The 144,179-nt window shown below is 38.2% G+C and overlaps 2 protein-coding genes across 2 annotated transcripts; one reads left to right on the top strand and one right to left on the bottom strand.

The window, feature by feature from the left end:
* Positions 1-81,867: 81,867 nt before the first annotated feature.
* Positions 81,868-115,935, top strand: LOC140237780 (uncharacterized). Its single transcript, XM_072317715.1, has 9 exons — positions 81,868-82,037; positions 84,637-84,840; positions 100,329-100,526; positions 106,352-106,580; positions 108,565-108,893; positions 109,691-109,851; positions 111,836-111,995; positions 112,577-112,701; positions 113,649-115,935. Exons 1-9 carry the CDS (start codon positions 81,989-81,991, stop codon positions 115,254-115,256), a joined length of 3,063 nt encoding a protein of 1,020 aa, XP_072173816.1. The 5' UTR covers positions 81,868-81,988; the 3' UTR covers positions 115,257-115,935.
* A 10,810-nt stretch (positions 115,936-126,745) lies between these two features.
* LOC140237733 (poly(A) RNA polymerase, mitochondrial-like) lies at positions 126,746-138,292 on the bottom strand. The gene is made up of 7 exons (XM_072317659.1): positions 138,122-138,292; positions 137,118-137,366; positions 134,837-135,064; positions 132,116-132,327; positions 131,014-131,237; positions 129,401-129,499; positions 126,746-128,120 (listed from the first exon to the last, which is right to left on the bottom strand). Exons 1-7 carry the CDS (start codon positions 138,254-138,256, stop codon positions 127,666-127,668), a joined length of 1,602 nt encoding a protein of 533 aa, XP_072173760.1. The 5' UTR covers positions 138,257-138,292; the 3' UTR covers positions 126,746-127,665.
* Between the last annotated feature and the right edge of the window lie 5,887 nt (positions 138,293-144,179).

Raw genomic sequence — 144,179 nt, 5'->3', positions numbered from 1 at the left:
AAGACAATTGTTCAAAGTACAACACCTCCGTCGTCGTCATTACATACTATGATCAGTTTGACAAAGTCAGCCTGCAACATTTTGCAGCAGTCGAAGCAATGTGGTCTCCAACACAAAAAAGAGGGATATGGTGTGTGTCTGTGTGTGTATAGGTGCGTTTATATACGAACGCGATTTCTACATGGACGAGTATGTAATACAAAATTGAAGAAAAAAAGTAAAATAGCTAAGTATTTTGTTTCGTGATCTTGTGGGGTTCGAACCCGCAACCTCACATCTCTGAGACGTCGCCTTTAACCACTCGGCCGTACGTCTCGACGAGAAAATAAGGGAAACGTTATGGACTTGAAAGACAGTTGTTCCATATATAACACATTCATCGTACGTTGTCAGTTTGCTATTGACATGACGATATATCAAATATGAGGCAGGTATTAGTACCTGTATGAAATTATTATAGGCATGGTTGTCAAATTCCCCTAAAATTTCCTTATAATTGCCTTATTTTTACACACAGTTATGCTATCCCTTTAAACTCGTCACAGTTTAATTAGAATCATTAACATCATACATTAGTACCATATTCAGTTCCATAGCTGATCATGTTTGCTAATTAATTAAGATTAATTGTCTAGAATGTGTCATATGGCCAACCTGTATACATACGTATATACACACACACAATGCTAAATGTATGTATCAAACATCTGTAACACAACTTTGAACTAACTGTAGGAATTATCGCTGCACTTATCATCCATACTTTTTATCACTATCTGAAACTCCATAAAAACCACTAATTGACAAATAATCATCAATACAGAAGACTGACTTAAAGGAACAATGAAAATACCTTTTTTACAATGTATAGCTTGTTACATGTATAAATCAGCACAAAGTAACCACGACTACATTGTGTTACTGAATTGATATGAACAAATTTCATTTTGTAACAATATACTATATCAGTTTGAAAAGCCCAGCCTGCAAAATTTTGCAGCAGTCGAAGTAATGCAGTCTCCAACGCAAAACAAAGGTATGCTGTGGGAGTATGTGCGTATAGGTGTGTTTACATGGAAACGTAACTTCTACATTGACGAAGGTTTAGTACTCCATTGAAGAAAAAAAAGAAAAAATAAATAATTGTTTCTTTCGTGCTCTTGTGAGGATCGAACCCGTACGTGTGCAACCTCACGTTTCTGAGACGACGCCTCTAACCACTCGGCCATACGTCTCGACGAGAAAATTGGAGGAACGTAAACTTATGTACGTGAAAGATGAATCAGGAATCGTTTCGTCCGCATTCCATTCTCATTTTCAGTTTTAAATTGCAAAATTGTCAACCTCATGAGGAGATTTCAAAGAATAAAATGCATGATTACTGCAGCTTATTGTCACAGCTACAACATACTTAAGTTTCAGAGGAAATGAAGCAAAATCAGCTGAGATAAAGGTGCTTAAACGTTGTCAAGTCAATGCATGGTTTCTAAAAAAATCACCTCCCATAGACATAACACGTAAACTTGTCCGATTTTGCATCTTTACCTTTAAACACAATTTAAATCATGATGACGTCATCAAATTTCAAAACTATGACATGGACTTAAAAGGTAAATGTTCAAAGTACAACATATCTGAATTTGGGATAATATTGAGCTTAAACAACAGAGATACGAGCAAATGAATGTCAGAAACAGTACCTTAAAAAATTTAATTCCACTTTTTTGATTTCAGATGATGATATGATGACGTCATAATGTATTCATTGAGATATTGATACTTGAAACGTTATTTCCAATTCATATGTTTTTGTACTATGCAATAAAAACATAGGGTAACCAGACGTTTTAAAGAGCTATGGCGAAATAAACAAAGACATGTTTTTCGCTATATTTGCACATAGACGCGCACACGAAATTTCAACTTTGACGCCAACGCATTCCTTTGTTATAGGTCAAAATTGATCGAAAATCAATGGATATTGTTGCTTAATGTATCAGGAATCCAAATCTGTCAAAAAATGTGCATTTTCATGTTGCTTACGCGCACTACGCGCGAAAATGTGCGGACGGACGCGAACGCGCGAAACGCTTAAAATTGTCTGAAACTTCGAGATTTCCCATTGGTAAGTTGTTTTGAGCCTTTTAAAAGTTTGACGCGCACGTACGCGCGCGTAATAATGTCCTAGGTAATTAGCATTTAAATGTAAGATAGAGCGTGACCTGAACTTAATGTCCACCGAAAATGATACAGAAATAACCTTTAGTTATGAAGTTATGATCGATCATGTAACATGGTCCGAAAATCACAAAATGGCGCCTAGATGACGTCATAGATATGTTACTGTCATGAAAACCTTATTGTGGCTAGATATTGTCATGAGACATGTTCCCTGAAAATGTCATGTTATTCCGTAATGTCATTCTTGAGATATTGATGACACAAAATTGTCCAGAAAGAAAGAAGAACGAGACATGAAAACTCGTCACATTGAGGACGAGTTAGGTGATACGCTTGTGGTCATCAGATGACGGTCATCTGTGATCGACAAAGAAAAGAATGTGATATAGGCACCTTGAAGTTATATTGAGCGTGCATGCGAAACCGTTTCTGTAACCACTCGGCCACGGGTCATCCACGGAAATGGTAAGACAAAAAAAAAAAAAACAATGTATAGATATAACAGGGGGAAAGTCAATGCCCACTCAACTAACGTGGCCTGGTGAACATCTATTGCATTGCTAGACGGAGAAGCGGCCCTGTAACGACTGAGGTCACTATGCCATTTCTGGCAACTTGGGAAAAATACGTCCCGCAGACATAAAACCTATAATCGGCTGGTTTTGATACCTTGCCTTTAATCACAATTTTCAGTGTAATGACGTCATCAAATTACAAAACAATGACATCGTCTTGAAAGACAATTGTTCAAAGTACAACACCTCAGTCGTCGTCATTACATACTATGATCGGTTTGACAAAGTCAACCTGCAAAATGTTGCTGCAGTCGAAGCAATGTGGTCTCCAACACACAAAAAAGAGGGATATGGCGTGTGTGTGTGTCTGTGTGTGTGTATAGGTGCGTTTATATACGAATGTGATTTCTACATGGACGAATATGTAATACAAAATTGAAGAAAAAAAGTAAAATAAAAAAAAAATGTTTCGTGATCTTGTGGGGTTCGAACCCGCAATCTCACGTCTCTGAGACGTCGCCTTTAACCACTCGGCCATACGTCTCGACGAGAAAATATGGGGAACGTAAACTTATGTATGTGAAAGATACATGGGGAATCGTTTTGTCCACATTCCATTTTCATTTTCAGTTTTAAACTACAAAATTGTCAATCTGATGAGGAGATTTCAAAGAATAAAATGCATGATTACTGCAGCTTATTGTCTCAGCTACAACATATTAAAGTTTCAGAGGAAATGAAGCAAAATCAGCTGAGATAAAGGTGCTTAAACGTTGTTAAGTCAATTGATGCTTTTTAAAAAAATCACCTCCCATAGACAATACACGTAAACTTGTCCGATTTTGCGTCTTTACCTTTAATCACAATTTAAGGTATGATGACGTCATCAAATATCAAAAGCATGACATGGACTTAAAAGGCAAATGTTCAAAGTACAACATATCTGAATTTGGGATAATATTGAGCTTAAACAACAGAGATACGAGCAAATGAATGTCAGAAACAGTACCTTAAAAAAATTAATTCCACTTTTTTTATTTCAGATGACGATATGATGACGTCATATTGTAATTATGGAAATAATGATAATTGAAACGTTATTTTCAATTCATATGTTTTTGTAATATGCAATAAAAACATAGGGTCACCTGACGTTTTAAAGAGCTATGGCGAAATAAACAAAGACATGTTTTTTCACTATATTTGCACATAGATGCGCACGCGAAATTTCAACTTTGACGCCAGTGCATTGCTTTGTTATTTGTCAAAATCGATCAGAAATCAATGGATATTGTTACTCAAAGTATCAGGAATCCAGATCAGTCAAAAAATGTGCATTTTCATGTTACTGACGCGCTGTGCGCGCGAAAATGCGCGGACGGACGCGCACGCGCAAAATTGTTTGAAACGCTTAAAATTGTCTGAAACTTCGAGATTTCCCATTGGAAAGTTGTTTTGAGCCTTTTAAATGTTTGACGCGCGCTTACGCGTCCTAGATGACGTCCTAGGTAATTAGCATCAGAGAAAGAAAGATAGAGCGTGACCTGAACTTTATGTCCACAAAAACTGATACAGAAAGGACCTTTAGTTATGAAGTTATGATCGATCATGTAACATGGTCCGAAAATCACAAAATGGCGCCTAGATGACGTCATAGATACGTTACTGTCATGAAAACCTTATTGTGGCTAGATATTGTCATGAGACATGTTGACTGAAAATGTCATGTTACTCCGTAATGTCATTCTTGAGATATTGACGACACAAAATAGGCCAGAAAGAAAGAAGAATAAGAAAAAAGACAGATTTTGACAATCACAATAGGTGATACGCTAAAAGCGTATCACCTAATAACTAGACTCGGAATTTGTCAAGACTGACAAATTAGGTGATCCGATTTTTTTTTTTAATCAATGATTCGAGTCCTGATCGCAATAGGCATGACCATATAGATTTTATCTGTGTTTAGAGACATTGGCCGTGTGATATTTGGATTCTCATTTAGAAAAGAGAGTGAGGTCTACCATCTTTGGTACCAAATTCGGTATAAACCAGGGAGGTACCTCCCTGGTATAAACTATAACGAAGATACAGAATGAAGTACATTTGACCATTGACCCAACTTTGCACAGCCAAGATGGCATCTGAGCAAAAAGTGGTTATTTTGTGAAATGATCCTTGTAACATGGTCTTTACGTGTGCAAAATATGGGAAAGATAAGACATGTATTCACCAAGATACAGGTTGAAACATTTATGACCTTTGACCCTAATTTACATACCCAAGATGGTGTCTGATCAAGTAGTTGTTATTTTATGAAATAATGTACGTGACATGAACTAAACATGTGCAAAATATGGGCGTGATAGGGGCTGTTTTTCTTGAGTTATTGCAAAGAAAGTTGTAGAAAGAAAGAAATATCTCAATACATCGAAGATAAGTTTGATTTCAACCAAGTTTCTTGACGTGATCTCGGCGTCGTATGAAAAATTGGAGGGTATAGTCACGATAGCCCAATGTCTGAGCTACAACATATTAAAATCTGGGAGAAATTCACAGAAGAATAAGTGAGCTAGTGTTCGATAAAGACCGTCATGTCAATTTTCATTTCCAGAAAAATTCCCTCCCATAGAGATAACACGTAAACTGGTTAAATTTGACAAGGTTACATTATATCTAATTTCACGAGGTGAAGACATCATTCGATTAAAACTTTGATTGAACAAAACTTAAAGAGTATTACATTGGCTACAACATACTAAAATCTGGAAGAAATTCACCAAAGGGTAATTGAGTTAGTCGTCGATAAAGACAATCATGTCAATTTTCACATCTAGAAAAATTCCCTCCCATAGAGATAACACGTGATAATGAAGATAAAGAAAGAAGTACATATGACCTTTGACCCTACTTTGCACAGACAAGATGGCGTCTGAGCAAAAAGTGGTTATTTTGTGAAATGATTCTTGTAACATGTTCTTTACGTATGCAAAATATGGGAAAGATAAGACATGTATTCACCAAGATACAGGATGAAACATTTTTGACCTTTGACCCTAATTTACATACCCAAGAAGGTGTCCGATCAAGTAGTTGTTATTTTATGAAATAATATACGTGACATAAACTAAACATGTGCAAAATATTGGGCTGATAGAGCTTGTTTTTCTTGAGTTATTGCAAAGAAAGTTGCAGAAAGAAAGGAATATGAAAATACATGGAAGATCAGCTTTAATTTCAACCAAGTTTTTGGGCATGATGCCGACTCCGTATGAAAAAACGAAGGGCACACTTACGATAGCCCAAAGTCTCAGCTACAACATACTAAAATATGGGAGAAATTCACCGAAGCATAAGTGAGCTAGTGCTCGATAAAGATAGTCATGTCAGTTTTCATTTCCAGAAAAACTGCACTCCCATAGAGATAACACGTAAACTGGTCAAATTTAACAATGTTACTTTTAATCCATTTTTACGAGATGATGCCGTCATCCAATCAAAATGTTGTTATTATATTACCGAAAGAGCATTTAATAAGCTACAACATACTGAAATCTAGGTGAAAATTGGCAAAGGATTAGTGAGATACGCTCGAATGAACTTAAAATTTGATGACGTCATTTTGAAAATTTACTTTTTTTACTTTATTAAGAAATTTGATATCTTTTAATCATTTTTTCAGCATCGTCAACCCATGAAATGACATGTACAACTCATCAGCTTTCAGAATATGTAAAGAAAATGGGGGGTCACCGTCCATCCTGACGAGTAAAATCGGATTTGAAATTGGCGGTTTTTTGGCATTGTTGGACTGTATATCGCCATTGACGCGCGCGCGGAATTTCAACTTTGACGGGTCTGTATGACGTCATATTGAGTCGGATTGACTTGAAACTTGGTAGAAATATTCCTTGACATTTCAGGCATCCGATAAGTGTGAAAAAACGGGAAATTTCTATTGCATATGAGCTGTGCGTGCGTATATATGCGCGCGCGTACGCGTCCGTCCAATTTTTTCAATTTTTCAAAAAATGCTCCAAATGGTCTGAAACGTGTGCAAAAAAATTTTGAGCTCGATTTGAGCATACAAATATTTCTACGCGCGCGTACGCGCACGTTTTAAGAGAAAATATGAATTTTGAGAATATGAGTAGAATCCGCATAACTTGAAATATATGTGACGTAAATTTCATTGAAAAACTCCATTCCATTAATGAGATATGAATGAAAATGTGTTTTCATATAATGACGTCATAGTGACGTCACGGTCGACTGATCACTATGATTTTATTTGACCCGTCGTCTTTGGGACATGATACATATATGGTATAATTTTGACATTGATAGGAAGAACACTTTCTGAGCTAATCGATACACAAATTTTGTCCAGAAATAAAGAAAGAAGAAGAAGACTAGACTCGGAATTTGTCAAGACTGACAAATTAGGTGATCCGATTTTTTTTTTTTAATCAATGATTCGAGTCCTGATCGCAATAGGCATGACCATATAGGTTTCATCTGTGTTTAGAGACATTGGCCGTGTGATATTTGGATTCTCATTTACAAAAGAGAGTCAGGTCTACCATCTTTGGTATCAAATTCGGTATAAACCAGGGAGGTACCTCCCTGGTATAAACTATAACGAAGATACAGAATGAAGTACATTTGACCATTGACCCAACTTTGCACAGCCAAGATGGCATCTGAGCAAAAAGTGGTTATTTTGTGAAATGATTCTTGTAACATGGTCTTTGCGTGTGCAAAATATTGGAAAGATAGGACATGTATTCACCAAGATACAGGTTGAAACATTTATGACCTTTGACCCTAATTTACATACCCAAGATGGTGTCTGATCAAGTAGTTGTTATTTTATGAAATAATGTACGTGACATAAACTAAACATGTGCAAAATATGGGGGTGATAGGGGCTGTTTTTCTAGAGTTATTGCAAAGAAAGTTGCAGAAAGAAAGAAATATCTCAATACATCGAAGATAAGTTTGATTTCAACCAAGTTTTTTGACGTGATTTCGGCGTCGTATGAAAAGATGGAGCGAATACCGATGATAGCCCAAAGTCTCAGCTACAACATATTAAAATCTGGGAGAAATTCACCGAGGAGTAAGTGAGCTAGTGCTCGATAAAGACCGTCATGTCAATTTTCATTTCCAGAAAAATTCCCTCCCATAGAGATAACACGTAAACTGGTTAAATTTGACAAGGTTACATTATATCCATTTTCACGAGGTGAAGACATCATCTGATTAAAATTTTGATGAACAAAACTTAAAGAGTATTAAATTGGCTACAACATACTAAAATCTGGAAGAAATTCACCAAAGGGTAATTGAGTTAGTCGTCGATAACGACAATCATGTCAATTTTCACATCTAGAAAAATTCCCTCCCATAGAGATAACACGTGATAATGAAGATAAAGAAAGAAGTACATATGACCTTTGACCCTACTTTGCACAGACAAGATGGCGTCTGAGCAAAAAGTGGTTATTTTGTGAAATGATTCTTGTAACATGTTCTTTACGTATGCAAAATATGGGAAAGATAAGACATGTATTCACCAAGATACAGGATGAAACATTTTTGACCTTTGACCCTAATTTACATACCCAAGAAGGTGTCCGATCAAGTAGTTGTTATTTTATGAAATAATGTACGTGACATAAACTAAACATGTGCAAAATATTGGGCTGATAGAGCTTGTTTTTCTTGAGTTATTGCAAAGAAAGTTGCAGAAAGAAAGGAATATGAAAATACATGGAAGATAAGCTTTAATTTCAACCAAGTTTTTGGGCATGATGCCGACTCCTTATGAAAAAACGAAGGGCACACTTACGATAGCCCAAAGTCTTAGCTACAACATACTAAAATATGGGAGAAATTCACCGAAGCATAAGTGAGCTAGTGCTCGATAAAGATAGTCATGTCAGTTTTCATTTCCAGAAAAACTGCACTCCCATAGAGATAACACGTAAACTGGTCAAATTTAACAATGTTACTTTTAATCCATTTTTACGAGATGATGCCGTCATCCAATCAAAATGTTGTTATTATATTACCGAAAGAGCATTTAATAAGCTACAACATACTGAAATCTAGGTGAAAATTGGCAAAGGATTAGTGAGATACGCTCGAATGAACTTAAAATTTGATGACGTCATTTTGAAAATTTACTTTTTTTACTTTATTAAGAAATTTGATATCTTTTAATCATTTTTTCAGCATCGTCAACCCATGAAATGACATGTACAACTCATCAGCTTTCAGAATATGTAAAGAAAATGGGGGGTCACCGTCCATCCTGACGAGTAAAATCGGATTTGAAATTGGCGGTTTTTTGGCATTGTTGGACTGTATATCGCCATTGACGCGCGCGCGGAATTTCAACTTTGACGGGTCTGTATGACGTCATATTGAGTCGGATTGACTTGAAACTTGGTAGAAATATTCCTTGACATTTCAGGCATCCGATAAGTGTGAAAAAACGGGAAATTTCTATTGCATATGAGCTGTGCGTGCGTATATATGCGCGCGCGTACGCGTCCGTCCAATTTTTTCAATTTTTCAAAAAATGCTCCAAATGGTCTGAAACGTGTGCAAAAAAATTTTGAGCTCGATTTGAGCATACAAATATTTCTACGCGCGCGTACGCGCACGTTTTAAGAGAAAATATGAATTTTGAGAATATGAGTAGAATCCGCATAACTTGAAATATATGTGACGTAAATTTCATTGAAAAACTCCATTCCATTAATGAGATATGAATGAAAATGTGTTTTCATATAATGACGTCATAGTGACGTCACGGTCGACTGATCACTATGATTTTATTTGACCCGTCGTCTTTGGGACATGATACATATATGGTATAATTTTGACATTGATAGGAAGAACACTTTCTGAGCTAATCGATACACAAATTTTGTCCAGAAATAAAGAAAGAAGAAGAAGAAGAAGAAGACCCAACAAAGAATCCGTACAGATACAGAAGGTGATCCGAGAGGATACTCGGATCACCTAACTAGACTCGGAATTTGTCAAGACTGACAAATTAGGTGATCCGATTTTTTTTTTTTTAATCAATGATTCGAGTCCTGATCGCAATAGGCATGACCATATAGGTTTCATCTGTGTTTAGAGACATTGGCCGTGTGATATTTGGATTCTCATTTAGAAAAGAGAGTCAGGTCTACCATCTTTGGTACCAAATTCGGTATAAACCAGGGAGGTACCTCCCTGGTATAAACTATAACGAAGATACAGAATGAAGTACATTTGACCATTGACCCAACTTTGCACAGCCAAAATGGCATCTGAGCAAAAAGTGGTTATTTTGTGAAATGATTCTTGTAACATGGTCTTTGCGTGTGCAAAATATTGGAAAGATAGGACATGTATTCACCAAGATACAGGTTGAAACATTTATGACCTTTGACCCTAATTTACATACCCAAGATGGTGTCTGATCAAGTAGTTGTTATTTTATGAAATAATGTACGTGACATAAACTAAACATGTGCAAAATATGGGGGTGATAGGGGCTGTTTTTCTAGAGTTATTGCAAAGAAAGTTGCAGAAAGAAAGAAATATCTCAATACATCGAAGATAAGTTTGATTTCAACCAAGTTTTTTGACGTGATCTCGGCGTCGTATGAAAAGATGGAGCGAATACCGACGATAGCCCAAAGTCTCAGCTACAACATATTAAAATCTGGGAGAAATTCACCGAGGAGTAAGTGAGCTAGTGCTCGATAAAGACCGTCATGTCAATTTTCATTTCCAGAAAAATTCCCTCCCATAGAGATAACACGTAAACTGGTTAAATTTGACAAGGTTACATTCTATCCATTTTCACGAGGTGAAGACATCATCCGATAAAAATTTTGATGAACAAAACTTAAAGAGTATTAAATTGGCTACAACATACTAAAATCTGGAAGAAATTCACCGAAGGGTAAGTGAGCTAGTCGTCGATAAAGACAATCATGTCAATTTTCACATCTAGAAAAATTCCCTCCCATACAGATAACACGTCATACCGAAGATACAGGAAGAAGTACATATGACCTTTGACCCCACTTTGCACAGCCAAGATGGCATCTGAGCAAAAAGTGGTTATTTTGTGAAATGATCCTTGTAACATGGTCTTTACGTGTGCAAAATATGGTAAAGATAGGACATGTATTCACCAAGATACAGGATGAAACATTTATGACCTTTGACCCTAATTTACATACCCAAGATGGTGTCCGATCAAGAAGTCGTTATTTTATGAAATAATGTACGTGACATGAACTAAACATGTGCAAAATATGGGATTGATAACCATTGTTGTTCTTCATCTATTGCACAGAATGTAGTAGAAAGAAAGAAAAATAAAGAAAAAATTATGTTATTTTATAGAAATTTGAAGGAGAAGCATTAAAAAATCAGAAAAAGATAAAGTTAGGAAGGGAGATTAAGACTAAATAAAGAAAAAGAAGAAAAAAGAGTTTGGAAAAAAAAATAAAAAAATATTGGCAAGGGTGAGGCTCGAACCAGGGACCTTAGGATTACGAGTCGGATGCGCTATGCAATGACCTATTTCATGCTCCATAGGCCCTGTGTATTAAGCAAAATGACGCTGCATCGAAGCCACGTGCCATTTTCAACCAAGTTTTTCGACGTGATGCCGGCCTCGTATGAAAAAATGGAGGGCACACTAACGATAGCCCAAAGTCTCAGCTACAACATACTAAAATCTGGGAAAAATTCACCGAAGCATAAGTGAGCTAATGCTCGAAAAAGATAGTCATGTCAATTTTCACTGCCAGAAAAACTGCTCTCCCATAGAGATAACACGTAAACTGGTCAAATTTGACAAGATTACTTTTAATCCATTTTTACGAGGTGATGCCGCCATCCAATCAAAATGTTGTTATTACATTAATGAAAGAACATTTAATAAGCTACAACATACTGAAATCTGGGTGAAAATTGGCAGAGGATAAGTGAAATACGCCCAAGTAAACTTGAAAATTGATGACGTCATTTTGAAAATTTACTTTTTTTACTTTATTAAGAAATTTGATATCTTTTAATCACTTTTTCAGTATCGCCAACCCATAAACTGACATGTACAACTCATCAGCTTTCAGAATATGTAAAGAAAATGGGGGGTCACCGTCCATCCTGACGAGTAAAATCGGATTTAAAATTGGCGGTTTTTGGGCATTGTTGTACTGTATATCGCCATTGACGCGCGCGCGGAATTTCAACTTTGACAGTCCCGTATGACGTCATATTGAGTCGGATTGACTTGAAACTTGCTAGAAATGTTCCTTGACTTTTCAGACATCCGATAAATGTAAAAAATCGGGAAATTTCTGTTGCATATGAGCTGTACGTGCGTATATGTGCGCGCGCGTACGCGTCCGTCCAATTTTTTCAATTTTTCAAAAAATGCTGCAAATGGTCTGAAACGTGTGCAAAAAAAATTTGAGCTCGATTTGAGCATACAAATATTTCAACGCGCGCCTACGCGCACGTTTTAAGAGAAAATATGAATTTTGAGAATATGAGTAGAATGCGCATAACTTGAAATATATGTGACGTAAATTTCATTGAAAAACTCTATTCCATTAGTGAGATATTATGGAGAATGTGTTTTCATATAATGACGTCACAGTGACGTCACGGTCGACTGATCACTATTATACATTAGATCTGTCGTCTTTGGGACATGATACATATATGGTATAATTTTGAAATTGATAGGAAGAGGACTTTCTGAGCTAACCTCTACACAAATTTTGTCCAGAAATAAAGAAGAAGAAGAAGAAGAAGAAGAAGAAGAAGAACCAACTAGACTTGGAATTTGTCAACACTGACAAATTAGGTGATCCGATCTGTTCGTAAATCAACGATTTGAGTCTCCTGATCCCAATAGGCATGACCATACCGGTTTCATCTGTGTTTAGTGGACATTGGCCGTGTGATGTTTGGATTCTCATTTAGAAAAGGGAGTCAGACCTGCCATCTATGGTACACAATTCCGTATACACTAACGAAGATACAGAATGAAGTATATTTGACCTTTGACCCCAATTTGCACAGACAAGATGGCATCTGAGCAAAAATTTGTTATTTTGTGAAATGATCCTTGTAACATGCTCTTTACGTGTGCAAAATATGGGAAAGATAGGACATGTATTCACCAAGATACAGGTTGAAACATTTATGACCTTTGACCCTAATTTACATACCCAAGATGGTGTCTGATCAAGTAGTTGTTATTTTATGAAATAATGTACGTGACATGAACTAAACATATGCAAAATATGGGCGTGATAGGGGCTGTTTTTCTTGAGTTATTGCAAAGAAAGTTGTAGAAAGAAAGAAATATCTCAATACATCGAAGATAAGTTTGATTTCAACCAAGTTTTTTGACGTGATCTCGGCGTCGTATGAAAAAATGCAGGGTATAGTCACGATAGCCCAAAGTCTGAGCTACAACATATTAAAATCTGGGAGAAATTCACAGAAGAGTAAGTGAGCTAGTGTTCGATAAAGACCGTCATGTCAATTTTCATTTCCAGAAAAATTCCCTCCCATAGAGATAACACGTAAACTGGTTAAATTTGACAAGGTTACATTATATCTATTTTCACGAGGTGAAGACATCATCCGATTAAAACTTTGATTGAAGAAAACTTAAAGAGTATTACATTGGCTACAACATACTAAAATCTGGAAGAAATTCACCGAAGGGTAATTGAGCTAGTCGTCGATAAAGACAATCGTGTCAATTTTCACATCTAGAAAAATTCCCTCCCATAGAGATAACACGTCATAATGAAGATAAAGAAAGAAGTACATATGACCTTTGACCCTACTTTGCACAGACAAGATGGCGTCTGTGCAAAAAGTGGTTATTTTGTGAAATGATTCTTGTAACATGGTCTTTACGTATGCAAAATATGGGAAAGATAGGACATGTATTCACCAAGATACAGGATGAAACATTTTTGACCTTTGACCCTAATTTACATACCCAAGATGGTGTCCAATCAAGAAGTTGTTATTTTATGAAATAATGTACGTGACATGAACTAAACATGTGCAAAATATGGGATTGATAACCATTGTAGTTCTTCATCTATTGCACAGAATGTAGTAGAAAGAAAGAAAAATAAAGAAAAAATTGTTATGTTATAGAAATTTGAAGGAGAAGCATTAAAAAATCAGAAAAAGATAAAGTTAGGAAGGGAGATTAAGACTAAATAAAGAAAAAGAAGAAAAAAGAGTTTGGAAAAAAAAATAAAAAAATATTGGCAAGGGTGAGGCTCGAACCAGGGACCTTAGGATTACGAGTCGGATGCGCTATGCAATGACCTATTTCATGCTCCATAGGCCCTGTGTATTAAGCAAAATGACGCTGCATCGAAGCCACGTGCCATTTTCAACCAAGTTTTTCGACGTGATGCCGGCCTCGTATGAAAAAATGGAGGGCACACTTACGATAGCCCAAAGTCTCAGCTACAACATACTAAAATCTGGGAAAAATTCACCGAAGCATAAGTGAGCTAATGCTCGAAAAAGATAGTCATGTCAATTTTCACTGCCAGAAAAACTGCTCTCCCATAGAGATAACACGTAAACTGGTCAAATTTGACAAGATTACTTTTAATCCATTTTTACGAGGTGATGCCGCCATCCAATCAAAATGTTGTTATTACATTAATGAAAGAACATTTAATAAGCTACAACATACTGAAATCTGAGTGAAAATTGGCAGAGGATAAGTGAGATACGCCCAAGTAAACTTGAAAATTGATGACGTCATTTTGAAAATTTACTTTTTTTACTTTATTAAGAAATTTGATATCTTTTAATCACTTTTTCAGTATCGCCAACCCATAAACTGACATGTACAACTCATCAGCTTTCAGAATATGTAAAGAAAATGGGGGGTCACCGTCCATCCTGACGAGTAAAATCGGATTTAAAATTGGCGGTTTTTGGGCATTGTTGTACTGTATATCGCCATTGACGCGCGCGCGGAATTTCAACTTTGACAGTCCCGTATGACGTCATATTGAGTCGGATTGACTTGAAACTTGCTAGAAATGTTCCTTGACTTTTCAGACATCCGATAAATGTAAAAAATCGGGAAATTTCTGTTGCATATGAGCTGTACGTGCGTATATGTGCGCGCGCGTACGCGTCCGTCCAATTTTTTCAATTTTTCAAAAAATGCTGCAAATGGTCTGAAACGTGTGCAAAAAAAATTTGAGCTCGATTTGAGCATACAAATATTTCAACGCGCGCGTACGCGCACGTTTTAAGAGAAAATATGAATTTTGAGAATATGAGTAGAATGCGCATAACTTGAAATATATGTGACGTAAATTTCATTGAAAAACTCTATTCCATTAGTGAGATATGATTGAGAATGTGTTTTCATATAATGACGTCACAGTGACGTCACGGTCGACTGATCACTATTATACATTAGATCTGTCGTCTTTGGGACATGATACATATATGGTATAATTTTGAAATTGATAGGAAGAGGACTTTCTGAGCTAACCTCTACACAAATTTTGTCCAGAAATAAAGAAGAAGAAGAAGAAGAAGAAGAACTAGAGATTGTAATTTGTCATTACTGACAAATTAAGGTGATCCGATTTTTTTTTAATCAATGATTCGAGTCCTGATCGCAATAGGCATGACCATACAAGTTTCGTCTGTGTTTAGAGACATTGGCCGTGTGATGTTTGGATTCTCATTTAGAAAAGGGAGTCATATCTGCCATCTTTGGTACCAAATTCTGTATACACTGAATAACGAAGATACAGCAACAAATACATATGACCCTTGACCCATCTTTACACTCCCAAGATGGCATCTGAGGAAAAAGTGGTTATTTTGTGAAATGATTCCTGCGACATCGTCTATATACGTGTGCAAAATATGGCAAAGATAGGACAGGTATTCACCAAGATACAAAATGCAACATTTGTGACCTTTGACCCTTATTTACATACCCAAGATATTGTCCAATCAAGTAGTTGTTATTGCATGAAATAATGTACGTGACATAAACTAAACATGTGCAAAATATGGGGGTGATAGGGTGTGTTTTTCTTGAGTTATTGCCAGAAAAGTTGCAGAAAGAAAGAAATATCTGAATACATCGAAGATAAGCTTTAATTTTAACCAAGATTTTTCACGTGATTCCAACATTGTATGAAAACACAAAGGGCACATAACGATAGCGCAAAGTCTCAGCTACAACATATTAAAATCTGGGAGAAATTCACCGAAGGGTAAGTGAGCTAGTCGTCGATAAAGAGAATCATGTCAATTTTCATATCTAGAAAAATTCCCTCCCATAGAGATAACACGTAATAACGAAGATACAGGAAGAAGTACATATGACCTTTCACCCCACTTTGCACAGACAAGATGGCATCTGAGCAAAAAGTCGTTATTTTGTGAAATGATTCTTGTAACATGGTCTTTACGTGTGCAAAATATGGGAAAGATAAGACATGTATTTACTAAGATACAGGATGAAATATTTATGACCTTTGACCCTAATTTACATACCCAAGATGGTGTCCGATCAAGTAGTTGTTATTTCATGAAATAATGTACGTAACATGAACTAAACATGTGCAAAATATGGTGGTGATAGGGGCTGTCTTTCTTGAGTTATTGCAAAGAAAGTTGCAGAAAGAAAGAAATATTTCAATACATCGAAGATAAGCTTGAATTTCAACCAAGTTTTTGGACGTGATGCCGACGTCGTATGAAAAAACAAAGGGCACACTTACGATAGCCCAAAGTCTCAGCTACAACATATTAAAATTTGGAAGAAATTTACCGAAGCATAAGTGAGCTAGTGCTGGAGAAAGATAGTCATGTCAATTTCAACTTCCAGAAAAACTGCACTCCCATAGAGATAACACGTAAACTGGTCAAATTTGACAAGATTACTTTCAATCCATTTTTACGAGGTGATGCCGTCATCCAATCAAAATGCTGTTATTATATTAATGAAAGAGCATTTAATAAGCTACAACATACTGAAATTTGTGTGAAAATCGGCAAAGGATAAGTGAAATACGCTCGAGTGAACTTGAATTTTGATGACGTCATTTTGAAAATTTATTTTTTTTACTTTATTAAGATATTTGATATCTTTTAATCATTTTTTCAGCATCGCCAACCCATGAAATGACATGTACAACTCATCAGCTTTCAGAATATGTAAAGAAAATAGGGGGTCACCGTCCATCCTGACGAGTAAAATCGGATTCAAAATTGGCGGTTTTTTGGCATAGTTGCACTGTATATCGCCATTGACGCGCGCGCGGAATTTCAACTTTGACGGGCCCTTATGACGTCATATTGAGTCGGATTGACTTGAAACTTGGTAGAAATATTCCTTGACTTTTCAGGTATCCGATCGAAGTGAAAAAACGGGAAATTTCTATTGCATATGAGCTGTGCGTGCACATATGTGCGCGCGCGTACGCGTCCGTCCAAATTTTTCAATTTTTCAAAAAATGCTCTAAATGGTCTGAAACGTGTGCAAAAAAGTTTTGAGCTCGATTGGAGTATACAAATATTTCAACGCGCGCGTACGCGCACGTTTTAAGGGTAGAGATGGATTTTGAGAATATGAGTAGAATGCACATAACTTGAAATATATGTGACGTAAATTTCATTGAAAAATTGCATTCCAGTAATGAGATATGATAGAGAATGTGTTTTCATATAATGACGTCATAGTGACGTCACGGTCAACTGATCACAATGATGCATTAGATTTGTTGTCTTTAGGACATGATGCATACATGGTATAATTTTGAAATTGATAGGCAGGGGACTTTCTGAGCTAACCTCTGCACAACTTTTGGGGAGAAATAAAGAAACAAACAAAGAAGAAGAATAAAGAATCAGTACAGATACAGAAGGTGATCCGAGAGGATACTCGGATCACCTAACTAGACTTGGAATTTGTCAAGACTGACAAATTAGGTGATCCGATTTTTTTTAATCAATGAATGATTCGAGTCCTGATCGCAATAGGCATGACCATATAGGTTTCATCTGTGTTTAGAGACATTGGACGTGTGATATTTGGATTCTCATTTAGAAAAGAGAGTCAGGTCTGCTATCTTTGTTACCAAATTCGGTATACACTATAACGAAGACACAGAATGAAGTATATTTGACCATTGACCCAACTTTGCACAGCCAAGATGGCATCTGAGCAAAAAGTGGTTATTTTGTGAAATGATTCTTGAAACATGGTCTTTGCGTGTGCAAAATATGGGAAGGATAGGACATGTATTCACCAAGATACAGGTTAAAACATTTATGACCTTTGACCCTAATTTACATACCCAAGATGGTGTCTGATCAAGTAGTTGTTATTTTATGAAATAATGTACGTAACATAAACTAAACATGTGCCAAATATGGGGATGATAGGGGCTGTTTTTCTTGAGTTATTGCAAATAAAGTTGCAGAGAGAAAGAAATATCTCAATACATCGAAGATAAGTTTGATGCCAACCAAGTTTTTTGACGTGATCTCGGCATTGTATGAAAAAATGGAGAATCACTGATGATAGCCCAAAGTCTCAGCTACAACATATTAAAATCTGGGAGAAATTTACAGAAGAGTAAGTGAGGTAGTGCTCGATAAAGACCGTCATGTCAATTTTCATTTCCAGAAAAATTCCCTCCCATAGAGATAACACGTAAACTGGTTAAATTTGACAAGGTTACATTATATCCATTTTCACGTGGTGAAGACATCATCCGATTAAAACTTTGATTCACAAAACTTAAAGAGTATTACATTGGCTACAACATACTAAAATCTGGAAGAAATTCACCGAAGGGTAATTGAGCTAGTCGTCGATAAAGACAATCATGTCAATTTTCACATCTAGAAAAATTCCCTCCCATTGAGATAACACGTCATAATGAAGATAAAGAAAGAAGTACATATGACATTTGACCCTACTTTGCACAGACAAGATGGCGTCTGAGCAAAAAGTGGTTATTTTGTGAAATGATTCTTGTAACATGGTCTTTACGTATGCAAAATATGGGAAAGATAGGACATGTATTCACCAAGATACAGGATGAAACATTTTTGACCTTTGACCCTAATTTACATACCCAAGAAGGTGCCCGATCAAGTAGTTGTTATTTTATGAAATAATGTACGTGACATAAACTAAACATGTGCAAAATATTGGGCTGATAGAGCTTGTTTTTCTTGAGTTATTGCAAAGAAAGTTGCAGAAAGAAAGGAATATGAAAATACATAGAAGATAAGCTTTAATTTCAACCAAGTTTTTGGGCGTGATGCCGACTCCGTATGAAAAAACGAAGGGCACACTTACAATAGCCCAAAGTCTCAGCTACAACATACTAAAATATGGGAGAAATTCACCGAAGCATAAGTGAGCTAGTGCTCGATAAAGATTGTCATGTCAGTTTTCATTTCCAAAAAAACTGCACTCCCATAGAGATAACACGTAAACTGGTCAAATTTAACAGTGTTACTTTTAATCCCTTTTTACGAGGTGATGCCGTCATCCAATCAAATTGTTGTTATTATATATCTGAAAGACCATTTAATAAGCTACAACATATTGAAATTTGGACGAAAATCAACTAAAGAATAAGTGAGATATGCTTGAATGAACTTGAAATTTGATGACGTCATTTTGAAAATTTACTTTTTTAACTTTATTAAGAAATTTGATATATTTTAATCATTTTTCCAGCATTGCCAACCCATGAAATGACATGTACAACTCATCAGCTTTCAGAATATGTAAAGAAAATGGGGGGTCACCGTCCATCCTGACGAGTAAAATCGGATTTAAAATTGGCAGTTTTTTTTCATTGTTGCACTGTATATCGCCATTGACGCGCGCGCGGAATTTCAACTTTGACGGACCCGTATGACGTCATTTTGAGTGGGATTGACTTGAAACTTGGTAGAAATATTCCTTGACATTTCAGACATCCGATCAAAGTGAAAAAACGGGAAATTTTCATTGCATATGAGCTGTGCGTGCGTATATGTGCGCGCGCGTACGCGTCCGTCCGATTTTTGCAATTTTTCAAAAAATGCTCCAAATGGTCTGAAACGTGTGCAAAAAAAATTTGAGCTCGATTTGAGCTTACAAATATTTCAACGCGCGCGTACGCGCACGTCTTAAGCGTAAATATGAATTTTGAGAATATGAGTAGAATGCGCTTGACTTGAAATATATGTGACGTAAATTTCATTGAGAAATTCCATTCCATTAATGAGATTTGAATGAGAATGTGTTTTCATATAATGACGTCATAGTGACGTCACGGTCGACTGATCACTTTGATTTTAGTTTGATTGTCGTCTTTGGGACATGATACATATATGGTATAATTTTGACATTGATAGGAAGAGCACTTTCTGAGCTAATCGATACACAACTTTTGAGGAGAAATAAAGAAGAAGAAGAAAAAGAACACCCAAAGAATCCGTACAGATACAGAAGGTGATCCGAGAGGATTCTCGGATCACCTAAGAAGAACCAACAAAGAATCCGTACAGATACAGAAGGTGATCCGAGAGGATTCTCGGATCACCTAAAGAACCAACAAAGAATCCGTACAGATACAGAAGGTGATCCGAGAGGATACTCGGATCACCTAATGAAGCTAAGCTTTGATTACTTAAGCCGAGTTTTTCGACGTGCTTTTGACGTCGTATGAAAAAACGGAGGACACATTACGATAGCGCTAAGTCTCAGCTACAACATATTAAAATCTGGGAGAAATTCATCGAAGGGTGAGTGAGCTAGTGCTCGATAAAGACAATCATGTCAATTTTCACATCTAGAAAAAATCCCTCCCATAGAGATAACACGTCATAATGACGATAAAGAAAGAAGTACATATGACCTTTGACCCCACTTTGCAAAGACAAGATGTCATCTGAGCAAAAAGTGGTTATTTTGTGATATGATCCTTGTCACATGGTCTTTACGTGTGCAAAATATGGGAAAGATAGGAGATGTATTCACCAAGATACAGGATGAAACATTTATGACCTTTGACCCTACTTTACATAACCAAGATGGCATCTGATCAAGTAGTTGTTATTTTATGAAATAATGAACGTGACATGAACTAAGCATGTACAAAATATGGTGTTGATAGGGTATGTTTTTCTTGAGTTATTGCAAAGAAAGTTGCAGAAAGAAAGAAATATTTCAATACAACGAATATAAGCTTTAAATTCAACCACGTTTATTGACGTGATCCCGACATCGTATGAAAAAACAAAATGCACACTTACGATAGCCCAAAGTCTCAGCTACAACATATTAAAATCTGGGAGAAATTCACCGAAGCATAAGTGAGCTAGTGCTCGAAAAAGACAGTCATGTCAATTTTCATTTCCAGAAAAACTGCACTCCCATAGAGATAACACGTAAGCTGGTCAAATTCGACAAGGTTACTTTCAATTCATTTTTATGAGGTCATGCTGTCATTCAATCAAAATTGTGTTATTACAAAACTGATAGAGTATTAAATAAGCTACAACATACTGAAATCTGGGTGAAAATTGACTAAGGATAAGTGAGATACGCTCGAGTAAACTTGAAATTTGATGACGTCATTTTGAAAATTGACTTGTTTTGATTTATTAAGAAATTTGATAGCTTTTCATCATTTTTCCAGCATTGCCAACCCATGAAATGACATGTACAACTCATCAGCTTTCAGAATATGTAAAGAAAATGGGGGGTCACCGTCCATCCTGACGAGTAAAATCGGATTTAAAATTGGCGGTTTTTTGGCATTGTTGTACTGTATATCGCCATTGACGCGCGCGCGGAATTTCAACTTTGACGGGCCCGTATGACGTCATTTTGAGTGGGATTGACTTGAAACTTGGTAGAAATATTCCTTGACATTTCAGACATCCGATCAAAGTGAAAAAAACGGGAAATTTTCATTGCATATGAGCTGTGCGTGCGTATATGTGCGCGCGCGTACGCGTCCGTCCGATTTTTTCAATTTTTCAAAAAATGCTCCAAATGGTCTGAAACGTGTGCAAAAAAATTTTGAGCTCGATTTGAGGATACAAATATTTCAACGCGCGCGTACGCGCACGTTTTAAGAGAAAATATGAATTTTGAGAATATGAGTAGAATGCGCATAACTTGTAATATATGTGACGTAAATTTCATTGAAAAACTCTATTCCATTAGTGAGATATGATTGAGAATGTGTTTTCATATAATGACGTCACAGTGACGTCACGGTCGACTGATCACTATTATACATTAGATCTGTCGTCTTTGGGACATGATACATATATGGTATAATTTTGAAATTGATAGGAAGAGGACTTTCTGGGCTAACCTCTACACAAATTTTGTCCAGAAATAAAGAAGAAGAAGAAGAAGAAGAACCAACAAAGAATCCGTACAGATACAGAAGGTGATCCGAGAGGATACTCGGATCACCTAACTAGACTTGGAATTTGTCAACACTGACAAATTAGGTGATCCGATCTATTTGGAAATCAACGATTCAAATCCTGATCCCAATAGGCATGGCCATAAATGTTTCATCTGCGTTTAGGGGATATTTGCCGTGTGATGTTTGGATTCTCATTTAGAAAAGGGAGTCAGACCTGCCATCTTTGGTACCGAATTCCGTATACACTAACGAAGATACAGAATGAAGTATATTTGACCTTTGACCCCACTTTCCACAGCCAAGATGGTATCTGAGCAAAAAGTGGTGATTTTGTGAAATGATCCTTGTAACATGGTCTTTGCGTGTGCAAAATATGGGAAAGATAGGACATGTATTCACCAAGATACAGGATGAAACATTTATGACCTTTGACCCTAATTTACATACCCAAGATGGTGTCCGATCAAGTAGTTGTTATTTTATGAAATAATGTACGTGACATGAACTAAACATGTGCAAAATATGGGGGTGATAGGGGCTGTTTTTCTTGAGTTATTGCAAAGAAAGTTGCAGAAAGAAAGAAAATCTCAATACATCGAAGATAAGCTTTAATTTCAACCAAGTTTTTTAACGTGATCCCGACATTGTATGAAAAAACAATGTGTACAGTAATGATAGTGCAAAGTCTCAGCTACAACATATTAAAATCAGGGAGAAATTCACAGAAGCATAAGTGATCTAGTCCTCAAAAAAGAAAGTCATGTCAATTTTCATTTGCAGAAAAAACTGCACTCCCATAGAGATAACACGTCATAACAAAGATAGAGAAAGAAGTACATATGACATTTGACCCCACTTTGCACAGACAAGATGGCATCTGAGCAAAAAGTAGTTATTTTGTGAAATGATTCTTGTAACATGGTCTTTACGTGTGCAAAATATGGGAGAGATAGAACATGTATTCACCAAGATACAGGATGAAACATTTATGACCTTTGACCCTAATTTACATACCCAAGATGGTGTCCGATCAAGTAGTTGTTATTTTATGAAATAATGTACGTGACATGAACTAAACATGTGCAAAATATGGGGGTGATAGGGGCTGTTTTTCTTGAGTTATTGCAAAGAAAGTTGCAGAAAGAAAGAAAATCTCAATACATCGAAGATAAGCTTTAATTTCAACCAAGTTTTTTAACGTGATCCCGACATTGTATGAAAAAACAATGTGTACAGTAATGATAGTGCAAAGTCTCAGCTACAACATATTAAAATCAGGGAGAAATTCACAGAAGCATAAGTGATCTAGTCCTCGAAAAAGATAGTCATGTCAATTTTCATTTGCAGAAAAAACTGCACTCCCATAGAGATAACACGTCATAACAAAGATAGAGAAAGAAGTACATATGACATTTGACCCCACTTTGCACAGACAAGATGGCATCTGAGCAAAAAGTAGTTATTTTGTGAAATGATTCTTGTAACATGGTCTTTACGTGTGCAAAATATGGGAGAGATAGAACATGTATTCACCAAGATACAGGATGAAACATTTATGACCTTTGACCCTAATTTACATACCCAAGATGGTGTCCGATCAAGTAGTTGTTATTTTATGAAATAATGTACGTGACATGAACTAAACATGTGCAAAATATGGGGGTGATAGGGGCTGTTTTTCTTGAGTTATTGCAAAGAAAGTTGCAGAAAGAAAGAAAATCTCAATACATCGAAGATAAGCTTTAATTTCAACCAAGTTTTTTAACGTGATCCCGACATTGTATGAAAAAACAATGTGTACAGTAATGATAGTGCAAAGTCTCAGCTACAACATATTAAAATCAGGGAGAAATTCACAGAAGCATAAGTGATCTAGTCCTCGAAAAAGATAGTCATGTCAATTTTCATTTGCAGAAAAAACTGCACTCCCATAGAGATAACACGTCATAACAAAGATAGAGAAAGAAGTACATATGACATTTGACCCCACTTTGCACAGACAAGATGGCATCTGAGCAAAAAGTAGTTATTTTGTGAAATGATTCTTGTAACATGGTCTTTACGTGTGCAAAATATGGGAGAGATAGAACATGTATTCACCAAGATACAGGATGAAACATTTATGACCTTTGACCCTAATTTACATACCCAAGATGGTGTCTGATCAAGAAGTTGTTATTTTATGAAATAATGTACATGACATGAACTAAACATGTGCAAAATTTTGGGGTGATAGGGGCTGTTTTTCTTGACTTATTGCAAAGAAAGTTGCAGAAAGAAAGAAACATCTCAATACATCGAAGATAAGCTTTAATTTCAACCAAGTTTTTAATGTGATCCCGACATCGTATGAAAAAATGGAGGACACATCTGCGATAGCCCAAAGTCTCAGCTACAACATATTAAAATCTGGGAGAAATTCATCGTAGTGTAAGTGAGCTAGTGCTCGATAAAGGTAGTCATGTCAATTTTCATTCCAAGAAAAACTGCACTCCCATAGAGATAACACGTAAACTGGTGAAATTTGACAACATTACTTTCAATCCGTTTTTACGAGGTGATAACGTCATCCAGTCAAAATTTTGTAATTACATTTTTAAAAGAACATTAAATAAGCTACAACATACTGAAATCTGGGAGAAAATTAACAAAGGATTAGTGAGATACGCTCGAGTGAACTTGAAATTTGATGACGTCATTTTGAAAATTTACTTTTTTTTATTTTATTAAGAAATCTGATATCTTTTAATCATTTTTTCAGCATCGCCAACCCATGAAATGACATGTACAACTCATCAGCTTTCAGAATATGTAAAGAAAATGGGGGGTCACCGTCCATCCTGACGAGTAAAATCGGATTTAAAATTGGCGGTTTTTTGGCATAGTTGCACTGTATATCGCCATTGACGCGCGCGCGGAATTTCAACTTTGACGGGCCTGTATGACGTCATATTGAGTCGGATTGACTTGAAACTTGGCAGAAATATTCCTTGACATTTCAGACATCCGATCAAAGTGAAAAAACGGGAAATTTTCATTGTATATGAGCTGTGCGTGCGTATATGTGCGCGCGCGTACGCGTCCGTCCGATTTTTTCAATTTTTCAAAAAATGCTCCAAATGGTCTGAAACGTATGCAAAAAAAATTTGAGCGCGATTGGAGCATACAAATATTTTAACGCGCGCGTACGCGCACGTTTTAACGATGCGATGAATTTTGAAAACATGAGTAGAATTCCCTTGAATTGAAATTTACGTGACGTAAATTTCATTGAAAAATTCCATTCCATGAATGAGATATGATTGAAAATGTGTTTTCATATAATGACGTCATAGTGACGTCACGGTCGACTGATCACTACGATTTTACTTGACCCGTCGTCTTTGGGACATGATACATATATGGTATAAGTTTGACATTCATAGGCAATGCACTTTCTGAGCTAATCTCTACACAAATTTTGTCCAGAAATAAAGAAGGAAAAAGAATCCGTACAGATACAGAAGGTGATCCGAAGGATACTCGGATCACCTAAAGAAGACCCAACAAAGAACTAGACTCGGAATTTGTCAAGACTGACAAATTAGGTGATCCGATCTCTTCGAAAATCAATGATTTTAGTCCTGATCCAAATATTCATGACCATACAGGTTTCATCTGTGTTGACGGGACATTGGCTGTGTGATGTTTGGATTCTCATTTAGAAAAGGGAACTAGACTTGGAATTTGTCAACACTGACAAATTAGGTGATCCGATTTTTTTTTAATCGATGATTCGAGTCCTGATCGCAATAGGCATGACCACACAGGTTTCATCTGTCTTTAATGACATTGACCGTGTGATGTTTTAATTCTCATTTAGAAAAGAGAGTCAGGTCTGCCATCTTTGGTACCAAATTTCGGTCACACTATAACGAGGATACAGAATGAAGTATATTTGATCATTGAGCCCACTTTGCACAGCCAAGATGGCATCTGAACAAAAAGTGATTACTTTGTGAAATGATCGATGTGACATGGTCTTTGCGTGTGCAACATATGGGAGAGATAGGACATGTATTGACTAAAATACAGGATGAAACATTTATGATCTTTGACCCTTATTTACATGTCAAGACGGTGTCTGATCAAGTAGTTGTTATTTTATGAAATAATGTACATACCATGAACTAAACATGTGCAAAATATGGGGGTGATAGGGGCTATTCTTCCTGAGTTATTGGAAAGAAAATTGGAGAAAGAAAGAAATATGAAAATACATCGAAGATAACTTTTAATTTTAACCACGTTTTTGGACGTGATCCAGACACCGTATGAAAAACAAAGGGGACACGTACGATAGCGCAAAGTCTCAGCTACAACATGTTAAAATCTGGGAGAAATTCACCGAAGGGTAAGTGAGCTAGTACTCTTTTCGAAAATCAATGATTTGAGTCCTGATCCCAATAGGCATGACCGTAAAGGTTTCATCTGTGGTTATGGACATTGGCCATGTGATATTTGGATTCTCATTCAGAAAAGAGAGTCAGGTCTGCCATCTTTGGTACCAAAGTCGGTATACACTATAACGAAGATACATAATGAAGTATATTTGACCATTGACCCCACTTTGCACAGCTAAAATGGCATCTGAGCAAAAAGTGGTTATTTTGTGATATGATCCTTGTCACATGGTCTTACGTGTGCAAAATATGGGAAAGATAGGACATGTATTCACCAAGATACAGGATGAAACATTTATGACCTTTGACCCTACTTTACATAACCAAGATGGCATCTGATCAAGTAGTTGTTATTTTATGAAATAATGAACGTGACATGAACTAAGCATGAACAAAATATGGTGTTGATAGGGTATGTTTTTCTTGAGTTATTGCAAAGAAAGTTGCAGAAAGAAAGAAATATTTCAATACAACGAATATAAGCTTTAATTTCAACCACGTTTATTGACGTGATCCCGACATCGTATGAAAAAACAAAATGCACATTGACGATAGCCCAAAGTCTCAGCTACAACATATTAAAATCTGGGAGAAATTCACCGAAGCATAAGTGAGCTAGTGCTCGAAAAAGACAGTCATGTCAATTTTCATTTCCAGAAAAACTGCACTCCCATAGAGATAACACGTAAACTGGTCAAATTCGACAAGGTTACTTTCAATTCATTTTTATGAGGTCATGCTGTCATTCAATCAAAATTGTGTTATTACATAACTGATAGAGTATTAAATAAGCTACAGCATACTGAAATCTGGGTGAAAATTGACTAAGGATAAGTGAGATACGCTCGAGTAAACTTGAAATTTGATGACGTCATTTTGAAAATTTACTTGTTTTGATTTATTAAGAAATTTGATATCTTTTCATCATTTTTCCAGCATTGCCAACCGATGAAATGACATGTACAACTCATCAGCTTTCAGAATATGTAAAGAAAATTGGGGGTCACCGTCCATCCTGACGAGTAAAATCGGATTTAAAATTGGCGGTTTTTTGGCATTGTTGTACTGTATATCGCCATTGACGCGCGCGCGGAATTTCAACTTTGACGGGCCCGTATGACGTCATTTTGAGTCGGATTGACTTGAAACTTGGTAGAAATATTCCTTGACATTTCAGACATCCCATCAAAGTGAAAAAACGTGAAATTGTTATTGCATATGAGCTGTGTGTGCGTATATGCGCGCGCGCGTACGCGTCCGTCCGATTTTTTCAATTTTTCAAAAAATGCTCCAAATGGTCTGAAACGTGTGCAAAAAAAATTTGAGCTCGATTTGAGCATACAAACATTTCAACGCGCGCGTACGCGCACGTTTTAAGAGAAAATATGAATTTTTAGAATATGAGTAGAATGCGCATAACTTGAAATATAGTTGACGTAAATTTCATTGAAAAACTCCATTCCATTAATGAGATATGATTGAGAATGTGTTTTCATATAATGACGTCATAGTGACGTCACGGTCGACTGATCACTATGATTTTATTAGACCCGTCGTCTTTGGGACATGATACATATATGGTATAAATTTGAAATTGATAGGAAGAACACTTTCTGAGCTAATCGATACACAAATTTTGTCCAGAAATAAAGAAAGAAGAAGAAGACCCAACAAAGAATCCGTACAGATACAGAAGGTGATCCGAGAGGATACTCGGATCACCTAATGAGACCTGCCATCTTTGGTACCGAATTCCGTATACACTAACGGAAATACAGAATGAAGTATATTTGACCTTTGACCTCACTTTGCACACCTAAAAAGTGATTATTTTATGAAATGATTCTTGTAACATGGTCTTTGCGTGTGCAAAATACGGGAAAGATAGGACATGTATTCACCAAGATACAGGATGAAACATTTATGACCTTTGACCCTAATCTACATACCCAAGATGGTGTCCGATCAATTAGTTGTTATATTATGAAATAATGTACGTGACATGTACTAAACATGTGCAAAATATGGGACTGATAGCCATTGTTGTTGTTCATCTATTGCACAGAAAGTAGTAGAAAGAAAGAAAAATAAAGAAACTAGAACCGGAATTTGTCAACACTGACAAATTAGGTGATCCGATCTCTTCGAAAATCAATGATTTGAGTCCTGATCCAAATATTCATGGCCATACAGGTTTCATCTGTGTTGACGGGACATTGGCCGTGTGATGTTTGGATTCTCTTTTAGAAAAGGGAGTGAGACCTGCCATCTTTGGTACCGAATTCCGTATACACTAACGGAAATACAGAATGAAGTATATTTGACCTTTGACCTAACTTTGCACACCCAAGATGGCGTCTAAGCAAAAAGTGATGATTTTATGAAATGATTCTTGTAACATGGTCTTTGCGTGTGCAAAATATGGGAAAGATAGGACATGTATTCACCAAGATACAGGATGAAACATTTATGACCTTTGACCCTAATTTACATACCCAAGATGGTGTCCGATCAAGTAGTTGTTATTTTATGAAATAATGTACGTGACATGTACTAAACATGTGCAAAATATGGGATTGATAGCCGTTGTTGTTGTTCATCTATTGCACAGAAAGTAGTAGAAAGAAAGAAAAATAAAGAAAAACTATGTTATTTTATAGAAATTTCAAGGAGAAGCATAAAAAAATCAGGAAAGGATAAAGTAAGGAAAGGGAGATTAAGATTAACTAAAGAAAAAGAAGGAAAAAAGTGTTTAAAAAATTTTAAAAAAATATTGGCAGGGGTGAGCCTCGAACCAGGGACCTTAGGGTTACGAGTCGGATGCGCTACGCAATGACCTATTTCATTCTCCATAGGCCCTGTGTATTAAGCAAAATGACGCTGCATCAAAGCCTCGTGCCATTTTCAACCAAGTTTTTCGACGTGATGCCGACATCGTATGAAAAAATGGAGGGCACACTTACGATAGCCCGAAGTCTCAGCTACAACATACTAAAATATGGGAGAAATTCACCGAAGCATAAGTGAGCTAGTGGTCGATAAAGTAGTCATGTCAGTTTTCATTTCCAGAAAAACTGCACTCCCATAGAGATAACACGTAAACTGGTCAAATTTGATAATGTTACTTTCAATCCATTTTTACGAGGTGATGCCGTCATCCAATCAAAATGTTGTTATTATATGACTGAAAGACCATGCAATAAGCTACAACATATTGAATTTTGGACGAAAATCAACAAAAGAATAAGTGAGATACGCTTGAATGAACTTAAAATTTGATGACGTCATTTTGAAAATTTACTTTTTTTACTTTATTAAGAAATTTGATATCTTTTAATCATTTTTCCAGCATCGCCAACCCATGAAATGACATTTACAACTCATCAGCTTTCAGAATATGTAAAGAAAATGGGGGGTCACCGTCCATCCTGGCGAGTAAAATCGGATTCAAAATTGGCGGTTTTTTGGCATAGTTGCACTGTATATCGCCATTGCCGCGCGCGCGGAATTTCAACTTTGACGTTCCCGTGTGACGTCATAATGAGTCGGATTGACTTGAAACTTGGTAGAAATATTCCTTGACAATTCAGGCATCCGATCAGTGTAAAAAAACGGGAAATTTCTATTGCATATGAGCTGTGCGTGCGTATATGTGCGCGCGCGTACGCGTCCGTCCGATTTTTTCAATTTTTCAAAAAATGCTCCAAATGGTCTGAAACGTGTGCAAAAAAAATTTGAGCTCGATTTGAGCATACAAATATTTCAACGCGCGCGTACGCGCATTTTTTAAGGGAAAATATGGATTCTGAAAATATGAGTAGAATGCGCATAATTTGAAATATATGTGACGTAAATTTCATTGAAAAATTCCATTCCATTAATGACATATGATTGAGAATGTGTTTTCATATAATGACGTCATAGTGACGTCACGGTCGACCCATCACTTTGATTTTAGTTCGATTGCCGTCTTTGGGACATGATACATATATGGTATGATTTTGACATTGATAAGAAGAGGACTTTCTGAGCTAATCCATACACAACTTTTGAGGAGAAAGAAGAAAAAGAAGAAGAAAGAATCAGTACAGATACAGAAGGTGATCCGAGAGGATACTCGGATCACCTAAAAATCATGTTACTTTATAGAAATTTGAAGGAGAAGCATAAAAAAATCAGAAAAAGATAAAGTAAGGAAAGGGAGATTAAGATTAACTAAAGAAAAAGAAGAAAAAAGTGTTTAAAAAAAATTAAAAAAAAATATTGGCAGGGGTGAGCCTCGAACCAGGGACCTTAGGATTACGAGTCGGATGCGCTACGCAATGACCTATTTCATTCTCCATAGGCCCTGTGTATTAAGCAAAATGATGCTGCATCGAAGCCTCGTGTCATTTTCAACCAAGTTTTTCGACGTGATACCGACGTCGCATGAAAAAATGGAGGTCACATTTAAGATAGCCCACAGTCTCAGCTACAACATACTAAAATCTGGGAGAAATTCACCGAAGCATAAGTGAGCTAGTGCTCGAAAAAGATAGTCATGTCAATTTTCATTTCCAGAAAACTGCACTTCCATAGAGATAACACGTAAACTGGTCAAATTTGACAAGATTACTTTCAATCCATTTTTACGAGGTGATGCCGTCATCTAATCAAAATGTCGTTATTATATTAATGAAAGAGCATTTAGTAAGCTACAACATACAGAAATTTGGGTACAAATTGGCAAAGGATAAGTGAGATACGCTCGAGTGACCTTGAAATTTGATGACGTAATTTTGAAAATTTACTTCTTTTATTTTATTAAGAGATTTGATATCTTTTAATCACTTTTCCAGCATCGCCAACCCATGAAATGATATTTACAACTCATCAGCTTTCAGAATATGTAACGAAAATGGGGGGTCACCGTCCATTCTGACGAGTAAAATCGGATTTAAAATTGGCGGTTTTTTGGCATAGTTCCACTGTATATCGCCATTGACGCGCGCGCGGAATTTCAACTTTGACGGGCCCGTATGACGTCATATTGAGTCGGATTGACTTGAAACTTGGTAGAAATATTCCTTGACATTTCAGGCATCTGATAAGTGTGAAAAAATGGGAAATTTCTATTGCATAAGAGCTGTGCGTGCGTATATGTGCGCGCACGTACGCGTCCGTCCATTTTTTTCAATTTTTCAAAAAATGCTCCAAATTGTCTGAAACGTATGCAAAAAAATTTTGAGCTCGATTTGAGCATACAAATATTTCAACGCGCGCGTACGCGCACGCTTTAAGGATAAATATGAATTTTGAGAATATGAGTAGAATGCGCTTGACTTGAAATATATGTGACGTAAATTTCATTGAATAATTCCATTCCATTAATGAGATATGAATGAGAATGTGTTTTCATATAATGACGTCATAGTGACGTCACGGTCGACTGATCACAATGATTTTACTTGCGCTGTCGTCTTTGGGACATGATACATACATGGTATAATTTTGACATTGATAGGAAGAGGACTTTCTGAGCTAACCTCTGCACAACTTTTGAGGAGAAAAAAGAAAAAGAAGAAGAACTAGAGATTGTAATTTGTCATTACTGACAAATTAAGGTGATCCGATTTTTTTTAATCAATGATTCGAGGTCTGATCGCAATAGGCATGACCATACAGGTTTCATCTGTGTTTAGAGACATTGGCCGTGTGATATTTGGAATCTCATTTAGAAAAGCGAGTCAGACCTGCCATCTTTGGTACCAAATTCCGTATACACTGTAACGAAGATACAGAATGAAGCATATTTGACCATTGACCCCACTTTGCACAGCCAGGATGACATCTAAGCAAAAAATGGTTATTTCGTAAAATGATTCTTGTAACATGGTCTTTGCGTGTGCAAAATATGGAAGAGATAGGACATGTATTCACTAAGATACAGAATGAAACATTTATGACCTTTGACCCTAATTTACATACCCAAGATGGTGTCTGATCAAGAAGTTGTTATTTTATGAAATAATGTACGTGACATGAACTAAACATGTGCAAAATTTGAGGGTGATAGACGCTGTTTTTCTTGAGTTATTGCAAAGAAAGTTGCAGAAAGAAAAGAAACATCTCAATACATTGAAGATAAGTTTTAAATTCAACCACGTTTTTTAATGTGATCCCGACATCGTATGAAAAAGACGGAAGGGTAAAATACGATAGCCCAAAGTCTCAGCTACAACATATTAAGATCTGGGAGAAATTCACCGAAGCATAAGTGAGCTATTGCTCGAAAAAGATAGTCATGTCAAATTTCATTTGCAGAAAAACTGCACTCCCATAGAGATAACACGTCATAATGAAGATACAGAAAGAAGAATATATGACCTTTGACCGCACTTTGCACAGACATGGTGGCATCTGAGCAAAAAGTGGTTATTTTGTGAAATGATTCTTGTAACATGGTCTTTGCGTGTGCAAAATATGGGAGAGATAGGACATGTATTCACCAAGATACAGGATGAAACATTTATGACCTTTGACCCTAATTTACATACCCAAGATGGTGTCCGATCAAGTAATTGTTATTTTATGAAATAATGTACGTGACATGAACAAAACATGTGCAAAATATGGGATTAATAGCCATTGTTGTTGTTCATCTATTGCACAGAAAGTAGTAGAAAGAAAGAAAAATAAAGAAAAAATTGTTATTTTTATAGAAATTTGAAGGAGAAGCATGAAAAAAATCAGAAAAAGATAAAGTTAGGAAAGGGAGATTAAGACTAACTAAAGAAAAAGAAGAAAAAATAGTGTTTAAAAAAATTTAAAAACAACTGGCAGGGGAGAGCATCGAACCAGGGACCTTAGGATTACGAGTCGGATGCGCTATGCAATGACCTATTTCATGCTCCATAGGCCCTGTGTATTAAGCAAAATGACGCTGCATCGAAGCCACATGCAATTTTCAACCAAGTTTTTCGACGTGATGCCGACGTCGTATGAAAAATGGAGGGCACACTTACGATAGCTCAAAGTCTCAGCTACAACATACTAAAATCTGGGAAAAATTCACCGAAGCATAAGTGAGCTAGTGCTCGAAAAAGAGAGTCATGTCAATTTTCACTGCCAGAAAAACTGCTCTCCCATAGAGATAACACGTAAACTGGTCAAATTTTACAAGGATACTTTCAATCCATTTTTACGAGGTGATGACGTTATCCAATCAAAATGTTGTTTTTACATTAATGAAAGAACATTTCATAAGCTACAACATACTGAAATCTGGGTGAAAATTGGCGAAATTCAAGTGAGATACGCTCGAGTGAATTTGAAATTTGATGACGTCATTATGAAAATTTACTTTGTTTACTTTATTAAGAAATTTGATATCTTTTAATCATTTTTTCAGTATCGCCAACTCATGAAATGACATGTACAACTCATCAGCTTTTAGAATATATCAAGAAAATGGGGGGTCACCGTCCATCCTGACGAGTAAAATCCGATTTAAAATTGGCGGTTTTTTGGCATAGTTGCACTGTGTATCCCCATTGACGCACGCGCGGAATTTTGAATTTGACGGGCCCGTATGACGTCATATTGAGTCGGATCGACTTGAAACTTGATAGAAATATTCCTTGACATTTTAGACATCCGATCCGTGTGAAAAAACTGAAAATTTCTATTGCATAAGAGCTGTGCGTGCGTATATGCGCGCGCGCGTACGCGTCCGTCCGATTTTTTCAATTTTTCAAAAAATGCTCCAAATGGTCTGAAACGTGTGCAAAAAAAATTTGAGCTCGATTTGAGCATACAAATATTTCAACGCGCGCGTACGCGCACGTATCAAGAGAAAATGTGAAGTTTGAGAATATGAGCAAAATGCGCATAACTTGAAATATATGTGACGTAAATTTCATTGAAAAACTTCATTCCATTAATGAGATATGATTGAGAATGTGTTTTCATATAATGACGTCATAGTGACGTCACGGTCGACTGATCACTTTGATTTTAGTTCGATTGCCGTCTTTGGGACACGATACATACATGGTATAAGTTTGAACTTGATAGACATAGCACTTTCTGAGCTAACCTCTGCACAACTTTTGGGGAGAAATAAAGAAAGAAGAAGAAAGAATCCGTACAGATACAATAGGTGATCCGAGAGGATACTCGGATCACCTAAAAACAAAGAATCAGTACAGATACAGAAGGTGATCCGAGAGGATACTCGGATCACCTAACTAGACTTGGAATTTGTCAAGACTGACAAATTAGGTGATCCGATCTCTTCGGAAATCAATGATTTTAGTCCCGATCCCAATAGGTATGACCAAACAGGTTTCATCTGTGTTAATAAGGACATTGACCGTGTGATATTTAGATTCTCATTTAGAAAAGGGAGTCAGACCTGCCATCTATGGTACACAATTCCGTATACACTAAGATACAGAATGAAGTATATTTGATCTTTGACCCCACTTTGCACAGACAAGATGGCACCTGAGCTAAACGTTGTTATTTTGTGAAATGATCCCTGTAATATGGTCTTTACGTGTGCAAAATATGGGAAAGATAGGACATGTATTCACCAAGATACAGGATAAAACATTTATGAGCTTTGACCCTAATTTATATACCCAAGATGGCGTCTAATCAAGTAGTTGTTATTTTATGAAATAATGTATGTGACATGATCTAAACATGTGCAAAATATGGGGGTGATTGGGTCTGTTTTTCTTGAGTTATTGCAAAGAAAGTTGCAGAAAGAAAGAAATATCTCAATACATCGAAGATAAGCTTTAATTTCAACCAAGTTTTTTGACGTGATCCCGAAACCGTATGAAGAAACAAAGGGTTATTAACGATAGCGCAAAGTCTCAGCTACAACATGTTAAAATCTGGGAGAAATTCACCAAAGGGTAAGTGAGCTAGTGCTCGATAAAGATAGTCATGTCAATTTTCATTTCCAGAAAAACTGCACTCCCATTGAGATAACACGTAAACTGGCCAGATTTGACAACGTTACACTGAATTCATTTTTACGATGTGATGCCGTCATCTAATCAAAATTTTGTAAATATAATTTGGAAAGAGCATTTAATAAGCTACAACATACTGAAATTTGAGTCAAAATTGGCAAAGGACTAGTGAAATACGCTCGAGTGACCTTGAAATTTGATGACGTCATTTTGAAAATTAACTCTCTTTATTTTATCAAGAAATTTGATATCTTTTAATCATTTTTTCAGCATCGCCAACCCATGAAATGACATGTACAACTCATCAGCTTTCAGAATATGTAAAGAAAATGGGGGGTCACCGTCCATCCTGACGAGTAAAATCGGATTTAAAATTGGCGGTTTTTTGGCATAGTTGCACTGTATATCGCCATTGACGCGCGCGCGGAATTTCAACTTTGACGGACCCTTATGACGTCATATTGAGTCGGATTGACTTGAAACTTGGTCGAAATATTCCTTGACATTTCCGACATCCGATCCGTGTGAAAAAACGGGAAATTTCTATTGCATATGAGCTGTGCATGCGTATATGTGCGCGCGCGTACGCGTCCGTCCAATTTTTTCAATTTTTCAAAAAATGCCCCAATTGGTCTGAAACGTATGCAAAAAAGTTTTGAGCTCGATTGGAGCATACAAATATTTCAACGCGCGCGTACGTGCGCGTCTTAAGCATTAATATGAATTTTGAGAATATGAGTAGAATGCACTTGACTTGAAATATATGTGACGTGAATTTCATTGAAAAATTCCATTCCATTAATGAGATATAAATGAGAATGTGTTTTCATATAATGACGTCATAGTAACGTCACGGTTGACTGATCACTATGATTTTATTAGATCTGTCGTCTTTGGGACATGATACATATATAGTATAATTTTGACATTGATAGGATGAGGACTTTCTGAGCTAATCTCTACACAACATTTGAGGAGAAAGAACTTTTTTGTGACAACGGGAAGTTTAACACTAGAGATTGTAATTTGTCATCACTGACAAATTAAGGTGATCCGATTTTTTTTTATCAATGATTCGAGTCCTGATCGCAATAGGCATGACCATACAAGTTTCATCTGTGTTTAGAGACATTGGCCGTGTGATGTTTGCATTCTCATTTAGCAAAGGGAGTCATATCTGCCATGTTAGGTACCAAATTCTGTATACACTATAACGAAGAAACAGCAACAAGTACATATGACCTTTGACCCACCTTTGCACTCCCAAGATTGCATCTGATGAAATAGTGGTTATTTTGTGAAATGATTCTCGCGACATCGTCTATACGTGTGAAAAATATGGGAAAGGTAGGACAGGTATTCACTAAGATACACGACGAAACATTTATGACCTTTGACCCTAATTTACATACCCAAGATGTTGTCCGATCTAGTAGTTGTTATTTTATGAAATAATGTACGAGACATGAACTAAACATGTGCAAAATATGGGGGTGATAGGGCGTGTTTTTCTTGAGTTATTGCAAAGAAAGTTGCAGAAAGAAAGAAATATCTCAATACATAGAAGATAAGCTTTAATTTCAACCAAGTTTTTACTGTAATCCCGACATCGTATGAAAAGACGAAGTAAACAAAACGATAGCGCAAAGTCTCAGCTACAGCATATTAAAATCTGGGAGAAATTCACCGAAGCATAAGTGAGCTAGTGCTCGATAAAGACAATCATGTCAATTTTCACATTAAAAAAAATTCCCTCCCATAGAGATAACACGTCATAACGAAGATACAAAAAGAAGTACATATGACCTTTGACCTCAATTTGTACAGACAAGATGGCATCTGAGTAAAAAGTAGTTATTTTGTGAAATGATCCTTGTAACATGGTCTTTGCGTGTGCAAAATATGGGAAAGATAGGACATGTATTCACCAAGATACAGGTTGAAACATTTATGACCTTTGACCCTAATTTACATACCCAAGATGGTGTCTGATCAAGTAGTTGTTATTTTATGAAATAATGTACGTGACATAAACTAAACATGTGCAAAATATGGGGGTGATAGGGGCTGTTTTTCTAGAGTTATTGCAAAGAAAGTTGCAGAAAGAAAGAAATACTTCAATACATCGAAGATAAGCTTTAATTTCAACCAAGTGTTTTGACGTGATGCAGACATCGTATGAAAAAACGAAGGGCACACTTACGATAGCCCTACGTATCAGCTACAACATACTAAAATCTTAGAGAGATTCACCGAAGCATAAGCGAGCTAGTGCTCGATAAAGATAGTCATGTCAATTTTCATTTCCATAAAAACTGCACTCCCATAGAGTTAACACGTAAACTGGTCAAATTTGACAAGATTACATTCAATCCATTTTTACGAGGTGATGCCGTCATCTAATCAAAATACCGTTATTACGTTTATGAAAGAGCATTTAATAAGCTACAACATACTGAAATCTTGGTGAAAATTGACAAAGGATTAGTGAAATACGCTCGAATGAACTTAAAATTTGATGACGTCATTTTGAAAATTTACTTTTTTTACTTTATTAAGAAATTTGATATCTTTTAATCATTTTGTCAGCATTGCCACCCCATGAAATGACATGTACAACTCATCAGCTTTCAAAATATGTACAGAAAATGGGGGGTCACCGTCCATCCTGACGAGTAAAATCGGATTTAAAATTGGCAGTTTTTTGGCATAGTTGCACTGTATATCGCCATTGACGCGCGCGCGGAATTTCAACTTTGACGGGCCCGTATGACGTCATATTGAGTCAGATCGACTTGAAACTTGGTAGAAATATTCCTTGACATTTCAGTCATCCGATAAGTGTAAAAAAACGGGAAATTTCTATTGCATATGAGCTGTGCGTGCGTATATGTGCGCGCGCGTACGCGTCCGTCCAATTTTTTCAATTTTTCAAAAAATGCTCCAAATGATCTGAAACGTGTGCAAAAAAAATTTGAGCTCGATTGGAGCATGTCAACATTTTAACGTGCGCGTACGCGCACGGTTTAAGTGTAAACTGAAATTTGAGAAAATGTGTAGAGTGCGCTTGATTTGAACTATATGTGACGTAAATTTCATAGAAAAATTCCATTCCATTAATGAGATATTAATGAAAATGTGCTTTCATATAATGACGTCATAGTGACGTCACGGTCCATTGATCACAATGATTTTACAAAATCTGTCGTCTTTGTGACATGATACATATATGGTATAATTTTGAAATTGATAGGCAGAGGACTTTCTGAGTTAATCTCTGCACAACTTTTGTCCAGAAATAAAGAATCAGTACAGATACAGAAGGTGATCCGAAGGATACTCGGATCACCTAACTAGAACCGGAATTTGTCAACACTGACAAATTAGGTGATCCGATCTCTTCGAAAATCAATGATTTGAGTCCTGATCCAAATATTCATGGCCATACAGGTTTCATCTGTGTTGACGGGACATTGGCCGTGTGATGTTTGGATTCTCTTTTAGAAAAGGGAGTGAGACCTGCCATCTTTGGTACCGAATTCCGTATACACTAACGGAAATACAGAATGAAGTATATTTGACCTTTGACCTAACTTTGCACACCCAAGATGGCGTCTAAGCAAAAAAGTGATGATTTTATGAAATGATTCTTGTAACATGGTCTTTGCGTGTGCAAAATATGGGAAAGATAGGACATGTATTCACCAAGATACAGGATGAAACATTTATGACCTTTGACCCTAATTTACATACCCAAGATGGTGTCCGATCAAGTAGTTGTTATTTTATGAAATAATGTACGTGACATGTACTAAACATGTGCAAAATATGGGATTGATAGCCGTTGTTGTTGTTCATCTATTGCACAGAAAGTAGTAGAAAGAAAGAAAAATAAAGAAAAACTATGTTATTTTATAGAAATTTCAAGGAGAAGCATAAAAAAATCAGGAAAAGATAAAGTAAGGAAAGGGAGATTAAGATTAACTAAAGAAAAAGAAGGAAAAAAGTGTTTTAAAAATTAAAAAAAAAATATTGGCAGGGGTGAGCCTCGAACCAGGGACCTTAGGGTTACGAGTCGGATGCGCTACGCAATGACCTATTTCATTCTCCATAGGCCCTGTGTATTAAGCAAAATGACGCTGCATCAAAGCCTCGTGCCATTTTCAACCAAGTTTTTCGACGTGATGCCGACATCGTATGAAAAAATGGAGAGCACATCTACGATAGCCCAAAGTCTCAGCTACAACATACTAAAATCTGGGAGAAATTCACCGAAGTGTAAGTGAGCTAGTGCTCGAAAAAGAGAGTCATGTCAATTTTCACTGCCAGGAAAACTGCTCTCCCATAGAGATAACACGTAAACTGGTCAAATTTGACAATGTTACTTTCAATCCATTTTTACGAGGTGATGCTGTCATTCAATCAAAATTGTGTTATTACATAACTGATAGAGTATTAAATAAGCTACAACATACTGAAATCTGGGTGTAAATTGGCAAAGGATAAGTGAGATACGCTCGAGTGAACTTGAAATTTGATGACGTCATTTTGAAAATTTACTTTTTTTACTTTATTAAGAAATTTGATATCTTTTAATTATTTTGCCAGCATCGCCAACCCATGAAATAACATGTCCAACTCATCAGCTTTCAGAATATGTAAAGAAAATGGGGGGTCACCGTCCATCCTGACGAGTAAAATCGGATTTAAAATTTGCGTTTTTTTGGCATCGTTGCACTGTATATCGCCATTGACGCGCGCGCGGAATTTCAACTTTGATTGGCCCGTATGACGTCATATTGAGTCGGATTGACTTGAAACTTGGTAGAAATATTCATTGACATTTTAGGCATCCGATAAGTCTAAAAAAACGGGAAATTTTCATTGCTTATGAGCTGTGTGTGTGCGAATATGTGCGCGCGCGTACGCGTCCGTCCAATTTTTTCAATTTTTCAAAAAATGCTCCAAATGGTCTGAAACGTGTGCAAAAAAAACTTGAGCTCGATTTAAACATACAAATATTTCAACGCGCGCGTACGCGCACGTTTTAAGTGAAAATATGAATTTTGAGAATATGAGTAGAATGCGCATAACTTGAAATATATGTGACGTAAATTTCATTTAAAAATTCCATTCCATTAATGAGATATGATTGAGAATGTGTTTTCATATAATGACGTCATAGTGACGTCACGGTCGACTGATCACTTTGATTTTAGTTCGATTGCCGTCTTTGGGAGACGATACATATATGGTATAATTTTGAAATTGATAGGAGGAGCACTTTCTGAGCTAATCGATACACAACTTTTGAGGAGAAATAAAGAAGAAGAAAAACAAAGAATCCGTACAGATACAGAAGGTGATCCGAGAGGATACTCGGATCACCTAACAAAGAATCCGTACAGATACAGAAGGTGATCCGAGAGGATACTCGGATCACCTAATGAAGCTAAGCTTTGATTACTTAAGCCGAGTTTTTCGACGTGCTTTTGACGTCGTATGAAAAAACGGAGGACACATTACGATAGCGCAAAGTCTCAGCTACAACATATTAAAATCTGGGAGAAATTCATCGAAGGGTGAGTGAGCTAGTGCTCGATAAAGACAATCATGTCAATTTTCACATCTAGAAAAAATCCCTCCCATAGAGATAACACGTCATAATGACGATAAAGAAAGAAGTACATATGACCTTTGACCCCACTTTGCAAAGACAAGATGTCATCTGAGCAAAAAGTGGTTATTTTGTGATATGATCCTTGTCACATGGTCTTTACGTGTGCAAAATATGGGAAAGATAGGAGATGTATTCACCAAGATACAGGATGAAACATTTATGACCTTTGACCCTACTTTACATAACCAAGATGGCATCTGATCAAGTAGTTGTTATTTTATGAAATAATGAACGTGACATGAACTAAGCATGTACAAAATATGGTGTTGATAGGGTATGTTTTTCTTGAGTTATTGCAAAGAAAGTTGCAGAAAGAAAGAAATATTTCAATACAACGAATATAAGCTTTAAATTCAACCACGTTTATTGACGTGATCCCGACATCGTATGAAAAAACAAAATGCACACTTACGATAGCCCAAAGTCTCAGCTACAACATATTAAAATCTGGGAGAAATTCACCGAAGCATAAGTGAGCTAGTGCTCGAAAAAGACAGTCATGTCAATTTTCATTTCCAGAAAAACTGCACTCCCATAGAGATAACACGTAAGCTGGTCAAATTCGACAAGGTTACTTTCAATTCATTTTTATGAGGTCATGCTGTCATTCAATCAAAATTGTGTTATTACAAAACTGATAGAGTATTAAATAAGCTACAACATACTGAAATCTGGGTGAAAATTGACTAAGGATAAGTGAGATACGCTCGAGTAAACTTGAAATTTGATGACGTCATTTTGAAAATTGACTTGTTTTGATTTATTAAGAAATTTGATAGCTTTTCATCATTTTTCCAGCATTGCCAACCCATGAAATGACATGTACAACTCATCAGCTTTCAGAATATGTAAAGAAAATGGGGGGTCACCGTCCATCCTGACGAGTAAAATCGGATTTAAAATTGGCGGTTTTTTGGCATTGTTGTACTGTATATCGCCATTGACGCGCGCGCGGAATTTCAACTTTGACGGGCCCGTATGACGTCATTTTGAGTGGGATTGACTTGAAACTTGGTAGAAATATTCCTTGACATTTCAGACATCCGATCAAAGTGAAAAAACGGGAAATTTTCATTGCATATGAGCTGTGCGTGCGTATATGTGCGCGCGCGTACGCGTCCGTCCGATTTTTTCAATTTTTCAAAAAATGCTCCAAATGGTCTGAAACGTGTGCAAAAAAATTTTGAGCTCGATTTGAGGATACAAATATTTCAACGCGCGCGTACGCGCACGTTTTAAGAGAAAATATGAATTTTGAGAATATGAGTAGAATGCGCATAACTTGTAATATATGTGACGTAAATTTCATTGAAAAACTCTATTCCATTAGTGAGATATGATTGAGAATGTGTTTTCATATAATGACGTCACAGTGACGTCACGGTCGACTGATCACTATTATACATTAGATCTGTCGTCTTTGGGACATGATACATATATGGTATAATTTTGAAATTGATAGGAAGAGGACTTTCTGGGCTAACCTCTACACAAATTTTGTCCAGAAATAAAGAAGAAGAAGAAGAAGAAGAACCAACTAGACTTGGAATTTGTCAACACTGACAAATTAGGTGATCCGATTTTTTTTTAGTCGATGATTCGAGTCCTGATCGCAATAGGCATGACCACACAGGTTTCATCTGTGTTTAATGACATTGACCGTGTGATGTTTTAATTCTCATTTAGAAAAGAGAGTCAGGTCTGCCACCTTTGGTACCAAATTCCGTTCACACTATAACGAGGATACAGAATGAAGTATATTTGATCATTGAGCCCACTTTGCACAGCCAAGATGGCATCTGAACAAAAAGTGATTACTTTGTGAAATGATCGATGTGACGTGGTCTTTGCGTGTGCAACATAGGGAAGAGATAGGACATGTATTGACTAAAATACAGGATGAAACATTTATGATCTTTGACCCTTATTTACATGTCAAGACGGTGTCTGATCAAGTAGTTGTTATTTTATGAAATAATGTACGTACCATGAACTAAACATGTGCAAAATATGGGGGTGATAGGGGCTATTCTTCTTGAGTTATTGCAAAGAAAATTGGAGAAAGAAAAAAATATGAAAATACATCGAAGATAACCTTTAATTTTAACCACGTTTTCGGACGTGATCCCGACACCGTATGAAAAACAAAGGGGACACGTACGATAGCGCAAAGTCTCAGCTACAACATATTAAAATCTGGGAGAAATTCACCGAAGGGTAAGTGAGCTAGTACTCTTTTCGAAAAATCAATGATTTGAGTCCTGATCCCAATAGGCATGACCGTAAAGGTTTCATCTGTGGTTATGGACATTGGCCATGTGATATTTGGATTCTCATTCAGAAAAGAGAGTCAGGTCTGCCATCTTTGGTACCAAAGTCGGTATACACTATAACGAAGATACATAATGAAGTATATTTGACCATTGACCCCACTTTGCACAGCTAAAATGGCATCTAAGAAAAAACTGGATATTTTGTGAAATGATCTTGGTACCGTGGTCTTTGTGTGTGCAAAATATTGGAAAGATAGGACATGTATTCACCAAGATACAGGATGATAAATTTATGACCTTTGACCCTAATTTACCTACCCAAGATGGTGTTCGATCAAGTAGTTGTGACCTTATAAAATAATGTACGTCACATGAACTAAACATGTTCAAAATATGGGGGTACTAGGGAATGTCTTTCATGTGTTATTGCAAAGAAATGTGCAAAAAGAAAGAAATATGAAAATACATCGAAGCTAAGCTTTAATTTAAGCAAAGTTTTTCGACGTGATTTCGACGTCGTATGAAAAAAAAAAAAACGGAGGACACATTACCGATAGCGCAAAGTCTCAGCTAACACATTAAAATCTGGGAGAAATTCACCGTAGGATAAGTTAGATAGTGCTCGATAAAGACAGTCATGTCAATTTTCATTTCCAGAAAAACTGCACTCCCATAGAGATAACACGTAAACTGGTCAAATTCGACAAGGTTACTTTCAATTCATTTTTATGAGGTCATGCTGTCTTTCAATCAAAATTGTGTTATCACATAACTGATAGAGTATTAAATAAGCTACAGCATACTGAAATCTGGGTGAAAATTGACTAAGGATAAGTGAGATACGCTCGAGTAAACTTGAAATTTGATGACGTCATTTTGAAAATTTACTTGTTTTGATTTATTAAGAAATTTGGTATCTTTTCATCATTTTTCCAGCATTGCCAACCCATGAAATGACATGTACAACTCATCAGCTTTCAGAATATGTAAAGAAAATGGGGGGTCACCGTCCATCCTGACGAGTAAAATCGGATTTAAAATTGGCGGTTTTTTGGCATTGTTGTACTGTATATCGCCATTGACGCGCGCGCGGAATTTCAACTTTGACGGGCCCGTATGACGTCATTTTGAGTGGGATTGACTTGAAACTTGGTAGAAATATTCCTTGACATTTCAGACATCCGATCAAAGTGAAAAAACGGGAAATTTTCATTGCATATGAGCTGTGCGTGCGTATATGTGCGCGCGCGTACGCGTCCGTCCGATTTTTTCAATTTTTCAAAATATGCTCCAAATGGTCTGAAACGTGTGCAGAAAAATTTTGAGCTCGATTTGAGGATACAAATATTTCAACGCGCGCGTACGCGCACGTTTTTAGAGAAAATATGAATTTTGAGAATATGAGTAGAATGCGCATAACTTGAAATATATGTGACGTAAATTTCATTGAAAAACTCTATTCCATTAGTGAGATATGATTGAGAATGTGTTTTCATATAATGACGTCACAGTGACGTCACGGTCGACTGATCACTATTATACATTAGATCTGTCGTCTTTGGGACATGATACATATATGGTATAATTTTGAAATTGATAGGAAGAGGACTTTCTGAGCTAACCTCTACACAAATTTTGTCCAGAAATAAAGAAGAAGAAGAAGAAGAAGAAGAAGAAGAACCAACAAAGAATCCGTACAGATACAGAAGGTGATCCGAGAGGATACTCGGATCACCTAATGAAGCTAAGCTTTGATTACTTAAGCCGAGTTTTTCGACGTGCTTTTGTCGTCGTATGAAAAAACGGAGGACACATTACGATAGCGCAAAGTCTCAGCTACAACATATTAAAATCTAGGAGAAATTCATCGAAGGGTGAGTGAGCTAGTGCTCGATAAAGACAATCATGTCAATTTTCACATCTAGAAAAAATCCCTCCCATAGAGATAACACGTCATAATGACGATAAAGAAAGAAGTACATATGACCTTTGACCCCACTTTGCAAAGACAAGATGTCATCTGAGCAAAAAGTGGTTATTTTGTGATATGATCCTTGTCACATGGTCTTTACGTGTGCAAAATATGGGAAAGATAGGAGATGTATTCACCAAGATACAGGATGAAACATTTATGACCTTTGACCCTACTTTACATAACCAAGATGGCATCTGATCAAGTAGTTGTTATTTTATGAAATAATGAACGTGACATGAACTAAGCATGTACAAAATATGGTGTTGATAGGGTATGTTTTTCTTGAGTTATTGCAAAGAAAGTTGCAGAAAGAAAGAAATATTTCAATACAACGAATATAAGCTTTAATTTCAACCACGTTTATTGACGTGATCCCGACATCGTATGAAAAAACAAAATGCACATTACCGATAGCCCAAGGTCTCAGCTACAACATATTAAAATCTGGGAGAAATTCACCGAAGCATAAGTGAGCTAGTGCTCGAAAAAGACAGTCATGTCAATTTTCATTTCCAGAAAAACTGCACTCCCATAGAGATAACACGTAAACTGGTCAAATTCGACAAGGTTACTTTCAATTCATTTTTATGAGGTCATGCTGTCTTTCAATCAAAATTGTGTTATTACATAACTGATAGAGTATTAAATAAGCTACAGCATACTGAAATCTGGGTGAAAATTGACTAAGGATAAGTGAGATACGCTCGAGTAAACTTGAAATTTGATGACGTCATTTTGAAAATTTACTTGTTTTGATTTATTAAGAAATTTGGTATCTTTTCATCATTTTTCCAGCATTGCCAACCCATGAAATGACATGTACAACTCATCAGCTTTCAGAATATGTAAAGAAAATGGGGGGTCACCGTCCATCCTGACGAGTAAAATCGGATTTAAAATTGGCGGTTTTTTGGCATTGTTGTACTGTATATCGCCATTGACGCGCGCGCGGAATTTCAACTTTGACGGGCCCGTATGACGTCATTTTGAGTGGGATTGACTTGAAACTTGGTAGAAATATTCCTTGACATTTCAGACATCCGATCAAAGTGAAAAAACGGGAAATTTTCATTGCATATGAGCTGTGCGTGCGTATATGTGCGCGCGCGTACGCGTCCGTCCGATTTTTTCAATTTTTCAAAAAATGCTCCAAATGGTCTGAAACGTGTGCAGAAAAATTTTGAGCTCGATTTGAGGATACAAATATTTCAACGCGCGCGTACGCGCACGTTTTTAGAGAAAATATGAATTTTGAGAATATGAGTAGAATGCGCATAACTTGAAATATATGTGACGTAAATTTCATTGAAAAACTCTATTCCATTAGTGAGATATGATTGAGAATGTGTTTTCATATAATGACGTCACAGTGACGTCACGGTCGACTGATCACTATTATACATTAGATCTGTCGTCTTTGGGACATGATACATATATGGTATAATTTTGAAATTGATAGGAAGAGGACTTTCTGAGCTAACCTCTACACAAATTTTGTCCAGAAATAAAGAAGAAGAAGAAGAAGAAGAAGAAGAACCAACAAAGAATCCGTACAGATACAGAAGGTGATCCGAGAGGATACTCGGATCACCTAATGAAGCTAAGCTTTGATTACTTAAGCCGAGTTTTTCGACGTGCTTTTGTCGTCGTATGAAAAAACGGAGGACACATTACGATAGCGCAAAGTCTCAGCTACAACATATTAAAATCTGGGAGAAATTCATCGAAGGGTGAGTGAGCTAGTGCTCGATAAAGACAATCATGTCAATTTTCACATCTAGAAAAAATCCCTCCCATAGAGATAACACGTCATAATGACGATAAAGAAAGAAGTACATATGACCTTTGACCCCACTTTGCAAAGACAAGATGTCATCTGAGCAAAAAGTGGTTATTTTGTGATATGATCCTTGTCACATGGTCTTTACGTGTGCAAAATATGGGAAAGATAGGAGATGTATTCACCAAGATACAGGATGAAACATTTATGACCTTTGACCCTACTTTACATAACCAAGATGGCATCTGATCAAGTAGTTGTTATTTTATGAAATAATGAACGTGACATGAACTAAGCATGTACAAAATATGGTGTTGATAGGGTATGTTTTTCTTGAGTTATTGCAAAGAAAGTTGCAGAAAGAAAGAAATATTTCAATACAACGAATATAAGCTTTAATTTCAACCACGTTTATTGACGTGATCCCGACATCGTATGAAAAAACAAAATGCACATTACCGATAGCCCAAGGTCTCAGCTACAACATATTAAAATCTGGGAGAAATTCACCGAAGCATAAGTGAGCTAGTGCTCGAAAAAGACAGTCATGTCAATTTTCATTTCCAGAAAAACTGCACTCCCATAGAGATAACACGTAAACTGGTCAAATTCGACAAGGTTACTTTCAATTCATTTTTATGAGGTCATGCTGTCTTTCAATCAAAATTGTGTTATTACATAACTGATAGAGTATTAAATAAGCTACAGCATACTGAAATCTGGGTGAAAATTGACTAAGGATAAGTGAGATACGCTCGAGTAAACTTGAAATTTGATGACGTCATTTTGAAAATTTACTTGTTTTGATTTATTAAGAAATTTGGTATCTTTTCATCATTTTTCCAGCATTGCCAACCCATGAAATGACATGTACAACTCATCAGCTTTCAGAATATGTAAAGAAAATGGGGGGTCACCGTCCATCCTGACGAGTAAAATCGGATTTAAAATTGGCGGTTTTTTGGCATTGTTGTACTGTATATCGCCATTGACGCGCGCGCGGAATTTCAACTTTGACGGGCCCGTATGACGTCATTTTGAGTGGGATTGACTTGAAACTTGGTAGAAATATTCCTTGACATTTCAGACATCCGATCAAAGTGAAAAAACGGGAAATTTTCATTGCATATGAGCTGTGCGTGCGTATATGTGCGCGCGCGTACGCGTCCGTCCGATTTTTTCAATTTTTCAAAAAATGCTCCAAATGGTCTGAAACGTGTGCAGAAAAATTTTGAGCTCGATTTGAGGATACAAATATTTCAACGCGCGCGTACGCGCACGTTTTTAGAGAAAATATGAATTTTGAGAATATGAGTAGAATGCGCATAACTTGAAATATATGTGACGTAAATTTCATTGAAAAACTCTATTCCATTAGTGAGATATGATTGAGAATGTGTTTTCATATAATGACGTCACAGTGACGTCACGGTCGACTGATCACTATTATACATTAGATCTGTCGTCTTTGGGACATGATACATATATGGTATAATTTTGAAATTGATAGGAAGAGGACTTTCTGAGCTAACCTCTACACAAATTTTGTCCAGAAATAAAGAAGAAGAAGAAGAAGAAGAAGAAGAAGAACCAACAAAGAATCCGTACAGATACAGAAGGTGATCCGAGAGGATACTCGGATCACCTAACAAAGAATCCGTACAGATACAGAAGGTGATCCGAGAGGATACTCGGATCACCTAATGAAGCTAAGCTTTGATTACTTAAGCCGAGTTTTTCGACGTGCTTTTGACGTCGTATGAAAAAACGGAGGACACATTACGATAGCGCAAAGTCTCAGCTACAACATATTAAAATCTGGGAGAAATTCATCGAAGGGTGAGTGAGCTAGTGCTCGATAAAGACAATCATGTCAATTTTCACATCTAGAAAAAATCCCTCCCATAGAGATAACACGTCATAATGACGATAAAGAAAGAAGTACATATGACCTTTGACCCCACTTTGCAAAGACAAGATGTCATCTGAGCAAAAAGTGGTTATTTTGTGATATGATCCTTGTCACATGGTCTTTACGTGTGCAAAATATGGGAAAGATAGGAGATGTATTCACCAAGATACAGGATGAAACATTTATGACCTTTGACCCTACTTTACATAACCAAGATGGCATCTGATCAAGTAGTTGTTATTTTATGAAATAATGAACGTGACATGAACTAAGCATGTACAAAATATGGTTTTGATAGGGTATGTTTTTCTTGAGTTATTGCAAAGAAAGTTGCAGAAAGAAAGAAATATTTCAATACAACGAATATAAGCTTTAAATTCAACCACGTTTATTGACGTGATCCCGACATCGTATGAAAAAACAAAATGCACAGTTACGATAGCCCAAAGTCTCAGCTACAACATATTAAAATCTGGGAGAAATTCACCGAAGCATAAGTGAGCTAGTGCTCGAAAAAGACAGTCATGTCAATTTTCATTTCCAGAAAAACTGCACTCCCATAGAGATAACACGTAAGCTGGTCAAATTCGACAAGGTTACTTTCAATTCATTTTTATGAGGTCATGCTGTCATTCAATCAAAATTGTGTTATTACAAAACTGATAGAGTATTAAATAAGCTACAACATACTGAAATCTGGGTGAAAATTGACTAAGGATAAGTGAGATACGCTCGAGTAAACTTGAAATTTGATGACGTCATTTTGAAAATTGACTTGTTTTGATTTATTAAGAAATTTGATAGCTTTTCATCATTTTTCCAGCATTGCCAACCCATGAAATGACATGTACAACTCATCAGCTTTCAGAATATGTAAAGAAAATGGGGGGTCACCGTCCATCCTGACGAGTAAAATCGGATTTAAAATTGGCGGTTTTTTGGCATTGTTGTACTGTATATCGCCATTGACGCGCGCGCGGAATTTCAACTTTGACGGGCCCGTATGACGTCATTTTGAGTGGGATTGACTTGAAACTTGGTAGAAATATTCCTTGACATTTCAGACATCCGATCAAAGTGAAAAAACGGGAAATTTTCATTGCATATGAGCTGTGCGTGCGTATATGTGCGCGCGCGTACGCGTCCGTCCGATTTTTTCAATTTTTCAAAAAATGCTCCAAATGGTCTGAAACGTGTGCAGAAAAATTTTGAGCTCGATTTGAGGATACAAATATTTCAACGCGCGCGTACGCGCACGTTTTTAGAGAAAATATGAATTTTGAGAATATGAGTAGAATGCGCATAACTTGAAATATATGTGACGTAAATTTCATTGAAAAACTCTATTCCATTAGTGAGATATGATTGAGAATGTGTTTTCATATAATGACGTCACAGTGACGTCACGGTCGACTGATCACTATTATACATTAGATCTGTCGTCTTTGGGACATGATACATATATGGTATAATTTTGAAATTGATAGGAAGAGGACTTTCTGAGCTAACCTCTACACAAATTTTGTCCAGAAATAAAGAAGAAGAAGAAGAAGAAGAAGAAGAAGAACCAACAAAGAATCCGTACAGATACAGAAGGTGATCCGAGAGGATACTCGGATCACCTAACAAAGAATCCGTACAGATACAGAAGGTGATCCGAGAGGATACTCGGATCACCTAATGAAGCTAAGCTTTGATTACTTAAGCCGAGTTTTTCGACGTGCTTTTGACGTCGTATGAAAAAACGGAGGACACATTACGATAGCGCAAAGTCTCAGCTACAACATATTAAAATCTGGGAGAAATTCATCGAAGGGTGAGTGAGCTAGTGCTCGATAAAGACAATCATGTCAATTTTCACATCTAGAAAAAATCCCTCCCATAGAGATAACACGTCATAATGACGATAAAGAAAGAAGTACATATGACCTTTGACCCCACTTTGCAAAGACAAGATGTCATCTGAGCAAAAAGTGGTTATTTTGTGATATGATCCTTGTCACATGGTCTTTACGTGTGCAAAATATGGGAAAGATAGGAGATGTATTCACCAAGATACAGGATGAAACATTTATGACCTTTGACCCTACTTTACATAACCAAGATGGCATCTGATCAAGTAGTTGTTATTTTATGAAATAATGAACGTGACATGAACTAAGCATGTACAAAATATGGTGTTGATAGGGTATGTTTTTCTTGAGTTATTGCAAAGAAAGTTGCAGAAAGAAAGAAATATTTCAATACAACGAATATAAGCTTTAAATTCAACCACGTTTATTGACGTGATCCCGACATCGTATGAAAAAACAAAATGCACAGTTACGATAGCCCAAAGTCTCAGCTACAACATATTAAAATCTGGGAGAAATTCACCGAAGCATAAGTGAGCTAGTGCTCGAAAAAGACAGTCATGTCAATTTTCATTTCCAGAAAAACTGCACTCCCATAGAGATAACACGTAAGCTGGTCAAATTCGACAAGGTTACTTTCAATTCATTTTTATGAGGTCATGCTGTCATTCAATCAAAATTGTGTTATTACAAAACTGATAGAGTATTAAATAAGCTACAACATACTGAAATCTGGGTGAAAATTGACTAAGGATAAGTGAGATACGCTCGAGTAAACTTGAAATTTGATGACGTCATTTTGAAAATTGACTTGTTTTGATTTATTAAGAAATTTGATAGCTTTTCATCATTTTTCCAGCATTGCCAACCCATGAAATGACATGTACAACTCATCAGCTTTCAGAATATGTAAAGAAAATGGGGGGTCACCGTCCATCCTGACGAGTAAAATCGGATTTAAAATTGGCGGTTTTTTGGCATTGTTGTACTGTATATCGCCATTGACGCGCGCGCGGAATTTCAACTTTGACGGGCCCGTATGACGTCATTTTGAGTGGGATTGACTTGAAACTTGGTAGAAATATTCCTTGACATTTCAGACATCCGATCAAAGTGAAAAAACGGGAAATTTTCATTGCATATGAGCTGTGCGTGCGTATATGTGCGCGCGCGTACGCGTCCGTCCGATTTTTTCAATTTTTCAAAAAATGCTCCAAATGGTCTGAAACGTGTGCAAAAAAATTTTGAGCTCGATTTGAGGATACAAATATTTCAACGCGCGCGTACGCGCACGTTTTAAGAGAAAATATGAATTTTGAGAATATGAGTAGAATGCGCATAACTTGTAATATATGTGACGTAAATTTCATTGAAAAACTCTATTCCATTAGTGAGATATGATTGAGAATGTGTTTTCATATAATGACGTCACAGTGACGTCACGGTCGACTGATCACTATTATACATTAGATCTGTCGTCTTTGGGACATGATACATATATGGTATAATTTTGAAATTGATAGGAAGAGGACTTTCTGGGCTAACCTCTACACAAATTTTGTCCAGAAATAAAGAAGAAGAAGAAGAAGAAGAACCAACTAGAGATTGTAATTTGTCATCACTGACAAATTAAGGTGATCCGATTTTTTTTTATCAATGATTCGAGTCATGATCGCAATAGGCATGACCATACAAGTTTCATCTGTGTTTAGAGACATTGGCCGTGTGATGTTTGCATTCTCATTTAGCAAAGGGAGTCATATCTGCCATGTTTGGTACCAAATTCTGTATAGGCCCCCTACACTATAACGAAGAAACAGCAACAAATACATATGACCTTTGACCCACCTTTGCACTCCCAAGATTGCATCTGATGAAATAGTGGGTATTTTGTGAAATGATTCTCGCGACATCGTCTATACGTGTGAAAAATATGGGAAAGATAGGACAGGTATTCACCAAGATACAAGATGAAACATTTATGACCTTTGACCCTTATTTACATACCCAAGATGTTGTCCGATCTAGTAGTTGTTATTTTATGAAATAATGTACGTGACATGAACTAAACATGTGCAAAATATGGGGGTGATAGGGCGTGTTTATCTTGAGTTATTGCAAAGAAAGTTGCAGAGAGAAAGAAATATCTCAATACAGCGAAGATAAGCTTTAATTTCAACCAAGTTTTTTATAGTGATCCCGACATCGTATGAAAAAACGAAATGAAACTTACCGATAGCGCAAAGTCTCAGCTACAACATATTAAAATCTGGGAGAAATTCACGGAAGGGTAAGTGAGCTAGTGCTCGATAAAGACAACTATGTCAATTTTCACATTTAAAAAATTCTCTCCCATAGAGATAACACGTCATAACGAAGATACAAAGGGAAGTACATATGACCTTTGACCTCAATTTGCACAGACAAGATGGCATCTGAGTAAAAAGTGGTTATCTTGTGAAATGATCCTTGTAACATGGTCTTTGCGTGTGCAAAATATGGGAATGATAGGACATGTATTCACTAAGATACAGCATGAAACACCTATGACCTTTGACCCTAATTTACATATCCAAGATGGTGTCTGATCAGGTGCTTGTTATTTTATGAAATAATTGACGTGACATGAACTAAAAATGTGCAAAATATGGAAGTGATAGAGGCCGTCTTTCTTGAGTTATTGCACAGAAAGTTGCAGAAAGAACGAAATATCTCAATACATCGAAGATAAGCCTGAATTTCAACCAAAATTTTCGACGTGATTCCGACATCGTATGAAAAAACAAAGGGCACACTTACGGTAGCGTAAAGTCTCAGCTACAACATATTAAAATCTGGGAGAAATTTACCGAAGGGTAAGTGAGCTAGTGCTCGATAAAGATAGTCATGTCAATTTTCATTTCCAGAAAAACTGCACTCCCATAGAGATAACACGTAAACTGGTCAAATTTGACAAGATTACTTTCAATCCATTTTTACGAAATGATACCGTTATCTAATCAAAATGTTGTAATTTTATGTTTGAAAGAACATTAAATAAGCTACATCATACTGAAATCTGGGTGAAAATTGACAGAAGACTCGTGAGATACGCCCGAATGAACTTGAAATATGATGACGTCATTTTGAAAATTTACTTTTTTTTACTTTATTAAGAAATTTGATATCTTTTAATCATTTTGTCAGCATTGCCACCCCATGAAATGACATGTACAACTCATCAGCTTTCAAAATGAGTACAGAAAATGGGGGGTCACCGTCCATCCTGACGAGTAAAATCGGATTTAAAATTGTCATTTTTTTGGCATAGTTGCACTGTATATCGCCATTGACGCGCGCGCGGAATTTCAACTTTGACGGGCCCGTATGACGTCATATTGCGTCGGATTGACTTGAAACTTGGTAGACATATTCCTTGACATTTCAGGCAGCCGATAAGTGTGAAAAACCGGGAAATTTCTATTGCATATGAGCTGTGCGTGCGTATATGCGCGCGCGCGTACGCGTCCGTCCAAATTTTTCAATTTTTCAAAAAATGCTCCAAATGGTCTGAAACGTGTGCAAAAAAAATTTGAGCTCGATTTGAGCATACAAATATTTCAACGCGCGCGTACGCGCACGTTTTAAGGTATAGATGAATTTTGAGAATATGAGTAGAATGCACTTGACCTGAAATATATGTGACGTAAATTTCATTGAAAAAATCCATTCCATTAATGAGATATGATTGAGAATGTGTTTTCATATAATGACGTCATAGTGACGTCACGGTCGACTGATCACCATGATTTTAGTTCGATTGCCGTCTTTGGGAGACGATACATATATGGTATAAGTTTGACATTGAAAGGCAATGCACTTTCTGAGCTAACCTCTGCACAAATTTTGTCCAGAAACAAACAAAGAAAGATTCCGTACAGATACAGAAGGTGATCCGAGAGGATACTCGGATCACCTAACAAAGAATCCGTACAGATACAGAAGGTGATCCGAGAGGATACTCGGATCACCTAATGAAGCTAAGCTTTGATTACTTAAGCCGAGTTTTTCGACGTGCTTTTGACGTCGTATGAAAAAACGGAGGACACATTACGATAGCGCAAAGTCTCAGCTACAACATATTAAAATCTGGGAGAAATTCATCGAAGGGTGAGTGAGCTAGTGCTCGATAAAGACAATCATGTCAATTTTCACATCTAGAAAAAATCCCTCCCATAGAGATAACACGTCATAATGACGATAAAGAAAGAAGTACATATGACCTTTGACCCCACTTTGCAAAGACAAGATGTCATCTGAGCAAAAAGTGGTTATTTTGTGATATGATCCTTGTCACATGGTCTTTACGTGTGCAAAATATGGGAAAGATAGGAGATGTATTCACCAAGATACAGGATGAAACATTTATGACCTTTGACCCTACTTTACATAACCAAGATGGCATCTGATCAAGTAGTTGTTATTTTATGAAATAATGAACGTGACATGAACTAAGCATGTACAAAATATGGTGTTGATAGGGTATGTTTTTCTTGAGTTATTGCAAAGAAAGTTGCAGAAAGAAAGAAATATTTCAATACAACGAATATAAGCTTTAAATTCAACCACGTTTATTGACGTGATCCCGACATCGTATGAAAAAACAAAATGCACACTTACGATAGCCCAAAGTCTCAGCTACAACATATTAAAATCTGGGAGAAATTCACCGAAGCATAAGTGAGCTAGTGCTCGAAAAAGACAGTCATGTCAATTTTCATTTCCAGAAAAACTGCACTCCCATAGAGATAACACGTAAGCTGGTCAAATTCGACAAGGTTACTTTCAATTCATTTTTATGAGGTCATGCTGTCATTCAATCAAAATTGTGTTATTACAAAACTGATAGAGTATTAAATAAGCTACAACATACTGAAATCTGGGTGAAAATTGACTAAGGATAAGTGAGATACGCTCGAGTAAACTTGAAATTTGATGACGTCATTTTGAAAATTGACTTGTTTTGATTTATTAAGAAATTTGATAGCTTTTCATCATTTTTCCAGCATTGCCAACCCATGAAATGACATGTACAACTCATCAGCTTTCAGAATATGTAAAGAAAATGGGGGGTCACCGTCCATCCTGACGAGTAAAATCGGATTTAAAATTGGCGGTTTTTTGGCATTGTTGTACTGTATATCGCCATTGACGCGCGCGCGGAATTTCAACTTTGACGGGCCCGTATGACGTCATTTTGAGTGGGATTGACTTGAAACTTGGTAGAAATATTCCTTGACATTTCAGACATCCGATCAAAGTGAAAAAACGGGAAATTTTCATTGCATATGAGCTGTGCGTGCGTATATGTGCGCGCGCGTACGCGTCCGTCCGATTTTTTCAATTTTTCAAAAAATGCTCCAAATGGTCTGAAACGTGTGCAAAAAAATTTTGAGCTCGATTTGAGGATACAAATATTTCAACGCGCGCGTACGCGCACGTTTTAAGAGAAAATATGAATTTTGAGAATATGAGTAGAATGCGCATAACTTGTAATATATGTGACGTAAATTTCATTGAAAAACTCTATTCCATTAGTGAGATATGATTGAGAATGTGTTTTCATATAATGACGTCACAGTGACGTCACGGTCGACTGATCACTATTATACATTAGATCTGTCGTCTTTGGGACATGATACATATATGGTATAATTTTGAAATTGATAGGAAGAGGACTTTCTGGGCTAACCTCTACACAAATTTTGTCCAGAAATAAAGAAGAAGAAGAAGAAGAAGAACCAACAAAGAATCCGTACAGATACAGAAGGTGATCCGAGAGGATACTCGGATCACCTAATGAAGCTAAGCTTTGATTACTTAAGCCGAGTTTTTCGACGTGCTTTTGACGTCGTATGAAAAAACGGAGGACACATTACGATAGCGCAAAGTCTCAGCTACAACATATTAAAATCTGGGAGAAATTCATCGAAGGGTGAGTGAGCTAGTGCTCGATAAAGACAATCATGTCAATTTTCACATCTAGAAAAAATCCCTCCCATAGAGATAACACGTCATAATGACGATAAAGAAAGAAGTACATATGACCTTTGACCCCACTTTGCAAAGACAAGATGTCATCTGAGCAAAAAGTGGTTATTTTGTGATATGATCCTTGTCACATGGTCTTTACGTGTGCAAAATATGGGAAAGATAGGAGATGTATTCACCAAGATACAGGATGAAACATTTATGACCTTTGACCCTACTTTACATAACCAAGATGGCATCTGATCAAGTAGTTGTTATTTTATGAAATAATGAACGTGACATGAACTAAGCATGTACAAAATATGGTGTTGATAGGGTATGTTTTTCTTGAGTTATTGCAAAGAAAGTTGCAGAAAGAAAGAAATATTTCAATACAACGAATATAAGCTTTAAATTCAACCACGTTTATTGACGTGATCCCGACATCGTATGAAAAAACAAAATGCACACTTACGATAGCCCAAAGTCTCAGCTACAACATATTAAAATCTGGGAGAAATTCACCGAAGCATAAGTGAGCTAGTGCTCGAAAAAGACAGTCATGTCAATTTTCATTTCCAGAAAAACTGCACTCCCATAGAGATAACACGTAAGCTGGTCAAATTCGACAAGGTTACTTTCAATTCATTTTTATGAGGTCATGCTGTCATTCAATCAAAATTGTGTTATTACAAAACTGATAGAGTATTAAATAAGCTACAACATACTGAAATCTGGGTGAAAATTGACTAAGGATAAGTGAGATACGCTCGAGTAAACTTGAAATTTGATGACGTCATTTTGAAAATTGACTTGTTTTGATTTATTAAGAAATTTGGTATCTTTTCATCATTTTTCCAGCATTGCCAACCCATGAAATGACATGTACAACTCATCAGCTTTCAGAATATGTAAAGAAAATGGGGGGTCACCGTCCATCCTGACGAGTAAAATCGGATTTAAAATTGGCGGTTTTTTGGCATTGTTGTACTGTATATCGCCATTGACGCGCGCGCGGAATTTCAACTTTGACGGGCCCGTATGACGTCATTTTGAGTGGGATTGACTTGAAACTTGGTAGAAATATTCCTTGACATTTCAGACATCCGATCAAAGTGAAAAAACGGGAAATTTTCATTGCATATGAGCTGTGCGTGCGTATATGTGCGCGCGCGTACGCGTCCGTCCGATTTTTTCAATTTTTCAAAAAATGCTCCAAATGGTCTGAAACGTGTGCAAAAAAATTTTGAGCTCGATTTGAGGATACAAATATTTCAACGCGCGCGTACGCGCACGTTTTAAGAGAAAATATGAATTTTGAGAATATGAGTAGAATGCGCATAACTTGTAATAAATGTGACGTAAATTTCATTGAAAAACTCTATTCCATTAGTGAGATATGATTGAGAATGTGTTTTCATATAATGACGTCACAGTGACGTCACGGTCGACTGATCACTATTATACATTAGATCTGTCGTCTTTGGGACATGATACATATATGGTATAATTTTGAAATTGATAGGAAGAGGACTTTCTGGGCTAACCTCTACACAAATTTTGTCCAGAAATAAAGAAGAAGAAGAAGAAGAACCAACAAAGAATCCGTACAGATACAGAAGGTGATCCGAGAGGATACTCGGATCACCTAATGAAGCTAAGCTTTGATTACTTAAGCCGAGTTTTTCGACGTGCTTTTGACGTCGTATGAAAAAACGGAGGACACATTACGATAGCGCAAAGTCTCAGCTACAACATATTAAAATCTGGGAGAAATTCATCGAAGGGTGAGTGAGCTAGTGCTCGATAAAGACAATCATGTCAATTTTCACATCTAGAAAAAATCCCTCCCATAGAGATAACACGTCATAATGACGATAAAGAAAGAAGTACATATGACCTTTGACCCCACTTTGCAAAGACAAGATGTCATCTGAGCAAAAAGTGGTTATTTTGTGATATGATCCTTGTCACATGGTCTTTACGTGTGCAAAATATGGGAAAGATAGGAGATGTATTCACCAAGATACAGGATGAAACATTTATGACCTTTGACCCTACTTTACATAACCAAGATGGCATCTGATCAAGTAGTTGTTATTTTATGAAATAATGAACGTGACATGAACTAAGCATGTACAAAATATGGTGTTGATAGGGTATGTTTTTCTTGAGTTATTGCAAAGAAAGTTGCAGAAAGAAAGAAATATTTCAATACAACGAATATAAGCTTTAAATTCAACCACGTTTATTGACGTGATCCCGACATCGTATGAAAAAACAAAATGCACATTTACGATAGCCCAAAGTCTCAGCTACAACATATTAAAATCTGGGAGAAATTCACCGAAGCATAAGTGAGCTAGTGCTCGAAAAAGACAGTCATGTCAATTTTCATTTCCAGAAAAACTGCACTCCCATAGAGATAACACGTAAGCTGGTCAAATTCGACAAGGTTACTTTCAATTCATTTTTATGAGGTCATGCTGTCATTCAATCAAAATTGTGTTATTACAAAACTGATAGAGTATTAAATAAGCTACAACATACTGAAATCTGGGTGAAAATTGACTAAGGATAAGTGAGATACGCTCGAGTAAACTTGAAATTTGATGACGTCATTTTGAAAATTGACTTGTTTTGATTTATTAAGAAATTTGATAGCTTTTCATCATTTTTCCAGCATTGCCAACCCATGAAATGACATGTACAACTCATCAGCTTTCAGAATATGTAAAGAAAATGGGGGGTCACCGTCCATCCTGACGAGTAAAATCGGATTTAAAATTGGCGGTTTTTTGGCATTGTTGTACTGTATATCGCCATTGACGCGCGCGCGGAATTTCAACTTTGACGGGCCCGTATGACGTCATTTTGAGTGGGATTGACTTGAAACTTGGTAGAAATATTCCTTGACATTTCAGACATCCGATCAAAGTGAAAAAACGGGAAATTTTCATTGCATATGAGCTGTGCGTGCGTATATGTGCGCGCGCGTACGCGTCCGTCCGATTTTTTCAATTTTTCAAAAAATGCTCCAAATGGTCTGAAACGTGTGCAAAAAAATTTTGAGCTCGATTTGAGGATACAAATATTTCAACGCGCGCGTACGCGCACGTTTTAAGAGAAAATATGAATTTTGAGAATATGAGTAGAATGCGCATAACTTGTAATATATGTGACGTAAATTTCATTGAAAAACTCTATTCCATTAGTGAGATATGATTGAGAATGTGTTTTCATATAATGACGTCACAGTGACGTCACGGTCGACTGATCACTATTATACATTAGATCTGTCGTCTTTGGGACATGATACATATATGGTATAATTTTGAAATTGATAGGAAGAGGACTTTCTGGGCTAACCTCTACACAAATTTTGTCCAGAAATAAAGAAGAAGAAGAAGAAGAAGAACCAACAAAGAATCCGTACAGATACAGAAGGTGATCCGAGAGGATACTCGGATCACCTAACTAGACTCGGAATTTGTCAAGACTGACAAATTAGGTGATCCGATTTTTTTTTTTTTAATCAATGATTCGAGTCCTGATCGCAATAGGCATGACCATATAGGTTTCATCTGTGTTTAGAGACATTGGCCGTGTGATATTTGGATTCTCATTTACAGAAGAGAGTCAGGTCTACCATCTTTGGTATCAAATTCGGTATAAACCAGGGAGGTACCTCCCTGGTATAAACTATAACGAAGATACAGAATGAAGTACATTTGACCATTGACCCAACTTTGCACAGCCAAGATGGCATCCGAGCAAAAAGTGGTTATTTTGTGAAATGATTCTTGTAACATGGTCTTTGCGTGTGCAAAATATTGGAAAGATAGGACATGTATTCACCAAGATACAGGTTGAAACATTTATGACCTTTGACCCTAATTTACATACCCAAGATGGTGTCTGATCAAGTAGTTGTTATTTTATGAAATAATGTACGTGACATAAACTAAACATGTGCAAAATATGGGGGTGATAGGGGCTGTTTTTCTAGAGTTATTGCAAAGAAAGTTGCAGAAAGAAAGAAATATCTCAATACATCGAAGATAAGTTTGATTTCAACCAAGTTTTTTGACGTGATTTCGGCGTCGTATGAAAAGATGGAGCGAATACCGACGATAGCCCAAAGTCTCAGCTACAACATATTAAAATCTGGGAGAAATTCACCGAGGAGTAAGTGAGCTAGTGCTCGATAAAGACCGTCATGTCAATTTTCATTTCCAGAAAAATTCCCTCCCATAGAGATAACACGTAAACTGGTTAAATTTGACAAGGTTACATTATATCCATTTTCACGAGGTGAAGACATCATCCGATTAAAATTTTGATGAACAAAACTTAAAGAGTATTAAATTGGCTACAACATACTAAAATCTGGAAGAAATTCACCAAAGGGTAATTGAGTTAGTCGTCGATAACGACAATCATGTCAATTTTCACATCTAGAAAAATTCCCTCCCATAGAGATAACACGTGATAATGAAGATAAAGAAAGAAGTACATATGACCTTTGACCCTACTTTGCACAGACAAGATGGCGTCTGAGCAAAAAGTGGTTATTTTGTGAAATGATTCTTGTAACATGTTCTTTACGTATGCAAAATATGGGAAAGATAAGACATGTATTCACCAAGATACAGGATGAAACATTTTTGACCTTTGACCCTAATTTACATACCCAAGAAGGTGTCCGATCAAGTAGTTGTTATTTTATGAAATAATGTACGTGACATAAACTAAACATGTGCAAAATATTGGGCTGATAGAGCTTGTTTTTCTTGAGTTATTGCAAAGAAAGTTGCAGAAAGAAAGGAATATGAAAATACATGGAAGATAAGCTTTAATTTCAACCAAGTTTTTGGGCATGATGCCGACTCCGTATGAAAAAACGAAGGGCACACTTACGATAGCCCAAAGTCTTAGCTACAACATACTAAAATATGGGAGAAATTCACCGAAGCATAAGTGAGCTAGTGCTCGATAAAGATAGTCATGTCAGTTTTCATTTCCAGAAAAACTGCACTCCCATAGAGATAACACGTAAACTGGTCAAATTTAACAATGTTACTTTTAATCCATTTTTACGAGATGATGCCGTCATCCAATCAAAATGTTGTTATTATATTACCGAAAGAGCATTTAATAAGCTACAACATACTGAAATCTAGGTGAAAATTGGCAAAGGATTAGTGAGATACGCTCGAATGAACTTAAAATTTGATGACGTCATTTTGAAAATTTACTTTTTTTACTTTATTAAGAAATTTGATATCTTTTAATCATTTTTTCAGCATCGTCAACCCATGAAATGACATGTACAACTCATCAGCTTTCAGAATATGTAAAGAAAATGGGGGGTCACCGTCCATCCTGACGAGTAAAATCGGATTTGAAATTGGCGGTTTTTTGGCATTGTTGGACTGTATATCGCCATTGACGCGCGCGCGGAATTTCAACTTTGACGGGTCTGTATGACGTCATATTGAGTCGGATTGACTTGAAACTTGGTAGAAATATTCCTTGACATTTCAGGCATCCGATAAGTGTGAAAAAACGGGAAATTTCTATTGCATATGAGCTGTGCGTGCGTATATATGCGCGCGCGTACGCGTCCGTCCAATTTTTTCTATTTTTCAAAAAATGCTCCAAATGGTCTGAAACGTGTGCAAAAAAATTTTGAGCTCGATTTGAGCATACAAATATTTCTACGCGCGCGTACGCGCACGTTTTAAGAGAAAATATGAATTTTGAGAATATGAGTAGAATCCGCATAACTTGAAATGTATGTGACGTAAATTTCATTGAAAAACTCCATTCCATTAATGAGATATGAATGAAAATGTGTTTTCATATAATGACGTCATAGTGACGTCACGGTCGACTGATCACTATGATTTTATTTGACCCGTCGTCTTTGGGACATGATACATATATGGTATAATTTTGACATTGATAGGAAGAACACTTTCTGAGCTAATCGATACACAAATTTTGTCCAGAAATAAAGAAAGAAGAAGAAGAAGAAGAACTAGACTTGGAATTTGTCAACACTGACAAATTAGGTGATCCGATCTGTTCGTAAATCAACGATTTGAGTTTCTTGATCCCAATAGGCATGCCCATACCGGTTTCATCTGTGTTTAGTGGACATTGGCCGTGTGATGTTTGGATTCTCATTTAGAAAAGGTAGTCAGACCTGACATCTATGGTACACAATTCCGTATACACTAACGAAAATACAGAATGAAGTATATTTGACCTTTGAACCCAATTTGCACAGACAAGATGGCATCTGAGCAAAAAGTGGTTATTTTGTGAAATGATCCTTGTAACATGGTCTTTACGTGTGCAAAATATTGGAAAGATAGGACATGTATTCACCAAGATACAGGATGATACATTTATGACCTTTGACCCTAATTTACATACCCAAGATGACGTCTGAGCAAGTAGTTGTTATTTTATGAAATAATGTAGGTGACATGAACTAAACATGTGCAAAATATGGGGGTGAGAAGGTCTGTTTTTCTTCAGTTATTGCAAAGAAAGTTGCAGAAAGAAAGGAGTATCTCAATACATCGAAGATAAGCTTGATTTCAACCAAATTTTTTGACGTGATCCCGACATCGTATGAAAAATGAAGGGCACAGTTTCGATAGCCCAAAGTCTCAGCTACGACATATTAAAATCTGGGAGAAATTCACCGAAGCATAAGTGAGCTAGTGCTCGATAAAGACAATCATGTCAATTTTCACATCTACAAAAATTCCCTCCCATAGAGATAACACGTCATAACGAAGATAAAGAAAGAAGTACATATGACCTTTGACCCCACTTTGCACAGCCAAGATGGCATCTGAGCAAAAAGTGGTTATTTTGTGAAATGATCCTTGTAACATGGTCTTTACGTGTGCAAAATATGGAAAAGATAAGACATGTATTCACCAAGATACAAGATGATACATTTATGACTTTTGACCCTAATTTACATACCCAAGATGACGTCTGGTCAAGTAGTTGTTATTTTATGAAATAATGTACGTGACATGAACTAAACATGTGCAAAATATGGGGATGATAGGGGGTGTTTTTCTTGAGTTATTGCAGAGAAAGTTGCAGAAAGAAAGAAATATCTCAATACATCGAAGATAAGTTTGATTTCAACCAAGTTTTTTGACGTGATCTCGGCGTCGTATGAAAAAATAGAGCGAACCTTGACGACAGCTCAAAGTCTCAGCTACAACATACTAAAATCTGGGACAAATTCACCGAAGAGTAAGTGAGCTAGTGCTCGATAAAGACCGTCATGTCAATTTTCATTTCCAGAAAAATTCCCTCCCATAGAGATAACACGTAAACTGGTTAAATTTGACAAGGTTACATTATATCCATTTTCCCGAGGTGAAGACATCATCCGATTAAATTTTTGATAAATAGAACTTAAAGAGTATTAAATTGGCTACAACATACTAAAATCTGGAAGAAATTCACCGAAGGGTAAGTGAGCTAGTCGTAGATAAAGACAATCATGTCAATTTTCACATCTAGAAAAATTCCCTCCCATAGAGATAACACGTCATAATGAAGATAAAGAAAGAAGTACATATGACCTTTGACCCTACTTTGCACAGACAAGATGGCGTCTGAGCAAAAAGTGGTTATTTTGTGAAATGATTCTTGTAACATGGTCTTTACGTATGCAAAATATGGGAAAGATAAGACATGTATTCACCAAGATACAGGATGAAACATTTTTGACCTTTGACCCTAATTTACATACCCAAGAAGGTGCCCAATCAAGTAGTTGTTATTTTATGAAATAATGTACGTGACATAAACTAAACATGTGCAAAATATTGGGCTGATAGAGCTTGTTTTTCTTGAGTTATTGCAAAGAAAGTTGCAGAAAGAAAGGAATATGAAAATACATGGAAGATAAGCTTTAATTTCAACCAAGTTTTTGGGCATGATGCCGACTCCGTATGAAAAAACGAAGGGCATACTAACGATAGCCCAAAGTCTCAGCTACAACATACTAAAATATGGGAGAAATTCACCGAAGCATAAGTGAGCTAGTGCTCGATAAAGATAGTCATGTCAGTTTTCATTTCCAGAAAAACTGCACTCCCATAGAGATAACACGTAAACTGGTCAAATTTAACAATGTTACTTTTAATCCCTTGTTACGAGGTGATGTCGTCATCCAATCAAATTGTTGTTATTATATATCTGAAAGAGCATTTAATAAGCTACAACATATGGAAATTTGGACGAAAATCAACTAAAGAATAAGTGAGATATGCTTGAATGAACTTGAAATTTGATGACGTCATTTTGAAAATTTACTTTTTTAACTTTATTAACAAATTTCATATATTTTAATCATTTTTCCAGCATTGCCAACCCATGAAATGACATGTACAACTCATCAGCTTTCAGAATATGTAAAGAAAATGGGGGGTCACCGTCCATCCTGACGAGTAAAATCGGATTTAAAATTGGCAGTTTTTTGGCATTGTTGCACTGTATATCGCCATTGACGCGCGCGCGGAATTTCAACTTTGACGGGCCCGTATGACGTCATATTGAGTCGGATTGACTTGAAACTTGGTATAAATATTTCTTGACATTTCAGACATCCGATCAAAGTGAAAAAACTGGAAATTTCAATTGCATATGAGCTGTGCGTGCGTATATGCGCGCGCGCGTACGCGTCCGTCCGATTTTTTCAATTTTTCAAAAAATGCTCCAAATGGTCTGAAACGTGTGCAAAAAAATTTTGAGCTCGATTGGAGCATACAAATATTTCAACGCGCGCGTACGCGCACGTTTTTAACGATGGGATGAATTTCGAAAACATGAGTAGAATTCCCTTTAATTGAACTTTATGTGACGTAAATTTCATTGAAAAAATCCATTCCAATAATGAGATATGAATGAAAATGTGTTTTCATATAATGACGTCATGGTGACGTCACGGTCGACTGATCACTTTGATTTTAGTTCGATTGCCGTCTTTAAGACACGATACATATATGGTATAAGTTTGACATTCATAGGCAATGCACTTTCTGAGCTAACCTCTACACAACTTTTGGGGAGAAATAAAGACTAGACTTGGAATTTGTCAAGACTGACAAATTAGGTGATCCGATCTCTTCGGAAATCAATGATTTTAGTCCCGATCCCAATAGGTATGACCAAACAGGTTTCATCTGTGTTAATAGGGACATTGATGTGTGATGTTTGGATTCTCATTTAGAAAAGGGAGTCAGACCTGCCATCTATGGTACACAATTCCGTATACACTAAGATACAGAATGAAGTATATTTGATCTTTGACCCCACTTTGCACAGGCAAGATGGCATCTGAGCAAAACGTGGTTATTTTGTGAAATGATCCCTGTAATATGGTCTTTACGTGTGCAAAATATGGGAAAGATAGGACATGTATTCACCAAGATACAGGGTAAAACATTTATGACCTTTGACCCTAATTTGTATACCCAAGATGGCGTCAAATCAAGTAGTTGTTATTTTATGAAATAATGTATGTGGCATGATCTAAACATGTGCAAAATATGGGGGTGATTGAGTCTGTTTTTCTTGAGTTATTGCAAAGAAAGTTGCAGAAAGAAAGAAATGTCTCAATACATCGAAGAAAAGCTTTAATTTCAACCAAGTTTTTTGACGTAATCCCGAAACCGTATGAAGAAACAAAGCGCACATTAACGATAGCGCAAAGTCTCAGCTACAACATATTAAAATCTGGGAGAAATTCACAGAAGAGTAAGTGAGCTAGTGTCCGATAAAGACCGTCATGTCAATTTTCATTTCCAGAAAAATTCCCTCCCATAGAGATAACACGTAAACTGGTTAAATTTGACAAGGTTACATTATATCTATTTTCACGAGGTGAAGACATCATCCGATTAAAACTTTGATTGAACAAAACTTAAAGAGTATTACATTGGCTACAACATACTAAAATCTGGAAGAAATTCACCGAAGGGTAATTGAGCTAGTCGTCGATAAAGACAATCATGTCAATTTTCACATCTAGAAAAATTCCCTCCCATAGAGATAACACGTCATAATGAAGATAAAGAAAGAAGTACATATGACCTTTGACCCTACTTTGCACAGACAAGATGGCGTCTGAGCAAAAAGTGGTTATTTTGTGAAATGATTCTTGTAACATGGTCTTTACGTATGCAAAATATGGGAAAGATAAGACATGTATTCACCAAGATACAGGATGAAACATTTTTGACCTTTGACCCTAATTTACATACCCAAGAAGGTGTCCGATCAAGTAGTTGTTATTTTATGAAATAATGTACGTGACATAAACTAAACATGTGCAAAATATTGGGCTGATAGAGCTTGTTTTTCTTGAGTTATTGCAAAGAAAGTTGCAGAAAGAAAGAAATATTTCAATACATCGAAGATAAGCTTTAATTTCAACCAAGTTTTTGGACGTGATGCCGACTCCGTATGAAAAAACAGAGGGCGCACTTACGATAGCCCAAAGTCTCAGCTACAACATACTAAAATATGGGAGAAATTCACCGAAGCATAAGTGAGCTAGTGCTCGATAAAGATAGTCATGTCAGTTTTCATTTCCAGAAAAACTGCACTCCCATAGAGATAACACGTAAACTGGTCAAATTTGACAATGTTACTTTCAATCCCTTTTTACGAGGTGATGCCGTCATCCAATCAAAATGTTGTTATTATATGAATGAAAGAACATTTAATAAGCTACAACATATTGAAATTTGGATGAAAATCAACAAAAGAATAAGTGAGATACGCTTGAGTGAACTTGAAATTTGATGACGTCATTTTGAAAATTTACTTTTTTTACTTTATTAAGAAATTCGATATCTTGTAATCAGTTTTTCAGCATTGCCAACCCATGAAATGACATGTTCAACTCATCAGCTTTCAAAATATGTCAAAAAAATGGGGGGTCACCGTTCATCCTGACGAGTAAAATCGGATTGAAAATTGGCGGTTTTTTGGCATAGTTGCACTGTATATCGCCATTGACGCGCGCGCGGAATTTCGACTTTGACGGGCCCGTATGACGTCATATTGAGTCGGATTGACTTGAAACTTGGTAGAAATATTCCTTGACATTTCAGGCATCCGATAAGTGTGAAAAAGCGGGAAATTTCTATTACATATGAGCTGTGCGTGCGTATATGTGCGCGCGCGTACGCGTCCGTCCAATTTTTTCAATTTTTCAAAAAATGCTCCAAATGGTCTGAAACGTGTGCAAAAAAATTTTGAGCTCGATCTGAGCATACAAATATTTCAACGCGCGCATACGCGCGCGTTTTAAGATAAATATGAATTCTGAGAATATGAGTAAAATGCGCATAACTTGAAATGTATTTGACGTTAATTTCATTGCAAAATTCTATTCCATTAATGAGATATGAATGAAAATGTGTTTTCATATAATGACGTCATAGTGACGTCACGGTCGACTGATCACTATGATTTTATAAAATTTGTCGTCTTTGGGACATGATACATATATGGTATAAATTTGAAATTGATAGGAAGAGCACTTTCTGAGCTAATCGATACACAACTTTTGAGGAGAAATAAAGAAGAAGAAAAAGAAGAACACCCAAAGAATCCGTACAGATACAGAAGGTGATCCGAGAGGATACTCGGATCACCTAAAAAAAAAGAAAGAATCCGTACAGATACAGAAGGTGATCCGAGAGGATACTCGGATCACCTAACTAGACTTGGAATTTGTCAACACTGACAAATTAGGTGATCCGATCTGTTCGTAAATCAACGATTTGAGTCTCCTGATCCCAATAGGCATGACCATACCGGTTTCATCTGTGTTTAGTGGACATTGGCCGTGTGATGTTTGGATTCTCATTTAGAAAAGGGAGTCAGACCTGCCATCTATGGTACACAATTCCGTATACACTAACGAAGATACAGAATGAAGTATATTTGACCTTTGACTCCAATTTGCACAGACAAGATGGCATCTGAGCAAAAAATTGTTAGTTTGTGAAATGATCCTTGTAACATGCTCTTTACGTGTGCAAAATATGGGAAAGATAGGACATGTATTCACCAAGATACAGGTTGAAACATTTATGACCTTTGACCCTAATTTACATACCCAAGATGGTGTCTGATCAAGTAGTTGTTATTTTATGAAATAATGTACGTGACATGAACTAAACATATGGAAAATATGGGCGTGATAGGGGCTGTTTTTCTTGAGTTATTGCAAAGAAAGTTGTAGAAAGAAAGAAATATCTCAATACATCGAAGATAAGTTTGATTTCAACCAAGTTTTTTGACGTGATCTCGGCGTCGTATGAAAAAATGCAGGGTATAGTGACGATAGCCCAAAGTCTGAGCTACAACATATTAAAATCTGGGAGAAATTCACAGAAGAGTAAGTGAGCTAGTGTTCGATAAAGACCGTCATGTCAATTTTCATTTCCAGAAAAATTCCCTCCCATAGAGATAACACGTAAACTGGTTAAATTTGACAAGGTTACATTATATCTATTTTCACGAGGTGAAGACATCATCCGATTGAAACTTTGATTGAAAAAAACTTAAAGAGTATTACATTGGCTACAACATACTAAAATCTGGAAGAAATTCACCGAAGGGTAATTGAGCTAGTCGTCGATAAAGACAATCATGTCAATTTTCACATCTAGAAAAATTCCCTCCCATAGAGATAACACGTGATAATGAAGATAAAGAAAGAAGTACATATGACCTTTGACCCCACTTTGCACAGACAAGATGGCGTCTTAGCAAAAAGTGGTTATTTTGTGAAATGATTCTTGTAACATGGTCTTTACGTATGCAAAATATGGGAAAGATAAGACATGTATTCACCAAGATACAGGATGAAACATTTTTGACCTTTGACCCTAATTTACATACCCAAGAAGGTGCCCGATCAAGTAGTTGTTATTTTATGAAATAATGTACGTGACATAAACTAAACATGTGCAAAATATTGGGCTGATAGAGCTTGTTTTTCTTGAGTTATTGCAAAGAAAGTTGCAGAAAGAAAGGAATATGAAAATACATGGAAGATAAGCTTTAATTTCAACCAAGTTTTTGGGCATGATGCCGACTCCGTATGAAAAAACGAAGGGCACACTTACGATAGCCCAAAGTCTCAGCTACAACATACTAAAATATGGGAGAAATTCACCGAAGCATAAGTGAGCTAGTGCTCGATAAAGATAGTCATGTCAGTTTTCATTTCCAGAAAAACTGCACTCCCATAGAGATAACACGTAAACTGGTCAAATTTAACAATGTTACTTTTAATCCCTTTTTACGAGGTGATGCCGTCATCCAATCAAATTGTTGTTACTATATATCTGAAAGACCATTTAATAAGCTACAACATATTGAAATTTGGACGAAAATCAACTAAAGAATAAGTGAGATATGCTTGAATGAACTTGAAATTTGATGACGTCATTTTGAAAATTTACTTTTTTAACTTTATTAAGAAATTTGATAGATTTTAATCATTTTTCCAGCATTGCCAACCCATGAAATGACATGTACAACTCATCAGCTTTCAGAATATGTAAAGAAAATGGGGGGTCACCGTCCATCCTGACGAGTAAAATCGGATTTAAAATTGGCAGTTTTTTGGCATTGTTGCACTGTATATCGCCATTGACGCGCGCGCGGAATTTCAACTTTGACGGACCCGTATGACGTCATTTTCAGTGGGATTGACTTGAAACTTGGTAGAAATATTCCTTGACATTTCAGACATCCGATCAAAGTGAAAAAACGGGAAATTTCTATTGTATATGAGCTGTGCGTGCGTATATGTGCGTGCGCGTACGCGTCCGTCCGATTTTTTCAATTTTTCAAAAAATGCTCCAAATGGTCTGAAACGTATGCAAAAAAAATTTGAGCGCGATTGGAGCATACAAATATTTCAATGCGCGCGTACGCGCACGTTTTAACGATGCGATGAATTTTGAAAACATGAGTAGAATTCCCTTGAATTGAAATTTACGTGACGTAAATTTCATTGAAAAATTCCATTCCATTAATGAGATATGATTGAAAATGTGTTTTCATATAATGACGTCATAGTGACGTCACGGTCGACTGATCACTACGATTTTACTTGACCCGTCGTCTTTGGGACATGATACATATATGGTATAATTTTGACATTGATAGGAAGAGGACTTTTTGAGCTAATCTCTACACAAATTTTGTCCAGAAATAAAGAAGGAAAAAGAATCCGTACAGATACAGAAGGTGATCCGAAGGATACTCGGATCACCTAAGAAGAAGACCCAACAAAGAATCCGTACAGATACAGAAGGTGATCCGAGAGGATACTCGGATCACCTAATCAGTACAGAAAAGCATTCAAAGCTATGGATTTGTGAAAAACTTTAAAATAAAAAGAGCGTAACCTAGTATCAATAGTGCAAGTAAAATTAATCTTGTGTACATTATCCCAAATGATATCATCAGGGACTGTTATTTGACTTTTCCAATATTCATATCTTTTCTCAGGGACATGTAGCACATTTAATATTTTGTAAGCATGTCTGGGTACTTTTTTCTGGGCATTCAAATCAATAACCAAAGAATCACAAATATCTAAATTATTCAATGCAGTATCGTCCAACCATCCATTAGGAATATTCCTTAATAAGAAATTGAATTTTCTTCTGTCTGTATGGGGAATATCAAAATCTAAAATCAATTCTTCAAATAATTTATGACCAGGGAGGGGTGGGTTCAACAAGTCGGAAATTCCCAAAACATTTTTTTCGTACCAAGTTTCATAATAGAAATACTTTTTTGATTTTGAACGAATCAATCTATTAAACCACAGCACTTGACAAGCGAGGAAAGACTCACCAAACTGTACATTTTGTGGGAAAATGGAAGAGACTATGGTTCATTTGTTTTGCGATTGTGAGAAGGTTATACCAATTTGGAGATATGTAGTAAACATAATAGAAATCCACATTAATAATTTTAAGCTCTCCAATTTTGAAAAATTATTTGGTTTATTATCAGATCAGTTTTTAACATACCTTGTATTAGTTGTAAAATATTACCTTTATATTTGTAAATTTAGGAATGAAATACCAACTGTTGATTTTTTTAAGAGTTTCATTAAGAAGCAAAAAGAAACAGAGTATTATTTAGCTAAGAAAAGAAATAAGCTTACTTTACATTTCAAAAAATGGAGATTTGATTTATGATATGTTTAAATGTTACTTTAAAATTGTTTCATACCCCTTGGATTAAGTTTATTTCATATTGTGTATTGGTATGCTGAATACTTGTCATTGTATTTTGCTCATTGGAATCTCCATGATCTGTCGCTGATACAAAGTACAACCATGTGTAGTACTACATTGTAGTTAGTGAATTTGCCGGCCCTCTGTCTGGCCTTTGTTTTTTCCAACTTTGTTGGCGCGCCTTGGACATGAACTAATTGCTCAATGGTTTTGGAATTTTTTAGGCTCTAACTTTTTTTTTATTTTTTATTTTTTATTTTTTTTTTTAAACAGTCTGTAATGTAATCTTTTCCTGTCAGGGATTTCCAGGTCTGATTTAGGCTTTATGTAGTGGTTTGAATTACAATGCTAAAGATGTCTCGAGATGAGTTGAGAATGTGTAGTTTTGAGGGATGATTAGATGAGTAAATTTTGATTGTGTAGGATATGGTGTGACTTTTGTCGTTGAATAAGAGGGTATGGTCCTCTTTCAGACCTGGGGACCCCACTGGGGGAGCCATTCTCCCTGGGTGTGTTATGAGACGGGGGTCTTTGAGGAAGCTTTACCTTACTACTTATTGATGAATCATGGTGGTTCTCTTTTTATTTTATCTCTGAATTGCTCTTGTCACTTTTTCTTTTTCTTTTTTTTTCTTTTTCTTTTTCTCGTGTTTGCTGATTGATGATTATTTGTAAATATTGTGATTTTATGTGATTTCGAAATAAAACATATAAAAAAAAAAAAAAAAGAATCAGTACAGATACAGAAGGTGATCCGAGAGGATACTCGGATCACCTAAAAAGAAATAAAGAGAGATTTTGACAATCACAATAGGTGATACGCTGATAGCGTATCACCTAAAAAGACAGATTTTGACAATCACAATAGGTGATACGCTAAAAGCGTATCACCTAATAATGATAATGATAATAAAATCTTACTTTACAATTTACCCTAGAATGTTTTCATTCCATCAAACTTGTATTTTCCCGGACTTTTGTATTGTTTCAATAACACTCCGTTCTACTGTCCCGCTGTAGCGTCTGTTTCTATGGTTTCAATATGGTAAAACACTATAAGACGAGACACTACAACAAAATATATCAAAATAAAGAAAACGTGTGTGAATATAAAATGACCCTGATTTAAATGCAATGTTAAATTGGTTGATTGTAATCAAGTGTAAATTTCATGAGGATCTCTCGCGCCTCAATGAACGATACTCTGTATCACTCTGCAAACGACTCAACGCCGAATGATGTGACCATTACGGCAAATAGTACACACACACACACACACACACACACACACACACACACACACACACACACACACACACACACACACACCAGTGGCGGATCCCCGCGGGGTGTAGCGGCCGCGCCCCCCCCCCCCTTTAATTTTTGTTAAAACAGAAGAAATAAAAAGAAAAATGGGGGGTGCGCCCTCCCTTTAATTTTTTTAAGGCGCCCCCACTTTACGAAATTCCTAGATCCGCCCGGCGCTCCTGCACATGTGCACATTTCATCTTGTTCTGTGTCAATAGATGCTCCCTTCACGTCTTAGTTCACATTCTAGAGACGATGATCATCTAATTTCGACCTCGAAACCGTATTCTAGAGACGATGATCATCTAATTTTAACCTCGAAACCCGTAGTTTAATGCACAGTCCAAATTGTTCGCGAGAGGTAGCAGACTACATTTTCTGCGTGTTCTCACATACCGGACATAATATTTATCCGCACCGATTACACGCGAAGGCAGCAAAAATACAGATTAACTCTTGAGATTAACCCATGATTTTAGTATCTGAATAGAAAAATTAATCAGGATTATCTCATACGAACAGCGCATACTAGAAGACACGCACTTATGGGAAATAAAGTGGATTCATAGAATTATATTATGGCGCGTAGTCACACCTTTTGGCTTGTGTGCGTGAAACGTTCGACAAGCTGGCGACAGAAGAAGTTTTATAGTGAAAAGAATTTTCTGTAGTGTTATAATTTGGCATAAAAGAAAAGCAATATGATAATTTTTTTCTAACTTTCTTTTATGTGACCTAATTTGTATTTATTTTAGATACATCATTTGTCTCATAACTTAACACATCATATCTTAAATAATTAAAATGAGGAAGTACTAGTTTGGCAACTTTGACCGAAATCCCCGACTGAAACTACCTCATTGACAAACTACGCTGCCGTGTTGTTTATCGCCGAGCCATTGACGCTTATTGCCTGCCAGATAGGGCCTACGTTGTTTACCCCCTGACATGAAATGGGTCCACATAACACTGCAAGACACTCGTCGCTCGTCCCGTAGCCATCGCGCGCTAGCACACGTCCACTCACCCAGGCCATCGCACACAGAGCATGCAGTGACACCACTGCACTATCGGATGCGTTTACGAGAACAAGCAACTACCTTGGCTCATTCAGTATTGGTGAGTGACTGTCTTGATCGATGCTGTTACATAATGATTAATGTATGCGTGTAAACTTATTCCATGATTGTCTGTCTTGTGGCTACCGTTGGTAATCTTAGCCTTAAAATTTTAATAATCTTAGTGAACACGGTCATGGTGAATTGCCTGAAAAGCTCAGTGTCTCCCGTCACCATTTGCATTGCAATTGCGTTGGTCACTCAGCTACCACTGCTGCGGTCACTGCACGTCCTAGAGTCTATACTTTCTAGGTGCCTACTGTAAATTACTGCAGCTCTGCACTTCACGCTTAATTAGGTTGTTAGAACCCTTCCCTAGCTCTACATTTACACTCTTCTCCTTCTTCTTCCTGTTCAGTTACAGACCACCGTCCACCTTTGTAATTTTTTGGGCATGTTTATAGAAAGTGTTCCTTAGATAGATTTTAGGTGTAGGCCTAGGCCCTAAATTATCATGATTATTTACATTTATTGTCGTACTGTTGAGTACAGTACGACTATCATGACAATGCAGCTAGCACTAGAAATAAAATCTAGAAATAGACGCCCTAGATTTTATAAATTCTACTCTAACTACACGAACGTTAGACTTTACTTTTAGGCTAGTTGTAATTTAAACTTGTGGTGTAGGCCTAACCCAAGTTACTCAGTCAGTGCTAATAACGAACCAAGAGGTTCTAGGGGTTCTAAGTCGCCACTACCTAAAGTCACCAGACAGTCGCATCGCATGTAACACGCGCTGCGATCGGAGATCAGCTGGGGCGACATATTTTCATCGCTCTCAAGACATTCCTAATTCACCTTTTTCCTCCATAAAAACACAAATAATTGTAATCCAAATTTGTACTTTCAGAGTTTCATGTGTAACACTACAGGTGAAAAAAACATAGTGCAAGAATGTTTTTGATTTCGAATGGATTTCAGGTGGCAGATTAACAAAGTTTTTCAAACGCGATGATGCACAATGCATCCTACATTGAAGTGTGTGTATAACACATAATACGAGGTGCGCTATGGGCGGCGAACTACAATGTAATTCAGTGCCTATCATTAGTTCGCCAACCTTGGAGTGCATAGGAAATACACTCAAGTGGCGACTATAAATTGACGTTATGAAATACCTCTGCTAAGGGAGGAGGTTAGAGTCTATTCTGTAAAGCAAGCGGCCCATAATTCGACCGTAATGCCGTCTAAAATTTGATTGCCCGCTACATCTAAAACCTATGCTTTTGCGTGTGGTCGAATTTTGGCACGGGAGGTCGAACCTTGGACACTTTGCTTTACCGTTGGTTTGTTTGTTTGTCCATGTGCAAAATAGATTCAAACTCTGAAGTGGTGAATGGATTTGGATGAAACTCGAGCAATTGTGCACTCTACGGCCCTATATTATCGGTGCGAGATTTTACCCTAATCGAGCAGTGCTTGCGAAAATCGAGTAGACCTATCAGGCACCGCGGGTTTGACAGCATGTCTTCTGGTACTGTACTGTGTGCATGTGTGTGAGATTTCGTGTTTGGATGCAGTGTGTATGTGTCAACGTGTGTGTGCTTGATGAAAGCACTATACGGTACGCCACATGGTTGCTCTAATGCCCTTCCCTGCGCGGCGCAGCGTGATCAAGCGCGAGCAGAGACAAACAGGGTGCTGTGCATAGTTGGCACACAACGGAAAGCAACGAGTGGTAAACTTTCGTCCTTCAATCATGATTTTAAAGAATGCTGCATAACATCTTAAGCAGGGGATCATTAATTAACCTACATGTATGGCAGAGGACATTCTACAGTATGTCCACTCATGGCCTTGGCAAAATTATTCTGTGAAATGATAATAAAAAAACCCCCAAATCTTATCCCAACTCATCAGTTACTGTTAGTGTTCATATTGTCTACACAGTTTACCATTCTACTAGCCCAACCAGATACAGTGCAACGCACCAAGCACGCACTTGTGTACAGCGACAGGACTGTGTATACCGATTTAAGGGCAGCCAATACATGGACACACACACACAGAAGCCTCGCCCGCCGTGTGGTTGGGTTTTTGCGCGATTTGTGATGGGGTTGGATCGGAATAAAAATATTCACGTAACTGTTGTGGCTAGCTAGGATGTTCAAAAATGGAATCTACTGTATCGCAGACTACTGCCAACTTTCTCATACTTTTCGTCATGATCATTGCAATTTTCTGCGATGAAACATTATAAATGTAAAGCTCGATAATCCTGCAGCGGAGAGTAAAGGCACACGATAGCACGATCCCATGTGTCAGCTCCGCAGTTCACCAAAGCGCAGTGAGTGAGGGGGGCTTTTAGTGACCTTATCACTTGTCAAAGTGCACTCCATACAGCAAGAAAAGCTCGCCAGCTGCTCAGTGCGTGGTGGTTGATGGGATATCACCATGGCGTACGGCGAATGAGGTACCGATAATATAGGGCCGTAAAGTGCACAATTTCCGAAACTTGCAGGAAAGATTGAGAATGACACAAGAAACAGATGATTAAATTGTGGTAGTCATGCACTTTATGGCCCAAAGTGCATGATTGCCTAAATTTTGGTAGTGATCCATGATTTGTGGATTTTATAAAGGATTTTCGATATTTTGGCAGGTAGGGTCAATGAACGTGGGAGTTCAAGCTGCGCATTTTTGAGGTTTTCATACGCGCACTAGAGTGCGTCTAGTTTCTGCTGGGGTGAGGTGCGCCACGCAATTGGATATTGATGATGCAACAAAAGGCTTCCATATTGGGAAATCGGGCGACTTACAGCATGCATACAATGTAACGGTAGTACGTACATGTATGGGTGGAAATCGATCACTGATCTCTGTGGAAGAACAAGTGGGTAGAAATGAGCTGCTTGGCGGAGGTCTGCGCTCTCAGACTATCAAGAGTGCTTCTCTTGTTTCTACTGTGTTCTACTTCTTAAGTTCTAGACCACTATATGTAAACTTTACTTGATATTTAGAACGTCTACAAGGAACTGTAGGAGAGTGGGCATGGATCGTGTCGCCAGATGCTTTTTTTAATAATTTTTTTGGTGGCTCTGAATTCTGTACTCATATCAGAGGATGAAATTTCTGCCAAAAATAACACTAATGTTTATAGTTATTCACAAAGCCCTGAAAATTACGAATTTCGCAAATTATGTAGACCTGCGGCACCCGCACCAAGGTTCAACCTCCCGTGCTAAGGTTCAACCGTGCGCAAAATCACATACATGTAGGTTTCTAACAACATGTTACGGACGGCGTTGTAGTCGAATCATGGGGGGCTTGCATTAGGGTCTAAATTATTCACTCCACCCCTCCCCCTCCAATTTTTGGAAAATAGACTTGAAGTTAACCCCTCTAACCAGTTACAAAAAGTTATTTTGTAGCACAGTGTAAAATTGCATTAATTCCGGACACAATTTTCACAATGGAATATACAAGTGCATGTAAATTATAATCAATGTCTTTCACATCTTGTCCATGCACCAGAATTTCAATTCATGCCCACAATTCACCATACATATTTGTACCAAGCAGACGACAGAGAGAAAATTGGCAAATGAGGCTCAAATTTCGTTTTGCACAGTAAAAGGTCTAACATGAAAATTTTGAACAATTTATGTGATAAAACCTTGTGATAGTTTGACATCTTCTTAGTAAATCTGAGGTGAAATTTGAAATTTGTAGTGTTTCTACATTTTTGTGTCGCATTTTTTGGCGATTTCGACCCCTATACAGCGCTCAGTGAGGCTGGTCTATGAAGTCCTGTGCATATTGAATGTCATCTGTATGCAGAGATGTGTGCGTCTAAAATTACCATGCTGTCCGGTTATTGTGGACAAGGCCAAGGCTGTAGGGCAATTGGCAAGGCCAAGGGACCAGGGTAGGGGTTGTATTTTAGGGCTGTAATTTACACAATTTGGACTTCGAAAGAACTCTAACCCTATTAAAATGTCATTTGTAAAGAATTCTCAGTGAACCATCTAGGCCCCTATTCAACAAATGATATGGTAGCTTAAATACAGTGTACATACAAGTATATGTTGTTGGAATGAGCAAATTCGGGGCATATTCCATTATGGTATGTAATAAGACTACGTACTGCAAGTTCAAAGTCGGTTTAGAATTAACTGTACAAATTGCTGCAAGCAGGTGTTGTATATATTGCAATGGATTTGCTCTGTTAGTGATGAAGATAAGAGGGTTATGGAGGAAGTCAAGGAACTACCAGTAGTTTAGATATGAGAGACAGGTGCAATTATGATCCAGGTGTTGAGAGTACATACCCATGTACCCTAAAGAGGAATGCAACACAATGATCAACTTTCTTTGTTTAGCCTACATTGAGTTTGTTAATTTCACATTACATGCTCACGAGGTGTAGGCTTTCTCTCTCTCTCTCTCACCATCTCCCTATTGCTTTTCTTCTCTTGTCTTCTTCTTTTCCTTTTTTCTTACTTTCTTTCATTCTTCTTACTGCTTGTGCTGACCTCTGGCACAGACAGCAATGCCGTTGCACAGAGTGAAGGAGCGCGTGCTGCCCTGGTAGGAAAGATGCGATGTTGTGGGTTTGAACGTACGTAGACGCTTTTTTGCATCCATTGAGATGGTGAGTTGGGGAGCATGTGAGTGTCTAAATGAGCCACTATGATCTCCATACTCTTGAACAACGCTTGTGAGCCTTGTGTAATATTTTGTGCTTCAGGGTATACACTTGGGTATGCACTCGAACTTACAAAGATACACACACACAGACATTCTGAGGTAGACATGCACACACACTTCTCAAAGACTTCTTTCAATTTGCCATATTCATTGTAGACTCTAAAGGTATTGATTTTCAGGTTAATTTGTATGTTGTGTAATATTAGATGACTAACTTCAGTTTCAGACTGGAGTCTTGTGAAGAGTGATGATGTTTTTAGCAACGACATGAAAGGCAATGATTTATGGCAAGTTAAATGAAGTTGGGTAAGAAATACAGTTGGTAGAATGCACACGACTAAGACAAATGCAGACACACCCTATGCATTTCTAAACTTCTTCAACTGGCTTCTTTCAACGTGCCACAGCACGTGTTGTATAGCTCCCACGTTGAGTGGCGGTCATGACTTGAAAGATACTGTATAAGCAGTTACATTCGCGAGGGTTTTAAGTTTTGTGAATTTAACAACACACAAAAATGTCGCCATGCGCTAGGGTAATAGCGCATTGACAATTTAGCCTTGGTGTCAATTCACGAAAACAACATCTCAGGAAAATGTCTATGACCTGCTCATTTGCGAAAATACCTGTACGCGAAAATAACAGCTTGTACAAGGGTATTAGTGCATTTACAATAAGCATTGGTTTCAATTCGCGAAATCAACATCTTGCGAAAATGCTGTGACCTCATTTGCAAAAAAATCCGTATGTCAAAATAACAGCTTTATACAGTGTATACAGTACGTAGCGTAATGCAACCCTGCATACACCTGTAATGTTAGATGGCAAACTTCAGTTTCAGATCATGCAGGCAATGTACAGTAAGCTGCTATCTCTTGTGAAGAGTGCATTTGTTTTGAACAACAATATAAAAGTCGCCATCCATATTGATGCTTTCAGACAACCGATTTGATTGAAATTCATGCGAGTAATTGGAAAAAAGCTACACTTGTATTGCTGTCTGTATTTGGAAAGGTAGTGATTGCTGTCATGGCTGATCTCATATCTCTGCCATGTGTAATGACAATTTATTTGATTGAGTAATATGTTGTTTCCCCAGGTGTCTGTACTGGAGGATACTTTAGATTTGGCAGTATTATGCTGCTGCTGCATCACATTTATATGCACAATGCTGGCTACATGTCGGGGAGGGGGGGGGGGGATTTGATTAAAATTCATTTTGGAGATGTACTGTATAGGTGGTTATTTTCGCGAGGGTTTAATTTTCACGAATTTCGCGAATCACAGTTGGATCGCGAATTTAACAACACGCGAAAATGTCGCCATACACTAGAGTAACAATGCATGCAAGATTATGCAATCAGTAATTAGGATGCCGCGCATTGACCAGTAAGATCACCCCCTCGTTGCTAGGGGCGGAGTCTAGCTGCGGCGCTAAGACCAAATCTTCGGACACGTTTCTGTTACGTTGAAAGTTGAAAAATCCTGGCCCAGAAAAATGCTGATTTCTTGCTTTTCCTTTGATCATTTAGCTTCGAAATTTCGGTAGATGATAGACAAAACATCAGAGTACTGAATTATGCCAAAAAAGAAATCTGATTGTTTTGACCAATTTTGATGATGTGACTTCAAACTCAATTTTTCTTGGCGAAGCCGTCAACGACTTTAGGATCCTTTTGTTGTAGCGGGTCACATATATGCAATGTTATGTGTATTCATGTGAGCGCTGTGTAGAGCAAACCAAAACACATCACATCTGAATTTCTATTAAACTTCCAACAAACGTGTATGCATTACCTGTAGTACAAACAAAAAATGCCCACACTATGTAGAGCCAAGTTTGTTACCTGTGTGTACCCATGTTGTCTTCCTTTGCTTAAGGATAACAATCAGTCAACAAGAATGGTAAAATCGGTGGATTTGAATTTCCAAGTCAAATACTGTACTGTGCGTGAGTACAGTTTGCATTGCACGGAATAATTTTCCAACTCCAATTGGTTAGCAATCTCAGCCAGTGAACAATATTTTAAATGGTATCCTGTACACTTCTATGGAAGAAAACTGCAAAACAAAAGATAGTTTGTGTAGCAGTGGTGTAAAAATGCATAGCAAATTGTGATATGATACCAGGAAAATTATTCCCTGTATTAGAAATGTTCACTGTGTAGTTTCCTTCTCATCAGTATAGTATATTGCATTGTTCTAGTGTCATGAAAATATAACTGTAGAACTGAGCATCCATGTTTTGTTTTTTCTTTCTTTTTTTTTTCATGTAACCAGTTCAATAATCTTCTTTCTTTGTGGTTTTCTTCTTCTTTTGCATCCCTTAGATTAATACTTCTGCTAGATGCCATAAAAATTGTTTGGGGCTGAGATGGTAGATGAGCAGAATCATTCACCTTAGTTTCTAAGGTTAGAATGTCAACCAGTAGCCTACTTGAATTGGAGGTGCAGCTTGTATGTGAAACATAAAAGAAGACATGGATACTACGGTGGTGATCACTGCAACACTGAGCCTTCTGTTGTCAGGTAAGAATGTGATTTATACCCCTTTCATAAACTCAATAATGCGGATAATATCCGCAACATTTGGTCGTAAAATCGGAGTGGGGAAAGAATAATGCGCTTTATTTCGACCCTTCTATTATCCGCATAATAGCAGCATCGGGACCAGATTTGGAGTTTATGAACGCAAACCCAAATAATGCGGATAATTGCCGGGGTGCGGTCAAACGTCACCTGTCTTTCCCGCAGGAGGGACGTGTGCAGTCACCATGACGATTATCCGCCTTTTTGAGGACGGGCGCTCGTAAAAATAATGCAGATTATTTTCAGAGTTTGTGAACGCATTTTTTATTGAATTGTCCGCATTATTCTTATGCGGATAATAGGAGGATGAGTTTATGAAAGGGGTATAAGATGTCATACCCTCCTCTGGATATCATGTTTGTTATATCATTCTGTGGAAATCTCCTCTGGCAGTATCGCTGTAGATTATTTTCAAAGCAAAGGCAATATTGTACACTATGCTTCAACGTATGCAGTTGGAGTAATCTGGAGGACAAAATTCATTAACTAATCTGGGATATGCTGGAGCAAAGAATTCTGTGTTTTGGGGTTTTCTTTTTTTTTCTGAATTGAAGAAGTTCTTCAGATTTTTACTATGGTATTAAAGAGCATTATGCTTTCATTGTCGTGCACTGTCTCAGAAAATGTGCATGCACTGAAGGTTTGCCAATATCCTTGGCTTATGCTTTTTCCATATACTCTTCTCCAGTGTTAAGATTCTATGAATTGCAGCAAACATAGAACGGCACTTTTTGACTTTTTAAACAGAAAATTATTCAGACCACTTTACGACAAAGAAGAATGTGATAGGAATGTGAAATAATACACTGTTCCCCATTCTATTGGTAAAATGTGGTCATGATGACCTCAACAAACTTTCGAGGATACAATGATGTGAGGTTATCTCGGGTCAATAAACCTTGCAACTCATTGGTGTATGTGCACTGACTACATTGCCGTGCATTATGCATTGCTGGGTACACTGCATTGTAACTGTTTCAATTCTATTGCAGAAGAGTCCCTATTGAACTTGTGATACAGATGGTAATACATTTGGTCCTAAATACGCTCTACTGTGAAGTTGAAAGCAATATTTCAATATTATAATCAGAGGGGGGTTTTGTCCATATGTTTGTTAAATTACAGATCAGCAGTTGCAATCTTAATACAAATTTCATTTGTAGAGGGAGATGAATTGAAGGAAATTTACTGTGAAGTTGTCTCTTACCCCATTTATACTAAGGAAAAAGGGGGTTCTGAAACCCCCTGTAGCCGCTTCGAGCAGGCTTTCAGCTCAGTATAAACAGACAGAATTCAGAAAAGGCGATCCGGTCGGGTCGGGTCCGTTCGGGTTCTGAAACCTCCTACGGGGGGAGGTTTCAGAACCCGCTATAGCCGGCTCGAGGAGGCTCGACTGCAGTATAAACGTGAGGGGGTTCGAAAAGCCGCTTTTTTGCCGACCCGGAAGTTATCGCTGGAGGTCATCGCGTGCTCATAATGTAAACAAGCAACTGCACCGGATCGCGAACCCACGTTGTTATAAATTCGCGCTCAGCAGTCACGTTTCCGCGTGAAAGTGATGCCACGAAAGCGCGCGCCGGTTTTCGGAGGGGAATTCGGTTACCATAGGAATGGAAGCAGTGACCCTGCTAAGACCCGCTCGGGCCTGCTTTCTCTCGCGCAGTATAAACAGACGAGAACCCGCTTTTTCATAGCGGGTTTTCGAACCTCCTCGAGGCGGCTCGAAAAGCTGCTCGCAGTATAAACGGGGTATCTGTGTGTATTTGTGTCTGTGTATACTGCATAAAACTTGTCCATAAGCAATATCTGTAGTGCAGTCTGTAGTATGGAACAGTTTCAATCAGTGTACTCTAGAGCAGGAGGCTTTAAGAATTGTATGTTTAGATTCCTTCTGTGGTTAGTCAGTTTAAGGTACTTGTTTTCATTCATAGGGATTATTTGTCAAAGATAAAGCATTTGCAAAAATTGTGTGTGTTGTATTATCAATTGACTCTCATCTGCAAGTACATGTACAGTTTGTTGTACATGTAGAACACAAAGAGTGTGATTTGATGTGCAAGAAATCACTTGTTTCATTGATGCAGAATACTTAAACTTTGGCAGGAAAAAAGAAGAAGTCATTTCCCAGCCACTTAGCTTGTAAAGTCCAATGATAAATTACAGTGCATTTCAAAGGAAGAAATGATGATCGGTCTAACATGGTGAGAGGTCAGTGGGTAGTGTCACTAAAGCACTTTATTGTTGTTGTTTACATATTTGTGAAAATGTATAAATTCCTGCCATAGTACCAGTAATCAAACTAAGTGTTGCTCCAACATGATACCCAAATTGTACAGTGAAATGTTACCATAGGCTTGAGAGATGAACTTACAATGTGGGGGAGGAGGGGGGAGTATGTTTCTGTGCTTTAATTGTGGTTCACACTGAGTTTTTCTTATGCAATATGTCTCTTGATGTACCTCTTTGACTGCATGGTGTATGTCAAGTTGTTAGCTTAACCAAGTGATGATTGTATCAATCACTGATGTTGCTGTTTCAGGAATGTGCATGGGAGGTGTAGAAGCCATCTATTGTGCCTACCATCCGTCTGAAAACCAACATGACCCCATGAGCCAGGATGAGGTCATGGGTAGCATCCAGGCAGACAACAAAACCATCTACTGCCCAGAGTCGAACGACCGCTGCTTTACCTTCTGGTACGTCCACCCGACCAATGAGAATGAGATTCTCATCCAGAAACAAGGTAAGATCCAGTATTTGCTGCAGCCCAGCTCTTCCCAGCCTCCATTCCTTCCTTCTTTCCTTCTTCTTTCCTTGGATTTCTTCTTCATTCCTTGGATTTCTTTTTCTTCCATTATCATTGCACTTTATGCTCTTTCTGTCTTGTTTATATTATTTCCACTATTAATGCTGTGTGTCAATGTATATCAATATATTTTTTTCATTATTATTATTATTGTTGTTGTTGTTGTTATTATCATTGTTGTTGTTGTTGTTGTTGTTGTTGTTGTTGTTGTTGTTGTTATTGCCTCCACCAAGGGAGGAGGTCATGTTTTCATTACCGTTTGTTGGTTTGTTTGTCCATGTGCAAAATAACTCAAAAAGTTGTGAACGGATTTGGATGAAACTTGCAGGAAAGGTTGAGAATGACACAAGGAACAGATGATTAAATTTTGGTAGTGATCAGGAAATTTGTCTAGATTTTATGAAGGATTTTTGATATTTTGGCAGGAAGGGTCAATGAACTTGGGAGTTCAAGCTGCACATTTTAAAGGTTTTCATATGTGCACTAAAGTGCGTGCTCTAGTTTCTGCTAGGGCGAGGCTCACTGCGCAGCTGGAAGTTGATGATGTATAAGGCTTCTATATTGGGAAATCAGGCAATTTTCAGCATGCACATGTATGGGTGGAAATCACTGATCTCTATGGAAAAACAAGATCATTGTTGGAAATCAGCTGCTTAGCAGAGGTCTGCGCTGTCAGAGTGCCTCTCTAGTTATTATTGTAATCATTATCATTATTACATTCAATGCCTTTTATGCTTCTATACATTATATGCAATGGCACTGTGTGTAGAGTACTGTAGGTTGTATGTAAAGTCTACTTGTCCACTCTTTTTATATGTTTGTGTTTCCTGTGCATGCATGGCATAGGCTGTGTGGGCGTAATCTGGTAGGTTTCAATATAGCTCTCAAATTGCCCCTCAGGCAGACCAGGGACCAAATGAAGTCTGAGCGTGGAGAAAGCTTTACCACTACCTTGGCATGCGGTATTTGGTGAACATTATTGTAGTGTGATTTCAATATCATATGTTCACCCTCAGGTTGCACCTTGGCTAGCTGTGTCCATAGGGAGACAAATGATTTTAGAGTATAATTCGGGGCTTTGGTTCCAGGGACTAAGAGCAATAATGTGCTGTGAAGTGTGTCGAGTTTTGTAATATCTGAGGAAAATGTGTATCTTATCTTATGTATCTTATTTGATTACAATAAGAAGATATTTTGTTTCTCTGAGAAATTACACAGACCATGCTGTTTCAGGCTTAGATGCTGTAATGATGGGAAGTGTGGCCCAAAGATACAGTTGTTCTATATTTGGACACAACAGATCAGTAAATTTCAAGTATTGGGAGAATAATGCAATATGGCCGAGGCATACCAGTTGCAATAGTGACATTTCTAGTCTCTTGTTTTATAACACCTTTTGTCCAAAAGAAGAGACAAAAAAAAAAAATCTTTCATTAGCATTACCAGTAGATTAAAAATTGACCTTCAATGTAACATGCTTTGTGGAAAGATATGTGCAGTAATGTGATTTTTTTTTTTTTTTTTTTTTTTAGTGTGTCTTTGTTGTGTAACAATCACTAATCACAGTATTAGGTGGGTAATTAGATTAATTACATTTGTGGTAAAGTAAAATACTTACAGTGTACATGCACAGTATAATTACAACGTACAGTGCATTGGATGGTGAAGGTCATGGCAGGTGGGTACTTCACCTGGGTGCATGCAATCATACAGCTGTACAGCTGTATTGAAAGCAGGCATGTTACATGTAGTTATTGTTATGGGTCAAGATTACTGTATGTATTACTTGTGTGTATGGTCAGTGTTGTCACACGTATACTACGTGTGTACATATGTACAATGTACATGTACATACATATAGGGCTTATACAAATGTATATTATGTACTTGTATATCTTCCGTTTTACAGGAAAATTATAGAAAGGACCGTGTCGCCAGGCAAAATGCAGAAAGGAATCAGACTCTGCATTTTCTATGGTATACACATGTGTAAGACTCAAGTACTCACCACTCCACCCGCTTGCAACAAATACAAAGTAGATTCACATGTATGATATCCTTGAATGGTTGCTTCTCAGTGCCGCACTTCCACTCCAGGGTACATGCCTACTTACATGTATTTTGAGGTTCCTACACTTACTTTCAGTTTCGCCAAAGGAGGTTATGTTTTCATTGGTGTTTGTTAGTTTGTCTGTTTGCAAAATACTCAAAAAGTAGTGAATAGATTTTGATGAAACTTACAGGGAAAGTTGAGAATGACACAGGAAACAGATGATTAAATTTTGGTAGTGATCCGGGGATTTATTTGTGGATTTTATGAAGGATTTTTACACCCCGCATACACGAAGTGTATATTAAAGGGGAAGTCCGGACGATTATCAGCCGTTTCCCGTGTAAAGAACAATATTTCATGAACCTATTACCCTTTTCCCGACGAGAAAAGACCATCAGATACATTTACTATGATTTTTTGAAAAATAAGGTAATTCTTCATGTTCGAATCCGTCACGAGCAGCCCTTCGTACTATCTGTCCCAGTATGCATTGCGCGTGACGTCACAGACTCACTCTCCTCAGCGGAGCACCGCGAGCGCAGCCCAGCTACGCATCGATCTCCCATTGCACTGCTGACTGCAGCGCGGTATCTGCATGCCTGCTGAGGTCTGCCTAGTTGGCGCTACCGCAAGAGTCCGTACACTGTTTTCGGAGCGCTGTTGCCAAATGCTGTACTCCTTTATTCAAATGATCTTAGGTATATATCTATATAAAATCCGCCAAAGATTAATGTAAAATAGTTGCAATGTTATAACATTTTCATTTTATTGAAATATTATATGTATTGTAATACTGCCGTACTTATTAGTGTCCACCCCATCATTTACAATTCATTGGCTATTGTTGTCATCAGAGTGATCAGGCATACATTTACGTCTGCTGCTGCCAAATGCTATCACAATCCGCGATCATTTTTTTTTTTTTTCAACTTCTGAGTGTAAACAATCTGAAATCAGTCTGTCAATTTCAGAATTATTGCCTCTCTTGTTGTCCGAGACTGTTGAGTATGTCTGACGGTGGTAAATTACGACAGTATAACTTGATCCGCGGTAGAAACGCCAGCGGCAGCTTCATCATACTACCGCAAATTGATGACTTAATGTGACTCGGTCGAGAGGAACCTTGGAGAGCTACACTGAATTATTGACGGCCAGCACAGGCGCACACGCAAAGAGACATCTCTGTGCGCACACATCTCCGGTTATGCGCTGGCCGTCAATAATTCAGTGTAGCTCTCCCAGGTTCCTCTCGACCGAGTCACATTAAGTCATTAATTCGAACAGAAAGGGACTATTGGCAGAACCAAGCGTTGCTCGAAGCCTGTTGTCAATACTTCAACTTCACTGGTAAGTCTTCAAATTGAAGAAATTTTTCGATTTTAAGTTGATCTTTAGCCGCGATACTACCTTATCATGATCCTGAATGCTACAGTGCGCAGCCCCATTACGCTATGCGTATGGGGCTGCTGGTTGCAGTTACACCGCTGATGGGGAGTATGACTAGGCTGCATCGAGTAGTATTTGTAAGTTTTGACGACAAACTTGTCAATTAAAATATTGGAGAGCCATCTTGCACACCTTTCCCGCTCATTTTCTGGGTTCGGAATGGCAAAAAAAACTCTTCTTCTGGCCATCACCCGGTTTATTAGAACACCCAAACGCTCACACATCGGCATTTTCGAAGTGAAGCAATAGATCATGTTGCGCGCATCCGCTGCGTGACCAGAACCACGCGGAAACGCTACCGCTTGCTCAGCCCGTGTCGCCGTTGCTCAAGCAGGGCTCCCCGAGCCAGCTGACGCTCCAAACAAAAAGCAATGTGATGCTAATACGTCATGCCGTCACATGATCTTTCTCGCCAGCGTACAGAAATTGAACAGTTACGATTCAAAATTAGTGATGCTAAAAAATCGATTGTGACGAGTTGGGAGGGTATTTTTCAATGAAACTTAGTCATTATGGTCCTTGATTTATGTATATTATGGTGAAATTTATTCATAATCGTCCGGACTTCTCCTTTAAAGGGGGTATATAGGAATCAGTGTGTGGTTGGCTGGTTGGGTGGGCGGTCGGGTGGTCCGTTGCAAATCTTGCGTCGCGAACTCTCCTTCTACAGTTTTGAAGCAATTTTGATGAAACTTGGGTTACGGTACATGATGACATTGAGGTGTAGATGTGCAAGACATGCTTTTTGTGTTTGTCGGAGAAAGCATTGCCATGGTAACCACAATTTTTCCAAAGCCTTGTGGAGTAAACTGCTTCCACAGTATTTGAGCAGTTTATTTCAAATATGGCATGTACAGTATAATGATCTATAGGTGTAGTTATGCAAGACACACGTTGTGTTTGTACCCGACAAGGCGTTGCCATGGTAATGGCATATTTTCCTTTAAAAAATTTGTGGAGTGAACTACTTCCACAATTTTGAAGCAATTGAACTCAAATTTGGTGTACATGATAACATTGAGATGTAGATGTGCAAGACATGTTTTTTGTGGTTGTCGGAGAAAGTGTTGCCATGGTAATCACAATTTTCCCAAAACCACGTGGAGTGAACTACTTCCACAGTATTTGAGTAATCAAATTTAACTAATATGTGCACAGATCTTAATAATTTTGCACACGGCTGCAACCTCGGGCAAACAAAGGATACAAGCCTGCAACGTCGGCTGCTGCAGCCGTCCCCGACACGTCCCCACATGTAGACTTACGTGTATGTTGTGTACGTGTGTGCGATGCATCAACTTCAACTTTACCTCCTGGCATTTCGTGTGGCTCTAAATCAATTCCCAGTCTTAGATGAGGGATAATTCTGCTGTGATCAAACGCAATTTGGACTATAGTTTCGATTTTGTTAAATTTTGGTTTCAATTTTGTCCTCAGTAGTTTCTGAAAATGGGTGGAAGACACTGCTGCTACAGAACATACAACAGTATGACCGCCTCACTTCATACTTCAATGAGTTTAAGCATTATGATTGATTGTAAAATCTAAACCTCTCAGAACTTTTTTTTTTGGGGGGGTGTAGACAACGAATCTCTCATAATCGATATTTTCAAAGGATTTTTTAAAGTTAGACTCAGACTGATTAGACTTCATGAAATAGAATGACGATTTTGACCCATTTTTCTATTAACAATAACAGTTAGGGGCCTAGCCCGAGATAGACTAGATCTAGAGTAGATCTAGACGTAGGATAGACCTACTGTAAAAACAAAAACAATGATAGACCTACCCTCCCTGACCTTCACAGTAGGCAACATTTATTTCCCCCGTTGACTTATTCATCACGACCCAGGTCTGGTACGTTGGTTTGTTGAGGTATGTCCGGCCCTTTTGCGTCGGCCTAACCTCACCAAGGAAAACACAAACAGGGCTCGTGTCCGAAACCTCATTGAACTTCAGGCTTGAAACATTCCCATCCGCGAAAAGAGAGTAGTCCTCGAATGACTTGTATCCCTTTATCTTTTTCCGGTCGTAGTCGGCCCGATTGATGATCAGGTAGTTGAACACGTTTGAGTCCAAAATCTGGAATACTCTCAAAGTTGGATGTAAACCCAGCGAGCTTGGTAAGATCGGAGAACAAGCAGCCTACCCGAACGAGCTTCTCCTGCAGTAACCGGCCAGTGTCCACCCGGTAGAGGTCGGGATCGATGAGCAAATCCAAATCGGCTACGGCAGTTGCAAGTTTGATGAGTTTCTCCTTGTAGCCGCTTGTGCTCACACCTCTATCCCTCAAATACTCAGTTAATTCCTTAACTGTCCAATTCTTCCATGGCTTGCTCGAACTTTGGCTAGAACTTGAAGCTGACGCCATCACAAAGCAAGATTATAGGAAACAAAAGTTGTAGATTATCCGCAGTGAGTAACGATCGTAGACAATACACGCGTTATGCGTGAATGCAAAACCAATGTGGCTTGCGCGTCCTCGCTTACAGTGTACTTCGCTTGCCCGACATAATTACAATCACTAAGGTCGCGTGGGGTTGACGTCATTATGCATATCATTAGTAAACCGGTCTATTTGGTATGTATAGTGATCTACAGGTGTAGTTATGCAAGACACACTTTGTGTTTGTACCCAAAAAGGCATTGCCATGGTAACAGTTTATTTTCTTGAAAATCTTGTGATGTGAACTGCTTCCACAATTTTGAAGCAATTGCACTCAAATTTGGTGTACATAATGACATTGAGGTGTACACTGTAGATGGGTAAGACATGTTTTTTGTGTTTGTCGGAGAAAGTGTTGCCATGGTAACCAATGTCCCCAAAACCTTGTGGAGCGAACTACATGTACTTCTACAGTGTTTAGGCAATTTATTTCAAATTCAGTATGTAGGGCCTATAAATAGGTGTAGTGAATGCAAGACACTCTTTGTGTTTGTACCTGACAATGTGTTGCCATGGTAACTGCATATTTTCTTCAAATCGTGTAGAGTGAACTACAATGTACTTCCACAAATGTGAAGCAGTCAAACTCACCAGGTACTCACAAGGTACTACACACATGTATGTCTGTCCAGACAGACAGACAGACACATACACACACACACACACACACACACACACACACATAGTCATAACCTTTTATCAAACCCAGGTTCAATTCTTTTTCATAGGAATCTGGGCTACGGGAGTGGGGGTATTATTCTATTAATCACCTTAAATGATACTTCTAGTTGATATTAGTGAACTTGGGAGTTCAAGCTGCACATTTTTATTTTCTTTTTTAGGTTTTCACACGCGCACTTAGTGTGTGCTCTAGTTTCTGCTAGGGTGATGGCGCGCCGCACAGCTGGAAGTTGATGACGTAACAAAAGGCTTCTTACATGTATATTGGAAAATTTGGTGATTTTCAGCATGCATACGTATGAGTGGAAATCACTGATCTCTATTGAAGAACAAGATCAGTGGTGGAAATGAGCTGCTTGGCAGAGATCTACGCTCTCACAGTGCTTTTCTAGTTTTTCATACTTTTTTTTTTGTCAGTGTCTGGCAGTTGGCACATACCGGAAGCATCATCAAGACAAGATGTAACTGAGAGTTGAAACAGAATTTAGTCAGTTGTTGACCTTTTTTTTTTTTTTTTGCTGTGCTATCCTCACTGCCAAATCTCCATGCTCTCAAAATTAGTTCAACTTGAGCAACAAAACTTGGTATTGTAGAGGAGACAAAATGAGGTGCAATTAGATGACAATAGATCCGGCAAGACTACTAAATTTACAATTAATGGAACTATGCATGTAGAATTTCATGTGACAGGTTTGCTCAAAGCAAAAGCCAAAATCAGAGGTATTCTCATGCTGATCGGTGACAACACATTCAGATTGCAAGATGTCGAAATTGTTGATTGCATGTTTGTATTTAATTTACGATTTTCAGGGTTCGAAATTGGCGATGGTCCGTTGGCCATCGGCCACCCGAAATCACGTCGGACTAGCTAAAAATCGTAAAATTCTGAAGTTACTAGTCCGTCTGGCTAGCCAAAATATTGCTTCAGTGTCACAGTGTCAAAATTGATTCTAAGTAGTCCGCCTGGCTTGTTAAAAAAAGTTAAGTGCGACCCCTGATTTTACTGTACAAATGTACGTACAGTATTGTTTTAAATACATATTTTGATATGTTCTGCATAGATCCCTATTCAATTAATGCATGATGCTGAATTAAACAGGCATCTTGATATCAAGGCAAAATCCAGAATGATTCAATTTGATTTTTCAGGTCAAATAATAATATTGATTAGGTGTGAGTCATCTGCCCCAGTGTGTATTGACATTACAGTGCATTGCACACAGTTTTACTGATGTCATTTATCAGTGTTTTGTCTTTCTAAGGAGACTGTTCTGTGATGATGTAGGGGACTTGTTCGCACTGACTCATCAAGCAAACATGCAAGTTCATAATATGCAATAAATTACTTGATTTCCAAAATATGACTGACTATACATTTTATACATTGTATTGCACTTACATGTACCAGTGTACAGTATGTTTGTATGTTGTATAAATACACAAATCATAATCTTCTTGCATCTGGCACTTCAGAAAAAAAAAAGTAAACAAGTTTTTACTCTGAAAGCAATTATGCAGAAACATGGAGGAATTTAATATTGGAGAAAAAAATTTCTTGTTGAAAGCCAGACTTTCCTCCCTTCATTCCTGAGGATTGTAATGACCTTGTTGTAAAGATTGTATTGTACAAACGTAGCTTCAATTATTGCTATGTAAAGAGTATTGGTGGCAATTATGTAATGTAAAATTTATGCAAGAGTTAGACTAAAAAATGTGGTTAACCAGAACATGTGAACATATTGTAGTTTAGAACATTCACTGTAAATTTGATGGATCGCATAAATAAATGTACACGATTAGTTGCTAGCGGTCAGGTCCATGTGTTGGCCGTACGCAACATGCAAATGAATGAGGTGATCTCATGCACCCATGTGCAACATTTGAAGCCGTACGCGCGCTGCTTGTGATGCGCGCAGATGTCAACATGAACCTGAAAACAAAATAAAAAAATCTAATCACCCTGCTCTATGTCACCGCCTCGCCCTTTCTTCCTCTACCTGCCTGACTTCGCCGCTGGCGCTATCAATGTCATTGTCACTGTCATCACTCAATTAATTCTGTCATCAAACTCAAAGTCTTATTGTACAATATGAGGTGAGAATTGGACGTTTTAATGGTTCAGCCGAGAAAGCCGATGCGAAGAAACACAGCGCAGATATTGCATCTGCTCACCCAGGAATATGTGCTCTATAAATGACTGCATCAATGTACCGCTGCACTCGTTTAGGGTTTGGTTCCTTGCGTGATGTAATTTAGGGTTTGAAAAAGACGTCTGTTCTGGGCAAAAATCGGTAAAGTGAATTGATCAGTTTTAACTTGCGATTTCTCAATGGCACGAATATCTTGTAATACATGTACTACCCCTTTCAGGTAATCGCGGTTCAATTATCCGCATCCAAATAATGCGGATGAAGTAGTCAAAATCGCGTTCATATATCCCATGAAGTGCGCACTACTTTTACGAGCACCCGTTCATATAATGGTGCGAGTTATTTGTGCGAGTTATTTGTCATGGTTACTGCGCACGCCTCTATAATGACGTAATGTTTCCGGTGAATATCCTCACGTGTATGCACACCTCTCGCGCGCTCAAGCTCAGCAATCAGCGGTTGTGCGGGAAATCGAGTGACCTTTGACCGAACTGTGGAATGTTAGTGCGGATAAGTCGTAAAACGCGTTCATGTATTCTCGATCTACTCCTCATGCTGCAATTATGCGCATAATAGCAGCATAAAAATAATGCGCACTTTTCTACTCCTCTCCCGTTCATGTAATCGAAATTTTACGACTTGTGCTCCTATTATCAGCATCCACGATTACCTGAAAGGGGTATAAGTCATAATCTGTTTCAGGAGACATTTCCCTCTGCTGTGACACCTTTTTCATATGATTTTCCTAATTTAAATCTCTCCTATATCTTTAAAGAAAACCTACAAAACTATTTTAGTTTCGAGATACAATGTACATCTGTACAGTACACTGTACAGTGTAGTGTAGTACTCCATTTGTGTATGATCAAAATAGAAATGGTGCTGTAGCGCCGACTCATTGTTATACACGTAGAAATGTAATAGCGCGGCTGCCGTTTGGGTTTTTGTAGTAAGTTAAATGCGATAGAGAGAATTGAAAGTGACTGCATACATGTATGTCATACAAGAATTAAAGAATTAAAACATATATTGTATTCATATAATGTTGTATGATTTATCACCCCTCCCCTCGAGTATTTAAAGTACAGTTTCTGTATCATGCATACAATTGTATTACACATATTTAGATAGATATCTACAAGTAGGTTCCTGTGATAAAAAGAGGTTTATACATTGAATTTTGTGTGTATGAACCTCTTTTGTAACCTTTTGCCCCTCGCTCAATGGATGCCCATAGCATTTTGACAGTGAAGAAACACCTGAATAAACCTGAACAAACATATTGAACCATGATATGATGCCTCCGGTTTTCATTATTGATTTTGGAAAAAAAGAAAAAAAAAAATTGTCCGGAACAGTGGGATACTACTGTTTGATATTTTCTGCACAGACTTTTTTTCCCTCCACCATCATGCTGATGCCAGGAGGGAGAAGTTGTGGATGATGCATGCCCAAGTCATCGTCCCTATGAATGAGTCACAGAGTACACACTATAGGATGGAGGGGGAGAGGGCACCAAAAATCGAGATGATGTTGGTGATGGAATAGCGGTGTCCGATGCTTTTATCATCCTGATTTCTGTGAGTGATCGGCAGTGGTTCATTTTGCCGTGTGTGGAATCGCTCTTATTGTAGAATATTGTTGGATTTGATCATGTACAATGTAAGTATAGTAAGAGTAAGATGGACTTAGTTGTAGCAGTTGCGTGCCAAAGATCTACTCTCTTTAGGAGCAACATATGAGGGGGGAAAATGAACCATATGCTCTAAAATGCATGCTGTTTGCAGTCACAGTAGACCTGCTGGCAGTGGCATTGGAGTCTTCTGTGCAAATCCAGATCACTTGAGTTTTGACATGCAAAGTGTGTATTCCAGTGTCTGTGGATATGTGTGTGTGTGTGCATGAGTGTGCAAATACATTTACTTTTCCCTGGGATATTTCTGATTGAAGTACAAATGTATCTGGTATAAAACTAAGGTAATATTGCATACATGTACAGTACGCTGTACACAGCTGTAGTTGCTTGGATTTGCAGAGAAAAATACTTCCCCTGATTTCTTGGCCGTTTGGATAAGGGTACAATACTGTGATTTCACCATAAGAAGTGCGTACTGTACACGTAGGTGAAGTTTAATATTGCACATTCCAGACAATATGTTGTTACAAACTCCAGTAGTTGCTTTGGACAAGTGAGTTTGTAGCACCCTGAGTGATGGATATCGTAAGTACATGATACAAATATGTACAACCGTGTAGTTTGAAAGAAGTCTAGATTCATTGGTACATGTATGGTGTAATATTTGTAAAATGTGATCTGATGTCCTTGTGAATATATTGCTGCTAGCTTCGCTGTGTGGTTTACATAGAACAATTAAACCCTATTGTACACTTGTATATAGTACATGGTGTATACATGGTAAATGAACGATGTTTGCTCAAATTTTTGCATGTCAATTCCCAGAATGTCGCACAAATGCTCTAGATTTGCCCTTCGATTGCAAGGAATGGAATGAAATTTCTTGTCATTTTGCGCGGCAAGTTGAAAATTGGCAAGATGGGATATCTGCACAAGTGCAGGGCATGCTGGAAGACCATTGAGATATCAAGGCAAGCATTAAATTACTGTTTCAGCATCAATTGAGCGTGACAATAGATGATACAGATGGTTAGATATGTGTACTGGTGAGTGTCATTATCACACAACGTTATAGTGTATGAGAATGGCTATTACAATCATTGTACAATCACATGCTCATGATCGTATGCTAGTACAGTACATATACATCTGTATGTGTGTAGAACGCCCACCCTCTAATCTTAGAAATTTCTGGAAATTTGTATTGAATTTGATTCAACATCTGAAGAAATTCTTATTTTTATATGGAAATACAATGCCATTGCATTTTGGCAAGTACATTGTAATGGCACAGGTGTCAGAAACTTGTTCATGTACAACTGTTTGATAATGGTACTGTATGCATTCATATGATGAGAGATAAGTAAAATGTATGGAAAAAAAAAAGGCTATAAGGTATAGGAGTACAACTACACTGTAGAACTTCTGCTGGGCCTTTAAACATCGCTACAGTATAGGGCACACAATCAAGCATATTACTTTCAATATGGAACATGTCGTAGACTGGAAAAAAAAAAGTAGTCAGTTATCCGCTATGAATTATGTAGTGCTGTGATCAATGTTTTGCTAGCGGCAAAAAATAAGTATTTGTGTCATCTGGAATGTTTACAGTGAGTAAAACTCATTTTGATAAAATGCTGGACACACACACACTCACTCACAAAATCCATGTTTCATACATAGGGGGAGGGGGAGCATGACATGAGTGTGACAAGAACAGAATCATATGTGGAAAAAAGAAAAAAGAAAAAAAAGTTAAAAACAGGTTACTTCAAATGTACATGCGCTTTGATACATGCTTTGTCTCACAAAGTATTTTGTGTACTATCACCATGCTGTATTGTACCTTGAAAACCAGTGTAATCTGAGACAGTTGTTACGAAAATGTCACAATGAATCACATGAGTATGCTTGCACATTGATGACCTGTCTGTCAAGCATGTACACTAAAGGAAATAGTAATCTACACAGTCAAATGTTATTTGTATCATAACATTGACAAAATAAGTGACACAAGCTAGTTAAATTACAAGCGTACTAATCTTGATATAAGTTGACTGTCTAATTTGTTGGGTTTTGAGTTCAAATATAAAATGCTGAAAAGTATGTAAAGTGGAAGAGATGTGGAGCAGAAGCATATTTCACATTGTGGGAGTGTTCAGACCTTGTCCTAGAGAAAAAAAAATGGGAAAAAGTGTACAGTTGAATATACATTTGATATTGATACAATTGTTACATCTCATGCAATATGTACATGTATTGTAATGACATCCAATTGCACGGTGTATTATGAACAGTAATCATTACAGTGTACTTGTATGCATACGAGTACATGTACAAATATTGTGAATGAGAGCATTGAGTAGTGGGTAATGCAATAAAGAAGTTGAATGAACCTAAATGTACCACGTAATTGTACATTGTGTTTGTATGCCAGACACAGTACGTTAAGGACATTTTTTTTAACATTTTCTTTTGGGTAAATCAATTGCATCTACAATTGTACATGTTTGTAGGCCATATTTATAAAATTCCTTTTTTTTTTTCTTTTTTGAAAGGCAGTCATGTGTACATTGCTTCCTGCCAGGCATTTTGCAAGTCTGTGATGAAAAAAAAAAAAAAAAAAATCAGTTGAAATTACAGTAACTCTCCACGGACCAAGGGCATACATTTAGGCGTCAATTTGTACAAATGTGTGTTGACGCACTGTCTCCAGTAACAGAGCCAAAAAGAGGATGCTCCTTGTTTTCTCTGTGTGGAAGTACAGTATATGTTATTTCTGTCTTTTGGTGAGAGAGGATATATTTTAGATATTAAAGAAGTGGCATGCTTTGTCATACTGTATTTGACCTGAAAAAGATATGCTGCACACTTTAGGGGGGGGGGGGGATAATGGTGCTTGTAGAGTGCAAGATTGTCGGCTTCTGTTTAAAGAGAATTGAAATCAAATTCAGTTGACCCCTGAAGATTTTACTCATATTGACAATGAATTTATGAAATTTTACATACACGAAGCTACAGTTTAATTGCATGATATTTACATGCTGTATAGGATTGTTCGTCATGCTTCATGCTACCTGCTGTCATGCATTTGAACGGGCGTTTATGCTGCCAGCTGTACAAAGAATTTCAAATTTGTAAATTTTGCTGATATGACTTCATACAGTGTATGATGAGAGAGCCATCACTGTATAGAGTACAAATGTACTTGGTAATGCATCAAAGAAACTGTAATGTGTGTATAATTGTACACGTAGTGTTGTATGTAGGGAACCTCACAATACATTTGCATGCTGTACAGTTATACAAAATATGTGTTTAATTTGTAATGTCACTAATTACATTGTACAAATGTATAATGACAATTCTAAAGCCCTTGACTTGACTTTTGACAACATGAAGTACTGGTATTGACATATTGTTTAATTATACCCCCGCCAAACGAAGTTTGAAGGGGGTATATAGGAATCAGCGGACGGTCGGGCGGTCGGTCGGGCGGTCGGTCCGTTGCAAATCTTGCGTCGCGAACTACTTCCTCAGTTTTCAACCGATTCCCATAAAACTCGGCACAGATGTGTGCCTTGGGTTGTAGATGTGCAAGACGTATTTTTTGACAGTACCCAAAAGTACGTTGCCATGGTAACGGCATATTATGGGCAAAAATGGGTACAAATCTTGCGTCGCGAACTCCTCCCACAGTTTTTGATCAATTTTTATGAAATTAGGTACAGATGTTCATCTGAATATGTTAATGTGCAAGACACATATTTCTGCAGTGGCAAAAAGTGCATTGCCATGGTAACGGCATGTTATTGGTAAAATATAGGGCAAAATGCTTCATGGCAAAACTGCTTCATCAGTGTTCTTCCAATTCTCATGGAATTCATATTGAATGTTTGTCTTAGGATATAGGTCAGCATGACACATTTCTTGACAGTGACAAAAAGTATGTTGCCATGGTAACAGCTCACATATTATGAGCCAAAATGATGGAAAATTTTGTGTTGCAAACTACTTCCTCAGTTTTTGCCCAATTCCCATGAAACTTGGTACAGATGTGTGCCTTTGGTTGTAGATGTGCAAGACGCATTTTTCGACAGTACCCGAAAGTACGTTGCCATGGTAACGGCATATTAATGGCAGAAGATCAAGGAAAGATCTTGTGGATTTAACTACTTCTTCAGTTTTTTGACCAAAGCTTATGAAATGTTGTTTTGACCAAAGCTTATGAAATGTTGTTTTGACCAAAGCTTATGAAATGTTGTTTGGCGGGGGTATAACCAGTCGCGACAGCGACATTTCTAGTTTTGCCTGTGCGACTTCCATGCTCTGTTGATGTTGTGTGTACTGTGGAAGTTCTTGTATTGTTCAGTTTTTATAGCTTTAAATCACAACAGATATCAAATGAAGTTACTGTATTAAGTGGTTATTTTCATCTGAGTAATTTTTTGCGCTCTGCCGGATGTAATGATTTTCAATAGATAGTGTTTATGTCACAAGCAAAAAGTATTTGCATGCTTTTATTTTCACGATAGTTTCTGGTAGCATGAAATGGCACACAAAAATTTCCACTTTTCACGCTGTGTGAGCATAATTGAGAGTAGAAAACATCTCAGTTGATTCATAATTGTGATTGCTTCGTAGCCCTGTCAAAATCAGTATAAAAGTCTTTGCTGAACCAATTCATAGCAGTTTACATGGGATACAGTGCTGCTTGACTTTCTGACCACGCATTACATGTACAGTTGTACCTGCACTGACATGTTTTCTGGAGTGGAATTTTGAAATGCGACTAATAAAGGACATCCATTTCACTGCACTGACGTGCTCACTTGCAATATGTTACAATATGTATGATGTACATGAGTAAGTCTGAGCTGGTAAAATGCAGCTCATTGCAGTACATTTTGTATGTGTTCTGCACATACTTCATATACATACAGTGTAGACATGTTGACTAGTAATGGCCTTCTTTTCTTTCTTTGCATATCTTTTGTGTCGTGCATGATGCAGGGTGTTGGGGCAATTCAGACCCTATGCTACGCTGTAGCCAGAGGAACTGTACTGCACACATGAAACCCAGCACCATCTTGGAAGAGACAAGAAACCAAACCAGCCGTCTGTGTTGCTGCTCCAGTGACTACTGCAACGAAAACGTGTCGGATGCCTATGTGCCCATGCCAACCACAAAGCCACCCCTCACACAGCACAGTAAGTCACTGCTGGATGGAAAGTGGCAATTAAACAAACTAAAACATACATGTATGAACCTACCCCTCTTTAATTGTTTTCCTTGTCTTTAAAGGACAAGTTCACCTTCATTAACATAAGGATTGAGAGAATGTAGCAATATTAGTAGAACACATCATTGAAAGTTTGAGGAAAATCGGACAATCCGTTCAAAAGTTATGAATTTTTGAAGTTTTTGTGCAGTCACCGCTGGATGAGAAGACTACTGCAGTGTATGATGTCACATGCATACAACAACATAAGGAAAATATAAAGAGAATTCCACAAAATTTCATCTTTTGAAAAAAGTACACATTCCCTTGACTCGTAACTGACATATGTTATGGGTAATATTATTCCCATTGCCTTTAGAAAGAGGCAAGTCAAGTGCTCTTTTATTATGCGAAAAAAAGTGAAAATATGTTGAATTTTCTTTATATTTTCTTTATACTGTTGTACTCATATGACATCACGAGCCTTAGTAGTCTCCTCATCCAGCAGTTCCAACACAAAAGTTTTAAAAATTCATAACTTTTGCATTGATTGTCCAAGTTTCCTCAAACTTTCACTGATGTGTTCTAATATTGCTGCATTCTCTCAATCTTTATGTTAATGAAGGTGAACTTGTCCTTTAAGGATCTGTAAAGGCATGAATTAGGACCAATGTCAAAACCACAACACCATTACCAGTGGTGATACATGTATGGATGCATTGGCAAACAAGGACAATTAAATTTCACTTTCGGGTTGGACAGAGGATTATCAACTTTATGAAAAGTAATTATGACTTCAGTCTGATTTTCATAAAATTCATCCTTAAACACTTTTAACCTTTTGGAACGTGAAGTCATTATTTTTAGCTTCTTTTCTTAAAATACAACCGGAATGATTACCAGGAGAAGCTTTGCCATATGATGTTGTGATGGTTCTAAAAACTCATAAAACTGCTGCAGTTTTGCAAGCAATCTATCTCTTGTTCTGTGGTCTCTTTCTCACTTCCCTTTCTGCTCTTTTATTTATAATGTATTCAGTGTACAGTGTAATATGCCACTTTTCCTATTCAGATATAATAAATCCTCTCCCCCATCCCCCCTTTTGATACTTGTGCCTTTCACCCTGTGTGCCTTTCTGCCGCTACTGAAAGGTCGGACGCTGCCCACAGTATTCTAATATTCTGTGCCCATCCCATCCTCCTCCCGGTTTTATGCCGCACCACTGGCACCCAGATGACTCAGTCCAATTAGTGGATTTGGCGCAGCTAGGATTTTGTGCCTCTGATCATGCCATTTGTTCATATTGGAAGAGGCACCATATCCTGTGATGAAGTGGGGGGGGGGGGGGGAGGGGGAGGAGGGGGAGGGAGATGGGGAATGGGATATTGTGTGTGTGTGTGTGTGTGTGTGTGTGTGCGTGGGTTTGTGTGTGTGTGTGTGTGTGTTGACACAGCTCTATGCCAGAACAGTATGGTGAAATCAATGAATGACATCTTTAAAGCTGTGCTTCCCGGAAGAAGCTCTCGATTTTTATAGTCTGATGCATTTGTTAGTGCAATAAAGTGGAAATTTATGAAGGCATTAATGTGGACATGAGCACTGTCTCTCTAATCAAATGATGTGATAATCATCATTTGAGAGCAAGTGAAATTGATAGCCCTTTCGATGAATGATACAATTTTAGACTGTTATTGGCAGTTTTCAGTTCGTAAGTTTATGGTTTCTCTTTGAGTAGTACTCCTCAGACTTGTTGATAAAATTCTGAATACAGTGTATGAGATCTGCTTCACATCCTGATGTTAACCCTTTGAATTACCAGTTTTTGCAACCTGAGTTTGGTAGCAAAAATTGACCATTCTGTGTGTCTGTCTATCTGAGCCCGATTTGCATGATACGGGCAATTCTGCAGTTAGTATCGTGACATGTAAGCAACTTCACATATTTGCTTTTATCACTAAATCATCATCTATTCATTTCAAGTCAAAATTGTGTTACAACATGTTTATCCATCCCAGGTTTATGATATAGAAAAGAATACAAGTATGAAAAAAGTTTGCAAAAATGAAAGTTACTGCAAACAAAGTTGATTGATTTCAATTATAGCATCATAACAAATGTTCCAGCAAATATTTGTAACAGTTCAACTATTTTTTTTTTTATACCCCCGCCAAACGAAGTTTGAAGGGGGTATATAGGAATCAGCGGACGGTCGGGCGGTCAGTCGGTCAGTCGGGCGGTCAGTCGGTCGGTCGGGCGGTCGGTCCGTTGCAAATCTTGCGTCGCGAACTACTTCCGCAGTTTTCAACCGATTCCCATAAAACTTGGCACAGATGTGTGCCTTGGGTTGTAGATGTGCAAGACGTATTTTTTGACAGTACCCAAAAGTATGTTGCCATGGTAACGGCATATTATGGGCAAAAATGGGTACAAATCTTGCGTCGCGAACTCCTCCCACAGTTTTTGATCAATTTTTATGAAATTAGGTACAGATGTTCATCTGAATATGTTAATGTGCGAGACACATATTTCCGCAGTGGCAAAAAGTGTGTTGCCATGGTAACGGCATGTTATTGGTAAAATATAGGGCAAAATGCTTCATGGCAAAACTGCTTCATCAGTGTTCTTCCAATTCTCATGGAATTCATATTGAATGTTTGTCTTAGGATATAGGTCAGCATGACACATTTCTTGACAGTGACAAAAAGTATGTTGCCATGGTAACAGCTCACATATTATGAGCCAAAATGATGGAAAATTTTGTGTTGCAAACTACTTCCTCAGTTTTTGCCCAATTTCCATGAAACTTGGTACAGATGTGTGCCTTTGGTTGTAGATGTGCAAGACGCATTTTTCGACAGTACCCGAAAGTATGTTGCCGTGGTAACGGCATATTAATGGCAGAGGATCAAGGAAAGATCTTGCGGATTTAACTACTTCCTCAGTTTTTTGACCAAAGCTTATGAAATGTTGTTTTGACCAAAGCTTATGAAATGTTGTTTGGCGGGGGTATCGCTGTAGCGACATTTCTAGTTTGTTTGTTTTTTTGCTAGACCTCCAAAACCATGTTTGTAACGTTACGGTTTAGAAACATTACACTATGTACATTTGTCTGGAGTAACTCCACAGGTCATTTCACCCTTTTGTAATAATATTGATAAAGTATCACATGACTTCTGGACTATTATCAAAATGTATTCATCTTTTAGCAGTATGTGGAGGAAGAAATATCAGAGGAACTCAATGTAATCTAACTGAGTTTAATGGTCTCCAGTCCCAGTGGTACATTTTAAATGATGGTTTTAGATCTTGCAAAAATCAGCAAAAATGAAAAATGATTTTTACCAAATTTGAAAGACCTTAATGATTTCTAAACTTCCATGGCATTAAATAGTTGATACCTTAAATCAAAGATTAACGTTATAGGCACATTTCTTTTAAGATGTCATGTCTTCCTATCTGCGGAATTGCCCATACGATGAATATGCAAACGTGCTTGACCACGCCAAGACGGGGGATGGATGTGGGTAGCGTGCTGTTCCATTGGTCGACTAGAACCCTATGATTATTTAGTGTAGAGTTCCTGTGGTCATGAATGATAATGTACAAAGCAGATCACAAAAGGCTGTACAGTCGTACTTTGCTGGGCTCACATGGCTTATCCACATACCATACTGTCAGAGGGCCTTGTCAAAAGGCAAGGTGCGGATGCGAAACCTTACAGGCTGTTTAGTAAAACAGAGTGAAAGTAACAAAATGTGACAACAAACTTGGATGGTCCGTACTGGGACAGGAAGCATGTGCATTCTGCGGCATCTCACATTTTGTCACAGCTGCCTTACGATTGCTGTACATTTGTCAAGGTTCTCATGGCAACTATGTGTTTGTAGGGTGTATGGTAGCTCTTTGTTGCGTTCAATCATGTCACGCCCTGGTGTGTGACGGTTTTACAGGCCGCAGGAAACATAGTATAATAAACATGTACACTGTTGCTGTCAACAATTAGTGAAATCTAGTGTAAATTATTAGTAAATTAAGGATGCGACTTCTATTTGGCCTCATAAAATTCTGCTTTATCAATCATGGTTTATAAGAGATACACTGTGTACTTCTATGAATGCAAAGCAACCCACTATTAGTAATTTTGAAGAGCATGATAAGTACGTTGTGCACAGACATGTTGGCAGCTATGTGTAAACAAAACGTTATACATGAGCACTCTTTCATATATCCTGCTCCAAGTTGTACTTGAATGTGAATTTCTGAGATTAATAAGGGTAGATTTTCTGTGGAAATGGGGAAAGGGATAGTTCATATCTTATTCTCTCCTTGGATGGCCAAAGGGGAAGTAAAATGTCAACACCACAATGGCTATCAGTTAATACCACTCAAAGCTCCATGCATGCTCAAAACAACTCAAAGCATATCATCTGAAAGGTTATATCCCTTTTGCAAACATCACAAAATTTTGCTTGGTTAAAAAATAATGTCTCCCAAAATCACATATGAAATTTTACGGTAATACACCTCAGAGTTTTCAAAAAAGAAAGGAAAAACTAACCCCATTTCGCTCAAGAATAAACTCCCCTTTTGTACCGAACACAATGGTTGGAATTTTTACAGGGTCTGAATAAATCAACTGGACATCTATGAAATTGTTTCCGTCTTCCATCTTAAGAAGTTTCCAGTTTTATAATTGCGAGGAAAGGTTTGAATTACCTAGTACCTTTACAATATACTGTACAAGCTTATGGAAGGAATCCAATTTTCAGAGTTGCAAAAGGGACATATGAACTTCAAGAAAGTTTATACAGTTGGTTGCATTGGCTTTCATTCTCACCATCTGGAACGGGGCATAGTGTATATTGTATAGGACATTGTTCTCTATTTGCTTTACAGGAGACAGACTTTATCTCTGGCATTGTGTAAACACACAACTGCTTTGTCTGTAGCTGCTTTGTATAGAGAACAACAGGCTGATGACAGGCAGTTTGCTATTCATAATGCAGGGTACCCCACAGACTGGAGTAGCAGTCTGTAAATCACCACTCGCTGCTGAGCTCACAGCCGCTGCAGACGCAGTCTCATTAATATTCAGAGACGCAGGGTGTAGTTATAGCCTACTGCCAGCCAGACGGGTCTTATGGCTCATCCTCTCATTTATCATGTCTCAAGGAACAGCACCCTTCTTATCCAATGCAGACCTTGTCTTGTGTAATTGCTGGAGGCTTCTAGGTTTGCGCTGCATTAAAACTCTTTCAAACAGTGTTTATGCATTCCCTCTTATCCCTTCCTCCCCCATGAAAAAAAAAAAAAAAATCATTAAAAAAGATCCTATGGACAAAATTTGGTTCAGTAACGGTTAGTGTGTACATCAACTAGGGGCCCCCATAGAGATTAAGATGGAAGACATGAAAATGAGCATGGATATGGATAGGAAAACAGAACAATCTTTCATCCTTTAGTCAGCTCAAGATATTAAACGGGTCTGTGTCAGAGGGATAGCAATGATTTAAATTTCATGGGAGAGTGCAATTCATCAGTCACATTCCAGATGCACTAATATGATTACCAAAGCAACACTGAATATCCAGAAGGAGGAAATCACAAGAATTAAAAAAAAAAAAAAAACCTCCATCAATATTCTACATGTAGACCCCTTTTTAGGTGCATTGAGGGGCACTCCTTTTATAGGCATTGATGCTGAATGAAAATAAGTTCGTTAGTAGTTGTACATTGTATATTGTTGAATTAGATAAAAGGACTACATATTTTATTTTATTCTTGATTCCTTGACTCCTTGCTACTCATTCACAGAAGTCCTGTCAGATCCAATGAACAACAATATGGAGCGGACCATCCTCATTGCCATCATACCCATCTTCTGTGTGTCGGTTGCCATAGCGATCATGTACTTCATCTTCCGGGCGAGGATGCGGCCCAGCAAGGGCCACATGAGCCAGCTGCCCATGATCGAGGCTGCGCCCCCAGAGCCGACCTTTGACCTTGACCAGCTGAAGATGATGGAGCTTGTGGGTCAAGGGAGGTAAGGAGGACAAAGTGATGAGTGGAAAAAACCGATTATCCAAAGTCCATCTTGTACCCATCAATTATCCAAAGTCCATCTTGTGCCCAGTAATTATCCAAAGCCCATCAGAGATGTTTTTCAACTGTCTTAGGTGCTGTTTCAGACAAACTTGCAGTGATATTCACCAACAAAAGCAACTACTTTAATAGACTATAGCCAAATCAGATCTGATATAATAATAATGAGCCTCTATAGCATGTTTTAACAACTTAATGTTTGCTGTGTGCTTTACAATTATCCATTTTACACGCACAGACACACAAATTAACAAATTGCATTCAAGGTGGCAATAAAAAGTATCACATAGACACCACACAACATAAGCTGTATGAATTAGTATACCTGGGAGAAGAATGTATACAAATGAGTGAGTCTTTAAGGAAGATTGGATTCTGCTGCCAAGATCTGCAAAGATTCATAGCTGGAAAGTTAATATCATGCACCTGAGATACCTGTTAATCACTGTGTTATACAAGACCTGCTCAAATGTACATTTTCTTGTATGGATTAAAGGCTAACATTCAAAGACTATTTTGATGTTAAAGGAGACCTCCAGATTATGTTTAGAATTTTGCATTTGAATGTCTTTAAATTGAGTATACTGGGTACAAAGTTTCAGAATTTAGAGTGATTTCGTTTTTCAAAAAATTAAATAAAAGATTCATACAAGATCATATTTAACAAGAAAGATGGAAGAATGCATGATTAGGTGCTCAAGGAAGCAGAACAAATGCAGAAAGCACACATAAATTCTTCACAGGTGAACTTGTTACCCAAGTGGTATTGTAATGGAATTGCGTTGCTACATTACTGGACTGTGCAGGGGTGGATCCAGGATTTCCGTAAAGAGGGGGCGCCTTTACAAAATTAAATGTGGGGATGGGGGTGTGCACACACCCCCTTTTATTCTTTTTATTTCTTTTGTTTTAACAAAAATAAAGGGGGCGTGTGCCTGGTGCGCCCTCGCCTGGATCTGCCACTGACTGTGTGAGCCTACTATGTCATCATCCTTGTTCATTGTATTATCTTTGGGTTTTTCATGGTATCAGTTTATCTGCTTGAGGACCAAAATACATTCCATAAATCTGTACATGGCACCATCGATTTTTATGTACTACCTGATGTGAAGTTATATAGATTGTCTGGAATGCCCCTTTAACCCTATTCTAACTGGGGGGGGGGTCAAATTGACCCCCCCCTCGACGTTTCGCGCCACGATTCCGCAACGCGCAAAGATTTTGCCGCGTCGTTTCATGACTTTTTTCATTTGAGTCTCCCGCATATTTTGAGACCAAATTTGCGACGTCCGGGTACACCGTTCTGAAGTTATGCAATGTTTTGCATATGCATGTCAACCCGAAAACCGCTCAAATTCATGATTTCATGTGCAAATCCAATGCAAACTGTGGTTTTTTGTTTAATTGATATAAATTAGATTATTTCAACTTTTAACCATTAAAATAAATCAATTTTAATGTAGATAAGCTTGAAAAAGTGTCTCCAACAAATTTTGGCAAAAAACAATAGAAAACAAAAGATCGAAAAAACAATAGAATACATAAGAAATTAACAAAACAATAAAAAACAAAAGAAAATGATTTTGATTGCGCTATTTTTTTACAAGAAAATTGTTTGATGTGTCTTGAGGAACTCTGACACAAAAATTTAATAATCCTTCAGTCTTTTTGATGGAGTTATAGGTGAAAATATGATTTCATGCGTTAATTTGCATAATTAATTTATTAAAAAATATGAAATCAAATTTTTTTTATTGTATGATCATGTAATCTTGTAGTTGACATCCGGCTCTATGTTCAGGCAAAATTTTGCGGCGATCGCGCGATCGGTGGCCGAGATCTGAAGGGGGGGTCAAATTGACCCCCCCCCCAGTAAAAACTTGGTCTCAAATAGCCCAGTTAGAATAGGGTTAATATGCTTCCAGATACTGCAATGTCTACCGCGGGGCCCTGAGTGAGAAGGAGGTCGCAGTGAAGGTATTCACGGGAGCCTCCAAGCAGTGCTACCTGAACGAGGTGGACATCATGAGCCTGCCCCACCTCGCCCACAACCACCTGCTCCAGTACGTGGGCTCTGGCGACCGCATCGGGGAGGACGGCTGGGTGGAACACCTACTGGTGGTGGACTACATCAGCAAGGGCTCCCTCATGTCCTATCTGCGGGAGAACACCTTCGACTGGCACACCATGTGCCGGCTGGCGCAGACATCTGCGGCAGGCCTGGCCCACTTGCATCAGGTTGTGGACACCCCAGGTGGGTCTTTGTTAGAAATTTGAACACTGCAGCTGATGATGTTAATGATCAAATGTTAGATTCTTCGCTCTCTGATCATTGCATAGTTTCTCTGCTCTTCAGTAGTCAAAATATTTTGTACACAAGAGTGTATTTACAAAATGACAAGACTGTTCAGTTGTTTCCTTAAGTTATTAGCCCTTATTTGACACAGAATTGTGGGACTTTTAAATAGGAATAGTTCAAATGATGAACATGGTTTTATCAATCTTTCCAATCAGTGCCTACTTTGATGATATGTTATATTCTTGGGTATATTGTTTATCTGTTCTGGTCTTGTGGTAAATCTTTCACGTCATTGTAGTATTTGAATTGAAGGTGATATGTCAAATTTTCAGCCAATGCAAATGCCTGTAAAAAGTTCTGTCAAAATCGCATGCATTGTACTGCCAAGACAGAATTTAACTGCTGTCATCACATTATTTGAGCAAAACTTTTTTGACCTGGCAACAAGTTTAGCCCATTTGGATACCAGGAATTCCAGGGCTGAAGCTAAATGACTTTGCTTCGTAATGCTTACACAAGTCAGTAGACATATATGTATCCATAAGAAATAATCAATTATGAGAATATATGTTCATTGCAAAACAACAAATGCAGATGCTCATGAGGTAGGACTGATTATTCCTCTGTATTTCCAAGACTGCTTTGTTCTATTCTATGCCATTTCATCATCTTTGTTTTCCTGCTTTTGAAGTATTTCCCTACCAAGTAACCTTGCTCTACACTTTCCTCTGCAAATCATTGTTACATTGTAGGTAACCACAAACCAGCAGTAGTCCACAGGGACATCAACAGCCGCAACATCCTGGTGAATGCGGAGGGCAATTGTGTCATAGGTGACTTTGGCTTCGCCATGAAAGTCTGTGGATCCAGTGTGGTTGGAGAGGCTGATGGCGATAACAGTACCATCACTGATGTAAGTGAATATATTGATTTGATAGAGGATAAAGCTTGGATAAAGCTTGTTGAAATATGAGAGAAAATTGTGAAAGTAGGGAAGTGTTTGTTTGTTTTTTTGTTTTTTTAGCTCACCTGAGCCAAAGGCTCAAGTGAGCTATTGCGATCGCCCTTCGTCCGGCGTCCGTCATGCGTCGTCCGGCGTCCGTCGTGCGTAAACTTTTTACATTTTCATCTTCTTCTTGAATTGGCAGGTAGCATCCCTAGGGGGTTAGGAACTCAATTTGTTAAAATGGGCACCATGCCCCACCCAGGGGGCCCCCCAGGGGGGCCCAAACCCCCCACAATTAATGAATCTGTAAAAATCTTCTTCTCTAGAACCAGAAGTGATAGAGCTAAGTTAATACTATGAGTTAGTACATTGATGACTGTAGTTTCAAGTTTGTTCATGGCAGAATCAGGGGTGCCCCCCTTGGGACCCAGGGGAGGGGGTGGGGAGGGGTCCTAATGGGGCCTAAATTGTACATTTTCATCTTCTTCTTGAGAACCTCATGACCCATTTTCACCAAACTTGGCAGGTAGCATCCCTAGGGGGTCAGGATCTCAATCTGTTAAAATGGGCACCATGCCCCACCCAGGGGGCCCCCGGGGGGGGGGGGGGGGGGGGGGGGGCAAACCTCCAAAATAAAGGAATCTTTAAAAATCTTCTCTTGAATCAGAAGTTATAGAGCTAAGATAATACTATGAGTGAGTACATTAATGACTGTAGTTTTAAGTTTGTTCATAGCAGATCCAGGGGTGCCCCTCTTGGGGGCAGGGGGGGGGGGGGGGGTTGGGAAGGTCCAAATGGGGGCCTGAATTGTACATTTTCATCTTCTTCCTAAAAACCTAATGATGGATTTTCGTCAAACTTGGCAGGTAGCATCCCTAGGGGGTCAGGATCTCAATTTATCAAAATGGGCACCATGCCCCACCCAGAGGGCCCCAGGGGCCCCAATCCCCCCAAATTACAGAATCTTAAAAAATTGGGGCCTTATTGTACATTTTCATCTTTTACTTGAGAATGCCTGGTCAAATTTTAGTAGAGCTGTGAATAATTTAGATTAGTGACTGCGTGAAAGGTGAACTTGCGATACTCAGGTGAGCGCTAGACCCGCGGGTCTCTTGTTTAATTTTTGGCATTTATAATCAGTGACAAGTCCGTGTTACCCAGGTATGTGTTATGTGAGATGATGAATATATTCTTAGATCTTCTTACCAGACTCCCAACACATGTCATCAGTCATACGTGGAGTAAAGGTATCAATATTGTCATTATATGCCCCAAGTTTAGTATATAATCACTTATTCAAAGGTGAGAAATAGATTTAATGAAGGCTTTTATGGGGGGGGGGGGGATATGTAAATCCTGTAATGAGCATAACTTCTTGTGACTGATTAATTGGTTATCATAAAATTGTTTCGTATTTAGGTTGGAACAGTCCGCTACATGTCACCAGAGGTCTTAGATTCTTAGTAGATCTTCTTACCAGATTCCCAACATATGTCATCAGTCATATGTGCAGTAAAGGTATCAATATTGTCATTATATGCCCCAAGTTTAGTATATAATCACTTATGCAAAGGTGAAAAATGGATTTGATGAAGGGTTTTTATTGGGGGGGAGGTATCTAAATCCTGTAATGAGCATTACTTCTTGTGACTGATTAATTGGTTATCATAAAATTGTTTCCTATTTAGGTTGGAACAGTCCGCTACATGTCACCAGAGGTCTTAGATTCTTAGTAGATCTTCTTACCAGATTCCCAACATATGTCATCAGTCATACGTGGAGTAAAGGTATCAATATTGTCATTATATGTCCCAAGTTTATAATCACTTATGCAAAGGTGAAAAATGGATTTAATGAAGGGTTTTTAGGGGGGGAGGGTATGTAAATCCTGTAATGAGCATTACTTCTTGTGACTGATTAATTGGTTATCATAAAATTGTTTCCTATTTAGGTTGGAACAGTCCGCTACATGTCACCAGAGGTCTTAGATGGTGCTGTGAATCTACGAGATTGTGAGTGCGCCCTCAAACAGGTAGATGTCTACGCCCTTGGACTGGTCATCTGGGAGATCGCCACTCGATGCAAGGACCTCTACCCGAGGGGTGAGCTTGTCAATGAACAATCTGGCTTTTGATTACTTTAGTGATAGCTGATGATAACTGCTTTGTTGCTATTGTGGTTGCTTGTGGTAATTGCTTCATTTACGATTATCCAGTTTCAGATGAATATGTGCATGTGTTTTAATGTACAGTTGAACCTCTCTTATCCGGCCTCCCTTTATCCGGATCTCTCTATTATACGGACGCAATCTCGCTGTGATTTTTTTTTTTTTTTTTGATAATTACGGGAGGAAAGGGGGATTCCCAACTCCTTGAGAACTCCTACACAAACACACATGAATTACATATTACTTTCAACATTAACATACACCTCTATTTTGGGGTCTGTTACTGAGTGTAACAATGAAAAGGTTGCAGTATACACATTACTACATGTGGTACAATAATGGGCTACATCAGTACATGTGTATGTATATGTACATGTATAAAGCATTGAGTCTCCCGTTTCCGGCCAAATCCCTTATCCGGATGAGCCCCGGTCCCGACTTGTCCAGATACGAGAGGTTCAACTGTATATAGTTGTAATATTAAGGTTGTGCATTTTATCCTTCAATTTCCCCCCAACATCTGCAGAAACTACCAAATGCCCTTTGAGGTGGAAGTTGGGCTGCATCCAACTTTTGAGGATATGCAGATTTTGGTGTCCAGAGAGAGGAAGAGGCCACAGTTCCCAGATGCCTGGAAGGAAAACAGCCAGGTAAGAACTGACTGGGCAACAACCATCAGAACTCCATCAAATACTCCCCAAAATTGCTGGCTTCATGTTTACTTCCGGTACAAAGTTCAGGAACAGACAAAGTAGATGTGCCCATGCTGGCCTTGACATCGGCAGTTAAGTTGGAGTGGTTGGTTACCATTCTGACCAACTATCATTTGCCAAGGGGACAGTGCATGATAATTGCAATGAGATAGCACATTTTTTAGTGGAAGTTTTTTTTTTTTCTGTAGGATGGGCAAAAGGGCTGCTAAATAGAGTACCAAAGTGTGATGTCGTAGCCATTCATTGCCGTGGAAACTGGTTCTAAACAACCTTACCTGGCCCTGATGTCTGTGAACACTTTTATTGCTAACCATGTTTGCACCTGGTTCTAACCCGAGCTACCATGGTATAACAAAAGACTAACATCATCACTTCGTTACTTTATAGCTGCTAGTGAGTTGCAACATCTTAAGCATTGAATCTTGAAATCTGGACACAGGTTTCAAACATTTTAAGATGATAAGGAAGCTCACATTAAATGAGACAGATAAAATGTTGCAGTTATGTTATATGCATAGTGGTATATGGAGGATTGATATAAACTTTACCAAAACTAGTGTGTAGTATTGTTTTGGGTTGTTGATTCATATCAAATTTGATTGACACAAACCAAAATTGCATCACAGCTGCTATGAAAGTTGCCCTCAGATATAAGTGAGAACCAACTTGGGAACCCTTAATTGATTACTTTGTGATGCTGAGAAATGAGAATGTTTTTATTGAATCAGCATTGTAATTATTCCTGCCTAGAAATGTCTATCATACATCACCACAGATATATCATGCAGTAAATGATATATCATAGGCTACCTGAGCAGTATTCTTTCCGGAGTCCTCGTGTACTTCTTTGTTCCCTAAAACTGTTTTCATTTCTTACCCTCTAGGCACTAAGGAGCCTTAGAGAAACCATTGAGGACTGCTGGGACCATGATGCTGAGGCTCGTTTGACAGCACTGTGTGTGGAGGAGCGCATCATTGAACTCATGGTATTGTGGGACAAGCACAACACTGTTAGCCCCACCATCAATCCCACAACCCAAGGGAACACTCTACCCACACACACCATCACCGACTACACATCGAGGCCAGCAGAGATCATCGCCACAGAGTATCCCGGTATAGCCCGCCTTGCAGATGGTACCATGATTGCTGTGAGAGGCAATGGCCAGCCAGTGGGTGGTGCAGGCAGTGAGACTTCTGGTACCACAAGTGATGCCAAGAACCTGCATGGGCACCATTCGTCAGTGAGCAGTGGACTGGAGAAGAATGAGCGTCTGCGCCTCCTGTCTCCAGATACCATCAGCACCAGTCTGTCCACACAGTCAGACCTGAATCTCATTGACCTGACAGCCTCAGCACCTCCTGTGGATCCCAAGAACTTGCACCACTCTGATGACAGCATTGAGCGGTATACCACAGACCTCAAGTATGGTCCAAAACAGTCGAGCTCCAAGTTTGGCGAGGAATATGGATTTAGTGAGCCATCTGTGTCCCCCAGCAAACCACTGGTTGTCAATGAGATGAGGGCTGGGCTGAGCAAGGATCAGATCACGGATAATCTCTCTCATAACCTGAGCAAACAGAAAAATAAATCTACCAGTATGCCGTCTTGGGGTCACATGACAGGCACTGACCCTAGGTCAGGTCGTGTCAATCCACCGGTCAACGTGGCAAAGCTCGACACCAACCTCCATCGCCAGCAGGCCAGGAGCAGTAGTCCCAGGCAGACGAACCAGGGCTACGACGCTTCACAGAGCTCTGAAGCCAGCACCAGTGGACCAGGGAGCTCCAACCAAGCAGTGAATGGAGTGTCTCCGAGTCTGAGCAGGCGGCCAAATAGTCTGCCGCTGCAGTCCCACCACAGGGGCTCCAAGAAGAAATTGATGGCTGTGTACATCCCAGATTCAGGCCCGACCACCAAAGTCCAGACAGGCATTGCTAAGATGGACAGTGTGGCCCCCTCCTGCCATCAGGTGAAGATGGCCTCCAACACCCACAAGCAGCAGCCGGGCAACAGCACTGTCGAAAAGCTGCGCAATGGAAGCGTGAGCAGCCAGGCCTCCGATGGAGAGCGCCCCCATTCATGGGCGTGTGACAGTTCGTCGGGTAGCGACCACTCCAGCGAAATTGATCGCAGGAATGGCAACGTGCACATGAGGTCGTCATCTAGCATTAACAAAGGAGACAAAGGGAAGCGAAAGGTGACGCCGTTCCGACTTCTAACCGACAAACTTTCTGTCCACAAGGGCAAGGAGAAGAAGGACTCCAAAGGTCCTGACTGCAATGGGTCCGGTCCCAGTCCAGTGGATCCCAATGTGAACAACAACAGCAGGACAGTTGTGAATGGGAGTGAGAGTGACTCTGTAGTCTGTTCAGAGATGAGCAATGGGCACGCTGGGGTGAGTCTCAACGGAGAGGCTCATCCCCTTAATGGCAAGCTTGCCAATGGTGGCCCCAAGCTGCAGGCAAACTTTGAACTGGAGTGCGTGTGAAGCAAGATGAACTGCTGAGATCTACCTATTTTGATGTACACTGTTTCACCCGCGATATTTTCACCTGTGTGATAGTGCCCTTTTCTTCCAAAGCTGTATGTAAAAGGGAGAGCAAAATGACTTCGCATTGTCAGCAATGTTCCTATGTGTAGAAGTATGGAAATCATACATAACACTCATATCTTCAAGACTAGTTATCCAGATTTAGAGAGTATGCTAGCAGTCTGAAAAACAGTATAAGGTGGCTCTTTCAAATTTGAAGGAAAAAGAAATTGAAATCAAAGACTGATCATGTTACCCATTGAGACAATAGACAGTGGTCTCAGCAAGACACTTTCACAAGAACTTGTCTGCCGTGTCACTAGATGTCCTCAGTATTACTCCAAAAATTTTAAGAAAGCTGAAGAAGAAAAAAAAAAAGCCAAAATAGTTCAAATGTCAGATAATTCATATAGTTAACATTTTACCTCCAAGCTTCAAACATTGAATCACTGTTTGTATGAATGAATACTACTAGTTACACAGCATTGTAAGAATGGCTCAAAAATGTCAGCATTGGCCCATGGGCACATGAAGATTTGTGTTTTAATTTGGAATGGTAGCTCAGTGTCCATCATTTTATGCTTTTTAGGATGAGGTGGTTTGCAAAAAAAAAAAAAAAAAAAAAAAAGAACAAAAAGAGCTACTGCCTTTAATTGTAGATCTTTTTACTATCTGCACCAGCATTGTATCTTGCTATTGTACATGCAATTCAATTTTAGTGTATAGTCTGCACACACTTATATACTGAAATCAATTCATTTTTTGCTTGCAGTTTTATGAGAGGAATGTGCTAGTTGTAAAAGAGAATTTTATGGCATTGCTTGCCAGTCTTACTTACAACTGATTTGAGGTACTGGTACTTCTTTCCTGGGATTTGGTCAGTCTTTTACTCTTTCATTTTTCTTTTGATATAGAAAGAACAACTTTTATCAGAAGTATTTGCTGATTTGTTGTGTCATTTCAGTGTAATGTACTGTAATACTACTGTAATATTCTTGTGTGCTGAATTGCCAGTTATTTGTCACTTTCATTTTTTTTTAAATACATGATACACCAGTGTTACATGGGTAAGTCACCATGAGCAGGCTGTCATAGACAGTTTGTTGTTATAAGTGAAACTGTTATTAGCGTAGTAAGAAAAGGTTATTTTAGAATCACTATGGACTATGAAAGGCTGTGAGCCTCTATGTGCATTTTATGTGGCCCATATCAAAACTGATTTAACTTCCCAAAATTGATATGATTTATGCAAGGGTATTGGCTTTGTAAAGTCAATTTGTCGCTGTAAATATTCATTTTAGAAGCCTTGATTTGTACTGTCCGTATTTGGAAAACAAAATAATTCATTTCAATGTTATAAACGAATTCTTTTTATTTTGTCAGTGTTGTATACCTTTTGTATGTTGATGTAATAATGGCAAGTGATGAAAATTTATGTATCGCAACAGCTGATTGCAGTCATACACCTATGTGGGCTTCTTGAATATTTCTTAGTGGTTTAATCATAAGAATATGACCTTGAATATCATCAATCTTCGTTAATCACAGGCACAGTGTATTATATACAAAACTATATGTGTATTACATGACTCTGCATGTAGTTGAAATGCTCAAAAACAAAAAAAAAAACAACAAAAAAAAAACAGACCGTGACTTCAGGTTTAGGGAAAATCAGACAATTGTCATATTCATGTCCTTTGCTCTGCAGGAAATTTATTTCTTAGGAGAGCCGATTGGAGGTTGCATCTTTTTAATGAATTGTAGAACAGCCTCCAATAAGTTGATCCTCTTGCTTTGACTGCTGTGCCAGGTAGATGGTTCCCGATCTGTATAATTTTGTTTTGTTGCTGACTTGTCATAAAAGAATCACAAAATTGATCCACACATTGCGTTAAGGACATGTACAGGGAAACCTTACTATAAAAATGTCGTTGGGACTGCCGATTTTACTGCGTTACCATTGTTGCGTCGTTGTAAACATACTGAGAAAGAGACCAGTTAAATGCAGGAATGAAAAAATCAGGACCACCAAATTCACCTCATCAAAAAGTGGTGCCTAATGAGTGAGCTTGTTATAGTGCCATTTCCCTGTACCACAATGAACACATCTTCCAGACGGGGCTTTGGTTCCATTCTACCAACCCTTGTGTAGATTACATTCTCTTCGAAATGGAGTATCTTTATTTGTGATGCTAAGCACATTTTGTTCAAGATAGTACAACTCTCAGTTCCAAGTGCATAGAAAACCCACTTTGGTGGTCATGGAGAAGAAGGTGTGCTGATCAAACGATATGTCTGTGTATATTGGTAAAGTGCAAGAAAATGTGTGAACGTGTCTGTAGTGAAAGATATGTGCATATACTGTATACGCCATATATTTAGCGAGTCTAAATTTTTGCAAATCAGGAATTCCTGACAATTTCATGAGTGGTAAAATTGCGATTATGGAGAACAGAGATATACATATGGGCACGTCACATTTGTGTCAGAATCAGAGTTAATATTTTCACATGTTTTTAATTTCACGAATAGCACCTGATTCGCGAAATTCACGAAAATAAAAACCTCACAAAATATATGGCGTATACAGTAAACACATTGATTTTTAATGAAGTTTAAGAAAAATTTTACATCTCATGAATTCCTCTAACTCCTTTAATGACGTGAAAAGTTGCATTGTGCTTTCTATGTGCAAATGTCTGAAACCATGCTATTTTACTCTGTGGTTAATTGGTACAAAGAAAGATGAGGGGAAAATGATTGAAACATTACTTTGCCACTTTATGTAATTCTACAAATTTTTTATTTGTGAATACCAGTATTTTAGTATTTTGTTATTATGTCATTTTGCATGTTACTTTTTATATACTTTATATCATATCTTCAAATTATGTGTACATGTGTATGTGTTTGTTTGTGTGTGTGTCTGTGTGTGTTTGTGTGTTTGCATGTGTTTGCATGAGTGAGTATGTTAGAATTGTAAATGTCATCGCAAAATCATGTGAAATTTATGCTCTGCACACATTTGGCATACCCAGTAGACACAAAAATTGAAAGTACTTAACAAGTTAATTTTTTTTTTTTAAATGCCGAAATTAGTATGCGTATTCCCCTAAATGATGACTTCATAGATATATGTGCTATGAAAATGGTATACCAGTATGGCATCAATAGAAGGTAATGCTATGTGCATGAAAATCTGTATTCCCAGCATCATTTGGAAGTGATCTTTGTAACATGTACTCTATGATAGCTTCCCACTTTGTTGATATGAAAATGAACTATTGCTCATCTTTTGTGCTGTTATTGCCGTAGATTGCAGCCAAGCACCAGTGCTTACTCAAATGCAGAAGAATGCATATGGCATACAATAGAACACATTTGAGTGTTCCCGCAGTGACGCATCTGTAAGATATCTGAATCTTTCAGGTAAGAATGATGTACCATGCAAGCTGAGTGCAGTCTTATATCACCACTTGATTGTGTTCTTCCATGTGGGAACACTCTTAACTCAAGTTGGACTGAAAAATGTAGTTTTAATACATGATTTTATCCAACTTTGTGTGAAGGTGTATTCTTATGTCATTGTATGGTTCACTCTTTCTTTTTTTTTTCACTTGACAATGCATCGAACAAGGGATTTCATGGATTTGCCAAAGCACTGTACTGTTTGGGGTTTGTCTTTGTTTTGGTTTTTTTCCTTTTTTCCCTTCATTTTTCTTTTTGACAGGTATTCACATTGCTTGTTAATGAACAGCGTGTAACCAGTCTCTGATTTGTGAACTACTGGATTTCTGGGATATACTTGTATTAATGCACGTACATGAAAAACTATTGGATGTAGCACAAAAATTGAATATATCATGCAATGCAGTCTTACGAACACAAAATGCACATATACCTGTACGTTAAAGGCCCCCCCCCCCCCCCCCCCCCCCGAAGCTCGGGGGAATTTGAGAGATTTGATGCCAATGAACTGGTTTGCAGTGTACTTCCCTGTATGTAGTCATGCTCTCTGTATCCATGTAAAGGCTTAGAAAGCCTCCCATACAAGATATTCAGCATTGCATGATCCATTCACTTCAGCTTCGCAAGATTTTTAATCCACTGTGGACACAAATTGTTCATACGGTGCATGTTGCCTTATCTACCCAGTCATACCAACTTGTAGATAAACTCCTCTCGTATCCTACCCCAATTTATACTTTACTTTGTAGTTAAAACCTTCATTTAGTGATGTTATGTGTATCTGTAGATGTAGCAGTATGTATGGCTTAGGTAAATACTATGCTTATCTTGTATAGATATAGTAAGTTGGCACGAGTATTGAGCCATAGGCATGAGGTTGTGTTGTACAGGTATATCTACTATCAAAATTTCTCATCACTCTGTACAGATATGTTCTTGGCATCTCATCACAATATGAATATGATAGGTTGATGGATATAACAGGTGGAGAGTGCAGGCAACAAGGCAGCTCAGTTGATCCAGTGGAATGCTTGATGACTGGGCCGTGTACATGTAAATTTGCTGTGTATTATTGATTCCATGAATAGCTGTGCTCAGTGGCAGCGCAAAGCTAGGAAGATGCCAAAATGTATTGGACTGCAAACTATATTTTCTGAAAGCCTCCTGCAAATAGCAAAGAGAGACTCTACAGTACAAGTGAGAATCAATACAAGAACTCGGTGGACTGATGTATGAAGACAGGACAGTGTGTTTACCCTCTATGACTACTGATGAGCTATTCTCTGTACCTTCTTTAATAGGCAATTTCCATAGCTGGAATATGTCACACAGATATCAGTATGTTGTTATAATGGGGGGAGGCAAGCATTGGGGAACCTGTGTATGACCCTTCTAGGCAGAGGTATGCAAAGACTAGTAATATATGAGTAAGCTGGTTGGCAAAGTTTGGCTCAATTTTATAAAATTTGCAAGAACATTAAAAAAAAAGAAACCAACTAAAATATAATCTCAGAATTATCAAGGTTTTGTTATCCTGTGCCCTTTTCCACTTACATGGGAACAATATAAAACCAAACAATGAACCCAAAGTTGCAAGATCAGATCTACTTGGAAAGCATACATTGACATTCAAGATGTATTCTAAAATGTGGCAGGGTGAGTGCAAGATATTGTTACCAAATGGGTCAATGAAACAGTTCTAACGTCTGAGGACTGGTTGATTCCCAAATTGTCCCTAAGATGAGTTGAATTGAACTTTGAATTGATTTTAGAGCAAAGTGAAATAGCCCCCAGATGTTTTGGTGAATGGAGGAGGAGGGGGAAGGGGTGCAAACTCCTCCCCCTTCAAGCATTGTCACATAAATGAAGAATCCCACAAGGTTTAATGGCCTCCACTGACTCAAGTTCCACATTGCTAAGCTGTGATCAGCTCCCACAACCACATCCAATTGCATATGAAGGACTTGGGGAGAGGACGAGCAGTGGAGTCTGGTGGGTGTGTATCCTTTGGAAGTCATGCAAACTGAAGTATTTTCTGTGAATAGTAACTGCCATTAAATGGATGACGCAATGTAAAATAGTGGAGCATTTCCTGTCTATACCTCGTTTTTTTTTATGCCGTGTTGTCCATGTGTATGTGCGTGTAAATGTAAGACACATTTGGCTTTCACTATGGTGCTGTAAGATGTTGTAGTTGATACATTGAACAGTGCCACAGCTGTCACCTGTTTGTGTGTGTGTGTGTGTGTGTGTGTGTGTGTGTGTGTGTGCGTGTGTGTGTGTGTGTGTGTGTGTGTGTGAATGTGAGTGTGTGTAAACAAAAATACATGCAATGCACTGAGAGGCTGCAGTTGAGATCATGGATTCTGAGGTGTCAGGAATACAGTCAACTCCCGTTATAACAAAGTCCTCGGGACCAGCGGTTTTCTTTTTATGCCTCCGCCACGAAGTGGTGCCGGAGGCATTATGTTTTCGGGTTGTCCGTCCGTCCGTACGTACGTCCGTACGTCCGTACGTCCGTACGTCCGTACGTCCGTACGTCCGTACGTCCGTACGTCCGTCCGCTTTCGTTTACGCGATAACTTGAGTAATATTTACTGGAATTTTACCAAACTTGGTCCAAGTATAAAGTATGATGGGGCAACGATTTGATAAGATTTTGGGTGAAATCGGCTAAAGGTCAAAGGTCAAAGGTCAAGGTCAAATCATGAAATTGTATACGTTTACGCGATAACTCAAGACTGTATGGAGCAAATTTCACCAAACTGTGTTGGAGGATGATGTATGATGGGACAATTACTTGATTAGTTTTTCAGTGAAATCGGACAGAGGTCAAAGGTCAAAGATCAAGGTCAAATCCTAAAATTTATCTGTTTATGTGATAACTCAAAACTGGATGAAGCAGCTTTCACCAAACTTGGTTCAAGGATGATGTATGATAGGACAATTAGTTAAGTAGATTCTAGTGACATTGACAAGAGGTCAAAGGTCAAAAGGTCAAGGTCAAATGCTAAAAATGTTGCTATTTCCCCCATATCTATGCAATGCCCGCAGTTATTTTCTTGAAACTTAGTGTAGACATGTACTACTGCGTAAGGATTCTCCAGAGAGAGTTTCATGTCATAAGGTCAAAGGTCAAAAGGTCAAAGGTTAGGTGAAAATGTTGCAATATCACTTTTCTCGCAAATGGTTCAATGTATCTTCATGGAGCATGGAACATATGCATGTACTGACTGGCAGGGATTATCTAGGGAATTTAGGGGTCATGGGTCAATAGTCAGGGGTTCAAAGGTCAAGGTCAACTCCTCAAAATGTTACTACTGTATTTCCCTCATACATGCATACTAGTATATGCAATGATTGCATTATTAGTTTTAAAAGTGTTTAATATATGTACATGTATTACTTGATGGAGATTCTCTTGGAAATTTCCAGCCAGAAGGTCGAAGGTCAAAGGTTAAGGGTCAAAGGTCAGGTTTAAATGAAAAAAAATATTTTGTACTGTAATTACACTCTTTCTTCATACCTTGAAAATTATACTCAATGCATAAACTTATAATAAGGTCGGTCAGAAGTCAAGTAAAAATTTTCAATTCCCCAAATATGTGTACCTGCACTCTTTAATAGACAATTATAGCAAACCCAGTTCGTGGAAAGTGAACATTCAAGATATTTCTGACAAACCTGTTATTTCGATATTTTGCCAGTTATGTGAAACTGTCATCACACATTGTCAAGACATTGTACTATACACCTATTGGGAGAATCATGCATTATGGCGGAGGCATCAGTCGCCGTAGCGACATTTCTAGTTTTATATCAAAATTTCATTGTAACCGAATAAATACATAATAAAAAATATAGAGCTATTAATATTGGGGCCTGAACTTTTGGTGTAACCAGGATCTCCTTTTATAAGCATGTTTGTTATCATGGGAATGCACTTTAGCATTGTTTTCTGTCAGGTGTAACCCCAGAGAAAATTAGTGCAATGTGTATCACCAAGGAATCTACATGTGTATCCATAGTTTCACAAGTGGCTTGAAACATTGGCCAATCACGGTGTCCAGAGCTGCTTTCAAATCCAGTTTGATACAATACTCGGTAAATGTTTGCAGGCTGACTAAAAGAAGTGGTGCTTTAAGTTGACCCTGCAATAATCCCACCATTCTGTACATTATGCAGTCAACCTCGCTGAAGTAGAATCTATTTGGACTTAAGAAATAGCTTCAACTTATTAAAATAAAATTTGACTTATGAAGGAATAAAATTGATTGAATATAAAGAGAAGAGGACTTGAAAAGACCTTCGACTTCAGCGATTATTTGACTTACAAGAGGTTGACTCCAGGAAGATTGACTGTATGTACCAAAGTTTGCAAAGGTATATTATAGAGTTGCATGTTTGACAGGCAGCAAAGTTTTTGCCACAGCTGTTGTATGGAATGCTATTTGCATATCGCAGTCGGCAAAGAGTGTTTTTTTCAGTTTCTGTGAAAACTCTGTCACATGAAACGCACGAAGAGATGTCTCAGAAGAGATCTGACATATGAGCTCTTTTTGTGTTCTTTATGTGGAAGGAACCTTTATGCAGAAGATCTCTTTTGATAATGCCTCGACATGCTCCAGGAAATGCTACACACGACGACACAGACAGTATGATAATTCATCACACAAGACATACTTCTTGTTTCATCACCTTTACGTATGATGCTGGTTTATTCACTATTCCGCTCTGCAGTTTTCAAAATGCAGAAAAGATTTTGAAGTCTTTTGTGCACATAAGCCAATAAAGATATACATCTGTCTTGTCCTACACAGTTCTGAGATCAAATTCTTCTAGTGGCATGGGATCAAACCTACAACAGAACAAATCATTCTGTCACAACATGATAACAACTTGTTTTTAATTTGACACTTTTTTATTTTGCATCTAGAAATTCATTCCATTGTGTATCGAATATCCCATTCAACACTGTCACTTGAAATGTATTTCAGTGAGGAGATAACCATAAAATTTCTTTAAAACAATGATTCAAACATGAAAGACTGAATCAACTGTAGTATGTCTAGCACAAAGAAGAGCAAGGGGAATTCAGACCAGAATAAGTTAAATATCACATATAAAAAAAGGACATTGCTGAGAACTGGCACATACTTATGTTTGTTTCATTGGCATTTTTTTTTTTTTTTGAGTAATTCTAAGAATGTTGAAAAGAGTCGTGAGTCTGATTTCAAGTCCATACAAATCAGTAGGCACCAACTTGCATAGACAAAATGGTATATTACATAACTCTGGGTGTTAACAACAAATCAAGTGATAAAGAAAGGAATGTCCATGTATAGTCAGATTCTGGCATGATACTTGGCGAATAAACAGTGACAAACAACTGCACATGGCATTGGATTACTTGCAGTCCCCCCCCCCCCCCCCCAAAAAAAAAAATGTGATTTGTTCTTGTACTGTTAGCCTTTTTGTCAGCTTGCGATATTTACATGGCAACTGACCCCGCGTTCACATTGGTCCCCGCAACGCGGGGACAGCCACAAGAGATCTTATCTTTTTTACGACTGACCGTTCACATTGGTATCTCATCTGTCCCCGAGCTGTGGGGGCATTTTGGGGCTTGGAGCGAGCTCTGCCACTTGAATCCAGGCATAGCGCATGTGCACATTTGATGACCACAGCTGGACGCTATCAATTGCGCCCCAAGGTCACTCTCCCCTCCAAATCTTGTCCCCGTACCCGACTTGCTTCGGGGGGACGAGGGGACAAGTCACAGCGAGCATTCACATTATGGTTTTTGAGGAGAAAGTCCCACAGCTCGGGACTTTCCCCGCGTCGCGGGGACCAATGTGAACGCGGGGTGAGGGGCATATTAACTTGGTGGTTAGCAAATCTGCATTAGACACATTAGAGGAATCAATTAATCTTGAAGAATGATAATACTAGGTAGGACAAACAAATCCTACTATAATTTTGCTGCAGATATCATCACCTTGTCTGCATCAAATGGACCACTATGAATGTTGTTATGCAAAAACAGTTCAATTCATTAAATCTGCTAAGAATCAGCAAAGGAATACAAAGGATTGCCAATTTGAATCTTAACCCTAAAAGGGCCGGGAGGGTTGAATCAACCGAATGAACAAAGAATGTTATCACCAAATATTAGGATTCTAGGAGCTTTACTTTCTGATTTAGAGCAAAATGTATGATTTTATGCATATTTTAGCATAATTAATTAATTGAATGAAAATTTCCATTTCTTTTTGTATAGTTTGGTAGATTATGCCACAGGTAATGCGTGTGCCAATTTTCATGGCAATTGCGTGATCGACGGCTGAGATCTCGGAGGGGGGGGGGGGGGGGGGGGGTTGAATCAACCCTCCCCCGGCCACAGAACACCCCAAAGAGCCGGCCTGGTTAGGGTTAAAGATTAACTTAATCTGTTAAAATGTGTGGCCATTTGAAGGATCCCTTAGGCAGGACATCAAATTGAGCTGCTCTGCTAGGAACAGTCAAGGCCCTTGCATATTAACCCTAACTAGGCCGGGTGGGGGGGGGGGGGCCTCCCCCCCTCGACGTTCCGCGCAATGTATCGCTAACGCGAAAAGCTATCGCCGCGATATTTCATGACTTTTTTCTTTCGAGTCTCCCACATCTTTTGACACCAAATTTGCGATGCCCAGGCGCTCGTTTACGAAGTTGCGCATAAATATGTACGTGCATGTCAGACCAAAAATTGCTCAAAAACTTGAATTCATGTACAATTTCAATGCAAACTGTGCTTACAGGCAAATTTCATAAAAGCATGATTATTTTGGGGTTTTCTTGATTAAAATCAATTAATAAAATATTTTCTTGTTCGGAACAATGTCGTGGACAAGTTTCATCGAAAAAACAATGAAAAACATTAAGTCGAAAAACAAAGAAATACATAAGAAATTCAAAAAAACAATAAGATACTTGAGAAATTTTTTCTGATGGCACAATTTTTTTTCTTATATTTGCTCAGGACACCAAAAAGAATACTTAGGCAAAAAATGGGCCCATTTTAAGCTTTATTTACTGATTTATACCAAGTTGTCTGATTTCATGCATCATTATGCATAAATTAGCATAAATGATAATCTTTTTAAAATCTAACTTTGTAGTACTTTAGATTACATCATAGGCAATGTGTGTGCCAATTTTCGTCGCGATCGCGCGGTCGACGGCCGAGATATGGAGGGGCCTGGGAGGCCCCCCCCCCCCCCCCCCCCCGGCTCTATGATCTACCTAAATAGCCCGGCCTAGTTAGGGTTAAACAAGATTTTACTATTTGTCATGACTTGGATGAAAACAGCTGATCCATTAAAAAAAAAGAAAAAAAAAAGTAAAAAGAAAAAACAAGAATAAAAGGGCAGAAATTACTGACCACTTGCTGTAGCCTTTGGCACATAGCAACATTAACCGGAATAGGTTATAAGCCAAAAGAAAAAAATGTATACACAGTGTATGTATTTTTGGCAGCTTTCAGTGTAATATGACTTAAAATCAATCTCTAGCTATTATAACTGATGAAATGTGATACAGAGACTCCCTAATGCAAATAGAAATAGGACAGTGATTATGGAAGCATTCCGCATTTTGCACACGACAACATCCATTGTAGCAAAGAATCAATGCAGCATGCTAACAGAATATTCACAAAGTCAGACTTGCGCATTTACATAATTCTACCCATCCAGTATCCGCGTGGTTGTAATGCCTCAAATATAATTTTGACATCTGAAGGATGAAAAGAGTCTCACAAGAATACTTTGAATCCCTGCTAACCATAGGCCACTACTTAACATAGCCTGCAGAGGCTCACCTTCACAATGTGGTGAAATTATATTAATCAAAACACAACATCACAATGCACTGCACATGCACTGGTGTACACTTAAACCTTTTTTCTTTTTTCTTTTTTTTAGGGGGGGGGGGGGGACACAGGACACATGCAGGTGCCAGTAGTTTTTTGTGTTCTTTTATTTCACAAGCCACAACTGAATTGTGAAAGTCAACAACAACAAAAACAGCACTTACAGCATTCAGAAATATCTGGGCCTACATGCTCATTGGATGTTGTCGTATCACTTCCTAAGTCAGCATCTTTGATGGAATGAGCCCACCAGCAATTGGGATTTTGTCTTACTGCCAATTTTAGGAGGAAGCTTTTGCAGTTAGGTGCTATTTGGTTTAGTCTAAAATGCAATGGAGCTTGATAGTTTATTCTTCTAAAATCATATTTTGATTTGTTTTTGTTCTGTTTTTATTAGGCATGTTGGAGCCTATGCAGCAGAAATTCTGGTCACTTTTACCCTCCAAAGTTCTGGTCTGTCAGGATTTCGTCTCACTACCATTGGTAAAGAAAGCTTTTTTCTGTTGGATGCAGTTTGGCAGGTCTAATATGCAATGAAGATTACTGGCATGCATAGTTTATTCTTCTGAAATGTTATTATGCTGTGTTTTTGTCTTCTTTTTCATTATGTATGTCCATACACAGAAAGCCTATTCAGTAGTAAGTCTAGACACTTCTATCCTCCAAAGTCATGGTTGTCATCTGGTAAAGAAGATTTATCAGAACATACAGAGAAGTGAAATTCAGCGTAGGTTGATGTACTGTCAACTGTTCTCATGAATTTCACTAGTGCAAAATTGATCGTGCATGCCTGTATATTGTTACTGTGCCACAGGAGCACCTTTGCATTTTATCTCCTCTCGACAAACGTGGTAGTCTTGGCAGCGGAAGACAGGTTGGTGGCACACATGACACTGGTAGCTCTTGAAGAAACAAATTTGTTACGAACATTATGTTGTCAGTACCCATGTTCAAATCTTAGTCCGTGCCCAATGCACAGTGAGTGAGTGGTCATCTTGGTCTATGTCCATTGCACAATGACCTGTGCCACCAGCTGTCCACATAGGGGTAAGTGGAATAGTCCCTTTTGCCGAGAGCCTTAAACATGGCACCGAGTTTCTTCTCCATGGCGGCAGATCGCTTCCGCCCTTTGCCGTGGACAGAGCCCACTAGAAGGGCCCCCAGGCCCCAGGAGTGGACTCGGCTGCTGTCCCCATCGCACTGGTAGAAATCCAGCTGGTCCATGGTCTTGAGGGCCTCGCGAGACAGACGACGCAGGCGGTCCACCAGGTTGCCCGTGACGTTCTTGCAGGTGTTCAACTCCAACTCCAGGGGGTTCTCAATGTAGAGGGGTAGTGCCTTTCCTGTGACCGGCTTCAGGTAGGTTGACCCGTGGTGGACTGAGAGGGCGTACTTCTCAAAGGGGAAGGATGCACAAAAGTGGAAGAATTCTCTCAGCAGCTCCGCTTCGGTGAAAGGATAAGAGGGAAAAAATAAAAAAGGGCAAGTTAATTTCATCCATCACACTTTTAAGTTCTTATATTCATTTGTGGGTGGGGATATATACATATCTACTTCCCGGTATGTGCTATTAATTCTTTATCTATTCTTGTACTTATTAATTCATTCTCTAAGTATCTACAGATATGTTTGATAATAATCTATAATACTGACATATTGCCTATTATAAATTGAACAATGTGCTATTCCGTAGTTGACCTGTTACAGAGACTCCAACCCCAAGCACCTTCTGATCTGGAGATTCTCCCGCCTGAAACCCCTAGCAAACGGGAGACTTCAACTTGATGTGCGCGAAGCGCATATCACGAGCGCGAAGTTCCTTGCGGCCGGGGTCCAGGGCCCGCTTTTGGCCCTGGAAGCTCTAATAATTAGGGTTCTTGATGCTCTCCCGTGCTATCTACGGCTTATTTTTCAACACATGAAGACAAAAAGTAAGAAATCATTTCAAGCAGGAGACACAGAGCCAGGGTAAGAGAAATTAAATCTCAAGCGGGAGAACGGGAGATTTTGCAAAAATGGGCTTTCAGCGGGAGATCTCCCGTCGAAAGCGGGAGAGTTGGAGTCTCTGCTGTTATGTGTCTGGGCAATTAGCTGAACTTGTACATCTTTTTCATCAGCATTTAGTCATTAAATCCATCCAAACTTGACCAAGGTGAACAGTTAGCAAGCCCACTCCACTGTAGCAAAGTGCTTCACTTTAACAAGAAGGCCACAGTGACACAACAGGGATTAGGGGATTACTAAATCTCTATTCATTGATAATTAGTTTCAAGATTCTGCCAGCTGGCGAGGAGAGAAAGTGTTCCAGCCTGTGGCAAACAAAGCATAGTATTAAAGGGTTGCACAAAGGAACAGAACACCGAAGTATCAAAAGAAACATCATAATAGGGTATATTCATTATCTATAGGCACCATACCATACCATACACACTACAGATATCCCTCTTTTTCAATTTCACATGGTTAGCCTAATTTGTTTAATACATATATTAATCCATGCTACTGTTTATCCTTTGACCTAGAGAGGTGTCTCCTTGTATAAACTAGGGCTGCACACTAACCCGTCTGTCGGACTAGTAGATACCAGTTTTTCCATCTTTTACTGGTCTATTCCTGAAAGAATGACAGGTTCGACAGTAATTTTTACTGGTCAGGAACTGTCGGCCCAGTGCCAGTGTGCAGCATTGTTAAAACCATCTGACAAAGTTGACAAGCCACTTCTTACTTGGAGTCTCTGTGTTCCTGCAGGCAGGTATGTGAGGTGCATTGGAGAAGACTAGCTCAACATCCTTCTCCTCCTCCTCCATACCTTCGAGGGCGGGCTCTGAAACACCAAAGTGAACACATTCAACAAGGAGTTAATCTTAGAAGTTTCATGTTCTAGGCTCTACCCTATTGACACTAAATTCTTTTAAGATTTTGTCCACAATACTTTTCCCAGCGCAATGTGCCACAAATCAAAAGATTTGGCTCACAAAATCGCATTCTATGCTGCTCTCTAGTATCCAGATCAGACTGTGGGGGCTTCAGGAGCCAGGGGTGCAGTACCCACAATAGAAATGAAATGGAATTACTGACAACAGTGTCACAAATATGGGAAAATTTGGTGTAGGTATCCACTTTGTTTCATTGGTTCAATATTTGACTCTTTACTACTTTGGATTTTTCTATGACCACAGACTAGGAATATCTTCAGATGGGCATAGTTCCCTTTTTTCTCAAAACCATTTTGTAGCTTTAAATAGGGCAGAAGAGATTTACAGGCTCATGACAACTTCCCTTTCCTGTAAAATCATCCAAAGCAATCATCTACCACCGTACAGGCCCTTCCAGGATAAGAATTCCCATGGATAATGACCAAAACTCAATTACCCCATAGGTTAATAAATCTCTGCCCTGAAGCAATTGTCTCCAGGTATGATGTCTTACAGTTACCCTTTGTGGGGCTAGTTGAGGGGGGAGGGGAGAGAGGTTGGCTCAAGTTTGGGGGCTTAGTTTTAAGTCTTACAGGCAAACAAAAGAAAGAACAAGGCAAGTGCCAAAATGTGTCTCGCCCATTTGCGTAGAAGAAATTAATGTTTTTCTAAATCCCGGAAGTTCAGTGACCCCGCCTATGACCTTTGACCTTGAGGTGACCTTCAACTCCAAAAGGGATGTTTACCAGCCAAGTTTGGTTACAAACGGACATATGAATCAAAAGTAATGAGTCATAATTGAAACACACCGTAAAAACTTAACATTGGGCCCTAAAAGTTTGTTGACCCCAGTCTGTGACCATTGACCTTGTGGTGACCTTCAACTCGCCGAGGGACATCTACCATCCAAGTTTGGTTACAAATGGACATATACATCAAAAGTTATTGAGCCATAATCGAAACGCGCCGTAAAAAACTTAACATTGGGTCTTAAAAGTTTGTTAACCCCTGTCTGTGACCTTTGACCTTCTGGTAACCTTCAACTCCCCAAGGGACTTCTACCATCCAAGTTTGGTAACAAACGAACATATACATCAAAAGTTATGAGCCATAATCGAAACATGCCGTAAAAACATAACACTGGGCCCTAAAGTTCATTGACCCCTGCCTGTGACCTTTGACCTTGAGGTAACCTTCATGTTTAGTGATATGTGTAACTATGTATAACCACTCTTCTCTCCAAGTTTGATTGATTTTGAAGTCCTCAGTAGAGCGTTATTCAAGTTTTTGTAGCGTTACGGACGCACGACAGACAGACGCCGCAGGCGATCCCTTAGTCTCACAAAAAATCGCAATGAACTGAGCAACATTTCCACAAAATCTATACTGTAGTAGTGTCAAAGACATGGTTTTACTAACTTACCAAACATGGCAATTTTACTGAGAGCTGGGAGTACAGGCTCTGGCCGTGTTTGCAGGAAGAAGAGTACAAGTAGTGTCAGTGGGTAGTTAGTGATCCAGTACCCTGGGTTGCTGTGGGTTATACCATTCAGTCTCGCCCAGTGACGCACCATAAACACCAAAGGGCGCACTCGTGGATCCAGGTGGCCGTATATGTAGAGCATTTCAGAGCTCTTCAAAGCTATCCTAAAGTGAATCAAGATTATATAGGAAGATATCATATTTACTGATGGCCCCTTTGAACAATCCGAGGACTTTTGTAATGTATGGACTGTCTGTGCTTAAATCTACGTATTGAAAAAAACAAAACATAGTGAACAATTACATCACAAGTAGCAAGATAAATCGTACTCTGTATACAGTCCGACCTCTGTTATCTTGGATGTCAGACCTGGTGCCCCTCTGGATAAGAACATGTAATTTGACTTCATATGAGAGAAACAATGTTTATGTACATGTACAAACCTATGTAACTGCCAATCCAGTGGTAGCTCAATAGGTAGCGTACACTGCAACAGGGGTGAAAATCTATGACAGTCTACCTAAAATTACAGTCCGGTAATTTTACGGAAATTGAAACATTTCAATATCAATTCATACCATGTTGCTGTTGGGAATATTGTTGGTAAATCATGTGGGCTTAGGAGATTTGACTGAGTTGTAATTACTTTTCTTTTCTTTCTTTCTTTTTTTCACCTTCACTACATGAACATGTCTGGATGATAGAAAAGTCCAGATGAGAAATGATTGGATAATCGAGGTCAGACTGTAATTACAGGGATATTAGTCATTAAATCAAAAAGAACAGATTGTGTGATATTGTCATAACATATTTTACCAATGCTTTTGCAACATTATGCTGATCAACAAAATTTTAGACTTCACAATCTTAATTCATACTCTTGGCAAAAAGAAACCAAGAAGGAAGCAAACTGACTTTCTTTTATACCTTCTAAAATTTGTAACAAACTATGAAACAGAACCTTTATCTGCACGACAAGGATTCTTGAGAAACTTTTTAGGAATGGGGTAGGTCAGTCATGAACACAAGATTGACCACTGACCTGTTATCCCCAGTAAGGTCACAGGCCAGCCCTGTGGCCTGGTGCTTGAACTTGACCAGCGGACATCTGGCACGGAGTATCCTTGTGACAAAACTACACTGTGGGACATGTCTCTCCAGAAACTCTGCCAACGTGAAGAGAGTGGACTGAGTGGCGGCACGCTCGCTGTGAGCTGACTGCCTGTCGTAGCTAAGCTTGTACGTATTCCTGCCCTGTCGTGGAAATGTGTGAAGAGAGAGGCACATGAAAGATCTCTGTCTGATTGATGACAGGGAGATGATTGGTTATTTCTACATCAACATGACAAACACGACATATAAATTAATATAAATGAACAGGAAAAAAACAGCACAGACCGAAACAAACTGACACACATAAATACTGTATGCATACATGATTTTAGGTTCACAGAGCTCTGTGTGAGTCTCTTTCATGAAGGATTCATTGAAATAAAAACTTGTGAATGCCCTCACTATGTGAACATTCTAAAAGTTAACCTGAAAATTTGTATGCCCTTTTCAGACATCTTTGCTTTCTGCTTTCTTTACACATTCCCAGAAGTCTTGATTTAGTGCCCAATGACTGACAATGCAAATTTGACTGCTACCTATTCACATGGACTTTTTGGGTGTGTTGTAAAGACCTTCATGGCAGTGATTCCAACTGGTTTTAACCCATATCGGACCATCTACGGGATATTCCGTAGTTCATCCAAACGCCGCAGGGGCCATATACAGAATATCCCGTAGCGAAAGAAATGACATATAAACGACGTAATTCTAAAGTTCTTTCACCTTCTAACCTTTGACAACATATCCCAGAATGCTTTGCTACACTGTCTGTGATAATTCAAGAAGGATTTGTCAGTCCAACCCCTAAAATATCGTAAAAATCATCGAAAAAATGTGTGTTTACATAGAATAACGCGAATAACCACGAAGCATCAGTGGGTGCTATCTACAGATATGCGGAATGCTCAGTTTTGGATTTTCTGCCGCAGTTTTTGAGGAGGTTTGGGCAATTGCCGGGCGATGATTCGGTTGTGATAACAGTCCCACATGTACATTTATGTACAACAATTGTATAATTCAGTCGAAACTGAAAAGCTGTAGAAGTGTATCTATCGCGACGAGTTTCGCTTCAACAAACTATAGGATGCACACATTATACTATCGATTTCCCGTGCACTCGCAATGGCTTCATCGTCATAAACATTAACATAAATCTGCAATTATTGTATCAATGGTCATGATATTTATATGTCGAGAGAGCTGACACTCTGATCATTTCATTTCCTGTACTGGATGTGTAAAATTACAACATTCGCTATTTTTAATCCATGAATGAAAGCAAACAAACAAATTGATTTCATAATTTTTGGATGACTGTACTTCACTTCTGCTGAGTACTATGACTGCACTGCGAATCAAATGACAGCTTGTCATATATCATTTTAAAGGGAATTTTATCTTCTTTCAAATGACACATAACTTGTCTATGTTTTGTTCATTGCTTGCTAATGAAGAGCGATTTTTGGAGAGTTGTCTGCCTGTCGGCTTGTGTGCGCAAACGGTGCTGGGCCATTGCGGTGTTTGTTTACACTAATGCGTTGGCCCAATATGAGTTAAAAAGATGTATTGAAAACCAGCATCAGAAAGTTTCTCTCATCTGCACAAACTAAGTCACCCCTTTTGGGGATGACACCTCAGAACACACGTTTCTCCCAGAGACAGGGTGAGCTCTTCATGACCGCAGTAATATGAAGATTCTGAGAAACTTAAAAGTCCACTTCCATTACTCATTACTGGGATGGCTACCTCATTTGTACATATAGCATGATGAAGTTATCACTTATGTTTACTGAACTTAGGTAACCATGCATCACAAAACCAACGAAAAGTTGCACACTTTGATTATATGTGAGGACTCAAAACTGGTGAAATGGGTCAATCAATTCATATTTGAATTTTCCATATTTTCTGAGAGAGATATTCTTCTTCTACATTATTCTTGAAATTGGGATCATAAAATGAATGGGAATGTGGGTTTTCGGCAGTTTTTCTACAACTTTTTTTTCGGTACAGTAGTGTGATCAGGAACATCTTAAGGGCCTTTTTCATTTCTTGAAAATCCTTTGTACACTCTTCACTTTCAACTCTAATAGCTTTTGAAAGGATAATGCTACTGCTTTGAAAGTTGACATTAATCATGGATCATGGACAGAATGTGTTGATAGAGCATGCTCAATTTCAGCTTAATCTGATAATCCCTTCATTGTGGTTGCTACAGTGGTTGACATCCTGTTTTTTGTCCCGTTCACTGCAAAGGTAGCACAGCTTTGTAAAGATTAAGCACTTGAATAGACCTTGTACTTTAAAGAGCCTCTTTTCTCAGTTCACACTTTTCCAGAGTGTGTGCTTTCTTTCCAATATTTAGATAGGTTAGGAGAGTCCATTTGGATTGAGTTATACATCATTTCAAAACTTTTAAAGAGTCTGCTCTTTCAGATTCTTTCCTTAACTAAAATCCATGTCTGGTGACTTTTTGTTGGTTTGGTGATGCAGGGTCACTTACAACACACGTGGAAAAACAATGTGATGTCAGACAGAAACTCAGACAGAGAACTCATCTCTGAGAGTATGAACCCCTCTACACCTGGTACAGCCTGTTATCTTCAATGGGTCAAAGACCCATATTTAAACTGAACTGCTGATAGCTTACCTGTTTCTGTGGAACGACACCCTGTGCCGTGCCCCTGTCGAGGTACATGTCCACATCACAGCTCCTCTTGCCGAAACCATTGACAGACGACCCGAACGGATGCAGCGTGGCATCTGGAAGGATGCGCTGGAAGGCCTCCTCCATCAGGGAGCATGCCAGGAACCGGAGCCTGGTCTCTGCATCTCTCAGCTCCTGCTTGCGGACAAGCAACTCCAACTGCTCGTCCACCTGGTTTGACAGGGTATTATAGGAGGTATTCAAACAGAAGAAGTCCAGGTCAGTTTGGGCACCAAATGTGCATGGAATCATACATCTTTCATAACATGTAATTTCTTTAATATGATGTTGTTTAATCACCAAGCTGGATCTCATGGTGCATCAATGACACATATTTCATGAGTTTAACATCTACATTTCTTGATACATAACACTCTTTTTTTTTTTCCTTGAGCTGTAATCAATGAAACAAAAAATATAAGAAAACTTTTTTTTTTTAATTTCTACGTACTTACTTTGCCAATAAATGACTGTCTGAAATCAATGACTGACGTAACATATTGCAATTTTCCTAACTCTTCACTGAAACATAATTTACATATTATGCACCTGTATGAATCTTTGGTGGTGTTTTGATATGCATGTTATATACCGAGTCTGTAATTATCACTTGCCATAAATTGATAATGCATTCCAGAGAGTAAAACCATTTTCTCTGACCTTAAAAAACAAACAAACAAACAAACAAAGACTTACAAAATAACCTACATACAAGTTTTCAAAACATAGTTTACATCAAAAGGAAGATGTTGCTGTTGGGTTGAAAACCAAGGGCAGTAAAGCATAGAATGCTCCATATGGTTAAAGATAATAAAAAGTTTTGGTACCTCAAAAGTTTCCCTGAATTTCCGTGTTTCAGGTTAAAGTATCTATCATATAACTAACACTGTGAGACTAACTCGCCCCAAAGTGCTCTCATTTCTTAGTAATCATGCAATTAACTGCGACCAGCAGCCCCATACGCATAGCGACCAGCAGCCCCATAGGCATAGCGTAATGGGGCTTCGCATTGTAGCATTCAGGATCATGACAGATTTAGTATCGCGGGTAAATATTAACTTAAAATCCACAAAATTCTTCAATTTGAAGACTTACCAATTAAGTTGAAGTCTTGAAAACAGGCTTCGAGCAACGTTTGGTTCTGCCAATAGTCCCTTTCTCTTCGAATTGATGACTGAATGTGACTCTGTCGAGAGGACCTTGGGAGAGCTACATACACTGATTACTACGACCAGCGCATACGCACACATCACATGCGAACAAATTTCAAATCCATGAACGGACAAGATGTTTGTGTGCGCATGCGCTGGCCGTCAATTCAGTGTAGCTCTCCCAAGGTCCTCTCGACCGAGTCACATTCAGTCATCAATTCGAACAGAAAGGGACTATTGGCAAAACCAAACGTTGCCCAAAACCTGTTTTCAATACTTCAACTTAACTGGTAAGTCTTCAAATTGAAGAATTTGTGGATTTTAAGTTGATATTTACCCGCGATACTAAATCTGTCATGATCCTGTAAGCTACAATGCGAAGCCCCGTTTAGCTATGCGTATGGGGCTGCTGGTCGCAGTTAGCTACACAGTATGCGTATGGGGCTGCACGCTGCTGGTCGCAGTTATCTCGCACAATACGTGTACTACCTCGCCGCCGTCGTACGGCGGCAGCTCTGGTATGAAACCATTATTGAATGATTACTAAGACATGAGAGCACTTTGGGGCGAGTAAGTTTCACAGTGTTAGTTATATGAAAGGTACTTTAACCTGAAACACAAACTAAGACAAGGAAATTCAGGGAAACTTTTGAGGTAATACCAAAACTTTATATTATCTTTAACAGAAAATTGCCATAATGTTTATATAAGACTGGTAGAGGAGATAAAAATGAAATACAACACAGGACACTTATGTCAGAAAGTGAACAATGATATACTGCAGATGTTTGACAAACAACAGAAAGTGAAAAAATAATTAATTCTTGCATCTAGTTGTTTTTATTGCAACTGATTGACAAACTGCCCTACAGTGATGTAATTAAGCACCAATGAATCAGTGTTTTATTAGTAGTCATGATAAAAAAAGAAATGCATGCCAATATTACTTCTTTTTTTTTTAAATCATGGCTACTACTAACACATTAATTAATCGGTGCTAATTTACATTGATGTAGGGTAATTTGTCACTCAGTTGCTATGTAATGAAAGCTGTATGTGCAACCTGTACTTACAGTCTTTGCCTGGGCAATGGAGAAGAGGAGCTCGGAGCTGCTCAGGTCTTTATTCAAGATGGTTGGTTCTTCCTTGGCTTCTAGTTTCTTCTCCCTCTGCTTTAGCGGTCGTGAAAAGCTGAGGAACCTCGTCTCCGCCACCTCCTTGCTGTGTTGACTGCCAGGCCTGCCATCCGAGTTGTGGGCTTTCTGGCTGATTTGCTGAACAGTGTCAGGGCTGCTAAACTCCACCACAACATAATGAGCTTGCTGGCAAAGGAAAGTAAATATGAACTGAGTATTGACAACTAAGAAAGGAAGAATCGCTGAAAAAGAAAATAGTGGTGAATGAAAGAGTTCTGTTGTTTGTTTTTTTCTAAAAGCTTCGAGTTAAAAAATAGATATAGTTCAATACAAAATGAGGGTTAATTTTCATGCTACAACAACACAACAGTGTACTTATAGATATTTCAGAACAGTCACCGTGGTCTGTGCATATGTACCAGCTTCCTAGTATAGTATTTCTCCCTTTTTCTTTTGTATGTGAACTGTCACTTATTTCATGTGGTTGTTTCTTTAGCACAAAACCCTGTTCTCCACACTAAAGACACATCAAAGAACGGAGTTGGTATGTGCCCTATATATCTCCCTTAAAGTTACCCATTCATGCACACTATATCAAAATATCATTTGTCTTGATGCCTTTTTATAAGGAATTGAGAGTCACAACAAATATCATCATCATGGTCATGTGGTCAACACTGCTGTTTTAAATGGTCCAAACATGTAGGATGCCACGACAGATGTATACAAAAGAGATTCAGATCATCATGCAGTTACTTTCTTTAAATCTACTACGGCTGATTTTTACATTGTAACACAAAATTGAGAGGCTGGATCCCCCCTCTCCACAAAAATAGGACAAATATATGTATAAAAAAAAGAAAAAAGAATCATGCATAACTTCAAAGCTCACCCTTCTCATACTAAGCTAATTAATATTCAATGGCTGTTACACTTCTCACCTTCTGGAAGTAAGTAAAGTAGTGTTTGACTCTTCCCTGACTGTTGCAATACTGCAGAAGGCTATCTAAAGGTGTGTTCTTGGAGAGACGGACTAGAAGACTCCTAGAGGCTTGGTGCTTTCTGGACTGGGTCATGTCATGGAAGACAGTAGCGAAGGAGCCCGAAGAACCTTCAATAGCAAAAATTTTATATTCAAACTATCTAGATACATAAACATATAACATCAGTGTTATTTTGTACACAGGAAAACAATGAAGTAAAACTCTGGACACTGAACTAGAATCTTAACTGAAACTCAGATGTCCATGATCTGAATATTAATCTTGGCATCACATGGTTATTCTCATAGTCATGTTGTAAACATCCACATCAAGCTAGCTTTGCAAGGGCAAGGCAGTAAGGCTTAAAAGTGCAATTCCGCATCATCTTCCTTTTGGCATGCAAAAGAGTAAAAAAGAAAAATACAAATAAAGAGCAGATGTTTTTTTTAGATAATGTAAACTTTTGAATTTTCACTCATTTCAAGTACGATTAATCACAATCTGGCGTAGATTCAGATACTTACCGTGGTACCTTTAATTATGTACTTTCCTAAGGCAATGCATTCTACATTTTTTTAGATCATGTAAACTTTTGAATTTTCACTCATTTCAAGTACGATTAATCACAATCTGGCGTAGATTCAGTTACTTACCTTTAATTATGTACTTTCCTAGGGCAATGCATTCTACATTGACCTCAAACCATAGCCACACTAGATCTCTTCTTTGTCAAGAAATGCCCTCTGCCTGCTTTCCTCCCACCCCACAGCCCCCCCCCCACCAAAAAAAAAAAAAAAAAAAAAAAAAAAAAAAATGAGGATCTACCCCCTGCAAATATCTTTTTTGTGTTGCAATTATCAAAAGTGGTAACTTTTGCTTAGGTCTAGGGGGAAATGATTTAATGTGGATAGTTCCAGGTGAAATAACAACAAAATAAAACATGATTTCTACTTTGTAGAGGTCTATATATCTTTAAAACACACACACACACACACATACACAATGCAAACTAAATAAAGTTCCGCTTTTAACTAAGTTGATGACATCAGCAGCTACTTCACTGATTCTATATAGCTGTAAGTGACTTCTCTCACTACTAGTTCTACACTATTAAAAGTCTAGTGTTTCTCATCAGGAAGTAGAGCTAGGCTCCATTTTAAATACTATACTTGTAAGTTGAACTCAGGAGTTATGGAAAATGTTTTGTTGGTTTTTTTTTGTTTTGGTTTTTTTGTTTTTGTTTTTGTTTTTTTTTGGGGGGGGGGGGAGAGGCGTGGGAAGGGCTGCAGAATAATAGAAGGGGAATTCAGGGGTAAAAAAGGTTAAAGGGATGGCTAGTAGCTGATCAGTGGGAATCAGAGGGAATGCTGGGGGATGACTGTTCCAATTTTTGTGGGATTCATTTAAGAGTACATTATATGATGACATAAATGGTATCCCGGGGTACCAAATAAAAATCAGTCATTTTGTTGAATTATTTATTTTTTTAAAAAGGTTGTACCCTGGGTGCCAAAAAGAGGAAATCATTTTTGTGCTGGAGCTAGCGCGCGCTAGCCACTGCACTGCACTGCACTAAAGCACACGCTAGTGGTATCGCAGCTTCCATGCACGCATAGTATAACATGCAGTGGCATGGGAATGCTATGTACGGTACACGCACACACAGTGCATGCATTTTTCTCTGGCTGTCCTCGATTGGACGTGAGGTGGCGCTACACAACGCGGTTACCCGGGGTACTACGGTACCCCATGGTAACGCGTAATGCATCATATATCTATTGCTGTGTGAAAATTATTTGTGTCAGAACGGTCTCATATTCAAGTAATGTGCAGTTTAATGCCCCGTCACTGTACAGGCATGATGTTAACCTGGAAACATTAAACTGCACATTACTTGAATATGAAACCATTCTGAAGCAAATAATTTTCACACAACAATAGATATATAATGTACTCTTATAAAATGAATCTCACAAGGATTGGAACAATCATCCCCAAGTAGGTCCTACCCCAAGCATTCCCACTTATCAGTTACTAGCCATCCCCCCCCCCCCCTTACTTTTTTTTTCCGGACCCCAAAATGGGTGTGTGTGTGTGTGCATGGGAGAAGGCTGCAGCACCCCAAACCCTTATAGTTCCCCAGCCCCAGTACTTATTGTACCAGGTAGAACACTTCTAAGTCTTTAGAAGACACTGCATGCACTGATGCCAATCATCTGGTGCTAATCATCACAGGGGTATTTGTGGCTCTGGAAACAAACTTCTTTGAACATGAGGAGTCCAGCCAATTCACAGAGCTAATAAGCCTACACATGAGCTGCATAGAGTTTGATAAGGACTAGACTCTAGAGTCTACCTGCCAGGTATTTTTTCAATTGAATTGGTAATATGTTCCCTGAGACTATGTCCATGTCCAGCTTCACAAAATCCCTCTCCTATACAGACTAAAGGCTCTCATACTCGATACAGTAGAGGACATAATTATTCTCTACCCTTCACATGAATGGCCGACAGATGCATTCGCCACCCTTGACCGAAAGATCAAGGGGGGTGTTAGCTCCACCCTTGACCGAAAGATCGGTCTGTATCTGGGTCGTCGGGGACATATTTCGCGCCTCCGGACAGACGGATATTTTTGTCTAGCTCCAACCCTACCCTAACCAAATGGCAATAGATTCTACTCTCTTTGGCATGCATTGGCCACTGGCATTACCATGCCACAGACTCCAAATCGATCCTAGTTTGCAATAGTTTAGCAGCCAATTAATTAGATCACTCTAACATAGTTAGGCCTAATAGTGTCTAATTCAAAGACTCCGAAAGTAATCTAGACCCTGGTTTACACGCGTGTGCAGCAGGAGGAACGAAACTGCATTTAAATCACTAGGCCCAATGGCCCTACTAGATCTAGATCCAACGGTTAAATCTAACATATTACACTTATACCCCTTTCCCGCTGAAAGAAATCTTCTCCGGGTGCACCCGGGGAGCCCCGCAGTATGAAACGAAACTCGGTTGAAACCTAGGGGAAGCCTATAGTATGTGAAACACCGATTAAATTTTGGGCAATTTTTACCCTAGAAGCGTCCTGGGTAAACACTGCACTGATAGTTCACGGGAAACCACCGGTGGTTCACCTAGGAACGCCCAGCGTGAAAGGTCGTCTCGGTGAAACACCGGGCGAAGTATGCAGATTATGTCAAAGGTCATGTTTTGTTCTGGTCATGCACACGTTTTTCGCTAGCTATCGCGCGCTCCCAAATTAATCCACACGTATTAATGCGTGTATATATGTAAACATACACATGACTAGTGCGTCGTTGGTGTGAAATACACCGGCATTGTATTGGATCGTGTTGTATTGTACGCATGCCGTATACTAATGATAAGTGCTACGCAAAACTGAGATTAGTAAATTTACTTGAGTTGCTGTGTTGTTTGTTCTGTTGAATGTTGCAGTTGAATTAACTATTTTGGAGTTAAATTCTGTGAGAGGTAGAGAATTACGAGTACGAACCACTAGTAAAGTATCACGTTCATATTAGCGTGTGAAATGTCGCACCATATTACACACTTCAGCTGGAATCGGCCTCGGTGCGAGGAGAAAACACATCTAGGGGAAAGTTGCAAACAGAATTCACCGAGAGCATTGTCTTAGGTGTGACTGAAAATTTCACCGGGCAGGTTCCCCGGTGAATTCACCGGGGAGTCCAACGGTGGTTCACCGAGAGTGGCAGCGGGAAAGGGGTGTTAGTAGTAGTATAGCCCGACCAGACGATGTGCGAAGCCCAGCGACTGGGCTGTGTATAATTAGTAGTACACTGTACTAGATCTAGCAGTAGTAAAAATCGGTTACAGCTCGTTATTCCGAAGGTTCGTTATTCCGAAGGCTCTTCAGTCCGAAGATTCGTTATTCCGAAGGTTCGTTTTTCGGAATTTCATTTTCGGATGAACAAATCTTCGGAATAACGACGTAACGAACCTTCGGAATGACGCCACAAATGTTCGGATTAACGAACCCTTTTTCATTTTCGGATTAAAGAACCTCTGGGTATAGGGAATTTGTGTGTTTCGGATTAACGAACCTTCGGAATAGACCGATTCGGGTTCGTTGAGGGCAGCAGACAATTTGTGGCACTGGGCGCAGCCATAAGCTCATTTTGCGGTGTCCCAGCCTACCCCCCCCCTCCTCTCCCCCATCCCACGGGGCAGCACGGGCAACATGTTTATCGCGCACTTGTAACAAAGGTTCGCGCACTAAGCAAGCATTCGTGCACTCAGTACGAGACGCCCATTGCCTAAAACAGCCATGCATCAGTTTTTCATTTCGTGCGCGTGCGAAGGGTGGGGAGAGAGGAAGGGGGAGTCGGCTGGGACACCGCAGTAATTTAATGGCGCTGCCCATGCCAAAAATACACATAGCGCGTCACAGAATCGGTCTACAGCGAACCTTCGGAATATCGAACCTTCGGAATAACGAACAGCACCCGTAAAAATCTCCCGTGTGCAATGCTAGTAATGCAATGCCGGTACTCAGCGGTAGTGCGTGTGAGTGCGACTGTGGTGTGAGTGTGGATTGGATCAGAATTAAAATTATCGTTACCAGGTTACCATTAATCTTGCCAGTTTCACTTGATAATACACTTCTTGAGCCTGTGTCTCCGGATGATGAGCAGCATTTTCGGGCATTGCAGAAGCTACGGCCATCATATAAGTACAGCGTACGTATTCGATTGTTAAACGATGCACGTGAGAGTCTCCACCACCACATTTTTGCCATGGGCGCAGCCATTTTGCCACAGACTGTACGATACTGCAACGTAGGTGGCAATATTTTTACAGATGATGTTGATCGCGAGCCGCAGGGCCAGCACACTGTACTAGCGCAAGTCAGCCGATCGCGTGCGCCTCCATGTGATCGGAGCGAAACTGGAAATGATGTAGGCTTTACACTTGACCTTTGCAACAGCCACCTCAACTCTTTACTCTTTGATGTGTATAGGTCAGATATATCACAAAGCATATAAAAACTTGTAATGAAGCCTAAAATATAAGGAGATATCACTACTGTTCTCAAGAAACCTAAATGTAGACGGTTTATTCAAGGAACAACTTCAAGACCATTAGTGTTCACATTGTGTATATTCAACGATACTAAACATTGATTACATAACATTTTTACATGGGTTGTTTCTATCCCTAACTCACATTTTGGAACTATTTTGAAGAACTAAAGCTGAGTTTTTGTTTCATCTGCAAATGGTAAAACGTGCCTGTAATATAGAATCCCAACATAATATGTGGAGGGGGGGAGAGGCCGGGAGCTAGTAAGATATAATAGATGAACAGATAGAGATGATAAAGAGATTAATTCTTAATTTTTTTATTTCTTTTTGCAGTAGCCAGAAGAATAATCTTATACATGCGCTTGTTATGCAATATTGGACCACTTCGATATGAGTTACTCTCTGTGCAAATGCATCATAAAACCAACAATCACTCCATAAAGCTTACGCCTATTAACCTTTATAGCTATGACTCATCAAAATTATATGTCCCTAAACCAACTGATACGGTACACTATGCAGGAGCAGATCCAGGAATTCTGTAAAAGGGAGGCGCCTTTACAAAATGAAATACAAAAAAATAAATAAATAAATAAAGAGGGGGCGCGCGCCCAGTGTGCCCCCCCCCCCCCCCCCGATCCACCACTGCTAAATAGAAAGTACAGTAACTGATCAGTGTGAATCAGTGGGAATGCTGGGGGATGATTGTTTCAATTCTTGTGGAATTCATTTAAGAGTACATTACCAACGTATTATCTATTGTTGTGTGATAATTATTTGCTTCAGAACGGTCTCATATTCAAGTAATGTGCAGTTTAATGCCCCGTCACTGTACAGGCATGCTAACCCGGAAACATTAAATTGCACATTACTTGAATATGAGACCATTCTGAAGCAAATAATTTTCACACAACACTAGAATGTACACTTAAATGAATCCCACAAGGATT

The sequence above is a fragment of the Diadema setosum genome, chromosome 14 (assembly GCF_964275005.1).
Source record: "Diadema setosum chromosome 14, eeDiaSeto1, whole genome shotgun sequence".
Taxonomy (NCBI): domain Eukaryota; kingdom Metazoa; phylum Echinodermata; class Echinoidea; order Diadematoida; family Diadematidae; genus Diadema; species Diadema setosum.
Note: the sequence above shows the minus strand (reverse complement) of the source record. Positions and strands in the feature narration are given on the sequence as shown.

Bases quoted from the DNA above. Each gene is read 5' to 3' on its own strand.
- LOC140237780 (XM_072317715.1), top strand. From the start codon at position 81,989: ATGGATACTACGGTGGTGATCACTGCAACACTGAGCCTTCTGTTGTCA. The intron at 108,894-109,690 runs GTGGGTCTTTGT...GTTACATTGTAG, and splicing joins TCAGGTTGTGGACACCCCAG to GTAACCACAAACCAGCAGTA. The intron at 111,996-112,576 runs TCAATGAACAAT...CCAACATCTGCA, and splicing joins CTACCCGAGGGGTGAGCTTG to GAAACTACCAAATGCCCTTT.
- LOC140237733 (XM_072317659.1), bottom strand. From the start codon at position 138,256: ATGACCCAGTCCAGAAAGCACCAAGCCTCTAGGAGTCTTCTAGTCCGT. The intron at 132,328-134,836 runs GTAAGCTATCAG...TTTCCACGACAG, and splicing joins GTGTCGTTCCACAGAAACAG to GGCAGGAATACGTACAAGCT. The intron at 129,500-131,013 runs GTAAGTTAGTAA...TTGGTGTTTCAG, and splicing joins CAGTAAAATTGCCATGTTTG to AGCCCGCCCTCGAAGGTATG.